The sequence below is a fragment of the Lathamus discolor genome, chromosome 6, assembly GCF_037157495.1.
Source record: "Lathamus discolor isolate bLatDis1 chromosome 6, bLatDis1.hap1, whole genome shotgun sequence".
NCBI lineage: Eukaryota > Metazoa > Chordata > Aves > Psittaciformes > Psittacidae > Lathamus > Lathamus discolor.
Genome location: NC_088889.1, coordinates 54048946 through 54162091, shown reverse-complemented (window position 1 = coordinate 54162091; position 113146 = coordinate 54048946). Strand labels below are relative to the sequence as shown.

The 113146-nt window shown below is 47.0% G+C and overlaps 3 protein-coding genes and 1 long non-coding RNA gene across 4 annotated transcripts; 2 read left to right on the top strand and 2 right to left on the bottom strand.

Moving 5' to 3' along the window:
- The first annotated feature begins 17436 nt into the window (after nt 1-17436).
- Nucleotides 17437-18930, top strand: PHLDA2 (pleckstrin homology like domain family A member 2). Its single transcript, XM_065682793.1, has 2 exons — nt 17437-18024; nt 18495-18930. Exon 1 carries the CDS (start codon nt 17590-17592, stop codon nt 17986-17988), a length of 399 nt encoding a protein of 132 aa, XP_065538865.1. The 5' UTR covers nt 17437-17589; the 3' UTR covers nt 17989-18024; nt 18495-18930.
- A 1451-nt stretch (nt 18931-20381) lies between these two features.
- SLC22A18 (solute carrier family 22 member 18) lies at nt 20382-90153 on the bottom strand. Its single transcript, XM_065682792.1, has 10 exons — nt 89431-90153; nt 87300-87397; nt 84616-84761; nt 83753-83885; nt 45077-45192; nt 44483-44593; nt 39095-39195; nt 29419-29520; nt 25741-25861; nt 20382-20669 (listed from the first exon to the last, which is right to left on the bottom strand). Exons 1-10 carry the CDS (start codon nt 89611-89613, stop codon nt 20482-20484), a joined length of 1299 nt encoding a protein of 432 aa, XP_065538864.1. The 5' UTR covers nt 89614-90153; the 3' UTR covers nt 20382-20481.
- An 11724-nt stretch (nt 90154-101877) lies between these two features.
- On the bottom strand, nt 101878-107967 carry LOC136016113 (uncharacterized). The gene is made up of 3 exons (XR_010613501.1): nt 107190-107967; nt 103044-103179; nt 101878-102238 (listed from the first exon to the last, which is right to left on the bottom strand). It is a non-coding gene; the product is annotated as an uncharacterized LOC136016113 (long non-coding RNA).
- On the top strand, nt 107046-108701 carry CDKN1C (cyclin dependent kinase inhibitor 1C). Its single transcript, XM_065682794.1, has 3 exons — nt 107046-107649; nt 107744-107870; nt 107989-108701. Exons 1-2 carry the CDS (start codon nt 107175-107177, stop codon nt 107863-107865), a joined length of 597 nt encoding a protein of 198 aa, XP_065538866.1. The 5' UTR covers nt 107046-107174; the 3' UTR covers nt 107866-107870; nt 107989-108701.
- Nucleotides 108702-113146: the final 4445 nt, after the last annotated feature.

Here is a 113146-nt window from a genome sequence, read left to right as displayed (position 1 = left end):
TGATCGTGGCTTAAATGAGGTGCTGGGTGGTGTAAACTGGTTTATGACATGTTAAGGTATCCTTGTATCAGCATCTTGCAGTCAGAAAAATGCATAGTGCTGCTGGTCAGGTGATACAGTGTTAAGGCAGGAATGAGGGAAGGGAAGAGAGAGCGGGAATGGTTCTGGACTTTTATACTTAAAAAGTGAGTTTCCATAACCAGTCACTAGGCTACTGTGTTATGGCAGGCACAGAGAACAGCATAAAGGCATGTCTGACAAAGGGAGGGATAATTAGTGGAGTTTGCTCACGTGTAGTCTGGTTAATAACAATGCCAGTGATGCCAGACACATCAAATAGAAGTATGACCAGCCTTTTTTCTTTTTAGATCAAAAGAAACAAGTATAGTTCCTCCATCCTAAAGAATACTTTCCACTACATGGTTAAAGAGGAGTGCTGCTACCTGGAGATAAACATCTGCAAACTAGCACATTGAAGTAATTTATGTGCATGAATCCCAAAAGGCTTAACTTTAATTTTGAGAAAACGGGAAATTCCAGAATACAGAGAGCAAATGTGCCAGCATTCAGTGAGCGCAAATGAGATGGGTGGGTAATGAAGCTGCCTAGATGTTAGTCTTTGGAAGCAATGGGAGCTCTGAGCTGGGATTCATTAGGACAGAGTTAACACCATTTGACATAGCCTAATGGGAAACAGATCTTGTAAAAATCCAGCGGTGCTCTTGCCATTACAGATCTAGCTGATAATGATAGAGACGAGCCTTTCATAGAATTCTCTGTTTTCAGGTAGTTACAGACCTTGTCTACAGGAAAAGTAACTAACTGGTATTTGAACAGCTCAGCTTGTTCCTTTAGCAGAAAAGAGCATGAACTGATGGGTTGGTTGTCAGGATGTCACAGCTGGGCAAACCAAGGCTGGGTGGTAGATACAGGGAATGTGGGTGTGCAAAAAGAGATGGGAGTCATTAACTGTTGGAAAAGAGAATTAAAAAAGAATCAACATTGGTGTTCTCTGACAAACAGGGCCCTGTGCAAACCGAAGGTGGGGAGTTTTGAAAATGGTGAGGTGATCCTGAAAAAGTGAGTCTGCTTGCGCACATGCCTGATTACCATCACAGCAACCCGATAAACACCTGTGAAGTTTAGTCTGTGGAAACATGCTCTTTTGATGCAGTCTTTATGTCAGTAGCGTCTCATTTGACGGGGGAAAGAAACCCCTCCATTTCTAGGTCTGAAAGCTGAAGCAGGTGGAGGTGCTCCAAGCTAGATTGGCATGTTGCCTGCTTGGGCTGCAGTGTGATTAATAGCTTCTCAGTGCCTTGGTTGTCTAGGAAGAAAGCCTTGGAGGTACTGCCCTGCTGCCCTATCTGATACAGAAATGAATAGCAATTTTCTGCGTTCAGCTGAAAACTGGGGACAGTGTGTGATTTCTCAGAGGTCTTTTGCACAGTGCTAGGGTATCTTCCTGGGAACTTTGTGTTTAGGATAACTCAGAGCTTTTGGTCCAATTTTCAGCATGTTCAGTTATCTGGGGTTTGCTGTATAGTTAGGATTTGTAGTGCTGGAAAAATAAAAATGGTGTCTGCGTGTTTCCACTCTCCTTATTAAACAGGCTTTTCCTGCTTTAAAATAAAGGAGACCTGTAATAAATTCATCCTCAGTTAAATGCTGCCTTGATGGCAGTTCCTCAAGCAAATGAGGTCTCACGGAGGAAGCCAGCTCAGCACAGTGCAGTCTGGAGGAGGCCCACGCTGATTGAGAGGAGTGCCTAAGAAGAGGTCAGACTAGTTAGGGCATGAGGAAATCGCTCGCTCCCTGCGAGTTCGGTGATTCGGGAGGTGAGTATAAGATGTGAGACATGCCTCAGCTGCCTGACGTTACACTGAGGCAGCACATAACCTTATGAACTTGGCTTGAAATTTGCAACTTCTGAAGCATCTTAGCTTGAGCCTTTTTGGAAACAATTGCAGCTCAGCCAGAAAGCGGAAGAAACATCCTTTCTAGTTGAGCCTGTAAGGACAAGTAGTGGATTATGCAGCCAGGTAGGGGACTTGCTTCCCCTGCTGATAGAGCATGTATTATGTGCCCCAAAGCCTTGCTATTGCTAAACTTTGCACGGTCCCGTGGCTTTTTTTGTCTACCAAGGTATGACTTTTGGAAAAAAAACATGAAGTTTACTTCAGGCTCCTGCCAATCTCCTCTTGATAGATTGCTGTAAATGGCAATGTATTAAAAAGATAAAGTGCTGCATTCATGATCCTTTATCCTCTGCCTCTTCCCACAGATAAATACCAGTATTATTTCCCAGATAAAGTCTGGGAGGCATTGATCTAGCGTCAATACAGTATCTGCTCGGGAATCCTCCCCTGAAGCTGAAGTCCTCGCATTTTCTGCCTTTGTTGCCTGTGTTTTTCACTATAATCATTGTGCAAAGAGCTCTATCGCTGTAGCCTGTGCATGGAAGAACCTTCATCCTCCCTTTCCCAAACAGCTTGTAGTCATCATGCTAATAGCAGGCAGAGCTATTTTTTTCCATATGCTCATATTGCTGTCCTAAATACCTTCAGCCTCTTGCGGGCCAGGAAGCCCAAACAATAAATGCTGTAAGTCACTCCGGTTTGACAAGCGTCCAAGAAAAAAAGAGAGGAAAAAAATGGAAACAATAAAAATCCAAGCCTGTGTGCTGTTAATGAAGCATCATGTGAATGAAGCTGAGCTGCTCGCCAAGTGCCGGTCTTTGTTTCCAGATCGGCTTCCCTCTCTGCTTGTTCACCTCACCATTACACAAGCAAAAACGCACGCTCCACCCATCAGTGCACTCCTCTTGCACAAGCTGCCTTGCCTCCAGTTCTTACTGTGGGAATTCAGACACCTTGTGGGAATGCCAAACCAGGTTAACACAACCCAGCAAGCATCTGCTCCAATTGCCAGCGTAGCTCTGCACGGCTTCCTGGCCTGTACAATCCTTCCTAGTAACAGTCCTGTGCTGCCAAAAGCCCCTTCTAGCAAATTCCCCTTTCCCAAAGAGCCGTTGTCAGTGATGCAGTGATCTGTTGTTGCCTTGCCCCTGCCTCGCTGCTTGCCCCTTTATCTGCAAGGTGAACGTAACCCGCACCAGACTCATCCTAGCTTAAGAAAAGAGCTGAAGAGAAGGGAAATTGTAGTAGGGAAAGGAATGTACCAATTACACAACATGACTCTAAGGGGGAGAATATAATAACTTTTTACTGCTTGGGGCAGAAACTAAACAGCATGGGATGATGCTGGAAAAGAGGGGCCACTGGGTTATCACTGATGGAAATCTTGGCACCGTGCAAATATCCCTTGTGAGCTGTTAAACTGATCTTTTCACAAAGCAAATTCACTTTGGCAGTTGTTGAGTCCATGTTCAGCCACCTTTTAGGGGTAAAGGAGGAACTTGTCCCAGTGTTTTAGCATTAACACCTACTAGCCCAGCAGTGGTAAGGTCACACTTAGGAAGGGTTTGGGACTTTTTTTGCTTTTCCAATATTATTTTTTATTTCACCCAATTACCTAATCTTCCTTCTTCCTCTTCACGCTCCTGACTTAAGGCACATTTCAAACTCTTTAATTTAGCTAGACGGAAAGAGTGCAAGAGAAGGAGGGTTAGGCACAAAATTATTATTGGAGCTACTACCAAAGCAAGCTCCTGAAATTGGCAATGGGATATAACTTCTTAGGGGAGTTACGGCACTTGCCGTAAAGGTCACGTACAGCTCCTGCACACAAGTGAATAGTTCAAGGTGTTTTGATGCAGAGCAAAACCAATTAAGATATAACTGCTGCTGACATTCCCCTAAGCCGTTTCATCTCTTACCGCTTCAAAAAAGCAGGGAAAAACAAATTATGTACTTTCAATCTGAGATTTATACAGGATGAATTGTTGCTTAGACTATGAAAAGATCAAAAAGGAGATCTTTGAAAGCAGAGATCACCTACAAAGAACACTGGACTGTTATTATTCCAAAAAAAAAAAAAAAATAAGAAAAAGAGGTTAATAAGCACAGCTCAGGTCGAAACACAGGCAAGTGCGGTGTGCGCAACAAAGCCTTCGCTAGGGCTGCTTGCTCAGGCATTTCAAAGCTGAGCAGCAAGAGGGTAATTCACTGAGCCAGCATCTCATGCAGGAGCTCTTCATGTGTATACGACTCTGTGCTTGAGGACGTGGTAGAGCTTCTTTGGCTGGAAACTCCTGCGGTCATGGAAATGGCTTGGTTTGTGTCGGGACCTCCTGGCCAAGGAGAAGAGGGGATAGAGCCCCCCCTCCTGCCATCCCCAGCTTCATCCTGTGCCTTCTAGGGACCAGGAATTTCAGTCCGTTTCCCACAGTGAGGCCGAAGAGCCTGCAAATGCCCTGGTTCATTTCAGACGGAGCCCTGACCTCTCGTTACTGTTATGGCTAGGGACAACAAAAGACAAGCACTCTGAACGCGCACCCCCAGCTTGCAGAGTGAGGTCAGTGTGGTTCCCAGAGACAAGCAAGTGTGGGGACCGCCTATGTGGGTGCTCCTGGCCCTGGCGAAGAGCAACCACCAGCTTTGAAGCTTCCCCGAGAGAGGGAGACCAAGAGGCAGAGCTGCAGTAGCCGTCCCAGCTCCAGCCCAGTGAGCCCCTGGTGCGAGGCCTCTTTGGCTGGCATGGGGGGCGCTGCCCCCAGTCTTGTTCTCCATCCCCGAGCATCTCTCCTCTGCACTCGGCCCTGCCTTCAGGTGCAGGACAGGAGAAGGAGGAGGAAGAGGAGGCAGCCTGGTCTCCCTTTCCCACCATGGCATGCAGCAGCCTCTCCAGCACCCAGCCCCATCAGTATGCTGGGCTTGCTGGGTATGAGGAGCCCGCCAGCGCCGTTTCACCCGGGTCCGATTTCAAAGCCAGCCCTGATGAAGACATTGGGTGAAGGCAAAGCAAACAGACACCGTAATTGCGGTGTGTGCTTTCTCATCTCCGTGGCAAGTTGCAAAATGTGCCGCCTCCTCCCTTGTCAGCCGGGCTTTAATTGGCTTTAATGAAGAGGCAATTACATGATTTCAAGTTTTAATTAAAGGGGGTGGCGATGCATGGGAGGGGGGGAACAGCCCCCTTCGAGTGTGTTGGTGGCACCACAGGAGATCCTTGTGCATGGTGTGCAGTAGGGTTTGGGGGGAGGCTCCCCCATCATCCCACTGGGCTGGCAGGGCTTTGTGGGGGGCTCCGAAGTGACTGGTGAGAGCAGATTGAAGCCGGCTGCCTTCCAGCCATGCTGCTGGCGCTTTTGAATCCCGCCCCAGCACCCCTAGGCAAGATGCAATCAGCTTTTTTGGTGCTGGAGCCAGCACATCAAAGGGGCAGAGAACAGCTTTAAAAAAAACCAACCCCCAAAAGACCTCTGATGCCAAACCAAGCCCTCCCCACACACAGCAGCAGCCAGAAATGCCTCCTGGATAAAGTACTGGGTGGTTGTTGGCAGGAGGAGGAGCTGCTGGGGTGGGAGAGGTGTTTGAAAGCTAAAGTGGAACCACAGTTAGGAGCTCAAAAAGTCGTTTTAACCTATTCAGTTCTGTTCCATTCTAACTAATGCCAAGCAATGGGCAGCTGTCCTCTGAAAGAAACACCCTCATGGTGAGCACCAAGGTGGGACTAACACACCCAGCCCACGTGCGCACGTTTCCTGTAGGCACCACATTGCCTGTCTGTCCTAACACGTGAAGGGGGGGAAAACGGAGGCATGTGGTAGAAATCTCCCTTGGGAAACGGTGATAATTGCAGGGGATGAACTGCCGGCTTAGTCCCTCAGTGCCTCTATGTTTTATTGCTCTCTCTGGCAGCCAGGAGGCCAGAGATTTGGCCCTAACTCGGTCGTCTGTGCTGGGATGTTCTTCCTCCTCGTGTTTCAATGAAACGTAATCGCTTTATGACTTCCTCCCGGCAGAGATAAAAGAATTATTAAGAAAAGCACCCGGTGGCTTTGTGGCTGCGCTGTGCCTGCGGCGTTTCCTCTGTCCCTGGCCAGCACTGCTGGGCTTCCCTTGACTTTCAGGGGCAGGCAGCCCTGGGACCACTGAGCAGCCCGGCTGGGTGGCCAATGCTTTGCTGCCCCGCAGAGCAGGCAGGGAGCCAGGGCTGCCACCTGGCCAGGTGTCACTCGAGGCAGTGCAGTTCTGGGCGGGGGGGGGGATAAAAAAGGGAAAAAAGTCAAGGTCCAAGGTCTTTCTGTGCAATGATTGATTCACCTGCTTGACAAATATACCTGGGGCTGGACGTGGAGGGCAGGCTGCTGTGTGGGCAGGCTGAGTCACCCTGGCTGCCACACAGAAGAACAAGGTTGCCTTTCACCAAAGAGAAGTGAAACCTGCTTTTTTAAATGTGCACATGGGAGCAACGTGCAAGAGCTGGGACGGGTCCATCAGTCAGGGCCAAGCCAGCAGCCTCCTCCCTTAGAAAGCTGGGGCTGGGATCCCAATCCAGGCTCCTCACCAGCCCCACGCAAACACAAATCTCCTCCCTGCCTTCCCACCCCCTTTGCCGTCGGGGTCCCAGATGCTCAACAAAAGCTCATCAGCTGGACACCTTAAGCAATTGTTGATCACAGCCTGTCTTTGCAGAGGGAACTCTTTTGCAGGGGCCCACCTGTTGATCTCCTAGAGAAATGCAGTCCTGCGGGGACAACAGTGTCCTCATCCCCATTCCCAGCTTTCTCACAAGATAAGACCTTTTTCCCTTTCTTTCATTGCTGTTGGATGTGAAATAATTTACAATTCAAGATGACTCGCAGCAACTTGTGGAGAATGGAAATAAACCCACTCCTATATTTCAGGCTGGGGAGCAGAGTGCTGCGTGTCAGCAGTGCTGAGCATCTGCTCTTCTCTCGGGGCAGCCCCTTCCTTATCCTCATCACCACCAGTGTGCTGGTGTAGCCAAGGGTAAGCAAGGGTGTCCTGGGCTCCTGCCTTGGTATCCCATGTGACAGTGCTGGTCTCTGAGCATCCACAGCCTGTGTGTGAACAGAAATAAATGGCTTTTGGGGGAACACATGGCTATGAGAAACCTTAGGTGAAATATCTCACTCTGCTACCCACTGTGGTGACAGCATGGGCACAGAATCACTGGGAGGGTCTTAACCCTCTATGGCAACACAACACCCCACACCTCCCATTTCGGAGTGCTCCTGAGCATCCTCCCACCAGGGGTGCTCCCAATCCATCCCTTCCCAATCAGGGGATCTCCCTCCCCTCAGCTGAAAAATGCCCGAAATCCCCAGAGCCACACAGCTGGGTGGTGTGTCCAGGTGTTCCCCTTCCTGAATTGGGGGCAGTGTGGACACCCAGAGATGCCTTCTGGGGACTGGGAACGATGCAGTGACTTGGGCCACCCAACACCTTCATCGCCTTGCGATGACCTTTATTATAAATAATAGAGGATCTTTATTTTTAATTAATAACCATGCCAATGCAATCACCTTTCAGTTCTGAGCAGGGTAAAGCAACCTGTCTTGGGACACTACTGCTACAGCCTTTCCTTTATGCTGTGAGAGGAGCAGCAGAGGCAGCAAGTGAGGCACCATAGGGTGGTGTTTGAATGACTGTGGCTGAAGGGGATTTCTGCGTGCAGGTGTGGTTGTGCTCCTCCTGCCCCAGCTCAACACTTAGGAGCTTTCTCACGGAGGCGGCAGCTGGCCCCTGACAGCAAGTGAAGCAGGAGCAGCCATGAGTCAACAAAGATAAGAGTCAAGCTCCTCCTCTTACCAGCCACAGGGAGAGGCCGAGCTTCAGGCTCAGAGTGGGGCAGAGAAATGTGCTCAGAGGGAGCCAAAATCCCAGTGCCAGGGATACTTCTGCCCAGAGGACAGGCCCAGGGTGTGTCTGGGGCAAACATTCAGTTTTCTTCTTCCCTTGCCCGTTTCCCAGCAGCGGATGATGATGATGATGATGATGATGATGATGATGATGATGATGATGATGATGATGATGATGATGATGGGTTTTGGTGGTGCTGAGAGCCAAGTGGCACCAATATGGCAGTTAAGTGGTGGCTGGTGAAGCACCTGCATGGCTCCCTGCAGGGTGCTTGGCTATTGTCATGCATTGCTGGAGTGGCTACAGATAAGTCCCGTCCAGAAGGGAAAGGAAAGGAATGAGTGATCCTGGCAATGGTCAGGCAAACAACAGAGACTGCAGCATCCCTCCTCCATAGCCAGAAGAGGAGAAGGAAGAAAGCAGATGGAATCACCAAGGTCAAGCATTTCTCTTGCTTTCACATAGCTTTGTACTTGAGGGTCTTATAATAAAAGCCAAGGATGGAAAGGTGCCTGTGTGAGCCCAAAGAGGCTTTAGGAAGACCCTGGCAGAAAAACTGGGCTGACTGTGTTGGAAATTCCAGCCTCATTTCCCACTGTTTTGGCCAACTGAGTGATTTGCTGTTTCTGTTCATTGGTTTCATTTTCACAAAGTTCACACGCTCACAGATGTGCACCTGCCTTCTGAAGCCGCCCTGCCCATGGCCCCTCTGGCCGCTCGAAGGTCACCACAGCTTTTGCTGTAAGCCCGGATCTCACAGTTCTGGCCAAGGGTTTCCAGTTATGGGAAGTGTGTCCAGCTCTGTGACTTTGACTCCTGCCCCAGTAAGGCTGGAAGAATGACTTAGTCACCCCGGCTGCCTGCCAAGGCATTTAACTCATTTTGCTCTGTTCGGAGGTTATTTCATGGCTCCCAAGGCTGTCCGGCCAGCAGGATTCAGTACTTTGAATATCCAATAGTCAATATATAGATTGAAGAAGCAAGGAATTTAGAGTGTTTTATTCCTGCTGTACCAACCCTTCTGGCTGCAACACTTCTAGAAAAGGTCAGATAAACCCATCCCAGGGTGGTAAATACCAGTCAGTGCTACCTGTCTTTGCTTGCAGAAGGGATCCCTCTGCTAAAGGACACCAGTTCATAGCTACTCTTTTATGACATTCAGCCCAACGAGCACTCAGCAATTATTTCATGGTAAGGGGGTTTCTGTGTTTTAAGCTATTAGCTTAGAGGCTTATACAGCATTAGGAGCATTCCTGTGTTTTCAGCTCAATGAAAGTAACTTTTCCTCCCACGGCTGTACCAGGCACCGGACTGGAGTCCCACTGAGCTGGCGGAAGGGGAAATTGTGGGTGCCAGGTTCCCAGAGAAACCCCTGGGAGGGGGGGAACAAAGCTGCCCCCAGTAGAGCAGTGGAACAGCCTTCGCCAAACAATACATCTCTGTCTCCCTGATCCCATGTGCATGCGCATGGCTGCTTCCTCTCCGTGCTCATTGCACAGGGATTTTAACCTGTGCTCTGGCTACCCTGGCTCTAAGGTTTATTTTTGGCTCGTCCCTGGGGAGCTGAGCCGGAACGAAGTTACGTGCCAAGTGCCCTCGTTTCCTCCCCTTAACTGCCTCCCTGCTTTATCACAGACTTTCTCACTTTATCTTTTTTTCCACTCATAAAGGCTGCTATCACTGGTGCCTCCAGCAGCACTGGTTGCCCCTAGGCCACCAGGCCACCAGGCCACCGGGCCACTAGGCTCATGCCCATCTCCGAAGTGTGGGCTTTTGCCCTCTTCACAAAACATACAGAGATTTCTGCAAACCCATTTCTCCCCACCACCGAACCACGGCTTCCTTAACAGAGAGGAAAAAATCACATCCTCAAGCTTCTTATGACTAGGATTTCCCTTTCCCACCTCCTGGTTCAGCCAAGCAGCACAGGGACTGTGAGGAGGAGAATAACGGCATCACTGGCGCTGGCTGCTTTCCCCAGCCCCAGCCCATCCTGCCTTACAGCAGCACAGCTGGGCTCAGCCCCAGGACCCAGGGCTGGGACATGCCCTGAGCTACTTATTGCAAATGTTTGCTGAGGTGGGGCTGGGTGTTTGAACATGAGACAGGCTGAGTAACCGGCAGGAGAAAAAGAAAGTTTGGCTTTTACGTGCTAGTCCCATCAGCAAACATTAACTCGGGCACTGCAGAGCAAGTGGGCTGCCTCTATCCCCCGCTGTACGACTCAAAAGGCAAAGGACAGGTATAAATTGGGTGCCACTTAGAGTTTATACACACCAAATTCTATAGCTCATGGCTGTTGAACTCACTCCCTTGATGAGTTCAACTCCACGTTGAACTCATGCCCCTTTATTTGGTGATTGGAGTGGGGAAATAAGTCAGCGACAAGTTAGATGCTGGAAAGTAAATCAAAACTGGAAAATACTCATTGCTGATTCCCCTTCTCCTTTTGATCCCATAGTTCTAGGAGTTTTTCTCTTTCATGGTTTTGAGATTTCATTGGAGTACCTGAAGCTGATGTATGGAGGCTAGTTTTAGTTTTTAATCCACCTTATCAGACACCTGTTTCCACTCAGCCTTCCAGGCACTGCTTGCAAGGCAATGTGGCATCCTCAGGTCCCACTGGCTGCAGGCGTGGGTTTATAGTGGGGAGCAGCAGGGTAATGGTAGCAGACAAAGGTCACAGCAGTGGGAACCCTGACAAGGAGGCAGAAGGCCTCGGGGGAGGACAGCTGGCACCAATAACTTCTTCCCTCCACACCTGTCACGATGCAGTGTTCCAGCTTCAGAAAGAAAATCTGGTGTCCAAAGGATGGTGAGGTGAAACATGACATCAAGGCTGCCACCTGTCCTGCCATGCATGCCAGCTGTCCAGGAGGGAAAGGATGCTCTTCCTTCTCCAGCTCCTCCCCACAGCCTGGCCCTGGCCACTGCTGGGAATGATGCCCTGAAGGGTTTTGTTTGTGACAGCTCTCCAGCCTGCCCGAGACAGGAAACATTCCAAGTCTGGACAGCACTATGACCTCATCTTCTCCCCCAGCTCCCTCAAGTCTGCTGATGTTGTGGTTAGGTGGTCCTGAGACGCCTGACAGTGTTTACTCGTAAAGTTACACACTGTGAGTTCAAAAATAAAGCAAGGCAAAAAGCAGGAGGATATGCCAAGGAGGGAGCTCAGTCATCTGCCGGCAGGACAGCCGGGACGGAACACCAGGACACATACCACGCTGACGCCAGGCAGCACAATCCAGTGATGCGCCTGAATGTGACGCAGGACATCCTGCTTGTATGTGCTGGGTTGTCCACACATAGACGAAAGTAGGAAAAAGTTGGTTAAAAGCCACTTCACTGATCTGCACAGATCTCAAAAGGGCAGGTTATCTGGAGCAATGACCTTCATTTTGGTGTGTGGTGTCATCATGTTACTACAAGGCCTGGCCCTTCATAATCTCTGGTAAATGTTATTGCTGTAGCACACCACAGTAATAAAAGGCTGGCTGGTAGCAGGCAGGCGATGTCAGGCTGAATGGCATGAGTTGTAATCACTGGAGACTTCACATGCAAAGAGCACACCAGCGTCAGTCAGGGCTGAGGTCTCAGACATTTATTACTGCTGCTGCAAAATAAAAAGCCCAAATATTTATCCCAACAGACTTGGTTTGGGAAACTGAGTGCTTTGGGAGGGGGGGAATGTCCCATCATCTAAAAATCATCAGCTGTAGCCTAAGCCATGTCCTGAGGTCATTAGACATGAAAAAATGTTGATGGTGTTCAAAGGGACCAGTAAATAACTACATAATTCAGGGTAGCACTTGGCAAGCTGCTGGTTTTCCCATGCTCTCGGCAGAAATCTTATTGAGAGGGAAGTACTGAGTCACCGTGGGTCCCATGGCAGCCACACGATGAGGCTTTCTTCTCCCCGCTGACATAAGTCTCAAGGAATTCATGGCTCCCCCTGTGATGCTCAGCAAGCTGTTTCGTAAAGGTGATCCTGAGAACAGGTTATATGCAGGTCTGCCAGCATTCAGACAGAAGCCCTGGATCAAACCCAGCTTGTTGGGTCAATACCCTCCTTGCCCCTGTAAGGATGCATCTGGGTGCCTCCAAGACTTCTGAGTGGGGAACTGTGCCTAGCTACACACGGACCTTTTAGCAACTCTCCACCTGTTTTAATCCTGCCATATGGGCTTGAAATTGGGCCAAGAGGCTCAAAAATACATGTATTACGTGAGGGACCAGACCAGATTACACAAGTCTCCTCTTTTTGTTGTTGTTGGTTTATTTTTTCTGGTAACCAGACTAAGCCGCCATGCAGTGTCCAAGAGTGGGGAACATACTACACACATGGTCATGCCCAAGCTGCTGGAGAGAGGCAGAGGACAGGCTCCCTCTCTCCAGTTTTTAATCCCAGTATTGAACTGAAGTGCCTGAAGCCCTCCTAGGCAGGCTTGAGCTGGCACGTACCCACCCTTATTTAGCTGTCTCTTTCAGGGCACAACCAAGGACCAGCTTACTGGAAATTACATCTTTTTTCCCCAGCCCCTCACGCCTGCTCCATGACTGTGTTCAGCAGTTTACAACATGTAATGGTAACACACTGAGTCAGTGGGATGAGACATTTCAAGCTGCTTAGGGAAAAAAGAGTCTTAGTCAGATAAATATTAGTAAATTGAGCAAGCGGTACTACGTGATATTGCTGATTAATGCATGGCTTACGTATGGTACAAAAAAGATTCTCACAGATTGAGCAAAGATGCTTCCTCTGCTTCCCGTGTTTAAATTAACCCAAAAGCTCCAGGCTTGCTGTGTTTCATTGCTGTAATCATTAAACAAACAACCTTGGTGGCCTTCGTCTCCCTGGCTGAGATCGTTCTAAGTGAACTATGCCGATGAGAAGGGCCTCTTCACCTGAACTTGGCCATCTTCGAGTGAATACCTGAGCTGCCTTTGTGCTCATGGACAGATCAGAACACACCAAGATGAGAACACCCCCAGAGTGAGACTGAGACCCCTCACAGGGTGGCTCCATCTCGGGCAGCTGCCACTGATGTGGTCCACATCCCTGCAGAAGGTCCTGCCTGCAGAGGGACCGGCACCCACCACTTGACCATAGCTTTTGGGGTGACCCAGTGGCACCAGTTCCTCCCAGGACATTTCTGAAAGAAGAGAATAATAAGGCACTATAACCAAAAAGTTCCCAGAGATATTCTGGAATAGTCTAATTAAAAAAAACCAAACAACTTTTTAAGGAGTCCGAAAATGCAAAAAAAAAAAACCCATGAAAAGTGTGAATAAAACACTGCTCCTCATAAACTTTCCAAGTAGCAACCCACACACTTATGGCTATTTAGGTGGGTTTTGGGAATGGATTTTCCAGGAGACCCTGTGATCACTACACTGAGCTCTAGCTATACATGCCTATGGATACAGCAACACCCTCATATAAACTTAGAAGGCAACAATTTACAATGCAAAAGCATATGTTTCTGTTACTAGTTGACTTCAGATGTCAGGATTACAATGCCAATCCTGTAACCAGCTTTTTTCTTCACAAATGTCATATTTAAGTCAATACAATAAAAGAATTTCCATGGCCTTGAGCATCCACTTTTCTCTGCTACCCAACACACCCGTGTAATGCCAGTGAAATTAGGGGTCCCTCTCCAGGGACAGACCCCTGAGAGAGAAGATGCACATCTCTGGAATAGAGAGCAACAATGGGAATAAACACATAGTGACAGCAGGAATGTTGGTACCCTGAAATGGCTCATAGCTACAGCATGGTCTCTCACATCTTTTCAGAGGAAGACGCAATGCTGCGGCCAGCCGGAGACCTGGGCAGGCTAAATGCACTGCCAAATCCTGCAGGAAAGCTAGCAGTTCCTGCTGATGGGCACGCGGGGAGAGCCGCAGAGGAGGTGAATCGCCCAAACACCTTTTTTTTCCACGTTTCCTTGGTGAGAGCCCAACCCATCCGCAGCCTTGACCTCAGACCAAGGGCTCCTCCTGGCAGCGCCTGTGCTGCTGTGCTGTGTTACCATGACTCACGTAGCTAAGGCAACCCGATGTTGCCAGCAGCAATCTAGATGATGGCCTCAGACTCTGAAATGATGATCAAATCCTTCTTAGGAGCAGGCGTGCATTGAAGGGGCATGTGCCATGGTAGAGCCAGTGACCTAGCCTGCAAAAGCTGGCACCACCAGCCCATCTATCAAGGTTGTGTGTGGCCACCTCATCCCACACCCATAAAAGAATCCCTGTACACAACACACACAAATAAAAGCATCCCCCCACAGTGACCCTAATGCTATTCCCTTCACCTGGGAGAGGGATGAGTCCCTTTAACATGCCAGATTGCCGCATAGACTTTTAAAAATGCCCTTATTTGAACAGAAATTGCTTTGGGGTGAAGCAGAGCATGGTATCAGCATCCCTGGGGAGTGTGGGAAAGGGGAAACGGCCACATGGGATGAGGCTCCAGTGCATGAATGTTAGTGTATTTCCTATATCCTCGCCCTGGTTAACACTCCCCACTGTGTCATTTCCCCTCCACCCCCTTTCTAAGAGCAGAGAAAAATTCCTAAATTTTCAAATTCCTGCAGACCTGTATTCAGTAGGTAATGAAGGGCTGCTGCTGACTGACCTTTTTTAGCGCTGCCATGGCATGGTGATGTAGGGGTTTCAAGGAAAAAAAATCACTTCTCTTGCTCTTGCTGTTAAGCTGGTAACACAGGTAAAAAGAACTAAAGCTGAAACAAAGGCAGCAACAGGTTTCTCTGAGCCACTACCCCCAGCCTGGGCAGAGACAGCAGCAGTCACCTGAACTGCAATCACCCAGAGCTTGTATTAGCTAAAGCTGGGGTATGGCCCTTAACTGCCATTCACTACCTGCACTCAGACCACCCTGTGACACTCGGCCCATGATTGTCCCAAGCTTCCGTGCCAGGGTATGGTGCAGGGCTGCACTGCATCTCTTACCCTTCTCCCCAGGTGCACTGGAGATGAAATCAGAGCTCTGCTGTCAGCTCCTCACCCAAGTTATCAACCCTTATTATTTAAAAAATAAAGTGTTAGCCATATTTTTTCCTTTTTCCAAGCAAAGCTATTGCTGTATATTTGTAACAGTAGCAACCAGCTACCAGAGCATCCACTAGGATTGGGGCTGTGCTACTTGTAAGTAATTGCCACATGTTTCCCAAGTCAAATTGCATGAGCTCCTTGAAGCTTTCCAATCTTTCCCAAGACAAGTTCCCATAGGAGACTGCCCATGATACCACTTTGCTGCCCACTTTGGGTTAAGGTAGAGTCACTGTTACTTCCTCTCTGGTAAATAGGCTTTAAAGCCTATTTTACGGAATTTTTGCATCGTTGCAATGCTAGAGACCTAAAATTATAGTATTTCAATGCACTGGATTTGTCTTTCATGTGGTTATTCACTTAACAAGCCCATGCTATGTAAAAAAGTGGAGCTTTCCTACAAGGGGCATACATTGGACGCCAGGGTCCCAGTTCTGCAAGAACCTACCTTTTTCTACAGCGTGAGCAATTTTTTAATGGGTTTTTTTCCTCATAAGCTTTTATTTTTCCAGCCGTTTCGGGGCGGTGTTCAGACGGGGTGACTGTGGTGACAACTGCGGGGGGCTTTGAATTTTCAAAAATGATGGATAGATGCACAAGAAAAATCACTCAGATGAAAGCAAAAGCAGAAAGACACAGACCAAAGTGGGCTGCTGACCCTGCATCCACAAATGGGAGTTTCATTTAAAAGCAAATTCAGGTTTTTTTACCGGACCTTTTGAAGCAAGGTGTGTGCAAACATGCCAAGTCCTGCAGCCTTTCCACACCGGGAGCCTTCCTCCAGATGTTCCTTCTATGCTCCTGACTTGCTGCTTTGGTTTTTTTTTTTGCTCTTTTTGAAGTGGTGTCCCATTTCCTGCGCACAAAGCCCATTCCTTGTTGTATTTTGGAGCCCAATTAAAAATATCATAATGATTTCTGCTTAAGATCCAGCTCTGCTCCTGGCTGGCTCCAGCTCCCTTATTCGTACGGCACCTTTTGAGCAGGGACTTGTTTTACAAGGCAGATCATAATATTGTCCAGAAAACGGAGATGTGCAGCCTAATTTTAAGTCAATCTGGTTAGTTCCCTTCCCTGAAACAAACTTAAACCACACTAAAGAGTGAGCTACAGTGCTGACTTTAAAGGAAAAGCCTGCAGCTCTTCCCGTGCTACATGTATGGTCTACAGCCGTTCCCTCACCCCACGAGCAGTGATGGCCAGCATGGTCTTCCCAGAGCGGTCCCAGCCCATCCCACCCTGAGAAGCTCAGCCAAACCATTCCCAGCTCGTTTGTCAATCCTGGGAGCGTGGCTCAGCTCCCCCTTTGTTCTGGCCCTCCCCACAGATGTGCGCTCTGCTGCGAATTATCAAAGCGCGGCCGTATGCTCCAGCTGCTGAGTGATTTGCAGCGGAAACGAGTTTGGCTCTAGCTCTGATTTGTCCCCGGGAATGGGTTTCTGACCCTGCTGAAGTCCCCGGGAACGCTGCCAAGCTCTTCAAAGCAGCCAGGCCTCGCTTTGTAAGCTCACCTCTGGGGTTTGGCTTGCAAACACCTATAGCGGTGTTGGCCATTCAAGAAAGATGATGGAGGTGAATAGGGCTCAAAGTCCAAAGGGCGATGCTGCACAAAGTATGTAGCTGAGCAAATACTGCTTTAGAAACAGCATGAATAAGTTCATTCAGGGCAGCCCTGCCCTCAGCAGCAGCATCAAGGCAGTGGCTCGGAAGCTGGATCAGCCTTGTGTCAGCTATCATAAAAGGGTGACAAAATGAATGGTGTACAAGAGGAAGGGGCTTCAGGCTTGCACATGCTTCTTAAATATCACCTCCTACCATCACAGCCTTTACTGATTTCCCCATGCTACTGGGCACTGGCCAGACCATAATGAACTGTGGTGTCTTTCTGGGAGGAGGGAGTGGGCTGGGGAGAAGAAGATGGGATAAACCCAGTGATTGCAAGGGAAAACAAAAAAGGTAAGGGGGAGCAGTGTTAATGCAAAACTGGAGAATCGGGGTGCCCCAAGGAAAGGACTCAGGGAAGGCTGATGATGGTGGTGATGGAAGGTCAGAGCTAGCTGGATGTAGGGCCTCAAATGAAGTTGGTAGGCTTGGCCAGGTCCTGCCTGAGCCTCTTGGCATGACTGGCTTAAGTCAGATAACCATGGGAGGTGGCAGCAGCCCACCCACCACATGTGGGGCTTGGACTCCTTTGTGCCAGGTAAAGATGGTGCCAGCGCTGGCCCAGTGCGGCAGGGATGCCCAGGTCCAGGACCACAAGTTTTGGGAGCACCATGTACCCCAGTGTGGACCTGAGAAGCGGCAGGGAACGTTAGAGGGGCAAGATGGGGGTGCATCAGGTCACATTGGCCCTATCCCTGCTGGGCAGAGGAAACACGGAGGAGGGCAGAGCCAGGGCACTCCGCGCCCTCCCCTTCCCTCCCGGGGACCCCCGCTGCCCCAGCCCTTTGCCGACGGTCGCCGGCAGGCGGGGAGCACAGCAGGGGGCGGGCGGGAGGCGGGGCGGCTGGGGGCGGTGAGCCGGGCTCCCCGGGGGAGGCACCGGAAGGCGCCCGGCGCTGATTCATTGCAATAAATTGTTCCCGTCGCGGCGAGGCTCGGTCATCGCCGCTTGAGCCGGAGTCGGGGCTGCAGCAAGCAGCAGCAGCAGCAGGAGCAGGAGGAGGAGCAGGAGCCGGACCAGAACCACGAGCCGGAGCGGAGCCTGAGCCACCGAAGCGAGAGGATGAAGATGCAAGCCGAGGTGATCCGCGAGGGCGAGCTGGAGAAGCGGAGCGACAGCCTTTTCCAGCTGTGGAAGAAGAAGCTGGTGGTGCTGACCAAGGACAGCCTCAGCCTCTTCCCCGACGGGCACAAGCGGGCCAAGGGCAAGGAGCTGGGCTTCGGCTCCATCCTCAAGGTGGACTGCGTGGAGCGCACGGGCAAGTACATCTACTTCACCATCGTCACTAAGGACCGCAAGGAGATTGACTTTCGGTGCCCGGACCAGAGCTGCTGGAACGCCTCCATCACCATGGCCCTCATCGACTTCCAGAACAAGCGGGCCATCCAGGACTTCAAGAGCCGCCAGGAGATGGAGCAGGCGGCGGGCGCCCAGGAGCGGCGGCTGGCCCGGGCGCCCTGAGCCGCCGCCGCCCGCCCCGGCCGGCCCGGCCCCAAGGTGAGCCCCAGCACGGTGCTGCCGCTCTCCTCGTTTGGTTTATTTGTTAAATTACTTTTAATTGTTGCCCCATCCCCTTCACCCACCCGCGCCGGCCGTGGGGGCTTCCTTCTGCCCGCACCGCTCGCCTCTTCTTCGAGCCGGAGCTGCAGCCGGCCCGCCGGGGTGCCCGGCCGCACCCCGAAACCGGGCCATGCTGCCCGGCTGTGGGGCTTGTTCGCATCCCTCTCCCGATGCATTGCTGGGAATTTCTGGTGGGAGCTGGCCTCATGCGGGGCGCTGAGAAGTACGGCTATGGGGATGGTGGGGGGTAAGAAATGGCAGCTGGCAGTGCTTTCCTGACAGAATTGGCTACAAATACGGTATCTGCAAAAGTCAATGCTGACCGCTTACTCTTCCTTTAAAGCCCCCCCTCCATTTTTTTTTTCTCCTGTCCTTTTAACTAACCTGTTTTCTCTTGTTGCCTTTAGAGCATACCACTGGATGATAAACCAGATCAAGTGTCTTGGACTGAAATGGGACAGGGTACCAATGAAGGAAAGCAAAGAAGAGAGCTGGAAGCAGCTTGGTTTTCTCCAAGCCTGTTGAGGCTGCTGAGCAAAGAGCCCTGAGCTTTGCCTGAGATGCATTTAAAGAAAAACCAAAGACTTTCATAAAGGACTTCTAGCAAAGCGTCCACGTGTTTTAAGTGGCACGGCTTTGTGAACGATTATCTTCTATTTATGAGACGCGAGGAAGATTCAACACTGACTGGTGGTGTTAAGCGCAATTTAAATTATTTGTAGTATCTATATTTGTATTTATTTTGAAGAATGTCTTTCAGCAGTTACTGGTCTTAATATTGCTTTTGCATTAATATGTCCATTCCGAATAAATTACTTGAAATGTTCACTTTTTATTACTGTACTCTGGGCTGTAGTAACTTCTGTTGATGTATATTTATTTGTGGAGTGGGCAGTGGTGTGGTAGCTTTAAAAGAGTGGGTAAGTTCAGCTTCTTGGTGCCCTGGACTGGGCAGTGGGAGGTGGAGAAAGGCCAAATAACCCACTTGCATTTGACCTCATCAAACCTTGAGCAGGGACAGAAAGTGTGTTGAGGCCCAATTCTGGTCAGTGGTGGAAATAAGAAAGCTTACCACAGCTGAATAAGTGCTCCTTTTGAAGTGCTTTCCCATATAATTGAATAATGGTGGCTAGAGAAGGCTCAAGAGCTCCCTGCAACAGTAAATGCTGCTATTTCCTAATGCCCTCTGTCCTTCCCCTGGCCCCTGTAGCTTAGTGCTGTGCTAAGGCAGGAAACTGGATTCTTTATCTTGGAATAACACTGCTGACAATCTATGGGATTCCTCAGCTTTGCAGCAAAGCAAGCTGAATGCCTTGCTCTCTTCTCTTCCTCTCCCTCTTCAGTCTTTAGATTGAGTTAAATTTCTGCAGGATGACTGGGAAGAATGGAGATGATGGTCTTTTTTTCCTATGGCACCTGGACCAAGAAGCTTTGAGCAAAAAAAAAAGGCAGTTAATTTTTTGGATAAAAGTACTGAAGTTTTATCTTGTGAGGCTCAACTATCACTAAGTAACCTGGGCTTCCTTGAGAGCAACGCTGCAGCACATGACTGACAGTAAGGACTACAAGCTTAGCAGGCAAAGTACTCGCTACTAATGCTCCAAATTTGGTAATCTCAGTCAGGTAATTTCCCCCTCCCAAGATCAGCGCAATTCTTGCAGGAGACTTTGTACTGGCGGAAGTTGCCAAGTCTGTAATTATGAACAGCCTGCAGTAAGAGCAAGGGAGACTCAGCATAGGGAACAAGGAAAAAAAACCTAGAAGGAGGGTTGGCTTCCGCTTCTGGAAGCAGCAGAGAGACTGGCACTGTAGCATGCTCCATCAGGGCTTTTCATCTCCTTGCATACCCTGCTGGGCTCCTGCAGAGGCAGGGTTGCACATGATTGAGCTGTGGACGTAGGAAATCATTGCCCACAGCATTTGAAAACCTTTGGCCTTGATCCCCTCTAGCACTAGAATGCCAGATGTGCATTTAATGCAGCAAAACGACACTCAAATGGAAATGTATTTTACTCCTGACTTTCCTTGGTACCATTGCAGGGGGTGAAATAAAAGGCCAAACCAGAGCAGAGGCACTGGCTCCTAATCTCCTTAGTTTCTGTGAATTCCTGTCAGCAGGAATGCTGACTGACAACAGCTGAGGATCTAGAGCTATTGCCTGCAATGACAGCCACTGAGGGAGGAACCTGATAGCTCCCAAGGTCCTACGGCTGCCAGTTACTCCAGCATGGCTTTAAGGCCTTCTCAAACCCATCTGTCCCTTACTCTAAAAGCAAATGCTGACGAAATGAAGGTATTGTTCAAGTTGGTTTATTTGAGGTATGTGGAATCAAAAATTAAATTCAAGACATCTTTATTTCTATGGAAAAAGGGAGTTATTTTCTTGCAATTGCATTATTGGTTTTTCATCTCTGACAGTGGGATATTACTCTTTAAGAGGTAAACAAATAAACCTATATTAACAATTAGCTGTAAATAGCCAAAGGAGGAGACACCAAAATGCTTGTATAAAACTCCGCCGATGGTTGGGCCCACTGTCCGGGTTAAGGAGTGCACTGAGGCACAAATCCCAAGCATGGTACCTAGGAGAGATGGCAGAGACACACAGATGTTAGGGTGAGAGCAAGTCTTGGGATGGAGAAGTGGAGAAGAACGTGCAGGATCCCCTTCATCCCTGATGGTGTTTTCCTGTAGTAGTAGCAAATAGCTTTAAATAATCTCTTGCATTAATTTCTAGAGGTCCAATTGGGGTTTGTTAAGGCTAAGGATTCCTGGAGGCATGGGGACTAGTTTCCACCATGAGCCAGGTCAGCTCTTTACTGAGCGTTCTGGACAACTGTAACACTGCCCAAAAGGCAAGCTGGTGCTCACTGCTGCCTTCACCAGGGCCCAAGGATGTCTTTGGCCCCAGAAGATGCTTTTGAACCTTGCACCAAGCAGGACTGGTAATTACTGCATGGGTTTAGGGAGGGACAGATAATTTCTAGGGTTGTGGTTGAGACTTCCAAGCAAATCACTGAGATTCTTCCAATATCCTAATACCCTAGAGGGCCCTGTTCTGTCCAAGCTGCTATTGCCACTTATTCTCTAGTGTAGGACAGAAGAACAGCTCTTGAGGGCTTAACAGTTGTGAGAAGCTTAGGTCTAACTAGGTCTTTAAGAATAAATATATAAAACCACAGATAAAGACTGAACCCCCTTGAAATACTCCTCCTCCCCCCCACCCCTTTGCAAAAAGAACGGATATTTCCATTTGGATGGAAATGCAAGCCCTTCGTCCGGCTGGGCCGGTTCCCCCTTCTCGCAGCTCTCCCATTTGCATTCTTAACAGGAACCCAGTGGATGGGGAAGCACCTCTAGCTTGCCAAAGGCAGGTTTTTTAGCACATACAGACGGATGGCCAGGTCATCCCATGGGATGCAAAATTGGCCTCTACGCACCAGGTGCAGTCTTCGCCATGCGGTCTTCATGCAGGACACCTATCACAGTCGGGGGAGCAGAAAATACCCAACCAGCCAGAAAATCATTACTCCCCAGCACCAGGAGGAAGGGCAAGTTGGCAGCGTATGCAAGAAACTTGTGCCCTGATCTGAAACTATGTTTGCAATTATATTTATTTAATATCAGTACAATTATTTAGGCTGTTGGCATCAGTTTTCCACCAAAACATGTGTTGAGGCATTGCTGCCGCACAAGGCCAGCAGCATCTGGGAAGGATGAGGAGGATGCTGTCCCGCATGCGAGAAGATGTAGGGTCAAGTGTGGTATTTAATGTGGGTAGCCACGGGGAAATGCTCACCAGCTCTGAGAGAGAAAAGGCAGCCAGGTGCTCGTGTAATACCGGCCAGCGACTGCTGGGCTTTTATCAGCATGCTTAAAATATTTGTGCAATGAGCCTGAGCCGAGGGCGTAGCTGCGCGGAGAGGGAAATCTCCCAGGAAGCGCTGCAGAGCGCTCCTCCCGCGCATGGGAACACAAAGGCACTGGGTGGGACCTCGCCTTGACCCTTTGCCAATGGAAACCATCCCACAACCACCAAACTTTCTGGGCAGGTTTTGCAATTATTTTTTCCCCTCCAGCTATCTGAATTAAACTAATTACTACGTACGATTGCCAAACTGGCTCTTATGATTGAGGAGGCTTTTTTCCCTTTCCTTTTTTTTTTTTTTTCTGGAGCAGAAATCCCTCTTCTTAAAAGGCTGGGCTCTCCCTCTGGACTTCTCCAACATGTTGCTGAGAAAGACAATTTCTGTTTAATGGGCTTAAATTGGATCCCTGGTGTCAGACGCCCTCAAGCTTTGGGACACTGTAAATCTCAGCTCTGCAGCGTGGCCCTAGCTCTGCTGCAAAGCTGCACATGTGATGGATCCCATTTAAGGCAAGACCTTTAACTGGGACAAGTCACCACGTCAGCAGAAAAGTTCCTGTGTTGCTTTGCACAGCTCTGCCAACGCACATGCTCACCTTCTTTGTCATGGCTATCCCACTTCCTGCACCTTCTCTGCCCCTTTTTCTCTCTCCCCAGCTTTTTCCCCCCTTTTCCCATCCCTGGCATGACCTGTCCTGGCTGGGAGCCCATCCTCCCCTCCTGCCCCAGCCCTCCTCTCCTCCCGCAGGTTTCAGGGTTGGGTGCTGGCGGCTCCTGAAGCCGGGCGGCTCCGTCCATCCTCCCACCCTCTGCTGTGCCGGGCGCCCTGGCTCACCCTCCTTTCCAGCTCACATCCTGTTGCCACGCTTAGATGATGGTGCTGGCCCAGATCAGCCACATGCCTGCAGGGCAATCACAGGGCCTGATTTAAGGATTAGGTCTTCTCTACCAGTGGCCGCCTTCTAACCAGCAAAGCCGGGGTTTCAGTGTGCTGAGCCCTGCCGGGCTGCAAGCTCTCCCCATAAGGTTTTGCATCTGATGTGCAAATAAATCATGAAACATGGGCCCATCATGCAGGGAGGCTCTGCTGGGCTTCCTCCCTCCCCTGAGGGTGGGGGAGTCTGTGCAGAAACAAGGCCTCCATTCTTGGGGAGGGACTGGGGTTGACAAGGGGTGCTTGTGCAGACGCAAGCCCCCCTGGGTTCAGGGCTGCCCTCCCACCAGCTCACATGCCCAGCTGAACAGCACATGCGTGTGGGGCAGAATTTTCCCTTCCTGCCTTTGAAGATGAGAGGAGGGGAAAAAAAATATCAAAGGGAAATGAATGAAATCATTTCCGCTATCTTCGCTTCAATGCAAAGCCCCAGCCATAAGCAAAGAGTAAGTGGCAAACTCATCAGCATTGATAGGAAGTGACCTTGGATCAGACTTGAAAGCAGGATGGTGCCATCCTGCATCCCAGTGTTGCCTTTCTGAGACACCTATTTAAAAGGCCAGGATGGGTGACTCAGTGTCTAGCAAGGATGGACAGGTTATCCTCCTGCAACGCCCTATCCGCTCCAGCCTTATGATGAGGTGGACACCGGAGCTCAGCCCAAACTCCAGAGCCTCAGAAAGCCTCACCCTAGCCCAAAGAAAAATCTCCAGAAACTCTACCAGTCCAAGGCTAGCAAAAACATCGGGAAAAGACAGGAGAAAATCTCAAAAGTGATGTTTCCAAAGGCAAATTCTCAACCTTGCTTTAAGTAGAAGTTGTTGCAAGCTAGCATTCAGGTTTTTGATGCAGTGACAGTGAGGCTTTTCCATAAAGTCAGATTACCATGCTGTTAGAAAAGCAGGGATTTCTAATGCGCCACCAAAATGCTCACTGTGCAGAGCTGGTCCTGGGCTCCCATAGGAAGGAACAGCCTTCGAGCTGCTGCACGGGTGGAGCAGGCGTTGCGGGGTGCCACCCACAGCCAGAGAAGGGATAGCAAGCATTTTAATAGCCGCATTTTGCTGCGAGACACCCACACTGTCAGTGTGGCAGCTGCTGCGGAGAGGCAGCTCACAGCTCTGCTGCATCAGGCATTCCTGCCTTCACTCTGGCCCCTGCCCTGGTGCTTCCAGAGCAAGCACAAAACCATCCAATGCTACTTCCCTCAGAAATGCTGCAAGACGAAAGCACAGTTTGAAAGGTGAAGGTCAGGGAGGAGTGTCAGAGACAACGTTTTCCCCCAGCAGCATCCCTCCTCAGCATGCCCAGTTTCAAGCCAGCTGTAACTCTGGAATTCGTAGTACCATGTGGCATGGCATCAGCCCAGGGAAGACAGTCAGAAAAAAGCCCTGGATAGCTCTCCCAGTGCCCTGCAATCCCCTGCCGACCATCTGCACCACCCCTTGGGATGCTTTCATCCTGTCCTGCCATCCTGCCATGCCATCCTGCCATGCAGACACTGTCCATCCCACCAAGACGCAGGCTGACCTGACAATATAAGAAAGCAGGGAGCAGGGTGAGGCAACTAAGCCCGTTTTCCTCTCTGAACGAAGCTTGCCTTTGGGCCTTTGGGCTTTAAAAGCCAAGCAGTGCTCCAGTTTTCCTCACAAAGCCCCTTTGAGAAGAGCCTGGATGAACTCCAGTTTGGCTCTACATCCCAAAGCCATTTGGTGCCCTTCCCCCCTGGCTGTCTCTCCTCACATGAACATTGCTCCAACTCATGAAACAGCATATTTTCTTCTTGGCCAAGTGGAGGGCCTGAGATGTCTCCAGTCCACACCTCCCTGGGAACTAAGTGGTCCTCCCAGGTAGAAATATTGCACTTGGAAATCACAGGCTCCCGGCATTTGTAGGAGATGCGGTGGTCAGCTCTACAAATAAACTACTGAAGTGACATTCAGAAAAGCTCTTCATCCAAAAGCATCTCAAAAGTGCTTTATAAACTTTTGCACTAATGGGCTGTGCAAACTATAACTTCCATTCTTGGTAGGGTCTGTGCAGAAGCATCTGCTCAGACAGCTGCTGGGGAAGATGAAGGGCGCAGGCTGGCATCCTAGAAAAGCCCAGCTACAGCAAAGAGACTTGGGTACCTGGTGAATGCAGCTCTGTGAGCAAACACTGAAACAACCTGAGCAAAAGACACCAAACCAGGCTAACCCAGCTCCATCCTGGGACAAGCTCAGCAAGGCTCCCATGACAATAACATAGGCATATTTCCTTCACTGTCAGAACTAAAAACACAGGTATGAAGATTTGTGTGTCTACCATTGCATTTCAGCCTGCTTGTACAGGGAAACATAGTAACTCTTTGACTGAAAGATGGCCAAAATGTAGAAGAGAGGGCAATTACTGCATTGGGCAAAGCATGTTTCCAAAGGGCAATCCAGAATACCTGCCGGAGACACGCTAAATTAAAAGGTGTGAACAAGCAGCCCTCTCAGGCATCCTCATGGCTTTTTTTTTGTTTGTTTGTCTTTCTATCATACCTTGGCTTCCCATGGCGAGGAGAATTTGGGTTGGAAAGCCTTCCCTTACAACACCCACCTCTATGGATCTCAGCATGCAGCATAGGACCAGGAGCACTGGTGTCCGATGTCGTTCAAGCTCATCCTGTATTAACACCAGTGGTCCCCATTCAGCTGCCCTGCTGACACCCATTGCATGCAACTGCCAAGCCAGATCTGCTGGGGAACTGGGCATTAGTCGTGAATGTGCCCTAGCACTTGATAGTGGTAGTGTGAGCTAGGAAGCATCTGATGGACTCGAAAAACAAGAAGAGACCAGTCTGATTATTTTGGATGATCCTTACCAGTATCAGAGGAAGGGACAGCCTTGGTGAGGATGCTGTCGGTGATGGTGCCCAGCATGCTGAAGGCAAACACCAGTGGCACCGCAATGATGCAGTAGTGCCACACAGTCTTCATCAGGGCCTAAGGGACAGGACACAATGGACCACGGATCATTAGAGAGAACAAGCGTTGACTTTGTGGCAAGAAACAACCTAGACAAACATCAGGAGTCAAACCCATGATTTACTTAGGTAAACTGTGGGAGCCACAAGTGATACATGATGGCGTGGCTTTGGCTGTTGCAGGGCCTTTCATAGCCCACCATTTGTCTGTAGTGAAGTATTCCAAGCATGTGGAGCAAGTAGCAGATGATACCAGCACGTTTCTTTGGCACTGCTGTGGGTATTTTTAGCATCTGGGAATTAGTGACATCCCTGTGCCCTTCCCCCTGTCTTCTGTCTCTTGTCCAACTCCTGAGGAAATGCTGAATAGCAGATGCATGTGGTGTACTTCAGGAAGCCTCCATTACTTACACAAAACAGCCTAGAGAAGGCATTTCAGTTCATTATCATAAATAATTAAAACTAAACTGAGCTTGTCAAAGTAAATGAGTTCTGTGCATTATGTAACATCGTACCTTTGGGATTTCTAATCCTGTTCTGCTGCTTCCTCGCTAATAAATTCACCAAATTCACTAATCTGGAATAGGTCTCCTGGCCATAAGTGCACATTAGCGAGCATAATTAGGAAGAGTAATGATTTTGTTATTGCACATATTCTTAGTGAAGACATCCCTCCAGCTGTCTAATACTGAAACAAAAGTGGTGAGGCTCCCTTAAGCCGTGGGGCTAGAGCGGCTCATTCACAAGCCCTGCTGGTCAAATGAATGGATTTCTCTGGGGCATGGAAAGGAAATTCCCCCTTTCTTGCAAGTCTCCTGCCCTCACCTGTGTCTCAAGGTGTGTTATTGTGGCTGCAAAACATTTTTGTCACTGGTTTAGCCGGAAGTTTCCTTCTCTGGAGTTCTCTTTCTCAAGATCTGGTCTCTGCCTCTCAGCTATAGAAGATGGAGAAGCCCAGAGACATTGCTCGCTAATGACTTGGAACTACTCAGGTTTATTCCTAGTTCCCCTCTAGACTCACACACAGCCAGATTTCTCTCCTTGGAGGGGCTGTTTGGCTACATTTTGGTTAAGATCTAGGCACCTCTGATTAAGGAACCAGAGAATAAAGAGAGAGGAACAGGTATTTGCACTCAGACACAGAGAAAATAACTCTTTGCTAGGGCAAATGTCATTGCAGGACAACATTGCAGAGCTCAGAAAAAAAAACAGCTTTAACCCCCTCCTGCTTTGTATGAATTCCCTCCTGGGCTGAAGCAAGTGGGCAGAAAAGACCAGAGCAAGGTCCGTCCTTCTGTGAAACCAGGCGAAATTGCTCTTTGCTCCCCTGGGACTTCGAAAGGTCTGAGCCAGGCAGACCCCAGTCTCTGCGCTCCTCAGCCGCTGAGTAGGTAGCACTCTTTTTGCCCTGAGCAGATCTGAAGGCATTTTTCAGGGGAGGGAGGCAGGATCAGGAGTTTCAGCAGACAGACCCAGAAAACACACGCCTGGGAAATGCAGGCAGCGAGGCAGGATGAGGCACAGCCATGCCTTCACACAAAGAGAAGAACTTCCCTGTCGCAAGAGCCAAGCCCTCCTACACCCCTGCCCACATGCTCCCGGCTTGCATCTGCAGATCAGACACTGGCTCTCCCCTTCTCGCCTCTTCCAGGTGTTATTGTATTGCCGAGCTCCCAGCCCACCCCTTCCCTTCTCCAGCTGTAGATTGCTGGGAACATCCTGCAGTCTCTTCCCACCTGGACTGCTGTTTGTCTGTCTACTGCCACTGGTGCCAGTATCCCATAAATCCTTTAGCCCACCTTTCAGTGATATGAAGATGGGTTTCAGAGTGTCTTTTATGAACAGCTAGGCCTTTTCCTCACTTCCGTCCTTTGGGGAGAGGATCTGCTTTGTTTGGAGGCCATGTACAGCAAGGGCACAGCAGGTGGGACGCTTCTCTACCAGCAGTTGTGTGGGATTAAAAGCTTAACACATCAGTCTCTGCATTTGGGGCCTGCTGCTGTGATGATACTCATCCCCACCGAGACAGAAAGCCACCCTACAAACAGATGTTTTCTTAGCAGCTGCTTGAACAGAGTGCATTTAATAAATCATCCCCATCAAAGAGAATCACAGCTGCATTTGCCTATGAATAGTTCTTGTGGGAAGTCATTGCTGACCCTTGTCCCCAGGCCTGTGCTGTCAGGCTGTCCACAGCCCTCTGTGCTTAGCATAATTGCCAGCTCTTAAACTATTTCCTTTCCTGGCTCCCTTCTCCCTGCAACTGATGTCAGCCTCCTCGTACTGGGGCATTAGCCACCCTGTGTGCCACTCCACTGCTATCACGGCTTCCTTTCCTACCTCCAACTAACCCCAGCCTTCCCTCTCGGTAAGACCGCAACACCCTTCCTGCACCATGCTCAGCAGCACCAAGTGCTGCACAGATGTCTCACATGTGACGTGTCAATACCAGCCAAAACTGTGTGACACCAGCCAGGAGGGATCCGTCCTGAGCATCCTACCAGCTGGCAGCATCTCTGTGAGCCCTGAAATCCCAGAGAGGTGACTGTGCTCCATCTGCAGAGCCACCCCTTCGTCTGCATCCATCCTGCCTTCCCAGCCTCATCTCACACATGCGGTTTAGCCTCAGATTAATTAAGGTGCATAGGTGCCTCATCTCATCTATCTAGCTGGGAACCATGAAGTTCAATACCCTCCAGGTCTTGGCCCTGACCTCCCTATGGCTGTGGCACAGGTGTGGGAATGGCATCCATCTTACCCACGCCAGTGGGAGCACCAGTGCCCTAGCAGCAAGGCTCGAGGCCAAATCCTGCAGGGAACGTCTAAAGGCTGACGCAGTTCAACCATCCTTTTGATCCATCTCACTGTTGGGGACCAGTGCGCACCTTTCCTCCATTGCCATGGCTGGGCAGAGCTATCGGTTCTCTGAACATGACTTATCTGAGCAAACACAATTACTGGCAGAGCTACCTACATCAACTCGTTTTTCCGATTAGCAGTTGAGACTGGCATCAACTATTGCCTATGCAGACACAACCGGTGACAGGTAACATCGCTTACCTCAAAACAGAGGATCAAAATTATTGCCTTGCTACCTCCTTCCCCAAATACTCTCAGCCTGGGGGAGTTAGGCAAAAATAAGGCCCCAGAAGTACAACACACAGCCTCCGTTGTCTCACAGCAGCATACAACCACAATGATTTCCCTGCCCCCAACCCCCCAATCTCAATTTACTTTCTGGGTAGTTCAGGAAATACAGCTGCTGACAAGACTAAGGGCAGTATCTCTATGCAAAGCAGTGACTCAGGAGGGACTTAACGAGTTTCTGTGTGAGATTAATTATTTTTTTAACCCCGTAACTATTACTCACGTGGCTCTTTATCGTTCTGTTGAGTGGTGTGTATGCTGAGCATGGCTCTGTTTGTACAGAGGCCCAGGGGAGATGGTTTTCCCCCAAGGACCACCTGCAAAGCCAGTGGTGGCATTTCAAGGGGCAGAGCTTGCAGCCAGGTCTCATGGACCTTGTGTCGCTGCATTACTAAAAAGCATCATGGATGATTTCACACTCAGCCTCACCATGCCAAGGCCCACGCCAGAGAAGACGAAGACACTGAGCTTGAGCAGGGTCATCTCTGTGCAGCGGCTAGTGAGTTTTCCAATGACCAGACCCTGGACAACCTGGGAAAGAAGCACACAAGCACTATTAAGCCCAACATATAACAATTCAAACAAACTCAAAAGAGAACTGCTACAGTGCTTTAAGCAAACGAAAGCCAGCAAATGGGTTATTCCCAGGGACCTGGCTGTCACGGTAAACAGCTGGAAGATACAATCCATTATTTCAAGCATTTTGCATCCTAGGAGTAGATCCATCCCATCAGCTTAAAGTCCTTGCTCAGGGTGCTTGTCTGAGTTTGCCATCACTGCCTACTCACCAGAGCTGACTGAAACTTTCAAAAGACACCTGCAGATACAAATGAATTTTTCTAACTCACGATGTTTTTGTGGAATACAGTTAACACCAAGGTCTGCACCCTTGGCAAGTCCTTCCAAAATAAAAATGTAAATATGTATGCGGAGAAGGAGAACGCCTCCTTTCCTGCACCTTCACTTGCCATTATTTCAAACTGTAAGTACACGAATTGGGTGGTTCATAATATTTTGGCAGGAAATGAGTATGCCAGAGATGCTAATACCTAGTCCCAGCAGTATGTGCTGATATAAAGGACGGGGAACTGGTTTTACAGATATAAAATAAAAAATGGGTCAGAGGGGGAGGGAAGGAGGAGCAAAAAAATTTAAATCCCAGGAAGTATTTGGCTTTTCCAGTATGTTGCCAAGCAAAGATTCCCTTTTTATTTCTCTGTTCAGCATCTCCCGTATTTCAGTGATGCTGTCCTCTCATAGCCAAGTGGACTTGAGAGGACAGAGACTGTGAAAATGAAGCCTGATTGGCTGCATTTCAGGGGAGGAACAGATAGGAACCTAGCCCTGCCTTGAGTGAGTTTGTTTGATCCAAGCAAAAATCCCTCTGACTTGAAAGAAGAGCTTTAGTTCAAAATGCTTTCATTGGTGGGATGGTTTCTTTTCAATGGCAGTCCACCCTGGAGAAAACCTTGGTGCTCTGCTTGGACCTGAAATGATGCTACAGCATGCTCAGCCTTACTGTGCCAGTCTTAAGGGTGAAACCCAAACCCAAATTCAACTGAAAAGCACGCAAAATAAATAAGAAGTTACTAAAAAGAAAGGAAACGTTAATCTATGACAAGCAGTCCAGAAAAAGCAATTACTAAAATTAAAAAAAAAGTAAAAAGTAAATGGAAATAGGATGAAAATAAAGCTGACATAGAGAACAACAGCTACAAATTCAATATATTTCCAACAGACTACAATTTAATGGAAAATATCAAAATTCAACCCTTCACTTTGCTTCAGAGCACAACTGATTTTTGATACAAGGGCACACTGCACCAAGCAGACATTCTGGTTCTCAGTAAATGCATTTCCTGCTGCTTTTTTGGCCCCATCCCCACCTTCAGGCAGGGCTTGAGAGCTCAGCTCACGTGTGCTTGGCCACCCTGTGACACTGGCACAGGGCCCACATGTCTCTCCAGGGTTGTGTCACATGCCAAGTGGCCTTGGGAACACTGGCAGACCTGCTGTGGTGTGGTGCTTGGGTGATCCATGGGGTGACAGGAGTCATCCCTGCTGAAAGCTTTACCATGAAGACAGGAGAAGGCTGATACCAGCCCCAGCAGCTCCTACTCAGGGGTGGGTGGAGAAGCCACTGAGTAACGCTTCATTAAGCTGAGTGCTCCTAAAAAGAGGAATCATCATTAACTTTTTGCAACTTCCCAGTCCCTCCTGCTGGCTTGCCCCTGTCGGGGCTGTGCTGAGTCACATGGGATGGGGGCTGAGCCCTGTCGCAGGGCATGGCTTGACTCAGCGGTGGCATCACCCGAACCTCAGTTTGACTGCTGAGCCACTGGAGAAAGGAAATGTTTCTCAATTCGCCCAGACTTGAATGGTATATTTAATGGGGATACATCGTGCAGGCACAGCCCAGTCCCTGCCCTTCCTTGAGTCACCGGGGTATATCATCAGCAATGTCCCAGAGCAGCCCAGTCTGATGGCCATGGGAGTGGTGTACCCAAAAACACCTCCATCACTACACGTGAGCACCTAAGCCCTGGCAACAAGCACCACTGCAGCAAAGCTGGGCTCTGAGCTGTCAGGACCTGGAGACATGTAGACCACCAGGCTGTCCCCAGAATGAGCAGTGCAGAGGGACAGTCCTTGAGGCAAGGCTGGCTTTCAAGCACAGGCTTCCACATCACTGCTGAGCAAACCAGCTTGGTGATGGGACTTCTTCCAAGGGCAAGTGTCAGCCCAAGTCACCTGCTTTCCCTCTGGGGCTGAACAGCCATCCTTGGGTTATAAAGATTGCAGCCTCCCTTCTAGTTATATGGGCTGCCTGACTCCCTCCCCAGCATGGTCACGGCCAATCCAGCCACGAGCTTGAATTTGGACACTGCATCTTGACTTTGGCACTGGATAATGTTTGCAGTCACCAGGATGTCTGACCTCACTTCCAGTCTGAATTTAGACCTGAAAACACACTATTTCCAGCCTGCAATTTTCCCTGGGTGCACAGCCCCCGCATTTGCATGAGCAGAAGCCACCTGCACAGGTACATTTGGGAAGGAGGAAGTGAAGGTAGTTCATGCGCATTCTCCCATGTAAGATTTTCAATCTGCCAGGGAGTAGTGAGGGCATCCAAGATGACTTGTCCACCACTGCTCCCATGGACAAGCCCTGGTTGCACTGATGATGCATGGATTCATCCTTTTTTTAACTACTGCTGGTGCATTCTAGGCTTTTCCCTTGCACTTAAGCTCCCCTTGAGATCGACTGTGATGGGCCTTCCTCTCCCGCATTTCATTTTGCTTGGATTGTGCTTGCCTTTGTAACCTAAGCTCCTTTGAAGTCAGGGTACAGTGTACCTGGCTGGAATGCCTTCTGTCATCAATAAACAAAAGAGAGAGGAAACTGTTTGCAAGTGAAATAACAGGCACTGCCTGTGGCTGTGTACACATGTCACAGGAAAAACCAACTAGTCTTTTTTTCTTTCCCCCCTCCTTCTTTAAAGGCAAATAAGTCTCCCAATAAATGCATAGGAACAGCCAAATCCCCTTGTTGTTATGCTGGATTCACTAACCTGGGAGTTCATTACACTAGTTCAGCTGATCATGTATAAAAATACTTTTTACCTCTATCACTACATTCGATTTCTGTGAAGAGAGCAGCCCCAATTTGCCCAGAAGAGCCAATTACCCGCTTTATTGTTAACCTCATTAACAAATTTCAGGAATCCCTTGCAGGATGGAAAAGGCTGTTGCTGTTTGAAGGCTTAAGGTGCTATTTTTTGGAAGACTTTTGAACAGTGAAGTCTTGCTGCATGGAACTGCTGCTGAGCAGGACTGGCACCCACATGTAGCTAACCTCATCAGTGGAGGTTAGAGGAGTTAGGCAGATGCTCGAATGGTCCTCTGTGCTCAGCAGACACAAGACTGTTTCTACAGATTCTTCCATCAGCACTGATCAAAAGCTTGACAGAACCCAGCAATAAAATAAATTCCCTTTCACCCAACAATCTAGAAACGAAAAGACATGCGAAGGTTGGAGAAGCAGGCGCAGATAAGCTGGTACAGCCAAGCAGGGAAGATGCAGGGCCCCATCCCTAGCACAGATAGCATGATTCACATCAGAGGCAGCCTCCCACACAGCGGACGCGTATCTCTTGCCTTTGAAACTGTGCCCGTCTGGCAGTTCCCAGGGCGAGCGCAGTGCCGGCTGGGCTGGGACGCGCGGGTGGGCACCAGTGGGGCAGACCACAGTGGGCAAGAGAAATCATGAGGCTTTTCCACACAGGTTGAAGACGGTGCAAAACCGTGGGAGGGGAAAGGGAGGTGATCTACTGACACGGCGATGCCAGAAAGTGCTTGAGAAGTAGTTCAGTTCTTGCAGAGGAGCAGAAGGGCGGTGTGACTGGTAGGAAAGCTGATGGTGAGGACCAAACTGCTGAAGGCAGCACTTTGCTGAGCAGGGGGAAGAGGATGGTATGTTTTGCAAACTCCAGCCTAATCACTTTCTTTCCCCCTCCAACCCACCCCCTTCCACAGATTTAAATCCTTCAAAGCCAGGAAAGTGGAGAACTTTCTGTTTGTTGTTGCAAGGTCCTTTCACAGAGTGGGTTTTCCCCCTAGGCATACCTGGCTGTAATTAAATCCCTGGCTCTTTAATCATCTCTTTTGCTGTGCAGGGATAAGAAAAAAAGCAAGAGGGACAGACTGGTGATAAGATGATATGCAATGTAAATCTCTCCTCCAGGAATCTCTCTCATCTTTTCAGGATCACTTCGTACCAACTTGTCCCTCCAGAAGCTGCACAGCTAGAGGTGGAGTTTGTATAACAATACAAATTTAAATGCAGTAAATAGAACAGATGTCTTATGATTTCTTGATCCTCAGGGTTATAAATATCTACCCCTTTGTCCCACCCAGAGTTTTTGTTTTGTGCATTTTGCTTTGTTTTTTTGGGGGAGAAAAAGTTCTTAAAGGAAAGCTTTCCCCACCCTCTCCCACAGTTTGAAATCTAAGCATCAGATGTGATTTTAGATACCAACCAGGGACTCCAGGTATTTCACTTGCTTAATCCTCCGGCAGCATTTTCCAAGCCAGATACTACACCTGGAAGTTCTCCATGCTATTGCGCTTGCAACTCCTGAAAAGAAAAGCCAGAGCCTAGCCTGCTTCTGCCCATTATGCAAAGTTAAATTATTTTAAGTTATTATGAAATTAGTTATTCTCTGGAGGGAGACGGAGCGGCATCTCACACTCCCAGGCATTCACTATGAGGGCAATTTCATTCACATGGCTTCTGAGATGAGAGGACTCCGGAAGCCCAGCCCCGTAGGACAGAGGGATTGCATCCCTGACGGGCTCTCACACTTCTTGCCTGGAGACCCACCAGCAATCAGATAAAGATGCTTCAAACATGTAATGAGCAAGGGAATCTCTGCAGTGCAAGATGCCCAGTGCAGAGGTACTCCTCTCACTGTCTGCCTTCCCCACCTCGTTTAGTTGTCTCCCACCCGACTCCTCCTCCTTGACTTACGCTGGCACAGTCCCAGCTCATCATACAGCCCCGTGCTAATCAGGGTGCTTCAAGTATCACTGCAGAGCCCCAGATTGTTCAAATTATCCTCCACTTGCTATTTTCACTTCCCCATCAGCCCATTCTAGTCTTAGAAATATTCCATTTTCTAAGCAACAACTCTGTTTCTTCATCAGACAGCTCTTTGTCACAGTGCTATGATACCGCCTTCCTGCTCACCCTTTCTAACCTCATTTGGCTCTGTCCAGATCCAAAACTGAGCCCCTTTCTCACCTTCACTGCACTTATGTCTGCTCCACACATTTCAATATCCTCTGCTATTAGATGATCCTCTTTGCCTAACCACAAACAGTAAATTGGTGCCAGTTCCTGGGCCAGTGCTTCATCCAGAGAGCTGGGAAGCCCTTGTTCCTTATGGACAGGTACTATCACAGGAGCTTTTACAACAATGCATCACCAGGTGTATTACTTTGGGCCACTCAGGTCTCCTTAAGACATACTGGGAGCAGCAGCAGGGCAAACTATGTCCCTCCATGTCAAGCAAGCGGCAGTCAGAAGATGTACCAGTCGGGTGAAGAGAGACCATGCTGTGGAAAGCCATCTTGGCAAAGGGAAGAGGGTACAAAGAATACACTGGGCTATGAGCAGTGGCCACCGGCAATACATGGCATTGCGAGCCACTACTAGCACCAGCTGAGCCACTTCACTGCTAGCAAGTGCCATGAGCCATTCCCATATGGGCAGAGCTGATGTTTAACAAAGTGGGAACCAAGACAGGTGCTCTGGGGGATAATCAGCCAAAACCCATGAGGTTGCTGGGCTCCAAAAAAACAGCCTGAATTCACCTTCCAAACCTGTAAGAACCTTCTCAGGCATGGGACACCCCACAAACTTTGGAGTCCTGTGGGTCATAAAGTAACAAGACAGGACTAAGCATGATGAAGTGAGGCTGAGGAGCTTTGGATGGGATCCGTCAGGAAGGCTGCCTGAATTAGCAGGGCGACTAACATCCTCCATCTGCAAATGCGACAAATGCTTTGCCTCCTGCGGGGTTGGTGTTTCTGTGCTAATCTCCCCATGCAAAGAGCTGTCTGAGTTTGTTTTGAGTTGCCTATTTAAAATGAGGTAGACTGACCCAGAGCCATTCAAAATCTCTTCTCTAGGTGCTTTGCAGCTGGCTTGAATGGGAGGAGTGGTGAGAAAGAGATGTTTACAGTTCATTGGCCACTTCTCACCACAGTAGGTAAAATGAGGCTGAGAAGCTGAAAAATTAGGCTAAACTATTGGGGGGTAATATCCTCGGGGTAGAAGAGGAAAGAGGGAAGAGATCATTGCTATTTGAGTCATCCTGGGACTGCTGATCAGGCTGGGAAAGGAGGCTGCAAATTTACCTCTTGTGCAAGTGGAAGATGTTAGTTTTGAGATTTCATTAAATAAAAATAGAAAATACAGTAACACACATGCACACACAAAATTAGTAAAATTTACCAGGAATTGGCAGAGCAGGCAATGCTTTTGTCAGCATAAGACTTCTGGGGAAGAGCTGAGTAATGGGCTCAGCTAAGTCTTCCTCACTGTGCTGTTCCCTGTGTATCTCTGAAGCTGGTTAGTGCGTGTAAAGCACGCTGGGAGCGAATGAGACCCTGGGATATGGTACTGGTTGTGCTGTGCAACCTCCCAGGCACTGCGTTTGATGTCTACAAGGACGTTTAAAGTAAACAGGACAGGGTTCAATTCTTATTTTGCTCTTCATTTCTGTGATGTCAGCTCCCATCTATAAAAGTCCTTAAACTTGACTCATTTTCAGGTGCAGGGAGAAATGCAAATAGGGGAGATAGGTTTTCTCTAACAGTAGGGCTCAGAGCAAGCCCAGGAGACTGAGAAAACCCTCACAATGTTTTATTGAAAGGCAAACTAAGGAATAAGGAATCAAAGCTGAGGATCTGGTTGATGAAATTCATTGAAAAGGACATTATATTCCTTATGAATAAAGCTATAATTTACTTGGTGAAGTAGGGAAGCCAGTCAGCAGATATTAATCAACTTTCACCCATCCAGACTGGTGGAATTTGCTTGCACCTTAATCTGCATTTATATCTCCAGCAGTATCAATTCACTATACAGCAGAAACAAATGCATCTGAAACGCCCACTTAGGCATGAAGGCACACAAGCAGTTCTGTGGCTAGGCAGGACAGCGCTAGCACACACTGCATTCCCTGCATACATCATACACTGGAGGAACCCCAACAGAAAGCAGCCATAAAACATTAGCCTAGTCACGATTTACAAGAGATATTTTTGGGTGCTTCTGGCCAGAGATCTGATCTGAAACTAAAGACATAAATTCTAATATTTTACAATAATTTAAAAGCCAGATGCTGAGAATACTGTTTGGGCCAGTTGAGGATCTGGTCCTGCATAAACCAGAGCAGAGCCTGGAACAGCCAATGATAAAGCGGAAAGAACAGGTGACAAAGCAGAAAGCAGTCCTTTGCAAGCTCTCAGGTGAGATGGCTTTACTGCCACCAGGAATTAGCAATTTTCCCCTTTCTTTTTTGGCATTCTGACTGCAAACCCCAATGCACCATCATGAAGAGGAGAGGTTTGCATCCTGTGACAACTTTACTCCTATGTTTCTGATTGTCCAGAGTTTTGCACTGTAGAGTATTAGAAGCAACATGGACAGAAACTGCCCAGACAGATGAAAGAAAACTGCCTGGCTGACAAAAACTAGTTTCTGTGTTAAATGTCCCTAGGCAGACTCTGCAGCAAAGCAGATGCTGCTCCTGAGCCTGTAGGCCGCTTCTGGGTTAGATCATGGTAATAGGCATAATGGGCCTCTGTGCAATGAAACCTGACTATGGGAAGGGTCGGGTCTCTGGTTAGCACTAACATCTGATTATTTTTTAGGGAGCAGGGTGAATGTTATAATTCCCATATCTTCAGGGCTGTATCTGTTATGTCAGGTACACTGGCATGGCAGTGCAGGTAACCTTATCTACAGTAGTTTCAACCAAACTAACCTGGGAAACAACAGCTGTGAAGACAGACAGATATCCTAGACATAACAGCAGTGTCCTAAAGACAGATATGCTGGATCCAATAGCAGTGTCCGAGCTCCATCTATTACTACACCTTCTACTATGCGAAGCCATTCCTGCTGCAGCTGTACAAGTGCTATTGCTGCTCATGTTACCCAGCTTGAAACAAGCACACTATAGCCATGCAGCAAATCTGATTGGACTGTAAATATATGTAACAGGGATTTAACTGATATGTCTAATTCAAGAGCATAGTTGCTGGGGTGCTCCTCTACATTCAAAGGGGGAAAAAGATAAGAGAAGGTGACTTGGCCCCTCTAAAACCTGAGTGATTCCTGTAGATCCTGGTCTAGGAGGCAGCATGCAAAGACTAACACAGGGAAAGCCTCTGTTAGCAGAGGAGTTTTGGTTAGAAGCATACTTTGCAGAGCAGCTACTGATCACCCCAGTTGTCACACTGTGTTCGGTCCTGTGTAACAGCAAACAGGGTTGTTTTCCAATGAGACTGGATGAGAGGGTGTATCCAGCTGGTAGCAGGTGTTGAACTCACAGGACCGAGAGACAGCTAGTCCAAAGCCACCCTCCCAGAACAGACATGGCAAAGGCACTGGCTCCTCAGCTCCAGCCAGTTTACTCTGCAGACTACACTTGCTAATGTACAGCCATATTCATCAAGTACCCAGATTTAGTGAGACCAAGGCAACACCATGCCAAATCCAAATCACATGGAAGTAAAGCTGCCATTTCCCAGATGAGAAGCTCCTCCAGATCACACAGGAACTGTGCAGCAATGCCCAGGAAATTAAGGCGGATTTAATAACAAGACCACCCTCCTTCAGGATATTGCTTAACTTGCATTCCTACCTTGAGGCTTGCTTATAACCATCTGTTGTTTTTTCTGTAAAATTATTAGCCTCTTCCTCCAAAAGGAACATTCTGCTATAACACAACATCTTTTGCTTTTGGCCCTGCTACTGCCTAATTCAGCTGGCCTTTCCCTTTTACCCATTTTGGTAGTCTCCATGTTCTGGTGCCTGCCTTTTTTTCTTTTTCAGTAAAGTACAAGCTTGCTGTGCTTGTTTCCATGCAGCAGGAACAAGTCCTTCCTCTACACTGAAGGGATCTGTGAAAATGCCAGTAAGATCATCTACTTACATAAATTTACAGAGTGCTACTAGGTAAATGTAAATTAGCTAACCTCCACCAGGGAAAACCTTAGTCAAGGCACTTCAGCTTCAATGTAAGTTTTGTTACAAAAATCAGGACAATCTGTCCGTCCAGTGAAATTTTAGCTCCACAGCGTAAAGATCTGCAAAGAGAGACAGTGGCAAGAAAGCATTCAGAACTCTCCTTGTCCTTATTTCTTCCCATTACAAGGAACAGAATAAATGTGGAGTCGCTTCTGCTTTTGCAGCCAAGTACAGCACGCAGGATTTGACTGTCAATATTACACCTGGATTTGGAAGAACATGTGTCAAAAAGGTAGTCATTTAGACAGTGGTGTGGCAAGAGGTGTACTTCCACTTCACTTACCATTTGAAGGACACCGAAGTATGACATCAGGTATCCAGACTCCACTGCTTCCAAGCCAAAAAAATCCATAGAGATGATTGAAAACATAATCAGGAACAAACCTAGAGGGGGGGTTAATGAAAAGCATACATAAATATACTTGCACTGCATATAGTGGCCCAGACCCTGCTCCCAGTCATCCCCAGTATGAGTCAGTAGCTCTCCCTGGGATTGCCAGGACTGGATATAAACACAAGCAGAATACTATTCAAAGTCATTGTAGTAATTTAATCTTTAAATGTTAACTTTTTTATCCCCCTTACTTTCATCTTTAAATAATGTAACTATGTAGGCTGTAGATTCAGCTGTTTATTATAAACTGGTAAATATTTGTATCATCGAAGCCAGGCTAACCATTAAGACAGCAAGAAAACATTTGTTCAGACAAGACTGTAACCATTAAAATAATCTGATTGGATGCCTCACCTCTTTTACCTGGCTTTAGATTTTCACCACGGGGAACAACCCAGTGACATCAGCCTAAATACAGAGATTTCACTGCACACCTCGGCAGTGGCAAAATATCTCTCGCTTGGACCGACAGCAGTGGTCGACACAAGCAGTCAGGAAAGTACTCACAGAAGTAGCACAGCTTGGGTTTGCTTTTCAATTAAGGCAGTTTCTGGAAAGTGTAACAGAAAATGCCCTCTTGCTTAATCTCACATGAAAATACAACAGTGTGCATTTCCACCACCACCAAACATACACAAATATAGACATGCATACACATGCTCCCATCGTATACAAAGAGCCATCAAGTTACAAATATTATGACAAAATACTGCTGTCAAGGAGTGGTATAGGGTAGGACACTGCTGCCTCCCCTAGTGTCTTGTGCACCTCAGATGGACCAAGGCAGTAGGAAACTGGGGCTCTCTGCATGTGAACAACCACACAATGTGCCCATTGGAGAGCACTGATTCTGCTGGGGAGAGGAGAAGAGAGCAGATGGACTTTAGGGGTCCTGCCCTTCTTTGTAGGATCCTCTGAGGTACAATGACTGGGTAAATAGGGAGCTGTGGTCCTCTTGTTCCTGAAGAAAACAGACCCCGGGAGGACTGAGAAGACAGCCTGTGGCCTGGAAAAGTGAATCACTAGCCCTGTGGCGTGGGAAGAATTTGCTGGCATTTCCTGGAAGTGTGAGAAGAGTGATCCCAAATTGCTGATTGAAATGCTGTGGAAGATTTGCACCCTAACAAACCAGCACAACTCCACTGCATTTCAGCACCCCAGAGGCACTGCTGCCAGTGGAGCACCTGCAGCAATGAGGACCTCCCTCCAAGCATCCCAAGCCTTTGCCTGGAGGGGCTACCACCCTCCCACAAAGCCTTCCTGAACCCCACTGGAGACACCTTTTCCTCCCATAAAGGGGATAGCGGTACCCCAGCTGGCCTCATGGCACTGGGGGAGAGGATGGGGGCAGGAAGTTCTGCCCTGTTCTGCCACTCTCCAGATACTTGGAGAAAGTGCTGGGGAGCTGGGGCTCATGAAGATTTATGGCTTCACCACACCCCTCCGCAGAGAGCACCCGGTCATTATCCAGTTACTTTGAAATCACTCTCAGCTGAAGCCGGCTTAAGGTAACATGCAAATAACAGTATTTACTCACAACATCCAAACCAGGCAACAGGGTTGCACATGTTTATAAAAGGCACACGTGAAGAAATGAAAGAAAAACCACACTTTGTTTCACTTGCAGGAAGATTAGATAGAAGCGGGCGCTCCCCCTTCATCCTGCTAGCCTGCTGCAGGTACCACCTAGGAGAGGTTCAACCTTCCTACATACATGATGCTTCCTCCTACTACCACACAGCAGCTTCTACAGCTCTTCTATTCTTTCAAGTAACTCACGGAGTTAAGGCAGATTTTGATCTTTCTCCTTCAAATGAGCTGATTTCTTTTGGAGCAAGGGGATAGGCTGTGCTTTCTAATTAGGGTTACACATTGAATGCCCTCCTGCAGATGCGAAGGTCTCTTCCTTAGATGGGTGTCATGCCCTGTGCTCACACGGTCATTTAAAGCTATCTGGACAAGCAAAACCCCCTTCTCCCCGCTTTCTTTCAGCAAGTAGGGGTGTCTCTCCCACTGGCCACACATTTCTTTGTGAAACCCACAAGGCGAGTCCCAGACTGAACTCAAAACATTTCATGCTCACAGGAACAAGCATTTCTTACAAAGATCCCATCTGGGTAGGCTGCAGATCAGCTGAGTGCAGCCGCATGAGTAATGTACCCATCCTGGGGTGGGCTTGCTAGGGTAGTGTGTGCCCAGGCTCTTCTGGGAACACCCAAAGCCCATGGAGGAGCTGCCCAGACAGGCCTTAATCCATGCTGCAAGGCTCAGGTTTTCAACTGGAAAAGAGATGGAAATTAGCAAAAAATATCCTCAGAAACTTGGCTGTTTTTAGAGGGGGTATAAATAAGGGGTGAACTCCTTAGGAAACTTGGCACCAGTGGGATGAATAACTAGGATTATGCAGCAGAAGGCAGATAAATGGTTTGTGAGATGCGATAAAGACAAGGAAAAGCACCAAGGAGACACAGGAATGCAAACTGTATTTTCGAAAAAAATGACATGACATTTCTAAAGGCAGCCCATGGCTTTGGCAGGCCAGCTTAGCCGTCTGTACTGAGAGCCAATGTGAGAAGGCAAGCACAGCCTCTTGGAGCCCGTCTCAGCCGTTCTACACTGGACTGCAGATGTGATGGGATGCAGAGCCCTGGGCTCACTGCAAAATCCGGTTTCACATGTGAAAAAAAAAGTCCTTTTAAAAATGGGTTGCAGGTGCTAAAGCAATCATGTTAAAATCAGGTTTTCCAAAGGGATTAGGCAGTCAAAGGTTCATATACGCAGCTTTGTATCAGTATTTTCAAGGCCTGGTGATTTCTGGTCAGCAAGAGGTATGTTAGATATGTTTTTATCCTTGCGTTTTCTTTTCTGTCTCTTATCTCAATGAAGTTCTTTTTTCCCAGGTAAGTTGAGAACATAATTTGGCTGTGCTGTAGTGTCCATCCCATGGCAGCTTCCCTCCTGCAAGAGGCACAGAGCCCATGTCTCTGCTTTTATGCAGCACAGGGGGGAGGTTCCCAGCCCTGCAGCCCTCCTGGGGAGGTTCTTTTAGTCTCAAACAAGCTAATTTTAGACAACAATGAGATTCATAAGGAACAGAAGGTTTTCTTCTGTGTATATCACAAACTTGTTTACAAGGTAAATAGAGAACAGTCTGTAATTTGGTTAATCTAATTAATTATACAGTTGCAGCCTGGAGATGAAAGGCAAGTGTGCTCATGAGGAGCTCAGCCTCCAGTTGTGAGCTGCAGAGAAGTAGGTGATGGCCCAATCCCCTTTCAGCTGCCATCCGGTATGGTCAATCACCTGAAGAGAGACCTTCAAAGAGAAGCCTCTAGAATTTTAGTAACTCCTCACTGTAGTGTGAGCACTATACTTACAGCAGGAGTGCCTCAACCGAACACATACCTACCCTTATGGAAATAATCCCAGACATTTCAGTGACAGACTATTAGCCCTAGTCCTGCCTTACATCTCAGCTTCACTGTCTCCATCCTCTTTGCCTAGAAGTTCCATTGCAGTTTTGGGCAGGAGATGCTTATTTTGGTTGTGTATGTTTTTGCTGTGCACAGGAAAAACGTCTTCTGCAACAGGGAGGAATTTGCATTTCAGCAGGGATGACTAAAACAAAGTGCATGTTGCCTGGCCTTTGGAAAAAAGGAGACTGCACAGGAAATTACGGTGCAGATTCCATATGGATGTGGTCTCAGGCATTTTTAAACAGAGAAATGAATGCCACTTAAAGCTGAGAAATGAGCCAGAATCAGCAAAGAAAACCCTCTTAAAAAAATGACTTGATTGTCTCGTTCTGTGAAATGCTGTCATTTTATAAAAACTTTTTAAAATAAAGTTTTAAAAGTTTAGTCTCATAAGAACCAAAAAAGTGCACTGTGAGGGCAAGCCAAGCAGTCCATTCAGACAGTATCCTGTCTCCAGTGCTGGGGGAGGACCAACTGCTATTGCTGATCCAGCCAGTGCCAACTACACACAAAAAGAAAGAGGAAAAAAAAAAAAAAACCCCAAACAAAACCCAACAACAAACCCAAAAACCAAAACCAGAAATCCTTTACTTCCCTTAGTGTTATTCTACAGCTCCAGTCAGACTTGTTCCCCCAGAATCTTAGCAAAGAATAACAGAAGAACCTGACCAAGGCCAGAAATGCCACCCCTTTCTGATTCAGCCACTCTCCATAACCAAATCTACTTTCATTTGTAAACTGAATTTCCAGTTTATAAATTATAATTTAATTTGTAAATAATGTTTCACTTTATTTAAACTTCATGGGCTTTTCCAGATGCAGATGAAGAGTGGAAAAAGATGCAAAGTATAAAAGCTAAGGTGTCTTAAATCCTCTCTTAGAATTCCTGCTTGGAAGGGAAGTCTGTTCAGATGTGTGATGTGCACGTGTTTTGATATGCACAAAATTCAGTCCTTGAAATCGTAATCTAGACAAACTGCATTTATAAGTTTGACTGGGAAAAAAGCCATAAAAATGTGAGTAAAGGCAGAGAACACCACCACTAACAAGGCTGACATGGTGGCTTGTCTTTAAACAAGCAGGGGGAAAGGCAGACAAAATTCAAGATTACTAAATTGTGGCCAAGGATATGTATAACCAGGCAAACTGGGAGACATGGACCATGCCAGGACAGCAACTGACTCAAAGGGAGCAGGGAAACAGGCAGGGTTGGGATGGGTTTGAAGTAGCAGTGGGTTCCCACCATGACACAAACCCCCAAGTGGAGTATGTAAAGAACAGAAGAACAGGCACCACCATCGACATGCAAGGGAAGAAACATGCTGTGGCTAACAGTTAGAACAGCCACAGCTTCTCATCCAGCAATAGGTTTTAGTTGCTGGGAAAAAGGTGAGGATACACATACCCCTTAAAATCACCAAGTAAATCAGGAAGAACCTCAGCGTTTCTGGCAGAGGACAAACGATTTCCTTCTGCTCTGAAGAGGTTACAGCCTAAACAGAAATGGAAGTCAAGAGGAAAAAGCATTTGCAGGGGGATGGAGCGGAGAGATTAAATGATTTGCCAAAAGTCACAGAAGCAGCCTGTGACAAGTAGTCTGTTTTACATTAAGTCCTAGGGTTTTGAGCCTATGTACCTTCAGAGCATTTGAAAGCATCCAGCATCAAGTTAGGAACAGAATCCTCACTACTCCATGATCTAATGCAATGTGCTTTCAGTAACTTGAGACAAGCCTGGTCTACAAGTGTATGTCACCTTATTTTAAATACATCAGCAATTACAAGTTATGAGTTAGATTTACCTATGGGAAGTCCAGCAAAGACTTTGACCATGAAAACTTCCATTACTCCCGGAAACTTCATCAGGCGTAGTATTTCTCTGATGCTAAACATGCTGCCAGACTGTGATGTGCCTATAGAAGATGACATATTGATTAATAACCTATTTATATAGGTTGAAGGCAGAAAGCAAGAAACTTTGTGACTGTCTGCTCAGGTTCACCACCAGCTTTCTGAAAAGGCATGTCTCTGCAGCACCAGCTTTGTGCCAATAGCAGGAGATTGGGAGCTGGTACCAGGTCTGCATGCAGAGGACTGCTGTGAGACAGCAGGACTGCCTCCTATGCCAGGCCAAACTAACCCCCAGCAAGAGGTTCACATTCACCTTTTCTGAGATGCACAGCAAGCACTGGGCTGGAAAGCCTGCACATCTGCATGGCAGAGCAGTTAACAGGTAGAGAATAATAATACTCTTTTAAGCATTGAAGTGTTAGCGTTTCACGGTTGGCACCTTTTTGCCTTAAAAGAAACACCCAAGTCTTTTAGCAGTCCCTACAGCGTATCAATGCCCTGTCCCTATTCACATGCTGTTTATCAGAAACACTATAAATACTTACTGTGCTCTGTCAGATGATGGTCTGACTTTGGTTTAGCCTGCAAAGGGATCCAAAACATTGCTATCATGGTATTTATGAGATTTCCCACCAGCCCGACATATATAGGAACAAAAATGCTGCAAACAGAAAAAAAAAACAAGTGGATAAATATAAACAAGACATTTTTACCTCCATTCTGCTAAAGGCTTGGGCATTTGGATGAGCAACAATCCTCTTGAAGTCATAGTACATAAGGCTATAAAAGAGCACACATTCTGTCATGGAGGTTTTGGATATGACCACAGTTTGAAATTTCAGCAAAAATGACTATTGGCATAATGATCATTTATTGTTTGTATGAATAATAGGGTATAATACAATGCTTTAAAACTGTGTCATGCAAAAAGAGCTCTTCTTGGTTTAATGAAGCTTACAAATCTTTCCATTGAAAGCACAGCATCTGCTTGTTAGGATCCATCTAATCCCCCATCTAATCCACAGTTTCATTCATCTAAGTATCATCTCAGTCCTTGAAATTTCTCAGTGCAATCCAATGAATTTAAGGAAAGTGAAGAAAGTACTCAAGATGATTAAGGATGGTAGAATACAGCCCAGCCTACAACCAGAACTGAAAACACCATTTGAAAAGGAGCTGCTAAAAATAACAGTCATGATTTACAAAACCGTCTGAGGAAGTGAGTAAACAGCATTTCGATTGATGCACCTCCAGAGGTGCCCAAAATCAAATCAACACTGCTTCAACTGTCCTTCACAGCCCCGAAAGTTGGATCTTTAACAGAAGTAGAGCCACATCCTTAGATGTAGACACAGTGAACAGCTATTATTAACAGTAGTTAAACAATGACAAAAAGGAACAATTTCAACTAAACTAAAAAAACCAGACACGAACCACATAAAAAGCATTAGAGTCAATAATAAAGCCTCAATTATCACTGTCCTCTTAAAAGAGAAGATTAGGAAATGACTCCTCCTAGTATTTAAGACCATGTGGGAAAATTTCAGACTCTGAAGGGCTTTAATTCTGCCAAATACAGGTGGAGCAAAGTCCAGGGCTATAAGACTGAAACTCAGGAGAGGCAAGCTTGAAAACGAAGGGAGAAGCTTGTTTTGAACAGTGAGAGCAATTATCCACTAAACCAGTTCACTAAAAGTCTCCCCTGTCATGGGAACCCTGCTAGTTGAAGGGTTTCATAAAGCGTTTGCTTAAAACCTACCGCAGGACACAGGTTCGGGATGAGAATGCCCAGCAGAAACACCAAAGGGTGGTGTCACAGAGGGCACAAAACTAAGTGACCATCATGGTGTTTTGAGGGCATCAGAATTGAAGCACTCTGGCTTCAGCAAACTAATGCATGTGTTTCAACAGGGAAATCTTTGTAGCCATGTGGGTCTATGCAGACACAGAGGTGACCACACCATCCCCAGCAACCTGTGTTGTAAAAACAAGATGCAAAAGCAAGCTTTGAGCAGCCAACCAATGCTCCCTGTGAGCCTGCTGATACAGAGCAGCTTATTGCCTGACCTTTTACTGCTGTTTTCCTTGTCAGACTGTTGTATATGTTTTTCATGAATAACCAGCAGCAGTAATTGTAGAAGCCTCAAGTTTCCTCCGTGCTGGACAAAGGTATGGTCTGTATAATTTATAGAGTATTATTAAAGTCCCAGAGCAAGACAGGCAAGGATTGAGATGCAAACAACTGAGAAAAGCATCAAAGAGCAAATACGTACATATACACACTTATTCTCACTAACAGCAACAGCAGAAATCCCAGCTGAATATTTTAATTCTCATTAATTATTCTTAATAACAACAAAGCCAGATAATATCTTCCTGCAAATGGACTTAGTGCAGTAATTTAGACCTGCTTCCTTCCATCCGCCAAGCTGTTCTGCTAATTACCCCAGACCACAAAATTAGTCATTTACTAGATCGTTAGTTTTTATTTTTAGTGCAGCAGATTGCCACTTTCTGATTTAAAATTATCTGTCAAGCAGTTCCCAAACTACTGAAATTAACTTTGCGGACCCAAATTTTTATCCAAGAAATCTGGAATTTCTACTTTGCATTGCAACATACAGTAAATTGCTAACAAAAAAAAAGAAGGGATGAAATAATCAAAATAAGTAGCTGCAGCTGGTTTAGTGGTTTTTAGGGCTTCTGTATTTCAAGCTTTCCTTCTGATGTGGAAAAAATGCATCGCAAAAGTCTTCATTGGACAGAAAACTTTCTTCACAGTCCTGTTTTTTCCTGAGGTTTTTCAGAATCCCACATGCCAACATAAATATGTTTTAGCCTTCAGATCCAAGAAGAATTATAGCACACAATAAGAAAAGGATCCCCCTATAGAATCAGAAAGCAAAAAATGCACTGCTTCACTAGAAGTGTACCACTGATAATTCATTGCTGTGAAGTGAGAGAAGAACCTTGACATTTTACCTATTTGGGAAAACCTGGTCTTAATGTAATGGATTTATGGCATTTTGTACGGCTGGATTCTGAAATCAGAGAAATCCAGTAAAATATCAATCCCAAAACTGTGTTTCCCAGACAAGCCTGAAGTGTTCAAAATCATCTGAAAACACATCATCACTTCTGAATCCCCTGTAGGATTGCTTTGGGACTTGGGTAGGTGAGGGACTGCACATATTGTCTTTTCCTGTTACACAAAGGCACATAAATATTTACACTGTCATGTAAAAGGACACAAATGCTAAAACCAGTGTGCATGTGCTGAATCATTATTTCTGGCAGCAGGAAAGACAAATGCCAGTGGGTTGAGCTAACAATATTCTTGCAACAATGCTGACAGGAGACTGGAGGCCAATGCATTTGCTGGGGAAACTGGTGAAGTTGCAATGATGCTGCTGGATCCTCAGCTATAGCTGCTCCATGTCACTGCCACTGACAGGGAAAACTACCCACACCTTTGGATGCCACTGGGAGGGGAGCTGCAGCCCTGCAGAGGTGGATGGGATGGAGGTGGTAGTGGTTTGGAGGAGTCCAGCAAGTAGCAGGAGGGCAGGGGAGGGTTTGCACCACATAACAGCCCCAAGGAACAGTGCTTTGGCAAGGGGAAACAGTGATGCTATTGCCATCGGCAGAGAAAACAGCTGGAGGTTATCACTGATAATCCCTCTGCTTTTCTTGCTGGACCATTTTCTACATTCTAAGCAAGTGCAGGACCTGGGGCTAAATGCTTGCTCTTATTTCTTACTGGCCTGATGCAGAACAGGTGGCACAAAACAGAACAGCAAAGCTAAAGGTGAGACACCCCAACCCCTCAGCGGAGCCAAAGGCTAAGCGTAGGAATGATTGCTGGGTTGACAACTCCTGCTGTGCAAGACCTGGCTTGTGGCCACACTTTTATTTTTCTTCTTTTTTTTAAAGATTTAAACATGAAATCTCATCTGTGCTGATACCAGTGTGAGTCCTGCATTCAGTTTTACCTGCCTGGCTGATCAGGAGGAAGTTTTGCCAGGAAGGGACGTGGTGTCATTATTAAGAAAAATGAGGCACATTAAGCAGGTTGCTCCCACAGGACCTTTTCCCATCCTCTTTCCCTTCCTGCCCTCCCTCTTGTCCCTCCTGGCTGTCCACAAACCAGCCATGTGAAGCCAGAGTGAGCCGTGCCAAAACCAGCAGCAGATTTCCTGAGTGGAGCAGAAGAACAAAGGATGCGGGCAGGACTAATACAATTAAATTAAAGGGAGCAAAAGGGCGCAGCAGCTTTGGCAGCTAGAATTATTGTGTGGCCTCTTCCCGCTTCTTGCTGATTAATAGAGGTTAAGAGCCTTTACTGTCCTAGGCTTTATGGTCAAAATAACTTGAATAACTTTATCTGCATACTTCAGCACATTACTTATATTTCCTTTGCTTCTCTTGCATCTAGAGAGAGAGTCCCTTGCTGACTTTTTGTTAGCAGCCTTCCTTGCTTTCCCTTGGGGTTTTCTGGTAGTGAAGCTCCTCTCAGGTTGTCAGCTAAGACCACAGCTGCCTGCTGTTTGTGTGTTTTCAGCCTTGCCATGAAAGGGAGGAACAAAATGCATTGTCTTGTCCTACATGGGACTCACATGCCCCAAGGTCCTGCTGCCAGGAGGGTATAAAGCAATCAGCTGCAGGGAGCAAACGTTTGAACTCAGAGGAGGACTAGTTTTTGCTGACAGGAGCAGCTGCAGCTTTGCCCCAACCTAAAGCTTTTAGAAAAATAGGAAGAAAACATGAGCAGAGGGACCTAGAGGCCAGGAGCACATAACATCAGCCAAACACTGCTTAATGACATAAAGAAAGCCTCTCCTTTTTATCTTCCTGAGACCATTAGGCAAGTGTGGTGGATGCATTAAAAGCATTCTTTAGAAGAGTTTTAAAGGGTTTCAAGAAGTGGGATGTCCAGCCTTGGGCACACTTGCCACAGGACTACGTAAAAGGCTTACTTGGTAGCCTGTGGCCATGGATAAGGGACAAGTGGCTGACAGCTAGGATTGCCCATCTGGAAACTCCATCTTTAATGTTGGTGGGAAAGAAGAACTGATGAAAAAAACATTAATAGTAATGTCATGGTAAACCCATTAAATCCAAACAAAATATTAGCATTCAAAGCAAGCTGGAGAATGGCTGCATTTCTTCCAGCCAGCCTCTATGTTTACTTGTAGGTAACTGTAAATCCCAATGTGCACCATGCTTTTCAGGTAAGGGGAAACAAGGACACACTCTATGTTACTCTGCAACCCGCTCCCATCAGGGTCAAATAGTATGAGTGCAGCCAGGGTTCAGTTTCTGAATCATGACATAACATAGTAACACAGGTGACAGCAGGGGTTCCCAAAGGCTCCCCAGCTCCTGGAAATGACGTTTCTGTGGCTCTGCCCTAAGTTAGGAAGGCTAAGGCCCAGATAGAATTAAACCTAGCCAGGGATGTTAAGGATAATAGGAAGGGATCCTACAGGTATGTAGCAAACAAAAAACAGACTAGGGACGACACAGGCCCCCTGAGGAAGCTTTTGGGAGAACTGGCTACACAGGATTTGGAGGAGGCTGAGGTTCTGAATGACTTCTTCGCCTCGGTCTTCACTGGCAAAGGCTCTGACTGCACCACCCAGGTCTTAGAAGGTAGACACAGGGACTGTGAGAATGAAGACCTTGGGCCCATTGTAGGAGAGGATCTGGTTCGAGACCATCTTAAAAATCTGAATGTGCACAAGTCCGTGGGACCTGATGGAATCCATCCGCGGGTCCTGAAGGAGCTGGCGAATGAAGTTGCTAAGCCACTGGCCATCGTATTTGAAAAATCATGGCAGTCAGGTGAAGTTCCCGACGACTGGAAAAAGGGAAACATAACCCCCATTTTCTAGAAGGGGAAAATGGAAGACCCGGGGAATTACAGACCAGTCAGTCTCACCTCTGTGCCTGCTAAAATCTTGGAGCACATTCTCCTGGATGACATGCTAAGGCACATGAAAAACAACAAGGTGCTTGGTGACAGCCAGCATGGGTTCACTAAGGGGAAATCCTACCTGACCAATTTGGTGGCCTTCTATGATGGGGCTAAGGAACTGATGGACAGGGGTAGAGCAGTTGATGTCATCCACCTGGACTTGTGCAAAGCGTTTGACACTGTCCCACATGACATCCTTCTCTCTAAATTGCAGAGACATCAATTTGATGGATGGACCACTCGGTGGATAAAGAACTGGCTGGATGGCTGCACACCAAGAGTTGTGGACAATGGCTCAATGTCCTGCTGGAGACCGGTAACGAGTGGTGTCCCTCAGGGATCGGTGTTGGGACCGGTCTTGTTTAACATCTTCGTCGCTGACATGGACAGTGGGATTGAGTGCGCCCTCAGCAAGTTTGCCGATGACACCTGTGTGTCAGCTGTGTGGTCCGGTTGATACGCTGGAGGGAAGGGATGCCATGCAGAGGGACCACGCTTGTGAGGTGGGCTGATGCCAACCTTATGAAGTTCAACCACGACAAGTGCAAGGTCCTACACCTGGGTCGGAGCAATCCCAGGCACAGCTACAGACTGGGCAAAGAAGAGATTCAGAGCGGCCCTGCAGAGAAGGACTTGGGGGTGCTGGTCGATGAGAAAATGAACATGGGCCGGCAGTGTGCGCTCGCAGCCCAGAAAGCCAACCGTATCCTGGGCTGCATCAAAAGGAGCGTGACCAACAGGTCGAAGGAGGTGATCCTGCCCCTCTACTCTGCTCTTGTGAGACCTCACCTGGAGCAGTGTGTGCAGTTCTGGTGTCCTCAACATAAAAAGGACATGGAACTGCTGGAACAAGTCCAGAGGAGGGCCACGAGGATGATCAGAGGACTGGAGCACCTCCCGTATGAAGACAGGCTGAGGAAGTTGGGGCTGTTCAGCCTGGAGAAGAGAAGGCTGCGTGGAGACCTCATAGCAGCCTTCCGGTATCTGAAGGGGTCTATAAGGATGCTGGGGAGGGACTCTTCATCAGGGACTGTAGTGACAGGACGAGAGGTAACGGGTTAAAACTTAAACAGGGGAAGTTTATATTGGATATAAGGAGGAAATTCTTTCCTGTTAGGGTGGTGAGACACTGGAATCGGTTGCCCAGGGAGGTTGTGAGTGCTCCATCCCTGGCGGTGTTCAAGGCCAGGTTGGATGAAGCCTTGTGTGGGATGGTTTAGTGTGAGGTGTCCCTGTCCATGACAGGGGGGTTGGAACTAGGTGATCTTGAGGTCCTTTCCAACCCTAACTATTCTATGATTCTATGATTCTAAGTGTCGCATGCCCCTGAAGTCAGACAGGGCACATGTGAAGCATCAGAAAAATCTGGCAAAGTTTACAGCAAATGCAGCTCTTGGAAAGCAGAGCCTGGCCAAACAGATATGTGTGGGTGTACGTGCATACAGATGTATGTACAAACATATGTGCAGAGCACTTCCCAGTACAGTATCGTTGAAGTAACGCTTTCTGCAAAACCTCCATGAAAAATTCAATCCCACAGAGGCGTGGAGTTGCACCATGCAGAGATCAGGCAGTGGCTCAGGAGCATGAGCGAGCCCACTGACCAGGCATTTTCAAGCAGGTAATGTTTTCAGCTCACAGACGAAGGAATGAACAGACTCCCTGCTGGCACCTGCCAGCTACAGCCTCCAGGCAGTGCCAAGGAGGTATGGGTAGCAGAGCCTCTCACTTCCACCAAGGAAGGCTACAACAAACCAATATGGGATACAGCACTGGGCTCCAGCCCAGATTTCAGTTCTTGCTCTGACCTTGCTGGGCTGTAATTCCCATCTTTGGTTTCCTGCCTTTTCAGGCTGGGACAGACCCTCAAAGGTACCCTAGGGGGGGCTGCATTCAGGCTGTATGTACCACGAGACGGTATCAATTGCTTTCTGATTAGCATTCCAGCCACAGAACCCTGCTCTGCAAAGCCCAGGAGAAAAACACGCATGTGTAATTGCACAGCTAAATGTTGCAGCAATACAGCAATTCTTTTGAGGAGGAAGCAGTTCCAAACGATTCCCTGAGGATTAAAGGATCAATGTGTATTTCGACAGTGAATGGGATTGCGTTTGTTTTCTTTCTCTTTTTCTTAATAAAGTCAAAGTTGAACATGGAGAGAGCACAAATTGTTTTTTAGTGACTCACTCCTACTTCAAAACAGTGCTGCATAAAGCAGGCATTCATAGCCGGCCCAGATTCCTTAAAGAGCTCTGAAAGGACTCTCAAAATATTTCTCTGATTGCAGTCTGGCCACACTATCCACTCATCCACTCACACACTTAGAAGGGTGGCTGTGGGTGAGAAATAGCTGGTAAGTTAAAAAGAAAAGCAAAAAACTGAAGTGGAAAAATTAAAGTTCAAGTGAAACTATGACACCAAACCATGCTGTCCAGTAAACAGCTCTAGGCCCATAAGGAGGTGAGCAGCAGTTACTATGTTGTTTCTGATAACTAACATAAACTTTATGCATAGATTATTGTAAATTAGTGATGGTTTCATTCAAGGAACTCTGTTTTACCGCTACAATGCTTGCCGAAAACATTTCATCTTTGACCCACTGTGGTCTGGGCTAGGTTGTTGAGATTCCTCCTAAAGACTAAAGAAGCAAGCACATTTCCCCAAAGCTTCTTAAAGAAACAAAACAACAAAAAACCTCAATCAAAAATAGATTGAGCCTCAAAAAAAATCCACATTTCCTAGAACATTCATGAAAATATACAGGGACAGTCCAGCTTCCACAGCCCAGGGCGACAAACTGCACGGTAACACAAACCCAAATAGCCCAGTGCTCAAAGCAGCCCTGCCAGTGAAGGGCAGCCAGTACCACCCATCACATTATCTGTGTCTTTGAGAGAAAGACAAAAAAAGCCTCAAACCTTCCTCTCCACTGTTCCTATTCCCTGTCCTCATAGAAAAAATATCACAAAGGCATCAATAAGTGTGGCATGAATCTTTCCCTCTGGCTCTCCTGTCCAAGCAAATGCTCATGTGAAAACATGTGAAGCAAAGAGTGAAGGTTAATGCCAGCTGAAGGAGTGTAAATCCCAGATGGGAACAAATGCCACCTCCAAGGGACATGTGCCAGAGAAAGGTACCCTTTCTTCCTTGCTTCCTCATGGTCAGGTAGAAGGTACTTCACAGAGGCAGGACAAACTGCCTAAGATAAATCACTCATATTTTACTGTAGCCCCTCAGTGTTACTCCTTTGGTTATAATTTTCCCATTATTTCACTGTGAGCCTGGAATTTCTCTAGAGACAGAACATAAAACCTGAGCAGATACCCAACACCACCCATATGTTAGCAGGAAAAGGAGGGAGTTCACTGCTGTGATGCAACTGGAAACCATGACCAGGGTGCCCTTTTTGCCACATGTGTTTTAGATGAGGAGCGGCAGAAGTCGGCTGCTGCTGCTTTGGGAAGAGCAGAAGGTTCTTATTTCTTATTCAGTTCAGTGAATTTGACACCAAGGAGATGGTGAGACTTTGTGTCCACACCCTCCACAGAGCCCCTCAAAGGGTGAGAATGAGTCACCCACTTCATAAGAGAAGTGCTCATTCAAAAGCTTATTTGTAGTGGCAGCAACATCTGGAAAATTTGGGTGGTGGGAAAATAAAAAAAGATGAAGGAGGAGGTATGAGCATCCTACATCACCCGTTTCTGTCAGAACTGGGCAAGGAAGGGATGCTAATTAGAACTGGTGCATTAGCAGCACGAAAAGACAGGAGTGCAATGGCAGAGGTACGGAACTGTTGTGTGCTGGCAACACCAGATGTGGGACAGGGCCAGGAGTTTACAGGCATCCCCAAAGTCATTTGAGCTACCTGTGGCTTAACTTTCTCTAAGGGACATTCACTCCTGTGTGCATCACTGACCCAGCACAAGGAGGGCTGCTGGTGGGTCTTGACCTTGCAGAAAAAACACTTTAGGTCAGTGCTGGGCACTGAATAAAAACACTTGGACTTCTTCCACAGGGAAAATCCTCCTTTGGCAGAGCTCCCTATGTAAGCGGTGCTCTGCGTAAAGGGATAAGGCTGGTTGTCCATCATGGACTTTGCAGCAACAAAGCTGTCTGACCCCATGAGCGCCTGCCGCAGAGAAAATCCCAGCAATGAAAAGCAGCTCAAACTTACTGGCCCCTGCTGCAGCCCCAGCTCAATCACAGCGGATCCTGCTGCCGGGGTGAGAAGGGGATGGTTGCGGCAGGATGCTAATTCCCAGGCAGCTGGAGCAGGCTGCCTACGCCAGCCCATCCTGCTGCCTGATCCAATACAGTGCTCTTCCAAGGAACTCGGCTAATTGCCGGAAGAGGCATATCAGTTACGCCTCAATTAGATGTGGGCGGATTTGCATGCTTTGCCCATAATCCACCACTAATTTCAAGTATCATTTATACTTGTATGCTCTTTTCTGGCAAAACATGCCATTTCAATAATACTGCACTTTGCTAATTCAAAGCTTGCATTTATTTGTGTGATTGTTGCTTTTCCCTATTGCACGGTGTAGACAGCCCCACTGGCATCAAACACCTGCACATTTAATGCATTTATAACAAATGGGGGAATAAGATGCACTCCCGAAAAGATTTTAGCCAGCTGGCTGGTTAAGGTGTTGCTTGCCTCACGCTCCATGGTTATCACCCTGTATGTCTAGAAATGGAGAAGTCTAGACAAGGACCAGGTATGAGCTGCACTCCCTGAACAGGGGCTTGCAACATTTGGCTTTGATCCCAGTAGCACTAATACTGGATGAGCTGTGGCAGGTCAAGATAGGTATCAGAAAGTAGGTGTAAGTGGTCAGTTCTCACAACAGAGGCATCCCAAAGGTGAGGCCAGGACATGTGCTGTTCAATCTATCTGTGAACAATCTGAAGCAGCAGTGAGGTAAGAAATTCGCTGAGGATACACAACTAAAAAGAGTGCTGGGGGAAAGAACAGTCACTGGGGAATTGCATATGGCCCTTTCAGGGTTGAGGGATTAGGCAATAATGTGGCAGCTGAAAGTCAGTGGAAATTAAATTTGAAGTGATGCCTGAAGGGAAAACAAGTCTTAAATTCATGTATGAAATGATGGTTTATGAACTGCTTATCATTACTGAGGAGTAAGACCTTTGAACTATCATAGACTATTCCACAAAATCCAAAATCATTGGCTCAGTGCTCAGCTAACTAAACACTGGGGATTACTATGAAAGAAACAGCAAGTGAACAGAGAGCCTCATTAGACTACTGTATAAACTCCTCGTTCAGCAGTACTTTGAAAACTGCATGCAGCCCTGGTCCCCTCTCCACAAAAACGTATCTAAGAAATGGGACAGGCTAAGAGGACAGCAGTGAGGACAATTCATGGTGTCTGGTGTTATGCCTGAGGAGGCTGACAGACAAGTGACATCTAATAAAGGTTCACGTTTGTGAGGGAGTTGGAGCAGGGGGCTAGGAAGTGACTGACATAGTCGTTTCCACCACAAGAACTGGAAAGCACCAAACAAAGATGACAAGGACTGCTTCAGATGAAGAGAAAGGCCTAATTATTCCCACAGCACATAGAAGGGTGGAGTTTGTAGCTACTGGTGTTGTGGAAGCAAAAGGTTTAGGCAGGCACAAGGATAGGCTAGACAAGCAGTTGGAAGAATGATCCACTGAGGGTTACCAAGGAGTCACGAACCACATTTGTTCATGTCAGGAAATCCCCTGAGCTGAGAACAGTTGCAGGCTGGAAAAGTAATTGGTGAAGTATTGTGCAAGTTTGTCCCACTCTTTCTCTCCCCTAGGCTTCTTAATATGAAGAATACCAGATCATGTTGGAGATGCAAGTGCTATTTCCTTCTTTGCAGCCTGAACCAAAACTATGTCTCTCACCACCATTTCACAAACCAGACAGACCCTTTTTGCTCATTCCCTGGAAAATTATGCTTTTTTTTTCTACAATCCTTAAACATTTCGGATAACAAATAAGAATAACCACAACTCTCACTTTGTGCTGGGACACTCAGTTAGGAAAGGGTAGTGTTACATTGTGGGTCAAGAAATGTTCACCTGTCTTATCAATTGACTGTTTAATGCAACACAAAGCTGCAATCTCCCATCTCTTAAACATGGATTTTCCCAGTCTTTCTTGAACACTCAAACTACACAAAGTAACCATAGTTTCCTGGGTCTCCCCCTTCTTTTTGATGGAAGTTTGTTCCCTAACAGTGGCAAAGCCTTTAAATTGTTGTGGTTTTTTTTTTTTTTTTTTTAATTAAGCAACGAAAACTGCTCTTCTAAGCTCAGAATGTGGTAAATTATTAAAATGCTCAGCTTTGGTGTGCCGCTGGGTAAGGACTCCCACACACAGACTGGTTAGAAGGTGAGCAGTGCTTGCTAGCCTACCTGGTGACTCACCACCAAACGCATCGTTAATCATATGTTACAGCATGTCTGACTTCATAGAGTACTGTAGGTGGTGTGAAATAACCTTTGAATGAGTTCAAGCTTTTTCTAGCTTTTATGAGGTTACAATGTTACAGACTCCAAAAGACTCAGCTGGGCAGGAAACCGTTGAGGATTTGCTGTAGTAATCTGGGCTGCACTCCCAGCATGCCAGGTCTCTGCCCACGGCGGTGGTTTTAGACTATCCACAAGTTTGGCATCATCTGGAATTGTCTCACCAGTCGTGATGCACTCACTCACCCAGAGCTGGCTCAAAACAATGCGGGGGCAGAGTTGAAATTTTGCTGCCCAAGGATGAGGGGTGGGGTCTGGGTAGTTCCGGCAGGGGAAAGAGTTAGGATTCGGCTGGTGACTGCTACTTCCAAGAGGACCTCTTGCGCCTTCCAAAAACAAGACACTGATGCCAGATGCTCTGGCTTTCCTCAATGAGCATGTCATCTTGCCACTTTGGCACAGGCAAGTAGACAATAGGACTGTGGGCAGACAGTCCAATACTGCACGCAACTACCTATTTTGCCAGTGCTTGGACGTGTCCCAGCATCAGCCCACAAAAGGACTCAAGCTGCCAGTCCCTTTTGCAAGCAGGCAGGGCACTGGTGAGGCTACTGCAATGATCCAATAGCACAATCCCTGTGTCATGCAAAAGGAAAGGCTCCTTCCACAGCCCACACCCAAAGGCTGACAAACTAGATAGCAAAGTCATTGACTAGCCAAGTCTGACACTTAAATTTCATCTCTTACCAGGACCACATTCATGTTAATAACATTTTTAAGCTATGTAATCCCTGGCAAAACAAGTTACTTCTTTACCTTGAGGTAAGTAACTGTAACAGCATCCTACCAGAGGTATGGCATGGACTGATCTTGCCTTGGAACAAGTAGTGGCAGCCAACACCTTGAGGTGTGAAAAATCTTGTCATGCTGCATCCAGGGCTCCAGCACCTTTTGTCTAGTAAGACTTTCTAATGAAATAGGATGCATTAGGGCTAATTTTGTAGGGGAAGCAATGTTGAAACGCTAATACCCAAAAGTTACAAATAAAACATTTCACACATCAGGGGGAAGACTTTCCAGCATCCCACTCCAACCTCTTTGGTTGCACAACAGGCCTCTTGAAAACAACCCTTTCTCCAGCAAAGACAGAGCCTGAGGGCTGTGGTGCAGCTGATTTGACTTCATGAAGAGTTTGACCCCAGAAGGAGGCATCTGCATGAGAAGAGTGAGTCATTCCACTTCAATAATTAAAGTTGCACAGTTCGCTTGCTTGGACAGGCTTCATATGCTCAAACCTGGAGCGGTCTCACTTACTGTATTTACTGAACTCTCCCAATTAAGTATTTTGTTTCCCTCATCCCATAATGACAATGGTTTCTGCATGTTAAATATAGTCAGAAAAGTGGTTGTTCTATGTTGCATATTTGCAAACTGTAGTAGTTTTCTCCCCTATACCATTTTGTAGGACAAACACTAGCCAAGGAACAGCTAGGAAACTTTGCACTGAAAGATGTATTTTCAACTACTTTGTTAAGCACGGTTGAATATAATTTATTTGGGTTAAAAAGCACACTCAATATTAACTGAAGTTGCTTGCACTTTTTGGAGCAATGAATTAAAAACAGATTTAATACACTTCATACCAATTAAATGTAATTGCAGGGTCTTCTGTGCACTTTGCATATTTCAGTGGATTCCAGCATCGCCAAAGCCCTGAATGAGAACATCCAGATTTAGTGAAATGGTTGCACTTTGAGCTCTGCTTAACACACCTCTGCTCTCAGTTAGAGGCACTCCCCTTAGGGAGAAACAGCGCTTCGTTCCTTGTTCTCACCATGTTTCATCTTGGCCCCAGTACTGGGACCACCTACAGGGATGCTAGTTAGTATCAGCTGCATTATGCTGAACTGGTATTTACAGGAGTACTTGGTGGGAACCACATCTTAGGCAGCCTCATGGGCAGCCTCTCCACCCAGCCACACGCTTACAGCAAGCTTGCTCCATTCACCACCACAGCAACTACAAGCTACCTGACAGACTCACACGGAAAATTGAGACCCGAGTGTTTACTCTATTTTCAGTTGTGTTTAATTGCAGATTAGCAGCTGGAAACAAATTGGGGTGAGCAGTGTGTGAGCCACCAGCTGTCTGCAGACCAGGAGCTGAATCCAAACCAAGAATTTGGAAACCTCAACAATACATTTCTGTAACTCCAATGAGCAAAACTCTGGCCCACTGCATGCTTGGGGTTTGCTGTACCTAGGAGATTTACATTTCAAGCCATCTGGTATTGCAAGAGCCAGAGGCCACACACTTTGGCAAGGATCTTAGGGAACACCTGTATTTTAGATGCTACAGGCAGGTAACTCAAGGCAGCAATGGGCCATGTTCCTTAGTGTCTGACAATGACAATGGTTTTAGACTGGCACTTGTGATATCCTGGGTCCTTGGAGAAGCTGGCTGCTTTCAGCGCACCAGAGAGGTCCACATCAACAGACAAACTGGCTGATGAGGAAATTATTTGCCTTTTGAGGTGACTAGCAGTTGGTTGTTTTTATTCTTTTCAGTGCAACAGTGAAGAAGTGAAATGAAAACACACAATTCTTTACCTTCAACAGGGCAAAACTATGAAAACATGGACTTCATGATGCTGCCAAGCCTATTAGAGATACATCTGTACAGCACCAGGGAAATGTTGGGGTGTCCAAAGTACAAGGATCTCCAGACCTGGGCCCACATCAGTCTTTACAATAGTCTTTATATAAAGTTTTCCTTTCTTACATACAGAGACAGACCTAATGCAGTAGCAGCTGAAAGACTCACACTTTAAATCTCATAATTTATAACATACCTGTGGGTGGTGGTGGTCCAAACACCCCATACGTACTCACACAGAAATGAAGCATGGAAACCTAAGTGCCCCACTAAGGTTCCGTAAAGATCATGGTGGAAGAAGAGCCTTAAAAATCAGGTGCCTCACATGCCATGTTTAGTGCTCAGACAAGCAGGACACACTTTTCCTTTCCTCTTCCTTTTCCATGGATCCCCTAAAAGTCTTTTCTGTTGCCCCAGCCACACCAATGCAATGAGAACCCAAAACTTGCTGCGTCTTGCAACATCCTGCCAGCGCAACACCAGCAATACATATTACAGCACTATTGATGGGAGAAGCTCACATATGTAGGTTTTGGAAGTGTGTGACATCCCTATTACTGTTTCAAGAATTCCTCCTAAGAAGCCTTGCCATTGCATGCCGGTGTTGACTGGCCCAGCTCCAAAGGAACTAGCTCCCCAAGAAACAGACTTTGCCCCAGGGACGTATACTGGAGCCCTGACTCAATTAAAGCACGAATTTGAGTCAGTGGAAACTTGTCTGAGGAAGGACTGAGTAAAACCCACAGGGCCAAAGTAAAACAAGCCACTCAGATCCTGAGGAATTATCGAGAACTGCTGCAATCCTGGCTGCGCCAGAGGTGTCATGGAAAAGGGATTGGAAAAGATCAACTGGAGACATCATGGAAAAGATGCAGTCAGTAAAAGCTAAAAATGGCTTACAGGATCAGGCCCAACATTAGCAGTGTAGATATGACGGCTGCCAATCCCCATCAAAATAGCATCACCCAGTACGAAGAACTCAGCCATAGAGCAGAGATACGGATTAGCAGCAGGAAGGGATTTCAAATTCATTGCTCTTCAGTAAGTTATCAGATAACAGATAGCAGTTAAACTGGGCTTAAAGACATTTTTTATTATTAAATGACACAAGCTAAGCACGACTTACTGTATTGACAGATAACAGCCAACAAACCCTGTACTTCAACTACACTGATAATGAGATAACCTAAAAGCAAAACACCATGAGATTTTAAGGCTTTAGGGATGTTCTTTTGGAGTTTTTTTAAGTCTGCTTAACATTTACCTTTAATTTCTTCCACAGACCTACTTCTTGTAAAATCCGGACATGACTGAGAGAAAAGAGTACCGGAAGATCACTAAACATGTGGAAAAAATTATCCCAGAGGGAATATGAAAAGCCATCTGCCTAAGACTCCCCCAGCACTCATCCCATAGACATAAACAGTGAGAGATTGATGCTTTGGTGGTGAACACAGATAAAGTGGCAAATGCTGGTCTTGGCTGGCATCTAAAGAAATCACACATCCAACGGTCCAGAGAGCTTGTTTAGCTAAGAGCATATTAGCCCCTAGGCTAGCCAAGACTTTATCAGTTGGAAAATCCCAATCATGAGTGCTAGCTGCAAAGGGGCGGGGAGAAAAGAAACAGGGAAAGATCAGGCAGGACAAGCCTGAACATGTTAACGTTGTCCTTCCTATGTTACAATTATATCCTCATTCCTCAGAATGAAAGGCAGTTCAAAGAGACAATAAACCCTTTTCTAGTCTTATGCTTTGCAGGAACATCACTGAAATGGAACTGAAGTGGTTCTCAGAGATAAGGTGACAAAAGAAATTAAACCCTTCCTTACAGCTACCCTTTGGTAAAATATCAGCAAAGAGAGGGAGGCACTGCTTAAGACATAACTATGGCATTCACCTGAGGAAATAGGACTTACATTAGTGTTTTCAAACAGAATAATTTAGTATATTGCTCCTCAACTCTGCAGTTGCTTCCTTCCCTTGCATTGCAGGAATATTAGCCACTGAGGCTCATACTAACTTAATTTTATGGGATGGGTACTATTTTATTGTCAGGAAATGTGATTCCCTTCTGGGGTACAACTTTTACATATATATAAATGTTTCAGTTTAGGTCCCAAGAAATATGGGCTGAAGACCGCAACACGGCTTCGGAGCAGGCAAATCACGAGGGACCAGCTAAAGCAGCCACCAAATGGGTTTCCACCACTTTCCTTTAACCCCCTCACTTGGGCACAAAAGACATAGGCCAACAGAGGGTCAGTTTAGTGCGACAGAAAAAGAAAAGAAACATTGCTGAAAGGCAGGGCACGAAGCACACTTGGAATGGACCTGGGAGGTCTCCAAGGGTGCACCCACCCCATCCTATCTCCTTCCCAAACAAAATGAAGCATGCCCAAAAGCACGGAGCATAACAATGTCACAGGGAACAGTTAAGTGGCAAGGGAAAAATAATTGGATTTGCAACTAAAACCACAAGACACTAAACAGCCCTAGACAGTGAAATATTTGACAGCTGCAATCCTAGACATAGATGGGACAGGAAGAAATAAAAAGGCCCATCATGCATTACCAAACCACCCAGAAACCATCAGTGCTTATATTGAAAGGTTACTATAAAGTGAAATAACAGCTTTTTTAAGAGTTCATTTTTAACATACTTCACCAAGACTTCTACAGTATGGAAATTGCCCTGCTCATCACCCCAGCTCTGGGGCTTCATTGCCAACATACATTCATGTAACGGTAAGAAACTTCAACCTGGCAAAGGACAGACACCATTTCTAACCATAACCAGGCTGCATGGCAACTTTACCAAACTGGAAAGCCATAAATACTTCAGAGTGACTCAGTTCGGATACACTGGATTTTTTCCTGCCTTTCACTGTGTCAGGGAATTTCTTTCCACCCTACAGTCCTTAGGAAAGTGGCACATGGCTGAAGGAGTCAGCGGTCATGAATAAGCAGGCAGCAACTTTTCCAGAACAAGGCAGTAATGTTAAAAAGTCTTTCTTCTGGGGCGACATTCGCATGACCGAGGGATGACATAATAAAACTGCAAACAAAAAAGGCTTTATACCCCCATGGCAGCTTTCAAAACTTCTCTGCACTGGCTTGGTCCTTCCCTTCTGTGCAGAAGCATCACATTTTGGGGGCAGGAATTTAAGCCCCCTCTACACCAGGTCAATTGCCGTCTTTGCAGCCATGGCTTTATCTCATTCTTTCTGGCTAACGCAATCCTATGACCCATGTTAACAATGCTGTTTCACAGGGCACAGTGTTTCACTGTGGGACTGAAAGGATTTGTTTCTGCCCTGGCACGAAGGTATAAAAGCCAAGCAGAGCTCAGGGTGACAAACACGTTTGTATATGTGATCCATCAACATATAGCTGGAACCCCCTCCAAGAGGCAAGGCCGGCGTTTGGACCCTACCAGCTTGTACTAAAGCAGCAGAAAGAAAAGGTAGAAATGGCATTGCCAGACAGTCAAGAAGCAGGAACATGCCAAGTTATTCACTCACCCCCCAAAGAAAAATTATCAAGCTCCTCTTAGATACTTGGGAGCTGCTGAAACAGCCAAATTGAAAAGGAGCCAGGACACATCCTTGCAAAAGCAGTCCAAGCACTGCAGGTACCACTGGGGCACTGAACTGGTGCTGAAAACCCAGCCAGGGTGTAAAACACAGCACAGATGATCAGAATGAGGCAGAACTAATGTTTCACTTCCAGCATGGGCTACTTGCCAGATGTGGACCTCTGCTGGGAGGTAACCAAAATGCATTTGAAACTCTGGACAAACCCCTTTATTTTGCAGGTCATTTGTTTCTAAGGCTGAACAGTGATCTAAGGAGTCAAAATCAGGTAATTCAGACCCCTGCAGAGAAGTGTCCCAGGACTTTCAGAGCAGTGAAGCAGGAGCTACAGGAATGATGGATGCTGGACCAAGCCTAGCCTCCCAAGCCTAAGGGGATTTGCTCACACTGCCGGGAGCGAGGAAACTGTTTCTCACCAGTGTAGGAAGTCAAGCGCTTGGCAACAAGGGAGGCAGCTCTCCCACAACTCCGGTTACGCAAACAGCTGCTTTCTGCTGGGTTTCAACATGCTTTGCTGCTCCAAAAATAATTTCCTGCTTGATTTGATACTATTAGCAGGAGCACAGAGCGCAGCATGAATGGTCATGCCGCTTCACGCTGGATCTAACTAGCCACTGGTTTCTAGCAAAAGCCCTGCTTTCTGATTTTCGGAAGAGGGATATGATTACCCAGGAGGAAAAGGTAATCGGGGTGATAGCGTAAGCCCTCTCCTATTCCTGCACAAAGGGTTTTGACGCAAGTCTGGACAAAAGTACCTGCCACCTTCATTCTTCTGGGCCTCTTTCCAGAGCTGAGATTTCCCAGCCCTTACAGCTCGTAATGCTTATGGCATATAACCAACACTCAGCAGCCAAGCAGGAATCAACGCCAACATAAAGTTCAACAACAAAGTCATTGCTTGCTGGGTGATTAGGAGCTGTGCTGGTCCCAGACAGAGTTGCTGGAGCTCCCTATGGCAAGAGCACCCAAGAGCTATTTCATGCTTTCTTTCATTCCCCACCAGATGATTTTGTGTCCCCTTTAGGGGCTTGTTGGAGTAATCCCAGTCCAGCCCAGTGCTTCAGGAACAGCAGTACTTTCCGTTCCTACCTGGACTGGAATTTGGATAGCAAATTTAGCCCTAAGGTGCATCTGATTTCCTGTTTCTTATTCCCAGCCTAGGCATCTGCATGCCCCTTCCCAAGGGCCTACCCAAGGGGGACTCTTCCAGGGGCCTTCACCAACAGTGCTTCAGAAGCCTCAAGAAGCACAGAAAGTTTAAGATACCAAGGCCCAGCACATCAGCATCACACTCCGTAGCCTATAAACAACCAACAGCACAGTACAACCAACTCTCTCAACTCACGGCCTTACAAAGGTTAGCTGATATCTTCCAGATGAAGTTAAGTAATGGTCAGAAAAGAAATGAAGCAGCAAAGTAAAACTTAATGTCACCCCAGTAAGACAACAGCTGCAAAGTGGGATTCAGAAGCTGATATCATGTCCACAAGATCAGTGTATTTTAAGGCAGTAGAGGGCACACTGCTGTGAAAGGTGACTCCCCAGCAGGGTCTGAAGGTCTGTCTTATCATCTGAGGAAGCTCTATAGGGTTTTCCAATACTACCTGGCTCAACAGCAGAAACAGTTGAACTGTCAGCCAAGTAAGTTTGTGTTGCCTTTCTGCTCCTCTTATACCTTGAAATCAAAGTTGTGTGATAGCACTTGTTTATGCTGATACATTTTGAGCCCAAAGAGCTCCACACCAGACAAGCATTACCAATTTCGTATTTCCACAATCATTCCTTGAGCCACACAATGGCATACGAAAGATGCTCCTCAGCCACGTCTAGAAGAGTATAGGGAGTGATGACCCCACCACTCCTTTTGGGGAGCTTGGACAGAAACTAACCTTGGAAGGCAAAGCCATGAAAAGAGAGGAAAGGTCTCATCAGCAGTCTTGCACAGAACATAGCTCCAAAATGACACACTCAGCTCTCGTACATGAGGCAAAACATACATCTGAGCTGACCCAAATGCCATGTGGGGTCCCTCCTGTCACCACCACAGTGAAAAGGAGTAACCTTGCAAAGAAGGTGGCTCCTCAGCTGCTGGAGGACCTGAGCTGGGTGGGAGAACAGGACCGGTGGGAAGAGTGTGCAAGCTGGTTTCCATGCTCAACTGACCCATGTCTGCAGCTGCTGCTCCCACAGCCTGAGGGAGTACAGATAAGAAGTAGTTCAGCTTTTCCAGACATAGCACAATTCCTGTTTACAGCCTCTGGGCTAGACTTTTCAAAAGAAGGAGCTAGGTGTCTATTCTTGCAGGAAACCAGGTGTGTAAACAGTTCAATTAATACACCCAGCAAACTGTGCTCTAGTGCAGCAAAGAGGGCTAGTGGAAACAAGCCAAGGGAACAGGAGCTGAGGAAGGAAAATACTTTTAAAGAACATGCCTAATTAGAGATGGGCCTGGTCCAAGAGTGCTTGCTTGAACACCTGGAATAGCCCTGGGGAGCAGAATTGTAACCTGAACCCAGATCCACATTTTGTAACTCACTTCTCTCCCAAAAGGTGTAAAACCCAACTTGAGACCCAACCATCACACAGTCTGAGCTGCAAGTCTCCAACAACTAAAACCTGGATATCTTGCTAAATCAAGCGGGTTTTGGCTAAGCCATTGTGCTTGGCTGCTGGTGCCCTCTGTCCCTCTCGCCCCACACTGACCAGTTGCCAGCCATGGGCCCACTCTACCTCGCTCGAGAGCTTGCTGCTGCTCCTTGGCAGCACGCCCCTGGATCACGGACTCAAGGTGGAGATGCCTGTTAGGTGTCAGACAGGATGTCCCCATATACTCTAGGGGCCAAGGCATCTGCAGCACTGTGACCAAGCTCTACTTGTCACTGCACTGCCTTTTCCCTGCCTTTGCAGGCTATATCTGCAGCTCCTAGCCAAAGCAAGAAGCCTGCCCAGCACAAAGCCTAGTGGCTCCGTTCATGCTTATGAGTCAAATATTGACAGCAACCCTCAGTTTTGTGCCAAAGCAACAGAATCAAGGCTTTTTTCAAAGGGCACGACGTTCATGGCAGGGAAGCCCTCCCCTCCATGTCCTTTATGAGCCCTTGCTGAAGTGTCAGACTCCCTTTTCTCCCTGACAACTCCTTTCTCTACGACAGAAAACCAAACTTCACCCACACCTTACTGTCTCTTGAATGTAAATTTTCATTACAGCAGAATCACGTTTGGCAAAGAAAGGTCAGCCCCATCCATAGAAATCTGCCCTGTCACAGGCACGTCACGCATTTCAGACAGCTTGCAAGGCTGACTAAACATTTACTTTTGGATGGCTCATTTCCAGAGTCCAGAAATAGATCCTCTTTCACAATAAAGAGTGCCTGGGTGTGGCATCAGATGGCTTCTGTGCCCATGCCATTTGCATTCCTGCACTTTCCTCCTCAGAGGGTGCTGCTCCTGCCCAGCGCCAAGCTCGCTGCTGTGTCCTGCTCTCAGGGTAGACCTGCAGATAGGTGAGGCCTTACTTCCTAGCTGGATTATTCTTGGTAGGTATTTGGCAGTTATTTTTGCATCATCTGATTTCAGGTCCTATTAGGCCAAAGTAGGTGACTAATACACATGGCGCTTGATTGTTTTACTGGTGGGCACCTGGCCTCTCACCAGTACAGAATGGGATGAACTGGCACAGCTGGAGAAGGACAAATGACATTTGCTTACACTGGATGCTGTAGCAGTCAAGAGAGCATTTGTGTTTTGGAAACCTTTAGAACAACTTAGCTCTACTGCTATTCAGAGGAGTTTTGCACCACAGATGTACTTACTTTTCTATCTATTGCAAATCCTTCCCTGCCACAGCTGAACTTCCATCCCTAAGAAACAAAACAATTTAAAAAATAATAATCAGGCTTTATGCAAAAGCACAGGAAAAGCTTTATGAATCCTTCAAGGGCCAAGAGACTCCATCTGGAAAGTGCTTGTCACACAGCAACAGGCAAAATCAAAGTGATGCAACTTTTGGTAAGGTGGACAGATTACAATCAGGCAATTACACATCCCAGACCCTGTAATCACATGCAACAAGAACACGTGTGGGTGTAGTGCGAGGCGTGAGCCTGGTGTCACCAACCACAGGCTCCTCCGGTTACCCTGAAGGAGTTCTTCAGCAAATGGTTTCAAAATTTCTTTTCCCCAAATCAGTAGGTGCCTCTAGAAGCAGGCCTCTTTCTGCCATGAAAAGCAATTCCTGGAGGACTGGGAAGCAGCCAGGACTACACTGGAAAACATCAGCCAGAAGAACTGATCTGCCATCTGTCTCATATCCAACTGTGCCTGGACAGTCGGAAAGGGGAAGGAAAGAAACCCCATCACACACAATAACAGATAATCTGTTTTGCAGCTTTTTATGAGGAAAGAGCCTGATACAGCTTCTGTAGGAAGTAAGCTTAAACATCTGATATATGAACATCCTCAGCTTTAATAACCATTACTGTCTTTCATCCTTCCATTTTTTAAAGTCTGAGAACAACATTTAAGACTCTGGCCTCCTTTAAGCATTGCTCAGATGCTCCCCAGATGGCTTTTCCAAGGGGATTTCTAATTATTTGGGTTTTTAAAAGAAATACCCTGCAGGAATCTTTTGGCTTTCTGGAGGTTTCCTTCCTTCCTCTAAAAATTTCTTCATCCAGCTCTTGATTTAAAACCTAACTCAAAGGAAACATTTCCAATGACTTCAATATCACATACCCTGGGGTAAAAAAGAAACGAACCAAACCCTGTAAAAACAAAAATGGTGCAGATTTCAAAAGGATTCCCAGTGAAGTTCTGTCAAAAAGTAACTAGTCCAAAAGATTCAGCCTAGAATATCATGAAATAAAGGAGCATTTAGTGAGACTGAGAAAGTTTATACTGCATACAGACTACAAAGGATTATGACCTCCTCTAGCCCAATAAAAATAAATGAAAACTGAAGCAACAGTTGCTGTAATAACAAGTAAATAAGAAAACCTTAGGTGCTCAAAAATATCCAAAGTTTTCATATCCTGAACTACCTTAAACAGACCAGATTTCCAAAAGTGCTGAATTCCTATCCTCTGAAAATCCACATTAGACATCCCCCAGTGGGACACTGAAAGAAAACCACAGTCATTTCTGGAAAGCCTGATTGTTGCACTTCTGCTTTAAAGGGCAGTTGGAGATGATAGCGGAACCCCTTACTCATTTGTAAATGGAGCAAATTATTCTAATGAACAAATAGGGTCTATGTCTCTCCCAGGCCACCCAAGCCACCTCCCAAGCAATAGTAAAATACAATGAGACATGCTACTCGTAGAAAGCTGCTGCTCTGTATCCTCCAAAATGGGGCATAACCCTATGGGGCATGTTGCCTTGCCTCCTGCAAATACTGGCTGAGCAAACCGAGAGTGCTTCTGTATGTGCATTAGTGCAGACTCACTGCTGGCTCAACACACAGTGCTATTCTCTGATGCGCTGATGGACCAACACCATGGTGTCCAGTGTCTCAGATCACACCAGTATCATTGCCCTCCTCTTGAGTCAGCATCTCTGCTCACCAGTGGTGCTCAAGGGCAGTTGGTGCACCACTTGGCACAGCTCAGGGCTCAACCCAAGGGGTCAGAAGCTTGCAATCTGAACACTACAGAGAATGTTTCTGATGCTGGAAATACCTTCTCCTGCGGCTGTGATAACCCATCATTTTTCAGGTTAAACAGATGAGCCCCAGTAAGTGCTGGGGTTAGCCTGGACATGGCCATTTAGAAACTCCCCTTTGCATCTGGCTGCTTTCACTGCCTGAATGCTTCACGTATCTTTAGCTCTGGAAGGCTGATAGAGTGGTTGTGAATGGCGTTTCATAAAGAGACTGCAAGGAAACAAAACCTCATGTGCGGCCTCAGAAGTCGATGTAGTTCATGTAAAGGTCACACCCTTTTTATTTCCCTCTGAGCACCCCATCTGAGCAGCCTGGCCTTCACCCAGGCCATGGTTAACCGACATGGACAACTGGGTGTTGCATCCCCTCCCATCCACCTGGCAGCCTCCTGCTTATCCATCAGTCTGGCAGTAATGGCCAAGAGAAACACCAGGAAGGGTTTAATATGCAATCCCAAACTCCTCCAAAAGGGCTGCTTTTCCACCCATCCTTTCCAGCAGCAGGAATATTTCAGGCAGGAGGAAAACAGGGGGGAGCAGCAGTGGATGTATTGTCCACTTTCTTCCGCCATGACAAATCAAAGCCCATTTTGGAAATACTACTTCCTTCCAGCCCAAGCCTGCTGATACCCCAACCTTAAAGCCCCAGCTAACCCAATACATCTAAAGCACTAATCCTTTCTCCTGCACAGCTTCACTCAGTTCCTCAAGTCGTAACTCCTCCCAGACCACCCTTCACAGGCCAGATCCACGCATTTCTGTTCATCCTAACTTTCCCTCTCTCCCCTGTCTGATAGTCCTTCCCACACAATCACCACATCCTTCCTGCCCCAACCTCACCACAAGGTTGGGTTTGTTCACCAAAGCAGATCAGAATGAAAAGTAAACACAGCCTTTTGAATCTAAATTATTAGGAGATGTAAAGGAGAGAACTGTCCATACTAACATGCACAAACAGAGGAAGATTGTGACACGCCACATTGCCCTCCAGCTCCCTCTGCAAGCTCTTGTTGGGCTCAGCTCTGCAGCCTTCCACTTCAGCCCCCAGTCTCTGGGACTCCCCAGTACTGCGCTCTATGGCTGGCTGAGGTTGGCTTTTTCTGCCACTTTTCCGAAACAGCAAAAGTGTAGCACTTGTGTTTGATAAACAATTTAAAAAAGAAACAAGCTCAAAAAATGGCATGGTAGCAGGGTCACAAAGGCTCTGCCTGCGCAGGTCACCAGGGCATGAAGAAGAGGATTGTCCTGGGTTTAGCAGTAGCAGTCATTTTTCTCCTTCTTAGTAGCTGGAGCAGCACTGTGTTTCTGACTTTCGGCCTGGAAACAGAGCTGATAGCACTGATGTTTTCAGTTACTGCTCTAATGTTTGGTCTGACCAAGGACTTTCTGAGTCTCATGCTCTGCCAGGGAGGAGGGGAAGCTGGGAGGAAGCAGAGACAGGACACCTGACCCAAGCTAGCCAAAGAGGTATTCCATACCACAGCACGTCATGCCCAGGGAGGTAACGGAGAGTTACCCGGAAGGGCTAGGGCACCGTGGGGTTGGACTAGGTATCGGTCGGTGCTCGGTCGGGCGGGGTGGGGCAAGTTATCGGTCAGCGGGTGGTGAGCTGTTGTATTCCTTTCCCTTGTTATTTCCTTTATCATTATTATTATTGGTGGTGGCAGCAGTGATTTGTGTTATACCTTAGTTACTGGACTGTTCTTATCTCAACCCGTGGGAGTTGCATTCTTTTGATTCTCCTCTGCATCCCTCCGCGAGCATGGGGAGGGCAAGAAGGGGGGGTGGGGGGTGGTGGTAAGAGAGAGAGACTGACTTGCTGACAGGGCTTAAACCACGACAGGATACATCCTGGAAAACTGGATGTGTTCCCCCAGTGTAGTAGATATTTGCATGAGCAGTGACAGAGAGTCTGTGTCTCAAAGGCTGTAGAATCATAGGATAGAATCATAGAATGGTTTTGGTTGGAAGAGGCCTTAAAGATCATCAAGTTCCAAACTCCTTGCCATGGGCAGGTTGCACCTTCCACTAGGCCAGGTTGCTCAAAGCCGCATCCAACCTGGCCTTGAACACTGTCAGGGATGGGGCAGCCACAGCTTCGCTGGGTAACCTGTTCCAGTGTCTCACCACCCTCACAGGAAAGAACTTCTTCCTAATATCTAATCTAAATCTACCCTCTTTCAGTTTAACGCCATTATCTCTTGCCATTTCAATCCATGCTCCCATAAAAAATCCCTCTCCAGATTTCTTGTAGGCTCCCTTCATGTACTGGAAGGCTGATCTAAGGTGTCCCTGGAGCCTTTTCTTCTCCAGGCTCAGCAAGCCCCAACTCTCTCAGCCTGTCTTCACAGGTGAGGTGCTTCAGCCTTCTGATCATCTTCATGGCCCTCCTCTGGACTTGCCCTAACAGGCCCACATCCTTCCTATGTGGGGAGTCCCCTAGCTGAACATAGTACTCCAGGCGGGGTCTCATGAGAACAGAGGGGGAGATTCACCTCTCTTGACCTGCTGGTCATATTTCTTTTGATGCAGCCCAGGAAACAGTTGGCTTTCTGGCCTGCAAGCACACACGGCTGCATCATGTTGAGCTTCTCATCAACTGAACCTCCCAAGTTCTTCTTCTCAGTGCTACTCTTAATTCACTCTCTGGCCAGCCTGTATTTGTGCTTGGGATTGCTCCAGCCAGGTGTAGGACCTAGCACTTAGCTTTGCTGAACTTCATGAGGTTGGCATTGGCCCACCTCACAAGCCTACCAAGGTCCCTCTGGATGACATTCCTTCCCTCCAGTGTATCAACTGAACCACACAGCTTGGTGTCATCGGAAAACTTACTGAGGGTGCACTCAGTCCCACTGTCCATTGGTCCAAATACTGACCCCTCAGGAACACCACTCGTCACTGGTCTCCACTTGGACATCAAGCCATTGACCTTAACTCTGTGAATGTGACCATCCAGCCAATTCATTATCCACCGAGTGGTCCATCCATCAAATCCATGCCTCTCCAGTTCAGAGACAAGGATGTTGCGCTTGACAGTATCAAATGCTTTTTACAAGTCCAGGCAGGTGACATCAGCAGCACCTCCTAAGCCACCAAAGCTGTAACTGTGTTGTAGAAGGCCACCAAATTCATCAGGCATGATTTTCCCTTAGTGAAGCCATGTTGGCTGCCACCAATCACCTGTTTTCCATTACTTTAGCATAGTTTCTAGGAAGATCTGCTCCATGATCTTGCCTGGCACAGAAGTGAGACTGATCAACCTGTAGTTCCCCAAGTCTTCCTTTTTCCCCTTTTAATCTAAATGCAATATTGTAAATGTATTGTGAGAGGGAAGGAAAAAAAAATCTCATTGCCCCAGATTATGCATGAGGAACACCAGTGCAGAGGGATGGGAAAACTTACTTGCATCATAGGAAAATCACGGCAGAGCCAAGCCTCAAATCCCAATTCAGGGATTAACCACAGCCTTTTTTGAGTTCTCTATTTTCTGTTAACAAAGAAAACACTATTTCCGTAGATTTCAATCCCCAGTGATATTGCTGGATTTGCTGCCCAGTCATGAAGTATTTCAGGATTCAGAAGAGCAGATGAAGCTCCAGTGAGTCATAAGCAGACACTGCCTTATTGTGCAACCTGTGCAGCGATGGTCATGTTCAGCTCTCTGACACTGCCTCTGCTAGCAAGGCCAGACCCAAAATACCTTGTGCCTCTCCATAAAATTCCACTTTTTGGATTTTTTAATTTTTCTTCCTGTTTTACACTTACTACTTGGGACTGTTAAACCAGGCTTGACAAGAAAAATTGGCCACCACCTCCATGCAACCTTCACAGAATCACAGCTAACAACCCGCCAGGCAGGGCACGGCGCTGCACAGAAACCCATGGCTTTCCAAGCACTGGCTGAGGGGAGCGGCGTTCAAACATCCGTAATTGTTTAGCAGAGCTCACTTCACAAACACACACGCTGTTGATTGTGATCTAGCCACCACGTGCACGAAGCAGGGTTTCGCTCACCCACCACCCACTCACTTTCTGACTCCAGGCATGAGGCGGTGAGGCAGGGCAGCCTCCCCAGCACAAAGGAACGATGGAAGATGGAGAAGGCAGTAGGGAAACTTCCTTGCTTTCCCATATATATTCCCCTCCTCCCTCCCTTCACTTCCTAACTGTCCATCTTCCAGGGTAACCATTGTCGACCCATGCCAGGATGGGTTCTTCCCGTGCTTCTGGTGCAAGCCCCCACACCTCAGCTCTCTGTCTAAGCAGCACAAACCAGGCACATGAGGAAGTTCTCTTTTTCTTCTTCTTTATTATTTCTTTTTCTTTAAATGCATTTTCATCATGGTTTCCTTGGGAAGATGAAGCAGCTAACCCAAAAGGGCAGAGATGCTTAGGAGGAAGGAGGGTGCTGTGGGGAGAAGGGGCAGGTGGACATTTAAGGTCAGTTTGGACAGTGCTCTGAGCAACCTGCTCTAGTTGAAGATGTCCCTGCTTATTGCAGGGAGGTTGGACTAGATGACATTTAAAGGTCCCTTCCAACCCAAACTATTCTATGATTCCATGACATGCCCTGTGAGCTGGCACAGCCACACTCACATCCTTCCCACCAAATGCCTGAAGAAAGCTAAGTGGGTTTTAGAAGAAAATGGGGACCTCCTGAAAATACTGAAGAATGGGCTGCCAAGCAACAAGCGCTTAGCTCAGCCCAAGCTCAGCCCTCCTCAGCCATACCCCATACCCTTAAGTGCAGCCACAAGGCAGGGGCTCTCCCACCCATGAGCTGCTGGTTCACACCCGGAACCCCTCTTCCTCCCTTGGGAAAGGGCCCCACCTACAGGTGAAGAACCAAAGAGGAGCTCTTGGCTCCATCATCATGCCACTGAAGCTCAGACAAGGAGTTATAGGAAGAACATGGAAGAACCAGGTTTCCTGAAGGTCTGCAAAGGAGGAATGAGGACACCTTTGCAGTATCACTGTGATCTTCCGGTGGGTAAATAGGAGAAAGCTAGTCGACCCAAATCTAAAATTGGTGCCCTAGAACTGGTAGGTGGTGTAGAGGTTTGCAGGAAGGAAGGGCTGGGGATGAGCTTCATGCAGTCCTTTCTGTTGCATGAAGGCAGCACAGACAGGGGATACTGTTCAGGACCTGTATCCTGGTGACTTCTGGTATGCTCACAAACCAGTATCAAACTCCAGAGCTGTGAACACAGGCACAATGTGCTGAGGGTCAGAACTAGTGTTTTGGTATTAAGAAGGTAGAAATCTTGTGAAGCAAGCTGCTTTCCTGAGTTGTTTCAGGCCCACTTCACAAGGAGGTAAATGGTGCTGTAGAAGCGCCTGTGTCTCTCCATCAACCACATGGAGTCTGAACAGCAAATTTAGGTATAACTGTCTTCACTGTAGATATCTAAGATCAGGTGAACTCCACCCAAAGGCCTTTATGCACTGAGGCATTTCTCAGGTTCAAGAACAGATTAAACAAGTAATCAGAACTAGAAAGCTCTGGTGCTGGGAACAGAGGAGAAAGAGAAGCCTTAGGCCTGAACCCTCAACCAGCAAGATGTGGAGGGACGATCCTCTATCCAGACCTGGCTAACATAGACTGTACAGATGATTTTTGGGACCATGGATTCCAAAACTAAAATTGTTGTCATGCAGAGTAAAGGAAAAAAAAGAATCTCTGGATCCGGAAGGGCACAACTGTGGTCCTCTGTGCCTTCCCCATACCACCAGCTCCTTGACAAACAGCCCATTTGCTATTCTCTCCCAAGGCACCACACAGGTCTACCAACAGTAACAGACCACACTGCAGCTTGTGGATGACAGACACCACCTCCCTTTCTCCAGTTTCCCTTGTTACAAAGGACAAAGCAATGACTGTACAAGCATCACAGATCCATGCTGCTTGGCTAATCAACATCATCCCAGGCAGAGACATACCACAGCTTCTACTGGAAGGCAGCAGGAGCAGCTCCCAGCAGCAGAATGCCCTGCTTTGTCCCGAAATGGAGAACAGCCCTCTCACCCTTTGCCGTATTCCCACCCGCCTTCCCGGCTCTCAGCCTTCAGCCCTTTAACACCCACAGTTTTTTCCACTGTTCCGTGAAGCGATGAGAAATCCCCTGCCAGAGGACATTGTTCAAATGGGTTATTGAAAAGAAACGCAATTCCGTACTCCAGGCGAACAAGCTCCTTCTTTTCCCCTTGAGGAGAAGGATAATAGCACAGCCAGGGAAAAAAAGACTATCCCCAAAGCCTGCTGTAATAATATTAAATAAGAAACTGAAGGGGTTTGACCAGGAAAATCCCAAGTTCAAAAGAATAATTGCTCCAAGAGATTTAAGCCTACAGCTGAGTCACTAAACTGGAGAAACCTCTCCTTGTCCATAGAAAGCAAACAAATCTTGGGTCATGCAGCAAAGCTTCTGTATGTCCTTGTTAGAAAGAAAGAAGAAAGAAGCCAAATTCAATTAATCATAATCCCAGAAGAAAGGATGAAATCTCTGTAGTTAGCTACCTAGGGTCATCTTTCAACTTTTAAAGATTAATCCAGCCTTCTTCTTTCATCTTTCATCCACAGTGCTGCCTTGAAAGTCTACTACAAATACCAAATCAGTTCTCTTCAGGGGTACACACTCACCTGCAGCCTATGGTCCCCTAACAGCTTTGCAATAAATGTGCAGGGAGGGGGGAACAGTCGCGGGGAGCAAACAGAGCTCCTTTTCTTATTCACCTTTTGTGCATGAGCTGGCATGGTGTTTGCAGACTATCCAAGAACCTGGGGACCTTGGCTGGTCTACAGGCATTATTTTCAAGCTAGGTATTTAATATTTACAATCCAGTCCAATGACCAGAAAACATTTATATTTTTAAAAGCAAACAAGAAACCCAAAACAAAAAACCCAACACAGAAACATGGAAATGGTTTGGAAACTTTCCAAATGGTCAACATTGCAACTGCTTGTGTTAATAAGTGAGGTTTAAACCTCATCCTCATGTGGTGTAAATTTGCCTGACCATCACCCTACCCATAAAATGTGTGTTCTTCACAACTGTATGCACTGTCTGTACAGAGGCAAGTGGACAGGGCTACATATTAAGAGCAAGGTCTCCAGCAGTTAAATTTAGTAAGTTGAAGCCAGATGGCAAGCAGCTCCTTTAATTGCAAAACGAAAAGCCACACTCTATAGATGAAACATATCCAGGTCTAAAAGTCACAATTCCTTTGCTACACCTTCATTCAAAGTTTTGGAAAACATGGGGGAAAAGTATAGTACTTCAGAGAGAGGAAGAGGAATGGCTGGAGACAGTGGCTACAGCTTAGGAGTGGAGGTCAGGATCCAACATCCAAAAAAATCCTGTGCAAATCAAAACAAGCCATTCAACTTCCCTGGGGCTCCCTTAATAAATAACGGTTGACAAATATTATTCCAACAATAAAAACAACAACAAACTGGATCCTTAGGTCAAATGCATCAATGGTAAATACAATACAGCGGCATAATACCAAAATGACATCAGCTGAGGAGCTGAGACTGGTTTCTGCCCTGTCTCTTGTACACAAACCACTGCTAATGGATGAATAATGCTGTCAACAGATGTGGAAAGCTGGCCAGCTTTGTGGTAAGGGAAAGCGAAGAACACAGACTGGACAGAAATCTCCAGCTTTGCTCTTCCATGACATAGCAGAAACACTTATTTTCAGAGGAAGGAGAATGGGCCATTCTTCTGTGAAAAAGATGGAAGTAATTACGCAGCTCCAAGTACAGCTGGAGCCTTCCTGTACAAATGCGGCAAACAGAGAGGGATGATTAACAGCCAGTCTGTGGGATATGACAAGGCCAAGAAGCCTCGGGTATGACCATAATGCAACACCCACTGCTTTCTCTCCAGGTTAGTGCTTCAGACACAGAGGTGCTGAGGATGCTCTGGAGGCTGGTGGCATGGAGCTGTCTTCACCTGCCCACTCACCAACAGCATCAGCCAAAAGGCTAAAAAATCAGTAGATTGCTCCTCCTTTTCTTTGCACAGAAATCTGGCAGAGGAGCTAAGCACAGTGTCAAAGGGAAGGTGGGATTTGATTGCAGCAAAGGTTGCTACCAAACATCCAGAGTGATCTTCTCAGCCTCAAGCTGCTGTTTATAAAATCCAATCAGCCCTCTGCATGTCAGGGTGGTCCAGAAGGATCCTGCCAGTGCGCTGGGCTTCGTCCCTTTTTAATGGGAATTCCTACCATCCTTCCACTAGGCTGCCGGCAGACAGGCTGCTTTCCTTAGTACTGCTACAGGACGGAAGAGCCAGCTCCAAAATCACTGAGATGGAACGGATGCTCCGGCAGTCTGGCATGAACTGCGAGCCGAAGCTGCCCCCCGCCGGACGCAAGGGAAATAACACACTGTGATGGGAAAGTCAAAAGCTACGTAGTTTTCCAAGCGCAGGTCCCTTACTTTTCTGTAATTACCACCAACATTCACTTTTCTCAGTGTTATGTTGCAGGCACTAATGTAAAGGCCAGAAGCTTCCAAAATAAGGGGAGTCTGTAAGCATTCTGTTGTCTGACAGCATCAAGTCCCACCATCCAAATGCTGGAATGCATTCAAGTATCCATAAATAGTGAATTGAAACAGGGGATTCTCTACCACTACTGATTTTTCCATAAACCAGCAACTGATGCACACGCTGGAAAGTGAAACCCCATAATTTTTTGCTAGATAATAATTCTTAAATATGGGCATGTAATCAAAGATTAAGCTGGGAACTGAGGTAACCTTTATTTTCAGACAGGTGACATGCAGAATCACAGAATCACAGAATCACAGAATCACAGAATCCCAAGGGTTGGAAGGGACCTCAAAAGATCATCTAGTCCAACCCCCCTGCAAGAGCAGGGTAACCTACAGTACATCACACAGGAACTTGTCCAGGCGGGCCTTGAATATCTCCAGTGTAGGAGACTCCACAACCCCCCTGGGCAACCTGTTCCAGTGCTCTGTCACTCTTACAGTAAAGAAGTTCTTCCTGATGTTAACGTGGAACTTCCTATGCTCCAGTTTACACCCATTGCCCCTTGTCCTATCACTGGATATCACTGTAAAAAGCCTAGCTCCATCATCCTGACACCTACCCTTTACATATTTGTAAACATTGATGAGGTCACCCCTCAGTCTCCTCCAAGCTAAAGAGACCCAGCTCCCTCAGCCTCTCCTCATAAGGGAGATGTTCCACTCCCTTAATCATCTTTGTGGCTCTGCGCTGGACTCCTTCAAGCAATTCCCTGTCCTTCTTGAACAGAGGGGCCCAGAACTGGACGCAATATTCCAGATGCGGCCTCACCAAGGCTGAGTAGAGGGGGAGGGGAACCTCTCTTGACCTACTAACCACTCCCTTTCTAATGCACCCTAAGATGCCATTTGCCTTCTTGGCCACAAGAGCACATTGCTGGCTCATGGTCATCCTCCTATCCACCAGGACCCCCAGGTCCCTTTCCCCTTCGCTACTTTCCAGCAGGTCAACCCCCAACCTGTACTGGTACATGGGGTTGTTCTTCCCCAGATGCAAGACTCTACACTTGCCCTTGTTAAATTTCATCAAGTTTCTCCCCGCCCAACTCTCCAGCCTGTCCAGGTCTCGCTGAATGGCAGCACAGTCCTCTGGTGTGTCAGCCACTCCTCCCAGTTTTGTGTCATGCAGAAGGGATACATTCACCGTATTTGATTAAAAATAATACTAATAAAAACCCCATTCAAGCATCAACAGCTATAAAAACTTTAAAATCCTGAACTATTTATTATGTACATCCCCAATTTTCATTTTGTGCACTATATTCAACTACAAAGCGAATCCTCCTAGCCAGCCTTGTGTCAATTTGCAAACACAGAACAGGCACCAACCACAAAATAATTAAAGAAAACCTTTCAGGTTTCAAGTGATATGAAGAAAACTCCTGAGATTGTCTGCAGCAATTAATTCAACCCAATGCTGCCAAGGTACAGCAGCAAACAGAGTTTTCAGGGGCTACTCCCTAAAGCAGCAAGGTTAAAGTATTCTAATCATTAACCTTTGCAAAGATTTGAGACGCAAAGTAGTATTGCTGCAGCACCCAAATGCATGTGGACACACAACAGGGTTCAGAGAGCAATGTGTGACGCCTAACACCATAATGGAGCATGCCCTAAGCACGTATCACCTTATAGAGTCCATGGTGCTTATGGCACTAGGACAAAGATCATGAGGAAAAAAAAAAAAGAAAGTCAGTGACATTTAACTTCACAGTCCGGAGTTCATGAAAGTTGATTTTTAACAAGATAACATTGCAGTACAAAGGAAGGGAGGGGGGACATAGGCTGGTAAGGTGGCCCTGGATCACCATGGTGGTGAGAGGCAGTGTCAGGAACACTTGTGGGCGAGCCCACAGTGATATGTAGTGGGCACTGATCCCTGCCAGGGACACTGACCCACCCTTGCCAGTGACAAAGCAGATTCACTAAACCCAGAGCTTCTCCTAGTGATTTTCAACCACTATTCTACACTGTAGCACAGCTCTAATGCTCATAAAGTTCAAAAAAAGTTATTTCCATTCTCACCTGATTCTGCAGAAGGAAGTGTCCATAATAAAAGAAGCAGAGCAAAATAAATGCTCAAAAATTCACAAGGGTTTTTGTTTGGTCCTTTTTTGCTCCCCACTAGAGAGATGCTGGATAATCTTCCAGGAAGATTACAGCCACGTGTACTACCCTGCCTGCAGAGTTCTCTGACACACCACACCTTTTGTGCTTCCTCTACTAATAATGAACAGATCCTGGTACATTCAGTAAAATCAAGCATTTCTTTCCTGTTGCAGAAGGTAAGAGGCGTCAGCCTGCTACAATGTGCCAGACTGCACAAAGCAAACAGGGAAACGGCAGGCATGGGCTTCATCTTGCTGTGACAGGGCTAGACCTCCTCACTCTTTTCCCCCACTGTCCCAGGCTTGTTTTCCCATTTCCCAAGCCTCCCTCAAGTGCACGAATTTCCCCACAAGTTTCACACTGCTCCTTATTTCCATTTCTCAGTTGTACAACACTGTTTCTTAAAAGCAGGCTATGTAGTACGTGCTGCTTTCCAGCACACTCAGCCCCAAAGAGAGCAACCAGGAGACAGACAGACTCCATTTCCCAATCCAACTTGTTTTTAGGTCAGTTTCACAGAATCACAGAATCCCAAGGGTTGGAAGGGACCTCAAAAGATCATCTAGTCCAACCCCCCTGCAAGAGCAGGGTAACCTACAGTACATCACACAGGAACTTGTCCAGGCGGGCCTTGAATATCTCCAGTGTAGGAGACTCCACAACCCCCCTGGGCAACCTGTTCCAGTGCTCTGTCACTCTTACAGTAAAGAAGTTCTTCCTGATGTTAACGTGGAACTTCCTATGCTCCAGTTTACACCCATTGCCCCTTGTCCTATCACTGGATATCACTGTAAAAAGCCTAGCTCCATCATCCTGACACCTACCCTTTACACATTTGTAAACATTGATGAGGTCACCCCTCAGTCTCCTCTTCTCCAAGCTAAAGAGACCCAGCTCCCTCAGCCTCTCCTCATAAGGGAGATGTTCCACTCCCTTAATCATCTTTGTGGCTCTGCGCTGGACTCCTTCAAGCAATTCCCTGTCCTTCTTGAACAGAGGGGCCCAGAACTGGACGCAATATTCCAGATGCGGCCTCACCAAGGCTGAGTAGAGGGGGAGGAGAACCCCTCTTGACCTACTAACCACTCCCTTTCTAATGCACCCTAAGATGCCATTTGCCTTCTTGGCCACAAGAGCACATTGCTGGCTCATGGTCATCCTCCTATCCACCAGGACCCCCAGGTCCCTTTCCCCTTCGCTACTTTCCAGCAGGTCAACCCCCAACCTGTACTGGTACATGGGGTTGTTCTTCCCCAGATGCAAGACTCTACACTTGCCCTTGTTAAATTTCATCAAGTTTCTCCCCGCCCAACTCTCCAGCCTGTCCAGGTCTCGCTGAATGGCAGCACAGTCCTCTGGTGTGTCAGCCACTCCTCCCAGTTTTGTGTCATCAGCAAACTTGCTGAGGGTGCACTCAGTTCCCTCATCCAGGTCATTGATGAAAATATTAAACAGCACCGGTCCCAGCACCGACCCCTGAGGGACTCCACTAGTCACAGACCTCCAGCTAGATTCTGCGCCATTGACCACAACTCTCTGCCTTCTTCCTTTCAACCAGTTCTCGATCCACCTCACTACTTGATCGTCAAGCCCACACTTCTTTAGCTTATCTATGAGGATGCTGTGGGAGACAGTATCAAATGCCTTACTGAAATCAAGAAAAACTACATCTACCGCTCTACCATCATCCCTCCACCTAGTCACTTCCTCATAGAAGGCTATAAGGTTGGTCATACATGACTTCTCCCTCATAAAACCATGTTGGCTGTTCTTAATGACCCCCTCATCCTTGATATGCCTAGTGATGGAGTCAAGAATAAGTTGTTCCATCATCTTTCCAGGGATGGAGGTAAGGCTGACCGGTCTATAATTACCCGGGTCCTCCTTCTTGCCCTTCTTATAGATTGGTGTGACCTTTGCCATCTGCCAATCCTCAGGCACCTCGCCTGTTTCCCACGACTTACCAAAGATGATGGAAAGTGGCCTAGCAATGACCTCCGCCAGCTCCCTCAGCACCCGTGGGTGCATTCCATCCGGACCCATCGATTTACAGATGTCCAGTTTGCATAGCTGATCCCTAACCCAATCCTCATCTACCAAAGCAAACTCCTCCTTTGTCCTGACTCCTTCTGGGGCTATAGAAATCCGGGGCCCTCGGGGAGAGTCTGCAGGAGTAAAGACAGAGGCAAAGAAGGCATTCAGCACCTCTGCCTTCTTTATATCCTCTGTCTCCAGGGCACCCACTTCGTTCAGCAGTGGGCCTATATTGCCTCTTGTGTTAGTTTTATTTGCTATGTATTTGAAGAAGCCCTTTCTATTGTCTTTAACGCAACTAGCAAGATTGAGTTCCAAGGAGGCCTTAGCTGTCCTAATTGCCTCCCTATATCCTCTAACAACTGTCCTATATTCCTCCCAAGCGGCCAGCCCCTCCTTACATAATCCATAGATTCTCCTTTTCCACTAGAGTTTGCCCAGCAGCTCCTTGTTTAACCACGCCGGTCTCCTAGATCCCTGACTTGATTTCCTACTCATTGGGACGCTCCGATCCTGAGCTTGGAAGAAGCGGTCCTTGAATGCTAACCAACTATCTTGAGCCCCTTTACCGCCTAGTACACTTTCCCATGAGACTTCCCTTAGCAGTTGACTGAAGAGGCCAAAGTTGGCCCTTCGGAAATCCAGAACTGTGGCTTTGCTAGGTATTCTATTCCTCCCACACAGGATCCTAAACTCCACCATCTCATGGTCACTGCAGCCAAGGCTGCCATTGACCGTCACCACTTCGACCAAACCCTCCTTGTTGGCGAGTACTAAATCTAGCAGCGCTGCTCTCCTAGTTGGTACGTCCACCATTTGCATTAAGAAATTATCATCAATGCACTCGAGGAACCTCCTAGACTGTGAATGACTGGCTGTGTGAGTCTTCCAGCAAATATCGGGGTAGTTAAAGTCCCCCACGACGACTAAGGCATGTAGTCGCGAGGCTACTTCCAGTTGCCTGTAGAAAGCCTCATCAACTCCTTCGTCCTGATCAGGAGGTCTGTAATAGACCCCCACAACTGTATCACCCGTGCCAGTCTGCCCCTTGATTCGTACCCACAGACATTCCACTTGCTCCTCATCCGACCCCGGACAGAACTCAATACATTCTAGTTGCTCTCTCACGTAAAGAGCAACTCCACCACCTCGCTTCGCTGACCTATCTTTCCTAAAAAGGACATAGCCATCCATGATCACATTCCAGTCATGTGAACTGTCCCACCATGTCTCTGTAATTGCCACTAGATCATAACCTTTAGCCCGCACACAGACTTCTAACTCCTCCTGTTTATTCCCCATGCTGCGTGCATTGGTGTACAGGCATTTCAGGGAGCCAGTCCTAGTACCCTTTTTCCCCTGCGGGACAGGGTCTAAAAAGCTATCCTTTCCCACAAGTGAAACAAGAGATTGATAGTCCTCCTTAGCCCGCCATCCTTCAATCCCTAGCATGTTCCTCTTGGGCTTGTCCCCAACAGGCCCAGTTAAACCCCCTCCCCCCTTCATAACTAGTTTAAAGCCCTGTCAATAAGCCCTGCTAACTCCTGCCCCCAAACCCTTTTTCTTCTCTGGGACTGGTGTATCCCGCCTGTCACCAGCAAACCAGGTGTCCCATACAGCAGCCCGTGACTGAAAAACCCAAACCCCTGCCTTTGGCACCAGTCACGTAGCCATACATTAACCTGCAGAGTCTTCTTATATATCCCTTCACCCTCGCTTGCAACAGGTATAGAGGCAAACACCACTTGCGCTCCAGACCCTTTAACCAGCCGTCCCAGGGCCCTGAAGTCTCTCTTCATTGCCCTTACGTTCCTCGTAATAATTTCGTCACTGCCAACCTGAAAAACCAGCAGCGGATAGTAGTCAGACGGCTGCACCAGTTCAGAGAGTTTCTTTTTAACATCTCTAATCCGAGCCCCAGGCAGGCAGCAGACCTCCCTGTGGGGTGGTTTAAGTAGACAGAATATGAGATTTTCAACAAGCTCTCCTTAAATACCCTGGAAGTAGTTCTTTGTAGCAGTATGGAAAGCAAAATTTTGAGTTCTGGTATGATCTTCTACTGCCACCAGCAGTAAGATATCATCAAAAGCTGAGGAAGAAGCAAAATACCTCTTAGCAGCTCCTTCAATGGTTGCAACAAGGCCAACACTGAACAAGTGGGGCACTCACCCGAATTTGGTGGAGAGGACACCTCCTAGGACAGAGCCGATGATGATGCCTATTCCAAAGCAAAGACCCAGCTTCCCCAAAGCATCAGCACGCTGGGAAGGAGTAGTCATGTCTGTAATAACCTTCTGAGCACCTGCAGAGAAAAACAAATCCCTAGAAGAAGCTTGCCACAGGGTCTGAGCAGCAAACACACAAACTTTTAGGCCACAGAAACAGCACCTGCCACAGAACTGTCCTTGCACACTGTTGGTGTGGAATTGGTTCAGCTTGTCAGTCATAGGAAACAAAATCACTCAAGACACTTCACAAAAGGCAAGAAGACTCTTAACATGCTATCAACCTGAGTCCTCTTGTGTGAGTTCAGAGACTTCTAGTAGCTAAAGGTTTATGGTTTTTACTAGAAACATCTAGGAAAGATCAACAAAATCAGAACAGCTTAGTGGGTAAAATTGAAGGTATTTTTTGCAATCATGTTTCATTTTGAACAATATACTCACTTTACCATGAGAAAAGGAAAAGATCGCCTATAAAATATCATGGTTGCAAGAAGGCAGCTGAGAAGTTTGGGACAGCACTGCTGCCAACAAGTGATTGTTACCTATGTCTGAATGGTAAAGTCCAAGCAATTTGCACAAGATCATACAGGAGGATGGACCTGGGACTACAGGCTAATAGCCCTGCTTTCCATAAACTAATAAACCTGTTCCTTCATGTTCTTACCATTTCACCCCTGATAACCATCAAATGTTCCTCCTGCCTTCCTTCATGCTGTTGAGCCTGTTGACTTGAGCAATGTGAGCAAGGAAAGAGGACTCTGGCAACAAAAGCAATTTGGAAAGCCCCTCAGACCTGACCTACATTACCTGGTAGCCCATGCATGAACACTGCTGGCAGCCTGGAGAGGAAGAGGAGGGGGATGCTGGTGGAGATGGACATAAGCAGGAAGAAGGCACTTCCAGATGCACAGGAAAGAATTAAGGCTGCTCGGGCACCAAATTTATCTGCAAACCTAGTACAGAAATGATACAAGGTTGTCAGAAGTGGGACTATGCAGGTCATTGCAAGAGCGATGCACCAAGATGGATGGAGGTGCATGGCCACCTCACTCTCATTCACCATGGTAAGCACTGGTCAGATTCTCAAAAGTGCTCAGTTCCCAAAAGGACTAGATATTCAGAGATGATACCACAAAACAAAACAAGCAAAAAACCCCAACAAATGAAAAACCAAAACAAGCCCCCCACCCTCCCCAATGTGCGTCTTGCCTGGAGGAGGAGTGCAAGGACCACTGCTGAAGCACCAGGTGCCCACCCGGGAATGCAGGGACATACACTTTGAAATTAACAGGGGAACACACCAGCAACTGTCATCTCTTAGCCTGTTTCCAGACCCTTCATAAGCGCAAGATAGCATGTGCTTGCTTAAGCCTCCTGCTCTGGCATTCCAGTGAATAAACGTGGCTGCTAAACACCAGACACAGGCAGAGGCAACTACAATAGCTCAGGAACTCATTTAATATTATCTCTTCAGAGCACACGGTGCCCTCAAATTTTATTTTGTGAATCTCAGAGTTGGTTCAGACCAGGGAATCGGGCTAGCTAATTTTTTTGGTTCGAGTTCAGTGGCAACTGAAGTAATTTCAATTTCTTTCCAGACGATGGTCAGAGCAACATTTCTCTTCCAGCATAATTTTAAAAAAATAAAACAAAGGGAAAGTTTTCTATTTAGGTTCAATAAAGATTTCACAATAGTGACTCAAATTTTTTTCTGTTTGAGAAAAAAACCCCAAACAACAAAACAGCTGAATCAGGTTTTGGTTCAGGTTTTATTCAACTCCAAGTTACTCCAAGTCAGACAAAGTCTGAGAGTAGCACAGAAAGGGTTCTGAGCAACTGGGACTAAAACAGGCCCTAGATAGCTTTTTTCTACTACAGTTCCTCCTTTCTTCATTTTGTTGAAGTTCTATATTACAGTTTGCTATGCAAGGTAATGTTCATCTGCTATTAGTTGTGATTACCCTAAAAGAAACAACCCTCCAAAATGCCAAGCCTGGTCTACAAAGTTAAGCATAAGTAATTAAAAGGCTTCACACTGAGAAAGAGGTACAGGTCAAAACTTCACTGTTTACATGAATGCCAGGGAAGTTTGTATTAGCTGTTTGTAACTCAAAGACCTCGGCTCACTACATAGTCCAGGGTTTTTTTTGTTTTGTTACTGAAGAGTAAATTCAGTGCTTCATCTTCTCCTGGCTGTTTAGGAGCATCAAGCAAGAAGAACAAGAAAAGCAGACCTAAGCTACACATTTTGCTGTCTCTTATCCCCCTCCTTCCCATTTTCTCTTATCTACCTTCATGCTGAGGTCAAAACAGCCTCACATCTAGGAAAATCCTTTTTATCTCAAACCTACATTGCAAATTTTGGCTTCAATCTGGCAGTACACAACTTCAGTCCCACCTACACCAGTGGGAACCTAGACCTGGATGGATTCGGGTTTACCTTTTTCTTCCCTTCAGCATCCCTTCTAGACATTACTGAATGGCACGTGCAGAGGAAAATCAAATTTCAGATGGCACCAGATCCAGACCAGAAACACTGCTCTAGATTTGTATATTAATAGAAAAAGCATTCAAATTGGCCCCTTGCACCATCTTCATTCTCAGGAACGCATTTTCTTCCAAACTGCACTGGAGAATTTGATGCTATTAATTTTAAAATGTGTATTATGTTAGAGTTGAAGGGCTTTTAGAGTTCAGATCCTTGAAGTGCTACACACCAGCTACTAGAGGATCTTGTACAGCACTGAGGCACACAACAGCTCCATATCCATTTATTACTTTGTTGACCAGTAGCAAGACTGAGAAAAAAAGGTAGATTTTCTCATCCTCACTTTAGTTTTCTGTCTCTGGATTACACTGCTCTTTCAAATTTTTTCTGCTTTTTAGGAAGGCATTCCCCCATCTCACAGTTTTTTGGGGGCTGCTACATTTTATTAGGAACAGAAACATGTGTCTCATGGGATAGACAGGCAGAAACCCTAAGTCCCTTCCACTCTTATTTTTATAGATGAACTTGTAGATACATCCATTCTTAAAAATTCATGCAAGTCTAGCTTGCAGTGAGATTCAGCTGTAGAAATAACATGACCCTCAATTATTTTCACTGATGGCTCTACTTAACATCAATAAATACCCTCTTTTTGTTTAGGTTTCCCAGTCACAAGACATTTGTTATATTATACATGGCTATAAAACATTTGCAGGATTAAGCTGTTAGGAGCTGAGCTCTGAAGACTCTGATAGTTTAAGCCTGCTCCCAGTGTATTGTTACACTTAAATGTGTGTCATTAAAACATAGCTAAGTTAATAAAAAGGCTGCTTCTGTGTTACAGTATTTCTAACTATAGTATTTATTCTCCCCTCACCCATTTATAAAATCTTCAAACATTTCAACAGGACCAAGAACCAGAACAAAATGACTTTTTATTCTACTAAAAAATGTCTGGCCTTTTTCAGCTAGGTAAAAGGTCATGAGAATTGTTCTCTCTTACCTTCCAAAAATGGAACCTCCCACAAGCTGGAGGACACCAAAGGTTGTCTGGAGGTAGCCAAAACCCACCAAATCCAAACCTATGCTCTTGGCCAAGTACTAAAAAAGGAAAAACAAACAATAAAACCAATAGGTCAGAGGAAATGAGGTATGCTATATTTCTGAATAAAGACCTTACTGTTTTGGTTGAGAGGACTACAGCTCCAAACAAGCACTTCCTGCAGTTCCCAATACCTACAAATGAAATCTTCACTGGGTCAGACACAGGCTGCTGAATAAAGACCAAAGTCTCCATCTCACACCATCAGCTAATGAAAATCAGGGGGATGTGATCAAACCCAATGATTTTGTACCAGGTAACAAATCTGAATCACCCTTTACCTTTACAGTCCAACAGAGCTGAACATATTCAACTACTGCTAAGGGGAATGAAGTAGATTTTAAACAGCTTTCCTGCCTCCAGACTCTGCACATGGAGCAGCCCAAGCACCTCATGATGACTGTGGTAAGGTCTTGGAACTGTTGTTTAATAAAGCAAGCTGGAATCATTGCAAGCACAACGTGGGCAAAATATTGCCTTTACTTATAATCTGGACAGTACAGCAAAAAATCCACAGATGCACACCTTGAAAAGACACAATCTTGTGGAGTTTCTAATTTAAAAATGGTATATTCAAGGGAAGCTAGTTCTGATTCATGGTTTTGTTTTGTACCATCTGCTGAGAGCTGTTTAAAACTCTCAGGCAAGTTCAGCTCTCAGAATTTGTGGAGGTGCCCCAATCTAGCCTGCTTCCACAGTACATGCTGTGCCCCCAGGTCCCCAAAACTCCCCTAAAAGATTGGTTATCAACTACACTGGCCTCCCATAAACAAACTCTCAGTCTACAGGCTGAGGGCACCATGGGCTTGTTTAGTCCCGGAAGAAGGGAGCAGCTTGTCTCTGGAGGCAAAAAACCAGCAAGAGTTCTCCCAGAAAGCATGGGCTCACCAGAGACAGGTGAACAGGCATATCATATGTTGCATACGCATATCCAGGAGCTCACAAGAGCAGGAAAGCTGCCAGGGAGCAGGTAAAAGTATCTGAGGGTGTTGGTCAACAGCCAGCTGAGTATGAGCCAGCAGTGCAGCCAGGTAGCCACTAACATCCTGGCTTGCGTCAGAAATAGTGTGGCCAGCAGGGCCAGGGAAGGGATTGTCCCATTTTATTTGGCACTGGTGCGGCCACATCTTGAATACTTTGTTCAGTTCTGAGCCCCTCACTTCAAGAAAGACATCTGAGCAGCTGGAGCACATCCAAAGAAGAGCAATAAAGCTAGTGGAGTGTGTAGAGCATAAGTTGTATGAGGAGCAGCTGAGGGAACTGGGGTTGCTCAACCTGGAGGATAGGAGGCTGAGCAGAGATCCTATTTCTTTCTACAACTGCCAGAAAGGAAGATGAAGCAAGGTGGGTGTCAGTCTCTTCTGCCAAGTAACAAGCAATAGGACAAGAGGTAACAGCCTCAAGTTGTGCCAGGGGAGGTTTAGACTGGGTATGAGGAACAATTTCTTCACCAAAAGGTTGGCAAGCACTGGAACAGGCTGCACAGGGAAGTGCTTAGTCACCATCCCCTGAGGTATTTAGAAGATGTATAAATGTGGCACTTAGGAACATGGCTTGGTGGTGGACTTGGCAGTGTGTGGTTTATGGTTGAACTCGGTGATCTTAAGGGTCTTTTCCAATCTAAATGATTCTGGTTCTACAAAACCAGGCAGAAAAGTCCAGTGAAAAGAAATGAATCCCACTCATGGCTGGTTTATTACACCCTCAAAAACCCCCACCTCTGCTCTGAAACCAATGATTTCTGCTGCCTGCTTGTTGGGTCGCCCTCCCACTACAAGCAAGAAGATACAAACCACATTAGCTCCACCCAGAGCCATCAGGCCAGAAAAGGTCTCTAGGTGATACTGCAGTACAAATAACAAACTTGCTTTTACTGCCTGGGCATATGCTGAACACAGTCACAGCTTGCCTACTAGCTAGGAATACTCTTCCCTCTCTCTTGCTAGACAATCTCTAGATGGCTTTCCTGGAAAACTACGTAGCCTAGCACTGAAGGCAAGGCATGCTGTAAAACAAGGTAACCCATACTCACAGGCATGACTCCCATCTGCATGAAGATGAAGGTCAGCTCTATGGTTACAATCAGATAGGCAGCAAGGATCACTTGTCCCTTCTTGATGTCTCCTGAGCGGCTGCTCTCCCCCAGGGTCTCGCTCTTCATTCCCAAGGCTTGTTCCTCACCTCCAGAGCTGACTTTTACATTCATAGTGCTCATGGAACAATTTACTGCAAGCTGATGGGCTGAGAAATGCCACAAAGGTGCTTTCTAGCTGGGAACAGAAAGCATCGGTAAGGTGTAGAAACTGTTGCATGCAGTTCAAAGCTTACAGTGCAAAAGGTAGTGAGTCAGCATGCCAGGGATTTGTTCTTTCTTTCTGTCTTTGTTTCCTCCCTCCCCTTGTTTTCTTGCCAGGCAGGATTAAAGGTAGCCATGCATCAAATCACAAATCTAGTTCTTCAGCTTTGTCCCAGGTGGGCTCATTGCTTCAAGTACCATCCAAATAAAGACCAGCTTGAGAGTCCCAGCAGAGTGAAAGCGGACATTGACCCAGACAAGAACACGTGACAAAATCTTCAACTCTTTAACTGTTTAACTTCTTTCGCTTTTATTTCCTCTCAGAAATAAATACCTCTCAGGTGGCTCAGAAGAGATGACTGTTATAGTTCTTCACAAAAGGCACTTTGGTTTTATTTTTGGAGGTTGCAAGTGAAGCTTACAACAGAATAGCTATTTCCAAGTCCTCTTGCTTCTTGCAGTAGATTTACACAGATCCTAGAACAAACACAGATCTTACATGCAGTTAGAGATGCTCTCATCAACATCCCTACTTGAGCCATTTTCCCTCTTTCACCAGGTGCTGCAAATTTATTACAGAGAGACTGAGCTAGCAAATGTTCACATGTGACTTCTACTCAGAATACAAATTACTAGCCAATGCCAGAAAAATAAAAAAAGAATAAAGCATTAAATCCACACAAATCATGACGCTGACTGCAAAGTGGGGAATTAAGTAAACACAACTCATTTGTCATTTGGGGGTTTTATTTGCTTGCTTGCTTGTTTACTTAGGGTTTTGTTTGTCTGCTTGCTTGTTTACTTGCTTAGGGGTTTCTTTGTTTTCTTACTTGTTGAATCCTGGTTTCTCACTTGTTGAATTCTGGTTGAGCATTGTCTTTATTTTAAAGAGAAAAAGAAAGCAGAGGTCTCAATGCTCTGATTTTGTAGAATCACAGGACTTTTGGTAGTAAGGGATCTCAGGAGATCTCAAACACTCTCCTGCTTGAACATACCAGCTGAGCTGTGGCTTTTTCTACATAAGCTTTGAAAATCTCCAAGAGATCTGCCTCCTCACCAAGTATGTGGAAAGAAGGTTTTCGTAATGTGCAATCTGAATTTTTCAAGCTGTGGTTTGTGGCCATTGTCTCTCATGGTATCAACTGCCACTACCAAGAGGAAGCTGTCTGCATCATCTCTGGAGCTGTCCTTCGAGTAGTTACAGGTGGCTGTTAGGTCACCCCAATCTCCTTTGCCAGACTGAACAAGCCAAATTCCCTCCACCAGTTTCAAAGACTACATACTCCAGATCCCTGACCTTCCTAGTAGCCCTCCAATGGGTCCAATCCAGTTTGTCCACAACCCTCTTGAACTGGGAGGCCCAACACTGAGTCAGCCTCAACAGCACCAAGCAAAGGCAGACTAACAACTTCCCTGAATATTCTGGCCATGCTCTTCCTCAAGTGGCCCATTACATACTTTGCCTTATTCCTGATGAGCACGCACTATTGGTTCACACAGCATCACCATCACCCACGGTCTTCATGCTAGGATTGTTACACATCCAGTTGGTCACCAGCTGTCATTGATGCAGGTGGATGTTCTGCCCCAGGCTTAGGGCAAATTGTCCCCAATTTCAACTTGCTGAAAACCTTGAGGTTTTGGTTGATTCAGCTGTGATGCTTCAAGCAGACTCTCCAGTACTGACCATATCAGCCAGTCCCTCTGATTTAGTAACACCTGTGTTCAGAAATGGAGGGCCGACTCACTGTGAGGGTTAAACAAGCACATCAATACAGGGACACAACACAGACATTTGTTGGCTTGGATCCAGCGTGGTTGTCAGGGCCCCCACGCTTCCGACCAAGCCCTGGGAGAGGGAACTATAAGATCTCCGGGCACACCTTGTTACTCAACACATGTCATCACAGAGATCCAGGATTTGGTGAGGGCTGCCAGGCCCTCCTGGCGAAGGAGGGAGATGACCAAAGGTTTAATGTTTCACCAGGGGTGGGTACCATATCTCTGGAGGCTGAACAGAAAAAACCTCTTGCAATCTCAGCCAGTGCATTAATAAAAAAGCACCTTTAAAGAATTACTTTCCTACAGGGATACCAGCTCTCAAACAGACCCAACAAACAATGCCCTAGAAGTTGTACCTGTTACTGAAGAAGGAAGATTACCCAGTGTATATCCCAACTTAGCAAAGGATCAGTGCTCAACATTTGGTTCATCTCAGTGTGAAACAATGGATTTGCCTGCACTTGAACATCCTGCAGCACAGCACCACCATTATCACTCCCTGGTTTGTGCTGGACAGGCATGATTTACAAATTACCAGCATTGAATAGTAAATTAATGACAGAACTTTGTTTATGAGGGTTTTGAGACAACCAAAAAAGCAACTCATGCAAATGCAATGTAAAACACCGCTTACGGGAAACATTGCTGACTTGGACTTGAAAAGCATCAATGTTTTGCCTGGTGAGTTTGTCTCAGCAGCAACTGGAAACAGATCCCAGCAAGGCTACAGAGGGAAACAATGACTTGCAGATGCAGCCACTCACCACCAGATCGAGCCTCTTCCTGCCCAGGGCTTGCAGCGCAGACAGCTAACCACTCAGATTTAGCTGGTTTTTACTGGCATTGAGAAGGGAAATACAGTAAAAAAGATCCGGGGAGTTCAGTTTTCAGCCTCAGAGGTAAAAGACACAGTTCTGAGAGACGGGGACCTAAGCTCAATGCCTGCTGTGGAGGTGACCATGGAGAATGAGCTATGATCACCAGATTTAGGGTATGCACTCTTACCTGTGGCAAGCGTGAGAGCTGGCTGGAAATGACAGAGAAAGAATCACTGCCTCTTGGGTATAACAGAGCCCTCATTTCCCTTTGCAAAGAGAAACTGCATTTCTATGGGTTGTGTTCTGGGAGTGTGCCAGGAGGGACACGAGGTGCAAGAAGTAGTTACAAGTATACCTCATCTTCCTGCCTGTCCTGGGTTTAGCAGCAGCAGTCATTTTTTCTCCTTCTTAGTAGCTGGTGCAGTGCTGTGTTTTTGACTTTTGCCCTGGGAGCAGTGCTGATAACACCGATGTTTTTAGTTACTGCTCAAATGTTAGGTCTGACCAAGGACTTTGTGAGTCTCATGCTCTGCCAGGGAGGAGGAGGGGGTGGTTAGAGAGAAACTGTGTGGCTGACTTGCCAACAGGGCTTAAACCACGACACTGCCCAAGAAGCAGCAATGATAACCCTTCCCTTCCTTGCAAGAGGGCCCCACGGCCCCTCCACCATAACCAGTAAGGTGTGTAGATACTCAACGAGAGACATGTAAAGCCTTTATGGATACACAGCCCTTAGGGAGCTATCGTTCTGGTAATGTTTCTTAAGATCTACAATACAAGAGAGGAAACGGAAGAACTATCTCAAAGCAATTCCCCAACAGTGGGAATGATGAATTGCCACAATGAGGGAAACGGCTTAACACCAGCCATGGTTGGTGGGAGCCATCAAATCCACAGGATCTAGCCCTAATGCTTCTCTTCCCTTGACCCTGACACTGAGGGAAACAGCCTCATTTGTAGTCTGGTGAAAGATTTATACAGTTAAGCAAATAAGAGCATAGACGGCCTGGTAATACCAAAATTATTTCCCATATTTGTTGACTGATTTATTCCTTTGTCTAATTGTGAAAGCAGCTCACTAATGAATGGAAAAAGACTCCACATGGCCAGCAAGAAAGAGCCATGTTTAGTTTACAAAATAGCACAGTCTTTGGGGGATTTTCATAAAAAACAGCAGAGACAGTCCAAATCGGCAATGAAATCAGATTCCTGGTGGCTGCTGAACTCTTGGCTTTTTCTATGCATGTATTAAATTACAAAAAGCAATTATTTATAATTTGTTTTTATAAAAATGCTGGTGCGCTTATTCTGCCTGGCAAATTACTTTGTGAAATGGAAAAGGCTATTGTTCATTCTTTTGGTAAAGTCTTTGTTACTTAGCATATTAAACTGAAAATGACATTTTATCTGAAATATGGCTGGTTGTTATTAACTTTTTAAATGGTAAAGTCCCAAAGCTCCAGCTAATATCTAGGCCCCTTTTCATGCTCTGCAAACAAAAAAGAGGTTGAGACTCAGATGAGGGAAAAGAATTAGATCCTCTTTGTCTTGCAGATGGGACCCTAACAGAGGGGTTTAATGACCTCCCTGAAATCACAGAGGAAGTCTGTGGAGGAGGCTGGAGTCAGACTCTATCATCCCTTGGATGCCAGTCCCATTGTTTAACCACAGGGCAGTTTCTCCTCTCTAATATTCTGGAAAAATTAAACCAAAAGAGAACATTTCTGAATGCTGGAATTTGACAACAAAATATGCAGATGGGGCAGAGACTGTGTCAATTGTAAAAGAGTTTTGGAAAAAACCTGTGGCCCGAATTCAGGAGACTTACACCAAGAATAACATGCCCAAATACGAAGAGAAAACTTAGTTCTTTGTGCCCATCCAGTCTCATTGGCTCCAGCAGGATCTTGTCAGGGAAGGAGCCTCTTGTGCCTGCTCACACTGAGTGGTACTTTGCTTAGGATGACTTCAGCTCAGCCAGAGGACACACCTCTAGAGTCATAGCCCAGATGCTGCTATGGCTGTGGCCTACCTCTACCCCAAAATCTCTCCTAAGCAAACAGAAGCCCCTCATGTTTCAATGAGCAGCTGCCATGCAATGGAGAAGGGCTGCTGGGCTGGCCCTGACCTTCTCCTTCAAGCCAAGACATCAAATGACACCAGGCTCTACTGGTCCACTATGCTAGGACATTAAAGAATCGGCAAGAAAAAAAAAATGTCTCTTCCCTTAGTGAAAGCCCAGGTCTGCCATGTAAACTCTCTCCTGGGCAACGGATGATCTCCCCCAAACTCGCCATTCTTCCTAATCCTCAAGCCACACTTGTTGTAAGCAAGCATGATACAGCCATATATGTAGGAAACTGATTAAAGGAGTGGTTATATCATTGGCCTCTGGGCAGGGACCATGCAAAACTGCACAGGCTAATAAGCAATGGTGACAGCCCAAAAGCAATGGATACTTCTGCCGCCTCTGTGGTTGTGTCTTCAGCTTACTGGCATGTTGGCGTGACTGAACTCCATACGACGCACTGTTGGATAATGGATGAAGCCATGGTCTCCAAGATACACACAGTGCACTGGAAGTCCAAGGTTTATAGCCAAAGAATATGTTAGATGTGACAAAACCGGATACACACACACAAATAAAGCCTCATACTTAGCCTGCAATATGCAGTATTTCATTCAGCTGGTATTATACAGCCACCTTCTGGAATCACAGCAATGTCTGGAATGTAAAAGCTGTTTATCATTTAAATAACATTTAAGCCATTATAATTTATATGAGAATTGTAACTGCTGGGGCTGTATGGAGCTTCTTGTTGTGGTTTGCCATAGGAATGCTGCAGATTTCCTCTGCACACATTACGTTCTGCACACAATGAGAGCCCCAGACATTTTCAGCCAGTCTTGAGCCTCCTGCATTTACCAAAACATTTTCCTGTGTCACAAACAAACAATTGCCTGATTTGTAACTCTCAAGTGTTCAAGAGACCACAACAACACGATGTTACAAGAATCTCTGTTGTTTAGCCTTCCAGCAAAGCTATACACAGCACAAACAAAATATGGATGTTAATTCAGTGTTTCTGCTAATGTATATTTCTGCATAAGGCCATTAGAGAAGGGCGAAGCATGCATTAGGAAATCCCTGCACATCCCAGATACGGCCTCCCCACAAAGAGGAGGGTCTGTGTTACAACCTCAGACAAAATCTTACCTGCTCAGGGCCAGGGGGCACATGCCCCCTCCCAGCCTTGCTCCACTTGGCTGGCCAGTTTCTCCACATGGACTTGGGACCTGCGTGGAGCCCAAAAGGGATGTGGAGGAAAGGAGACAGTTGCCACTGTGCCCAGTTGGCTCCACCCACTACTTGGGTAAGGGACAACCCTATATTGCAGATATTCGCTTCCTGTGGATGGCAGAGGTGGGATGAAGGTATCCATAGTCACACAGGGCTGCGTTTATCAGCAGCTCAGAAGTGGCGAAATGCACAGATATGGCTAGACCCCTCTTTATGTATCTGGAACTCTAAATGCCTTCCGAAGCCTCACACCAGGTCTTTACTTTTCTCCCTCTAAGCAAACACCTAATTTCAGCTGAAGGCTTGACTGTGACATGTAAAGCCAGAGCAAAGCCCCAAAATTTGCACTGTTAGAAGTTGGAGCAGAGCACACACCGCTGCCTGTAATCCAACTCACCCAGGAAAAGCAAAGTTTTTAACGCTCTAGAAGACACCAGCCTGTAGAGGTATCAAATCTGCCAGCCAGGTCTGCATCCCCTGCATCAGCAATAAAAGCTGTAGCCAGGTCTACCTGGGGAGGACAATCAGAGTCTTGATTTTAGTTAGGAATACAAGAAGGAACAAAGAAAAATCCAAGACTGATGGTTTTTTGTTCAAACCACCAGAAGGCTTTGGAGACCTTTCAATGCTTTATCCTAACCTTCGAATCTGCCCTCCACTTGAATTCACCTGAAACAGAAAGAAATCAAACCTCCTTTGCTGGAGATGGAATTTCCTTAGGGGATCCTTAGCACTGAGGCTGCAAGGGGAGCCTACTAATGGCTCTCAAGCAGGATATCAGGAATCTTCACAGCAGTTCAGGGACAGTTTTCAAGGTAATTAAACTGAATACAGCTCTAGCATAGACGAATAGCCAAGAGATGGACAACCAGAAATATTCCTAAGAGCAAATTACTAACAGCTACTTTTTTTTTTTTATATTTTAAAATAATGTTTAAAGCTTGTCCCCACAATGATCACAGAATCGCAATTCCATTACTCTTTGTCACTGAGCAAAGATATTAGCACTTGCACGGACTTGCCACCAGAAAAGGAGAGAGACCCCCTTCTGAAAGAAGTAGCAAAACGATTTATGCCCTGGAAAGAGCACAGAAAGGGAATTAGTGCTTCCAAACATGCCAAAGAACAAGTATTTGCCAGCCCCAGCCAGAAGTAGCTGCTGCTCATGGGAGAGCTGAATGATGAATAGAATTTTTCTGTTGCAATATTTATTTTTGAGGCTTTTTTCTTTGATATTTCTGTCTAATTCTAACCCATTCCTAAGGCCAAATGCAAGGCTGGCATAAACCAGCAATGCCTGCATAGTTTTGGGCTGGACTTGTCACTGTTAGTCTTTGGCACTTCTTAATCCTTTCACACTCTAGAGAGGGTAGAAATAAACAAAGAAGAGCTCATTTTGAGCACTACTACCCAGTTCACATGTTCCATTTCTGGAACACACAACTCCATACATCAAAATCTTCATGCACTAAAGCCAGGATCCATCACCTGGCTTTTCAAGAAATCCTGCAAATTTTCAGTCCAAACAGTTGAGAACCAGCCCTGCCAAAGCAACAATGGGACTTGAGCACTTTGCAAATACTCAGGATACTTGAAACAAGGAAAAAATACTGCTCAAAAAAGGGAGTCTATCCCAGCTAATTTTCCTAATACCCCACCAGACAGCAATATGATTACTTCTATAAAGGTGCCCCAAGACAGGCACTGGCTTCCTACAGTAGCTGGATCCTCGAGATTCCTATTAAAACTGACACCAATCTACTCAGCAGCCAGGTCCAGGTCCAGGTCCAGGTCCAGGTCCAGGTCCAGGTCCAGGTCCAGGTCCAGGTCCAGGTCCAGGTCCAGGTCCAGGTCCAGGTCCAGGTCCAGGTCCAGGTCCAACCCCCCCTTGCTACCTTCAAGCTGAAGCCCAGCACAGCCTGGGGCATGGTGGGTTATATTTGTCCTGAGCCTCAGCAATTAAAATTTGCCAAATTCAGCTGGGTCTGCACAGGTGACACGACAACCACCTTCAGTTTCACTGGAGGCATCCTTGGAAACTGTGGGACTGCAGAGGGACTGAGGACCTTGTTGGCCAATGGAAAAACGGTTGTGGTGCATGAAAAGGAAAGGTTCTAGATTAAATTTGTAGGCTGTCACTTAAAGAAAAAAAAAGGCATTCTCCCATCTACAAAGCGAGTGCATTTGATCTAGAGAACAATGAGACTCCATAAACATAGCATTTCCAGATACACTTTTTTCCTTCCAGAGCAAACTCACTACTACTTGGCCACTGTCAGCTTAAATGATTTCACCTGGTTTATATTTTTCCTTTGAATATTAATGATGACCAGCTGACTCATTTTTACTTTGAGAAGAGCTGCAAGATTTGGATTAGTTGGCTCGAGGCTGAAACCCTGACCCCAATTCACTGGGAATTTTGCCTCCGATTTCCATGCTGCCAGGATTTAATCTCCAGGTCTTTCATCCAGCTCCTCTTGTGCTTTTACTGTGAAGAAAGCATTTGTTTCAGACTCCTTTGGTCACAACTATGTTTGAGAATGTGGCTCATGATTCACACTAAAAGACTTTGTACTATGTCATTTTGAAATGCCTTTGTGTGTGACTACATGCTTGCCAGGGGACAGCGAGATACCTGCTATCCTGCACAGCCTCAGGGTTTGGCTTTAATTGCACTTTTATAAAATTAGAGGTTAACCAAGAGTCAGGTACAAGTGCCTTTATTTGTACTCAATCCTCTTCTCACTCAGTCCAAAACTCAACCTACTTGAAACTGAAGCTTGCTGCCATACAAACTTATTTTAGCAATAGCACCTACAAGAAGTGGCAGAGCAGTGGCTAAGGGTAACTTCTAAGGCTACAGAATGACCTGATTGATTTTCAACCTGGCCACAGCACAGGAAAAAATGTAGCTTTCACCTGGCCTCCACCATCTACCAAAGGACATTACAACCACATGAAATTTATTTAGCAACATTCCTGACCGTGGCCCAAGGTAGCAAGTTCAGCTTCAATCCAAAACTTGAGAACTGGCTCATTAAGAAATAGCTATGTCAGTGGATATAATGCAAACCATTAAAAAAACCTTTAAGCCAGTGTTACCTATGGTCTTCCACCTTCTTTGCTCAGTTAGGGGATAATGGCATTTGGTTTCTCTTTGGATCTGAGGGATGCTAAACACTAGTGGGATTTGTGCCAATTGCTGTTGCAGAAAACACATACAAATGCTTAAATGCTACCCCATACAAAACATAGGCTGAGCTCCCAGCAATGAGTCACAGCACTAATTGTTCTACATGACATAAACGTGTTTATAGTGTGCTGCTGGATCCAGGTACAGTTAACTTCCCACTCTGTAGGAATACATACTGCATTGTGGGCAGGGCAGTTTTAATATAGTTAAACTACTGTAAAATGAATGTGATGGACACCTAAGGAGCTCACTGAACCTCTCCCTTTGTATGTTCACTACTGGCTGGGTTATGTTTGGTCCACATTCAAAGTTCACAGCAAAATTAATGCTATGAATTTAGCAGGGAGATTATAAAATGATTGCTTTTCAAGACAGAGCAAATAAAATTTTAGTGCTGTGTCTTCAGAAAGTTACTATGCTAAAAGCAAATTTAAAGCTGTAGGCAAGAAGATAAATTAATTAAAGAATACAAACAACAAGCCAGGGGGTGATGAGAGGGGAGAAATTATCTCATCATGCTGCGTCATCGCATGATATCTGAACACCCCATCACAAGGAAAGGAGGGAGCAAGCCCTGCGGGAGGCAAATAAGACAAGACAATCCAACTTGGGGAGCGAGAGAAGGAGCAGCCAGATCCCACGGCACCATATTACTTTGCTACCTGCTTCTAGGGAGGGAACCAGCCACAGAGGAGACAGAGCTTCTGGGGCTCCCCAGGGCATGCCAGTCCTGCATGAAAACAAGTATGTATCTTGAGGTCTGAATCCCCTGCAACTGCATCTCCTTCTCTTGGATTTCCAGAGTTTGAGCTACCATTGAGCTAAGCCACTATCCATCGTATCTGAGAAGTTAAGGCAGACAGGTGAAGGTCCTCGTGACTGGAAAAGGGGAAACAAAATGCCTATTTTTTAAAAGCACAAAAAAGAAGATACAGGCCAGTGAGTCTCACCTCTGTGCCTGGCAAGATCATGGAGCAGTTCATCCTGGAAACTATGCTAAGGCATATGGAAAACAGAGAGGTGATTGGTGGCAGCCTACATAGCTTCACTGAGGGCAGATTGTGCCTGACAAATTTGATGGTCTTCTACAAAGAGGTTACAACACTGATGGATAAGGGAAGAGTGACTGATGTTATCTACTTGGACTTGTGCAAAAGATTTGATATTGTCCTGAACAACATCTGTCTCTAAAAGGGGGAGACATGGATTTGATGGATGGACCACTCGCTTGATAAGAAATTGGCAGGGTAGTCAAACTCAGAGTTGCAGTCAACATCTCTATGTCTAGGTGGAGACCAGTAATGAGTGTTGTCCCCCAGGGGACCAGTACTATTTAACATCTTTGTCAGGGATTTGGACAGTGGGACTGAGTACAACCTCAGCACGTTTACAGATGATACCACGCTGAGCAGTGTGGTTGACACGCTGGAAAGAAGGGATGCCATCGAGAGGGACAGGCTTGAGAGGTGGGCCTGTGTGAACCTCATGAAGCTCAACAAGGCCAAGTGCAATTTCCCACACTTGGGTTGGAGCAGTCCCAAATGTGAACACAGGCTGAGTAATGAGTGGATTTGGGGGTACTGGTGGATCAAAAACTGAATATGACCTGGCAATATAAACTTGCAGCCCAGAAAACTGACCGTATCCTGGGCTACATCAAAAAGAGCATGGCCAGCAGGTCGAGTGAGGTGATTCTCTCCCTCTACTTTGCTCTTTTGAGACCTCACCTGGAGTTCAGGCTCAGTTGAGACCCCACTGTGTTCAGCTCTAGGGCTCCCAACAAAAGAAAGACATGGACCTGTTAAGAGTCCAGAGGAGAGCCATAATGATGATCATAGGGCTGGATCACCTCTTCTATAAAGACAGGCTGAGACAGTTGGGGTTGTTGAGCCTGAAGAAGAAAAGGCTCCAGGGAGACCTTAGAACAGCTTTCCAGTACCTAAAGGTACTGGATAGAAAGATGGGGAAGGACTGTTCATCAGGGAGTGTAGTGATAGGAAGAGTGCTAAGTTTTAAACTGAAAGATTTACATTAGATAGTAGGATGAAATTCTTTGGTGTGAGGGTGGTGAGATACTGGGACAGGTTGCCCAGAGAAGTTGTGGATAGCCCATCCCTGGAAGTGTTCAAGGCCAGGCTGGACTTGGCTGGGCTTTGAGCAACCTGGTCTAGTGGAAGGTGTCCCTGCCCATGGCAGGAGGCGTGGAACAACATGATCTCTTAGGTCCCTTGCAGCCCAAACCATTCTACGATTCTGTGACTGCCAAGATCCCACTCAACAGAATTTTCACAGAATAAATTGAATGCATTATCCTATTCATAAAGCTTGTCAAAGAATCATATGGACAGCAAAGGGCTGTCTGCAGGCTGGTGGCATGGAGAGCAGTGTCCTCTAGCAAACCTTACCCAGAGGTCTTTTGGCAAGTTTTGGGAAAGTGGGAGCATGTTGTTAGGTACATCTCAGCCAAGAGCTCCTGTGATGCCATCCCAGGGAGCTGGATCACGGGAGAATACACCAACAAGTCCCGGGGCTCCGAGATGCGGGAGGACAACCGGCCGCGGTGGGGAACGGGGAAGACGACACTCGCCCTGGGAACCCACCGTGAGAGGCCGCGCTCCCAGCGTCGAGCGGGAGGAGCGGGGCGAGCTTCCGTGACTGCCGGCGCAGCCGACATTAGAGGGCACCATTGCCCCGCACACCGGGGGCGGCCGGGGGCAGCGCCGCCACCGCCCGGGCCAGGGGCCAGGGGCCAGGGGCGTGCCCATTGTGTATTTAGTAGGTGTGAGCTGGGATCCATCCGAAGGTACTGCTGATGCACTTAGCGCTGCTCTTGGGCTTGGTTTTGGAAGAGGCACCTCCCCTCTGCAACAGCCCAGCTATGACAACCTCCTTCAGGACCCGTGCAAGACTATCAGCATTAAAAAACCCCTATTTACTTAAGAAATATGAAACCGAAAATAAGACCTGTGTAATGGCCTCTTTACCACCACCCCGTACAGAAAGCAGAAATAACCTATGAAAAGCTACTCCAAAACTAATATTACTACGGGTCAAAAGGAAAGGCAAGAGAAATGTCAAAACAAGAAAAATGCAAACTTGTCATTTAATACAAAGAGTGGCAACAATAGGTATGAGCATAGAGCATGACTTTCACAGAAACAATACTAACAGAAAAGCAGGGAATATAAATAAGTGGAGTAATTAACTGCTGCTCAAATATAACTACACAGTCAGTCAGCAAAAAAAGAGACACCCTCTATGGGTACCTACTGAGAGCTCAAAATGCTGTTTGGTACCCGCCATTCCCAGCCTGGTTTCCAAGCTAACAGCACAGTGTCGGTAAGGCTCCCTCCACTGCCGTTCATGGACAACATCTCACAAACGAGTCAGGCTTCCAGTCAGTCACGAGGGGCCAGATGGTGAGTGGACTTCATCTAGTAAAACAACATGCTGGAAAGAGCAAAAGAAGAGTGTGAAAAGAGAATGCGATCGCCCCGGGTGCACTGGCAGGTCCATCAATAGATTAGGATAAATTCATTGCTACCTTTGTGCTACCCTAATGATGCGCAGCAGCTGGGCTGCAAGGCTAGCTCTTCTTTTAACAACCAAAGACAGAAAGTATAATAATTTTTAAAAATAGGAAAATGAATGAAATAAAGCATTTTCCTGAGATGTTAGCTTTTGCATATTTTTTAGAACACATAAAAAACCAATTTCAATTGAATTTAAACTACCAGGGTTTTTTTCAGGGTTCTGTTCAGATCATCTTTTCCCATTTTAACCCCTGAGTTAGTGTGGCTTTGCCTAGCTATCACATCTCATAATTTGATTTTTTTTTTATGACCATGTCAGGAAACGGAAAATTCTGAAAATACACCGGCTGAATAATTCAAAGCATCACTTTGCTGGTGAAAAAAGCCTCAATGAGAGGTTTGGGCAGTCTGTGCTAACTTGAACTTTAATTGCGATCAATTTATTTAAGCAGGACTCCAAAGTACCAAGCAAAATTGCCACTAGTATAAATGCAAAACTGCAAATTGCTTGTGATCACATGCGTAGTAAAAGAGAAGTACAGTACATGGGAGATAAAGTACTGATGTTTATGGGTCTGTATCTCAGATAAAGCAATTATGGAATATAGCATGTTCTGAAATGAAGCAATCACATGCATTTGAAGAATCCTGAGTTAAACATTGTTGAGTGTATAAACAGTAATGGTGTATCAAAGGAAATGAGAAGGAAGCAAAGAACAAACCTTCAAGCTTCACGGGCCCAACAACAGGTTTGCTTGTCTGACAACATGCTGAGGACAATTCCTGCAGGAGATGTTCACCAGCAGACTCTCCAGAAGATGGAGGAGGGCTCCTCCATGGTGCCATGTCACAGAAACCCTGCAAGAACCAGCCCCATCAGAATGACAGTGCTAAGGCTCTCTCTTTTGTTACCTTCATGTGTTCTTATCAAACTTCCTTGGTTACTCCTTGTGCAGTTTACAGTGAAAAGACCTCTCTTCCACTGTCTGCCAAGCCATCAGGCTCAACACTGGCTCTGACGGTCAACCTGGACTGTTTTCAAACAGGAATAGTCAAATGCAATAAACCTCCTGCAATCACAATCCCTTTGCAGTGATGCAGAAGCCATAAAGTAGTGTTCTTTCCCTTCCCTCACCCTTTTGAAACAGAGCAGCCAGCAGAAATACACACTAGTTAAAGTCATTGTTTTTTCTGACATAAGCAGATATGACTTGGATATTATGAGCAAAAATGTTTCTTTCTTATGGGGCATTGTTCTAACCATAGTGGTAATTACTCTGCTCAGTATTCTGAAGCAGGAATTTCTAAAGAAGATAATGGGCTTGGTAATGGGAGTTCTTGGGTAAGATTTTGCGGCTTATGTTAGGCAAACTGCTGGTTTAGAGGATCATAACATACCCCTCTGGCCTTACAGTTCATGGATTCACTAAATTAAAAACATCTCCCTGTGCAGACAGTATTTCCTCCTCAAATGGGCTGGAGATGATCTGTCTCCACACAGAAGAAAGGCACAGACACTGCTAGAACTGGCGACTGTTAGCTGAAAGTCCCCAAGTCTATGACTACCAGCTTAAAACATGAGTGTATAATAGGACAAAAAAAGAATTCAAAGAGATGGGGAATACTGGCAGTGAGGAAGATGAAAAAAAGAGAACCTCAAACATGAGCTGCTTTAACTCCTAGGTGAGCTGGAAGGTGAAGCAGCCTTGAACACAAGGCAACCCCTGAAAATAACTTCCCTGTTCAAACCATAGCTCCTAGCATCCCTCAAGTACTGCGTAAATATTGGCTAACCTCTGAAAACGGTTTGGGAGGACCACGATGTGGATTCTGCAGAGGGCACGCCCACATCTTGCAAATAGCAGGGAAGTTTGCTCACTCGGCTTGCGGCGCAGCAACGTATAAAACCGAGGAGGCAGAAAACAGGAAAGGCGGTCGCTGGCCTCTCCCAGCACTGGGGGAGGATGGCAGCAGGTTCACAGGGACTCCTCACAAAGAGCCCCTGTCTGCGGAGACCCAACATTGCCATTTGGCTCGTGTCTTGAATAGAGGGCACTTTTTCAGCAGGTTTCTCGGGGAACTCAAGGCATTTTCTCTGCATAGCACATCTATTTCTAAAACCACCCCATCCTACATCCTGAGAGGTTCGTCTGATGGCTGCTGAGAAAAGTCCCAGCTGAACACTGTGCCATGCTCATGTTCCTCTCCCACCCCAGCTTGGCTCAGGACCCACTCCTTCTCTCTCTGGCCAAACCCTTATTAACTGATGCTCACCTCCTGCTTTTTAAGATGATGTGTTTTCAGTGATGAGGAACTATGAGGGCAGGCATGACCTGCTCCCTGAATGACACCCTTTGGACCAGGAGACCTGTTCATGGCTACCCTCAAGAGCCATTTTGGGAATATTTATCTAAACTTCCTGTGCTACCACTATTTGTGAAATGAGAGTAGTCTGTCTGTACCATCCGTCAGCAGTCTTCTGTCAGGCGTGACTCTACAGCTACCCAGGAAGCAAGCAGCATCTGCACCCTGAAGACATTTGCTGCATCTTCTCTTGACTGCAGAGCTACAGACCTTTCCAGCTGAACAGCCCACCTTCATCTGCAGATGTCAGAAAATGATTTCAGGATATCAAACCTGCCACACCATTTCACTGCTCATCAGTCTGAGCACAAAAAGACCCTTCCTGTGCAGTGAGCCAGTCTGCAACCCCCTCCCTGGCCAACCCCAGGTCCATGGGTTCAAAACCATAGGAGCTGCTGGTTTCTCCTGGCATGGACAATCTTTGGAAGTACCACTGAAAGTGCAGATGACCAGAGGGCTGTAGCACCTCTCCTATGACAACAGGCTTAGACAGCTGGGGTTGATGAGCCCGGGGAAGAAAAAGCTCCATCCAGGGAGACCTTAGAGCAGCTTCCAGTACTTAAAGGGGCCTATAAGAAAGCTGGAGAGGGACTTTTCAGGAGGAAAGTAGGGATAGGACAAGGAGCTTTAAACTGAAAAACCGTAGATTTAGACTAGACATTAGGATGAAGCTCTTTACCTGGAGGGGGGTGAAACACTGGCACAGCTTGTCCAGAGAAGCTGCGGATGCCCTCATCCCTGGTAGTGTTCAAGGCCAGGATGGACAGGGCTTTGAGCAACCTGGTCTAGCAGAAGGTGTCCCTGCCCATGGCAGGAAGGTTGGAATGAGATGATCTTTTAGATGCCTTCCAACCCAAACTACTCTGTGACTCTATGAAAATATCGTACATCGAAGCCTACAGCACCTCTCCTGGCTGCCCTGCACTCCTCACCAGTATTGCAAGGGCAGGAGCCAGTGCCCACAGCAGTGCTGGGGGGCTGCTCTGTCAGACATGGGTTGACTGTGGAAACAGCATGGAGGAAGATTACTTATTTTGGCCCAACTGGGGGATGAGAAAGGGCTTTCTATGAGTGCAAGGACCATTACCCCTCTTCTTGAAGCTGACACCTGCCTGCAGTCACCATTGACCTAAGCAGCCTAAAGCTGTGACCTCTCCAGCCCTGCAGTAAGCCGGCACCTGAGCAGGCTCTGCACAGTCAGCATCACCCTAGGGATTAAAATGAATTTCATTCACTCTAGGGAATGAAACCATCCATGTTGTCTTTGCTCAAGGGCTCAAATTTCCCAGCAGCAAGAGCTGTACATACACAGAGAGCCAGAGTGTCCCCAAATGTTCAAAGAGTGATACAGGTCCACCTTTTCCCTTTTTGTTTGCAGATGAAAAGCTCACTGTGGTAACAAGCCTCTGAAGTGCATGTCAAAATCACAGTGATGTTCTGGACCCAATTTTAGCACCGTGTCAACTATGCCATCCCCCACCCCCCCCTTTCAAACTCCTCCATCCCAAAACAACAAAAGGCAACAATTGCAGTGACCTGCAGAAAATGTAAAGCACAAGCCAGCTGATCCCTGGCAACACAATAGCAAGATTAGTTCATCTGTAGTGAACAAACACGTATTATGTGGGTTTTAAAGTTAGGAGAGGAAAATGCTGTGGTTTTATGTATTTCTATTCAGTAAGGCTGCAACTTATTACTTCCATGCAGCCGAGAAGCCCTGTTTTTAAAAATAGCCTTCAGCTTGTTTTGAGATCTGCAAACATCTCGCTTTGTTTTGCAGCAGTGTAATAAAAAACCCGAGCCAGAAACGATCCCGTTTTCCTCCACACGCATCACCTCCCCCGCCGCAAACCCCTGCGCCTCGCGGATGCTGAAAAACCTCCCGGCGACACCCCTCGGATAGAATAACAACAATAATAAAAATTGTAACAGACACAAGCACACACTGAAAGCTGCTGAAACGGCAGCGCGGAGGGGGAAACACCAGCCCCGAAAGAGGCCGGAGAGGAACCTCCGGCAGAGCCCAGGTCGCCAGCAGACAAAGGCAGCGGAGCCGGCGGCCGGCGGGGAGCGCCACGGCCGCCCCCCAGGGCCGGGCCAGCGCTGGGGAACGTCCCCCCGGTCCGCGGTGGGGCCGGGCTGGGCCGCGCCAATGCGGCCGGCTACGGCGCGGCGCTGCCCGCCGCAGCCAATGGAGGGCGCGAGCAGGAGGGCTGCCGCCGGGGGCCGGGGGGTGGCGGGGGGGGACCCGCCAATCGCGACGGGCCGATGGTCGGGAAATACTATTATGCTAATGGTTGTTTTGCTCACACTCGCGGGGAGCGGGGTTTAAAAGCCAGGCGGCCGGGGGTAGGGGTTCAGAAGCGAGAGGCAGGCCCGACAGGAGAGCAGGCGGGACGGGAGGCGAGGAGCGACGGGGGGGGCACCCACCCCGTCCCAGCCCACCGCGCACCATCCCACCCACCCAGCCCGCGTCCTCGCCAGCGGCGATGTCCAACGTGCACCTCTCCGCTGCCGCCGCCGCCCTGGAGCGCCTGTCCGTCCGGAGGGCCCTAGTCGGGCACGGCCGCAGCCCCGTCTGTAGGAGCCTCTTCGGGCCGGTGGACCACGAGGAGCTGGGCCGGGAGCTGCGGAGCCGCCTGCGGGAGATCGGGGAGGATGACCAGCGTCGCTGGGACTACAACTTCCACACCGACACACCGCTTCCAGGGCCCGGCCGCCTGCGCTGGGAGGAGGTGGAAGGCGGCGCTGTGCCCGCTTTCTACCGGGAGACGGTGCAGGTGGGGCGGTGCCGCGTCCCGCTCCTACGGGCGCCCCCCTCCCCGCCGCCGTCACCGCCGCCCCCCGCAGCCGCCGCCGCCGCCAGCAAGGGGCCCGGAGGGCGCCTGAGCCGGGAGAACCGAGCCGCGCCCCGCTGTCAAGGCATGCGGCTCTGCCGAAGGGGCCCGACGGCCCGCGTCACAGGTGCGTGGAGGCGCTGGGGGGGGTCTGGGGGCGGTGGGCGCCCAGCCGCAGCGGCTGACGGATCCCTCCCCCTGCCTCTCCGTCCCCCATCCAGATTTCTTCGCGAGAAGAAAAAGGCCGGCGGAGCCCAAGGCGGCGGCGGAGTGTCCCGCCGTCTGCCCGCAGCCCCCCGCCGCCGCCACGGCTGAGCAGGCTCCCCGCAAGCGGCTCCGGTGAGCCAGGTGAGGAGCGCCCCGGGGGTGGCCGGGCGTCGCTGTTTTATTGCCCTCTTCTTTTTTTTTTATCGTGTTTTTCTTTTCCCCTGATTATTTTTTCTCCCTTCTTCTTGTTCCTCCCCAGACTTTTGCACTACGGCACCCACGGGAGAGGCGCACCGCCCCCCGGAGGCGCGGGGGGCCGGGGCGGGTGGTGCGGTGAGCAGGGACCCCCCTGCGCCCGCCCCTCACCGGCAGTGGGACCGGGAGACGAAGCCGGAGCGCCTGCCCGCCGGCCGCGCCGGAGCAGTGTTAACGTACAACTGTGCAATGTATTACGTTTTGTATAGAAATGTTATTATGCCTAATGTGAGTACACTGGCCAGAAGTGTAAAGCTTTAAAAGTCATTTATATAAAATGCTTAATCTCTCCTGAGCTCTCAGTGCAAAAAAAAAAAAAAAAAAAAAAAAAGAAAAAAGAAAAAAAATGAAAAAAAAGCGAGTGTATATTTGTACAAAACTTTTTTTAAGAGTTATACTAACTTATATTTTCTATTTATGTCAGAAATGTGGATAACTTTGACATCCAATAGCCTTTCGTTTTTTTTTCCCTTTTGGTTAAGCCAAAGGGCACTATATTTGCTTTTGTTATTTACAAAATGTAAATTTATTTTTATAGTGGGAATATTTTTTTCTTTTTTTTTTTTTTTGCATTCACAAGATGTAGCTATGAATCAAAATACTTACTAGACTTGAAGACAAATCTGTTTCAGTGGTTCCTGAGCCGGTCTGTACCACTGCCATTGCAAATAATGCCACAACTTCAAAAATACTAAATAAAAGAACCCAGGAAACTCCTGCAAGGCTACTTGGTGTGTGCTGTGCCGGTGTCCTCGGGTGGAGAGGGAGGGAAAAGGGGGATGGGGAGGCAAGCCCAGCTCTATGCATTTGAGGTGGGGAAGAGGGGGGAGGAGTGGGGGGACGGCGTGTTCCACCTCGACGCCGTGCGGTGTGGAGCTGGTGTGCAAGTCCGAGGGGAACGGATTTGTTTTCCACCGTTCCCAGCCCTAAAAATAAGTGGTTTTGAGTACTGGTGAAGTTCGGCAGCACACGCCCTTCTTCACGCCCCAAATTCATCCTTTCATCAGCGTTTCCTGAGGTTTTATTTAATTGTTTGTTTCTTACCAAAGCTGGATCTGGTCCCTCCCTTGAGGACCTGTCTGCTGAGTGTGGCCAGCACCCCCGTAAGGGCTGTGGCTGCTGCTGCCTTTGCTTAGGGACTGCCTGTGGGGGTGACCCCAGCCGCCCAGTACCCTTGGTGGGGTCAGCACTGGATGGACACCCCTGCCTTGGGGGTGAGGGGGAGAATGTCCCTGGTGTCCTCCAGCCTTCAAACCCTGACCTGCAGCTCTAAGCTGTGGCTATCCAAGGAGACACTTCCTGGTACCTCTTGCCCAAGCTCAGCAATGATTTACAGGGCAAACACACAACAGTGCTGGGAAAGGCAGCAATTTCAGCTCCCATAAAAGATGGGTAGGAGGGAAAGAGGGAAACAACAAACAGACAAAATACCCAGCTTTTTGGCATTAATGCTTCGGGGTGGCAGTGCTGTCACAACCATGCACCCAAGGCAGTTTGTGGGTCACCCTGTCCCCTTGGTCCAGGAGCAGGTTAAAGCAATGAGATTTGCACACAGCCTCGTGCAGTCAGGGCACACGCCCCTCTCAGGGTCCCAAACCCTGTACTGTCCAAAGAGTGGGGAACAGACCAAGTCTGGTCCTTGGTGAAAATGGTGCAAGGATTGGGAAACTGGAGGGTACAGATGGGGAGCAGGGATGTGGGAGGGGGATGGGGGTCCTAGAGGCACGGGGAGCAGCTGGTCAGACTTGTCCTTTTCAGACCCCACTCTGAACTGTATCACCTCTTTGGAGTGTTGCACCACCATGCAGGACCCAGCAGGTGGGGAGGGACAAGGGCATCACTCCCCAGCCCTAGGAGCTCTGCAACGATGATCTTTCATGGAGAAGGGAGGGAGCCAGGAGAATAAGGCTCAGGGTTCATCCTCATCATCTTGCCCTGGACCCTGCAGCGCTCCTCTCTGCTCCCCTGTCAACGGCCACCAAACACTCCTGCCTGTAAAAGTAACATTGATTACCTCCAGCTCCATGATCGCTTAATCAGAACAGGATTATTTTACGTGCCTGCATCAGTGGCTGCTGTCTCAATACGATTCCCCCCCCCCCCCCCTTTGAAAAGAAAAATAGCTTTTCCCTTTCCTTATGAAAGCCAACAATACCCGGAGTGAGGCAGCTGGATCCTCCAGGATTTATGGGCTTTTCTCTCGCTTTCATGAAAGCAGGTGCCTTTGGGACCTCCATTGTCCCAGCCCCCAACTAATAATAGGACTTTCTGCAATGAAAGATCCCTGCTCCGAGCTCCCAAATACCTCAGCCAGAGGAGCCGCCGCCTGCCCCGAGGTGTGCCCAGCCAGCCCTGGAGGAGAGCCCTAACCCTGGGAAGAGTTTAGGCATGGGATTCTATTAAAGCAAATAATTCCAGCTCTTGGGCATCTCCCGAGAGGAGCCGGCAGGTTTCCATGCTGCTGTGGGGAGGGCCGTGTCCCGCTCACCCTGGGCTCCACTCTCCCAGAGGGCCCTGGGGTGCGGGAAGGTGTGCGGCCGCCTGTGCCCTGCCCCACCCAGCCCGGCCGGCCCTCCTCACCCCGGCACAAAGCACACTGCCCCTATTCTTTCGGCCTTTGTAGCCATATGGCAAATCCATGTAGACACAGCCAACATCCATTTATTCAGGCACATAATGTCCCGCAACAGGGAACAATTGGAACTTTGTTTGCTTCTATTATTGATGCGAATGGGCAACAGAGAGAGAGAGAGAGAGAGAAAAAAAATCATTTAACTATAAGAGATATCCAGCTAATTATGAACCATATGTGCCTATAGTTTCAAAGCAATCCACTGAAGTTCATTTTAAATCTAGACTACTTTATTAGTAAGGAAGACAGATGTCTCAACAGTACATGCATCAGAGGAAACCATGTAAAGAAGTTCTTGAAATATTTAACTAGGACTCATTCATTGTCAGAGGGGCTTTAAAGTGCTCTTTATCATGAGAATGCATAGGCAGAAGCAGAGGGAGGCTGCCGGTTGTTACCACTAACCCACTTACCCCTTAGCGGTAAATCCCGAATTCCACTTTAGATTTGAGGACAGGAATATTTTTGGAAAGGATTCAAAATATCAGAGATCCTGAAGGACTGAGCTTGCAGCTCATTACAGCTACAAAAAGTCAGGTCATTATTTGAGCCACCTTAATCCCAGGCTAAAGCCAGCCATGCAATTAGAGGAATAATCTACGCCAAATCACCACTGCTCCATCTCCTGAGCAGCAAGAGCTGTGAGTTTGGGGGATGGCTACTGCAGTTCCTCCCCTGCCCCGAGAGTGATAGAGACAGAAGCATTAACACCGCTGAACCTACAAAATTTCGTTTCAAACAAGCATCTTTCGAATCCTGCAGTGGGTTCCTAAAAGGAAAGGGCACTGCAGGAAGACTGGAAGGGAAGCTTGGTGGGAGGAAATCTTCCAGATTTTTCCTTTTTTTTCTTCACCCCCCCCCCCCCTTTTTTTTTTTAGGAAATGCAATTATCAGCAAACAATCTTGGCACAACGGTTAGCGCTATCTTTATGAGCGCGGCAACATCTACCAGTAATTAAGCCACTTCAGTTAGATGAATGCAACATATGGTTGACACTGGGAATCATTCTCCTTCCCAGCCTCAACTTTTCTTTCCAGGCCAAAACTTGTTCTGTTATAGCTTAAAATAAACAAAAAGCTGCTTTCCACTTCTTGAGCAAATATTTGTCGCTAATGAGCGGGAGGTGTAGGTAACAGGATGGGGAAAAAAACATCATTTTTAAAGAATAATTTCCTATGTTTGAGTACCGAAATAAAATACGTTCACTACATGCTCAATTCACCTGCAAAAAGTTGTGATTGCTTGGTAGGATGGCTACACCCGAAGATCCGTGTGAGGGATGCACGCAGGGAGACAGAAATTGAATTGACCATGTTTAAGCAGAGAAACAGATGTGAAGAGGAAGAATGCATCCATATACACAAACCCACACACATATACGCATGAAATAACTAATCAGGGAGTATAAAATAATTAATCAGAGAGCTAGGGTTTTTTTTTAGCCACTTTGTCATCTATTGCTATAGAATAAATGTTTTCCAATGCTTTCCCCTCCTCTAGCATGTAGCCTCTCAGAAATGTTCTTGAGAAACCTTTTTGGAACAAAGCAGGCCAAAACACTAACCAAAAGTCTTTTTGTAAGATGAAAGGGTAGGATTATATCTGTTATTCTGATTTACAGAGAAAGGAGGAGAACCAAGTATCTCCTCTTATGTCACACAGCATCTAGAGTGGTAAAGACGATGCAGTCTTTTCTGGTGTCAGCGGTGAAATTCTCAATGAAAAGAACTAGATGTTTTTGTTTGTTTGTTTGTTTAAATCAAGGGGAATTTTTAGCCCTATATCTCCAAGAAAGTTTTGCTTAGACTGATTCTGGGGGGAGAAGGGAGGAAGAAAGATGCTAAACCATTAGATAAGCTGCACAGAATGTAAAAACCCAGAAGGAGGCCCTGCTATGAGATAAGAGAAAAAAACACCTCAATTTTGTTTTTAAACATAGAACAGACTAAATTTTGGAACCACGTTCCCCAACCTGCACAGACAAGCCTCTGCTGCAGGAAGACCAATGAGCAGTGGTGGTTGTGCAGCCTCACATCTGTATCTGTGGTGTCACTGGGTTCCAATCTGTACAACGGAGACGGGGAGGCAGGGAAAGGGAACAGGAGGCAGGGACTGGGGGGCAGCACTACAAAATGCAGAGGATGGGGCTAACAGTGTACAGGTGGAACAGAAGCACATTTGAAGCTGGGGTACACTGGGAGAGGCTGGGCAGAGAGCTTCACACTGTGTGCAAGGAGAGGGACAGAAGGGAACAGACCATGACGTTTGTATTCTGCATTACATATTTATTTATATTCTGCACATTCCGTCAGAGGCTGCCTGGCCCCAACACACCTCTCCTGCCATCAAACACCCATGAAACTCATCTGGTAATGTCCCATCCCTCCCTCGACTCACCTATATATGGGTACTAATGATAATCTGTTATGTATTATCACTGTGTCCCAGGTCAATGTGGGATCCGAAATGCCCCAGCCTTAATGAGGAGTTACTAGGTTTCACATCACCCCAGGATTACTCACTCTCCCG

What these genes read in the sequence shown, in the direction of transcription:
- PHLDA2 (XM_065682793.1), top strand. Translation starts at nt 17,590, where the DNA reads ATGAAGATGCAAGCCGAGGTGATCCGCGAGGGCGAGCTGGAGAAGCGG.
- SLC22A18 (XM_065682792.1), bottom strand. Translation starts at nt 89,613, where the DNA reads ATGAGCACTATGAATGTAAAAGTCAGCTCTGGAGGTGAGGAACAAGCC. An exon ending in GTTCATGCATGGGCTACCAG is followed by an intron (nt 83,886 to 84,615) that starts GTAATGTAGGTC and finishes TTTTCTCTGCAG; the next exon opens with GTGCTCAGAAGGTTATTACA. An exon ending in CTTTGCTGGACTTCCCATAG is followed by an intron (nt 39,196 to 44,482) that starts GTAAATCTAACT and finishes CCCCCCCTCTAG; the next exon opens with GTTTGTTCCTGATTATGTTT.
- CDKN1C (XM_065682794.1), top strand. Translation starts at nt 107,175, where the DNA reads ATGTCCAACGTGCACCTCTCCGCTGCCGCCGCCGCCCTGGAGCGCCTG. An exon ending in CCCGACGGCCCGCGTCACAG is followed by an intron (nt 107,650 to 107,743) that starts GTGCGTGGAGGC and finishes TCCCCCATCCAG; the next exon opens with ATTTCTTCGCGAGAAGAAAA.